This window comes from Heterodontus francisci, chromosome 34, assembly GCF_036365525.1.
Source record: "Heterodontus francisci isolate sHetFra1 chromosome 34, sHetFra1.hap1, whole genome shotgun sequence".
Taxonomy (NCBI): domain Eukaryota; kingdom Metazoa; phylum Chordata; class Chondrichthyes; order Heterodontiformes; family Heterodontidae; genus Heterodontus; species Heterodontus francisci.
In genome coordinates this window covers 17794843-17939021 of record NC_090404.1, presented here as the reverse complement: position 1 = coordinate 17939021, position 144179 = coordinate 17794843, and the positions used below count along the sequence as shown (strand labels likewise).

The following is a 144179-nucleotide window of genomic DNA, read 5'->3' as shown; positions in this document are numbered from 1 at the left end:
TAGAAGTAACTAAGGCATGAATGAGTGTTATAGCAGCGTATGAGCTGAGACAGGGCGAAGTCGGGCAATGTTATGAAGGTGGAAACAGACATCTTAATGATGGTCTGAATATCAGGTTTGTAGCTCATCTTGGAGTTGCGAACAGACTGGTTTAATCTCAACTGTTGCCGGGTAGAGGGACTGTCCAGCCTAATCCCATTTTCCTGCTCTTGGTCTATTATCCTGTTGGTTAGGGCACTTAAGTGCTTTTCCAAGTATCGAGAAATGGGGACTGATCAGGGAGCGTCTGTAAATGGAGGAGAAATGGAGACTGGTCAGGGAGCGTCTGTAAATGGAGGAGAAATGGAGACTGGGCAGGGAGCGTCTGTAAATGGAGGAGAAATTGAGACTGGGCAGGGAGCGTCTGTAAATGGAGGAGGAATGGAGACTGGGCAGGGAGCGTCTGTAAATGGAGGAGAAATTGAGACTGGGCAGGGAGCGTCTGTAAATGGAGGAGAAATTGAGACTGGGCAGGGAGCGTCTGTAAATGGAGGAGAAATTGAGACTGGGCAGGGAGCGTCTGTAAAAGGAGGAGAAATTGAGACTGGGCAGGGAGCGTCTGTAAATGGAGGAGAAATTGAGACTGGGCAGGGAGCGTCTGTAAATGGAGGAGGAATGGAGACTGGTCAGGGAGTGTCTGTAAATGGAGGAGAAATTGAGACTGGGCAGGGAGCGTCTGTAAATGGAGGAGAAACGGGGACCGGGCAGGGAGCGTCTGTAAATGGAGGAGAAATTGAGACTGGGCAGGGAGCGTCTGTAAATGGAGGAGGAATGGAGACCGGTCAGGGAGTGTCTGTAAATGGAGGAGGAGTGATGTTCCTCCTAACCTCAACGGTGGGAAAATTATTGGAAAAGATTCTGAAGGATGGCATTAATTGTCACTCAGAAAGACACGGATTAATTGAGGACAGTCAGCCTGGATTTGTGAAGGAAGTTTATCTGACTAACATGATTGAGTTTTTTGAGGAGGTAACAAGAAAGGTCAATGAGGGTAGCACCTTTGATGTAGTGTACATGGATTTTAGCAAGACTTTTGACAAGGTCTTGCATGCAGACTGCTCAGAAACTGGCAACTTGGATCCAAAATAGTCTCAGTGGCAGGAAGCAGAGGGTAATGGTCGACGGGTGTTTTTGTGACTGGAAGGCCGTTCCCTGTGGGGTTCCGCAGGGCTCAGTACTGGGTCCTTTGCTGGTTGTGGTATATATCAATGGGTTTAGACTTAAATGTAGGGGACTTGATTAAGCAGTTTGCAGATGATATGAAAGTTGGCCATGTGATTGAGAGGGGAAAAAGGTGTAGACTGCAGGAGGATAACAATGGTGGGCAGAAAATGGCAAATGGAATTCAGTCTGGAGAAGTGTGAGGTCATGCATTTGGGGAAGGCAAACAAGGCAAGGAAATACAAATTAAATGGTGAATGTGAAAATTAGAGAATTGAGGGACCTCCAGAAAGTAGAACATGTAATAAGTTGCTTAAGAAGACATACGGGATACTTTCATTTACTGGTGGAGCCCTAGAGTATAGGAGCAGGGAGGTTATGCTAGAACTGTATAAAACAGTAGTTTGTCCACAGCTAGAATACTGTGCTACAGTTCTGGTCACTGCATTACAGGAAGGATGCAGAGGAGATTTATGAGGATGTTGCCAGGAATGGAGAATTTTAGTTATGAGGAAGGATTAGATAGGCTGTGCTTGTTTTCTTTGGAGCAGAGGAGGCTGAAAGGAAATTTATTTGAAGTGTACAAAATTATGAGAGAACTAGACAGAGTGGATAGGAAAAACCCACTTTGCTCAGCAGAGGTGTCAATAACCAGGAGGCATAGATTTCAAGTAGTTGGTGGAAGGATTAATGGGGAGTTGAGAATTTCTTTCACCCAGTGGGTGTTGGGGGCTGGAACTCACTGCCTGAAAGGGTGGGTGAGGCAGAAAATAAACACTTGGATATACACTTGAGGTACCATGACCTACAGGGTAATGGACCAAGAGCCTGGAAAGTGGGATTGGCTGGACAGCTCTTTCAGCTGTCAGGGATGGTTTAGGCTGTGAGTTTTTATGATGTCTATGCCTGGGGAGTCTGTATATGAAAGGGAAATGGTGACAAGTTAGGATCAAACCTTCACCACAATTGCGAGATATTAGAGGGAAAGCTTATAGGGAAGAACAGAGTATTAGAAAGTGAGGTAGAGTGCACACACGCAGCGAGAGTCAGCACCTTCAGGGGAGGAGAGAAAAATCAGAGCAAATAGGGGAGAAAAAAAGTGGGAGATGGTGCTTTTGGTTTGGATTTCAGCACAGGGAGGAGGGAGAGTGTGTGGGATGGAGATTTACAGCTTTGGGGGACCAAGAGACAAAAGAATGTTCCAGAGAAACTACGATTGTCTGTTCTGAATTTCTGTCTTGCACTGACTGTTTACAGTGTTTTGGCAAGCGTGGATTTGCAGTCGGGAAACTCAAACCAAACTTCACGTCGAGATCTGACTCAGTCACTCGGTTCATCAGGACCTGAATATCATCGGCCTTTGAATGTGGAAAGAGAAACGTTTGTCAGTCCTGTCTGTGGGAAAAGATTTCAAACATCAGTGTGACTGGAAAAGCACCGAGACACACACATACCCGAGTGAGAGTGTTCCACTGCACTGGTTGCGGAAAGAGCTTTAACCAGTTACGCAGCCTGAAAAACCCTTGTACCATTTGCAGCCGGGGGAAACCGTACACATGTTCTGTGTGAGGAGGAAGCTTCAACTGATTGTCCAACTTTGTGCAGGCGTCCTTGTGTCTCTCCATGAAGAAGCTGTGGAAATGTGCGGACTGTGGGAAGGGATTCACTCGGTCCTCCAACCTACGGAGACACCAGCAGGTTCACACTGGGGGGAGCCCATTTAAATCCTCCGACTGCGGGAAACGTTTTAAAAGCTCAAAGGACGTGAGTACACACCGGCACGTTCACACTGACACGCCGTTCCGTTGTTCCCAGTGCGGAGAGAGATTCAAGCAGTCGTCTGATCTTTTGAAACACCAGCAAGTTCACGCCGGGGGGAGGCCGTTCCCATGCTCCGTGTGTGGGAAGGGTTTCCCTAATTCAACCAACCTGCTGATACACTGGCGAGTTCACACTGGGGAGAGGCCGTACACCTGCTCCGTGTGTGGGAAGGGATTCACTCAGTCATCCAACCTGCAGACACACCAGCGAATCCACACAGTGGAGAGGCCCTTTAACTGCTCCGACTGCGGGGACAGGTTTAAAAGCGCCGAGGAACTGAGTACCCACCAGCTCATTCACACCGACAAACCGTTCTGTTGCTCTCGGTGTGGGGAGAGGTTTGGGCAGTCAACTGACCTCCTGAAACATCAGCATGTTCACACCGGGGCAAGGCTGTTTACCTGCACCAAGTGTGGGAAGAGATTCGCTAATTCAACCAGACTGCTGACGCACCAGCGAATTCACACCGGAGAGAGGCCGTTCCCATGCTACGTGTGTGGGAAGGATTTTCCGAATTCAACCAACCTGCTGATACACCGGCGAGTTCACACTGGGGAGAGGCCGTACACCTGCTCCGTGTGTGGGAAGGGATTCACTCAGTCGTCCAGTCTGCAGACGCACAAGCGAATCCACACTGTGGAGAGGCCTTTTACTTGTTCCGACTGCGGGGACAGGTTTAAAAGCGCCGAGGAGCTAAGTACCCACCAGCTCATTCACACCGACAAACCGTTCTGTTGCTCTCAGTGTGGGGAGAGGTTTGGGCGGTCAGCTGACCTCCTGAAACACCAGCGGGTTCACACTGGGGAGAGGCCATTCACCTGTTCCATGTGCAAGACGGGATTCACCAATTTAATTGACCTCCGGGCGCACCAGCGAGATCACCCAGGGAAGAGGCCGTTTACCTGCCGTGTCTGTAGAAAGGGATTCACTAATTCAACCAATCTGCTGAGACACCGGCAAATTCACTCAAGAGAGAAGCCGTTTAACTGCTCCGTGTGTGGGAACGGGTTCTTTTACCCATCTCGGCTGGAAAGTCACATGCGCAGTCACACTGGGGAGAAGCCGTTCATTTGCTCCGTGTGTGAGAAGGGATTTTCTAATTCAACTGAACTTCGGACACACCAGCGAGTTCACACTGGGGAGAGGCCGTACACCTGCTCCGCGTGTGGGAAGGGATTCACTCGGTTATCCAACCTGCAGACACACCAGCGAATCCACACAGTGGAGAGGCCATTTAACTGCTCCGACTGCGGGGGCCGGTTTAAAAGCGCCGAGGAACTGAGTACCCACCAGCTCATTCACACCGACAAACCGTTTTGTTGCTCTCGGTGTGGGGAGAGGTTCAGGCAGTCAACTGACCTTCTCGAACACCAGCATGTTCACACTGGGGATAGGCCACGCAGCCGCCCCATGCGCGGGAAGGCATCCGCTAAGTCGTCCGACCTTCTTACTCACCAGCATATTCGCACCAGGGAGAGGCCATTCACCTGCTCAGAGTGCGGAATAGGATTCACCCGTTCATCCAGCCTCACTGCTCACCAGCGAGTTCACACTGGAGAGACGCCGTTCACCTGCTTCGTGTGAAAGAAGAGATTTACTCAGTCATCTCAGCTGCTGAAACACCAACGAGTTCACAAATAACTGCAGGGGTTGTTTATTTTCTGTTATTGTTGCTGTTAATTACATCGAGGGTTGAACCATGTTCATTCTGACAGTTAAATGTTTGTTTCTGCTGATGTTAACCCATATAAATTGGTTGGAGTTTATTAATATTCAGTGTAAATGTCAAATAAATCAGCTTTGTTCTAAACACTGGGTTGTGAATTTGATTTTCCAAGAGGAGAGCAGTTGATATCCGACTGTACTATTTTTGGGCATTTTTCTCCTTTCTAACTCTAGACCATTTCTCATCCCTTCAGTTACTCTCCTGGGCAAGTCCCAGCTCCCCATACCTTCCACCAGAGTCCTCTCCTAGTCTCTGCAGGTTTAAATGGGAAATACCTGAGCCAAAAGGTGCAGCAGGGAAGTGGAGCAGCAAAGGGGGCTTGGCAGGGAGAGGTTCCTCTTCAACATGTATTAAAAGGAGCAAAACACGAAGGCCGGTTTAAAAAAAAAGTGAGCCCAGAAAAAGATCAAAAGCTTTCAAGTGAAGAACTGTGGTATGGCGGTGGCCATACAGAGCTTTCTCCGAGACTAAATCCAGGGGCCACTTCCACGATGGTTGGATGTAACCAGCGCAACACCTGGACCCACCAGTTCTTGTCCTAAAGTTGACTGCCCTGAACTATTTTTCTGAGAAAATCGGGCTCAGACCATAAAGGAGGGTTCCTTCAGTGAACATTCCACAAGGCTGTTTAGTGAATGGCTCCCCAAGATTTAAAAAAAGCATGAAATAATAAAGGACACAGCTAGTGACAACAGCGCTGCCAATAGTGGTGTTTATCGCTAACCAATAACCAGTAACTCCAAAGATTGAGATCCTAACCCCAGCTGCTAACCAGCAGTTAAATATGATGTAGGCCAGTTGTGTTAATATTGTCTGTGATGTCAGTGAGGATGCAGGCTGACTGCATTGTCAATGATCACGCCAAACTGCTAAAAAAAAGTCATCCAGAGAAACCTTGAACGAAGCCAGAAGGGAGCTACTTTAATTGAACAGTCACAAGAAGCAGGTAAAAGCCAATCTGGCTAATTACCACTCCATCAGTCATTATCGATTATCAGTAAAGTGATGGAAGGTGTCCTCTATCGTGCAATCAAGCAGCACCTACCAACTCACTGATGCTTAGTTTGGGTTCTGTCAGAGCCACTTGGTTCCAGATCTCATTACAGCCTTGCTCCAAAAATGGACAAGACAGCTGAATTCCAAAGGTGAGTGACCGCCCTTGACATCCAGGCAGCATTTGACTAAGTGTGGCATCAAGGAGTCCTAGTAAAATTAGTCGATGGGTATCGGGGGGAAAATCTCTCCATGAGTTGGAGACATACCCAGCACAAAGGAAGATCGTTGTGGTTGTTGGAGGCCAAACATCTAAGCCCAGGGCATCGCTGCAGGAGTTCCTCAGCTTAGTGTCCTTGGAGCTATTCAGTCAGTCCCACTCCCTGGCTCGATTTCCCGTAGCCCTGCAAGTTCACTTCCTTCAAGTGACCATCCAATTTCCTTTTCGAAGTCATTGGCTCCACTTCCACTATGTTTGTGGGCTGCGAGTTCCTGGTCATTGCCACCTGCTGCATAAAAAAAGTTCTTTCTCATTTCCCCGCCCACCCCCCCCCCCCCCACATCTCTTGCCCAAAACCTTCAATCTGTGTCCCTTGTACCATTTGTTAATGGGACAGTTTTTCCTTGTCTAACTTATCAAAGCCTCTCAGAATCTTGTACACCTCTATCAAATCTCCCCTCCAATCTCCTTTGGTCTAAGGAGAACAGTCCCAGTTTTTCCAACCTAACCTAAAATCCCCCATCCCTTGGAATCATTCTGGTAAATCTCTGCATCCTCAAGGACCCTCACATCCTGCCTAAAGTGTGGTGACCAGAACTGGACACAATACTCCACTTGTAGCCTAACCAGAGCTTTATAAAGGTTCAGCATAACTTCCCTGCTTTTGTACTCAAGCCTCTATCTACAAAGCCCAATATCCCATACGCTTTACTAACCACTCTCAACATGTCCTGCTACCTTCAAAGATCAATGCACATGTCCCTCCCAGATCCCTCTGTTCATCCACACTCTTGAGAACTGTGCCAATAAGTATATATTGCCTCTCTCTATTCCTTTTGCCAAAATGTATCACCTCACATTTGTCGGTATTAAATTCCATCTGTCACCTGTCTGCCCATTCTGCGAGTATATCTCTGCATATCATCCTCATTGTCACTACTCCAAGTTTGGTGTCGTCAGAAAACTTTTAAATTTGTGTCTCGGTGCTTTTCCAGTCACACTGATGTTTGAAATCTTTTCCCACAGACAACAGACAAACATTTCGCTTTCCACATTCAAAGGTCGATGATATTCAGGGGTTGATCAATCCAGTTGGCGCGATGTTTGGTTTGAATTTGCTGCCTGTGCTCTGGCTGGGTTCAGCTCTCCAGCCCCTGTGTGCAGAGTGAGAATCAAATCAATGACTCAGTGATTTTCTCTCCTGGTCGCTGGGCCCCTGAAGCCCCGCCCACTCCCTGTGACCTCACCAAGATGGCCACTCATGTGCCCTGCACCCAGCTCAACCAATAAATATGGCGGCCAGTGAAACCTAAGTAAAGTGCTGGCAATACTCCGCAGGTCTGGCAGCATCTGTGAAGAGAGCAACAGAGTTAATGTTTCAAGTCGGATATGACTTTTTAGAATGCGGAGGGTTCTGGGATAATAATCAGATCAGCCATGATCTGGTTGAATGGCGGAGCAGGCTCAAGGGGCCGAGTGGCTCCTAGTTGGTATGTCAGACAAATGGCAATAAACTAAAGAGCATTTCAGGAGTAATAGGGATCAGACAGAGGGCAAGTGCGAGGCAGTCTGAGTTGGGTTTGGAGTGCAACCTAAATACATACAGCATGATACATAAGGTTGGTCTCAGGAACAAGTCTCCACATGGGAATATGATATAGTGACAATATCGGGGACCTGGCTCAAAGAGGATTGGGAACTCAGTATTCCTGGCTGCAAGGCATTCAGGAAAGATAGGGAAGGAGAAAGGAGTGGGTGGCACCACCATAGCACTGGAGAGAGGTGATGTATGTGAGGGGTCAAAGGCATAAACTCTTTGGTTAGATTGAAGGATCAGTAGAGGAGCTATTACACTCATGGGTATGGACTATCGATCACCAAATAGTGGGAAGGAGATAGAGGAGTAAAATTTGTTGGAAAATTAATGAAATATGCAAGAGCTACAGAGTAGTGAGAATGGGGGACTTCAATTATCCTAAAATAGAAAGTGTGAAGAGGGGGAGGAATTCCTGAAATGTGTACAAGAGAACAGGTTCCTGGGATTTGGGGATCATCCTATGAGGAAATATTGAGTAGACTAGATCTATTTTCCCTGGAGTTTAGAAGAATGAGAGATGGTCCAATTGAAAGGGGCTTGACAGGGTAGATGGTGAATATATGTTTCCTCTGGCTGGGGAATCTAGAACACGGGGTCACGCTCAATGTACCTTCTGATTTTTGTGGAGTGAGAAACAGAGTTAAGGTTTCAGATCTGAAACCTTAACTCTGTTTTTCTCTCCACAGATGTTGAGTATTTCCAGCATTTTGTGTTTTTGTTTCAGGCTTGCAGCATCCACAATATTTTGCTTTTGTACCCTCTATTTTTTTCTTTCGGAGTGCACGGGTGATTTATTGAAGTGTGCGGCCCCTTTAAGGTTTCTTGTGCGGCCGAAAATGTCTGGTAACTTAAATGGGCCAACTTGTGCGGTGTGTGTGTGTGGGGACTTTCGGGTTTCTGCGTGGCTTACAGGGAACCTTGGTCACAGTCTTGGAATAAGGGAGTCGGCCATTTAGGACTGAAATTTGGAGAAATTCCTTCATTCAAAGGGTTGTGAACCTTTGGAATTCTCTGCCCCAGTGCGCTATGGATGCTCAGTCACTGAATATATTCAAGACAGATGTCGAAAGATTTCAGGTTGCTAAAGGAATTAAGGGACATGGCGAGTGGGCGAGAAAGTGGAGTGAGATAGAAGATCAGCCACGATTGTATTGAATGGTGGAGCAGGCTTGAAGAGCTCCTGCTGCTATTTCTTATGTTCTTCCAGATCAGAGTGTTTCCACCCCAATGAGGAAAGAAGCCGTGCTAGATCTAAGTCTGGAGAATGAAGTGGAGCATGGTTCAGTGGGGGCGGCATTTGGGAAACAGTGATCGTAATATCTGGGCTTTAGAATAGTTACAGAAAAGGACAAGCTTAAAGTGGTCGAATACTCTCCACTTGACCTGGATGGGTGTAACTCCAACAACACTCAAGAAGCTCGACACCGTCCAGGACAAAGCAGCCCACTTGATTGGAATACGGAGTTAATTAATGCTTAGATCTAAATGGGGTAGAGGAACAAGGAGATCCTGCAATTCGGACACATGAATCGTTTACATTAGCTCCGCAGGTTGATAAGGCCATAATGAGTGCAAAAGAATATTATACAAAAGCAGGGTGTGAAACAGAACCTTGGTTCGACCACAAGTGTAGTACTGTGTAAGGCTATTGACATTGATTGTTAAAGCATTCTGCTCAGTGACACTCGGCTTGGGTTCCGCCAGGGCCACTCAGCTCTTGACCTCATTACAGCCTTTGCCCAAACATGGACAAAAGAGCTGAACTCCAGAGGTGAGGTGAGAGTGACTGCCCTTGACATCAAGGCAGCATTTGACTGAGTATGGCATCAAGGAGCCCTAGCAAAACTGAAGTCAATGGGAATCAGGGGGAATACTCGCCACTGGTGGAGTCGTACCGAATGCAAAGGAGGATGGTTGTGGTTGTTGGAGGTCAATCATCTCAGTTCCAGGACATCACTGCAGGAGTTCCTCAGGGTAGTGTCCTAGGCTCAACCATCTTCAGCTGCTTCATCAATGACCTTCCTTCAATCATAAGGTCAGAAGTAGGGATATTCTCTGATGATTGCACAATGTTCAGCACCATTCGTGACTCCTCAGATACTGAAACAGTCCGGGTAGAAATGTCAGCAAGACCGAGATGATATCTAGGTTTAGGGCTGATAAGTGGCAAGTAACATTCGTGCCACACAAGTGCCAGGCAATGACCCTGTCCAACAAGAGAGAATCTAGCCATCTCCCCTTGACATTCAATGGCATTATGATTGCTGAATCCCCCACTATCAACATGCTGGGGGTTACCACTGACCAGAAACTGAACTGGACCAGCCATATCAATAGCGTGGCTACAAGAGGAGAGAGGCTAGGAATCCTGTGGCAAGTAACTCACCTCCTGACTCCCCAATGCCTGTCCACCATCTACAAGGCACAAGTCAACAGTGTGATGGAATACTCTCCACTTGCCTGGATGGGTGCAGCTCCAACAACACTCAAGAAGCTCGACACCATCCAGGACAAAGCAGCCCGCTTGATTGGCACAAACATTCACTACCTCCACCACCGACGCACAGTGGCAGCAGTATGTACCATCTACAAGATATTCTGCAGCAACACACCTAGGCTCCTTCGACAGCACCTTCCAAACCCGCGACCTCTACCACCTAGAAGGACAAGGGCAGCAGATGCATGGGAACACCACCGCCTGCAAGTTCCCCTCCCAGTCACACACCATCCTGACTTGGAACTATATCGCCGTTCCTTCACTGTCGCTGAGTCAAAATCCTGAAACTCCCTCCCTAACAGCACAGAGGGTATACCTACTCCACATGGATTGCAGCGGTTCAAGAAGGCGGCTCACCACCACCTTCACAAGGGCAATTCGGGACGGGCAATAAATGCTGGCCTGGCCAGCGACGCCCACATCCTGTGAATGAATAAAGAAAAAAGTTCTCTCTAGTACAGTAGGGTAGAAAATGTAGAAGCAGGACATGTGTGTCAGTGTGAAGACAAAGACCTTGCAGAGACTTTAAACTGCTTGTGTATACTGAAAACAGAATGCTCTGGGGGCTGCTAGAGATAGCTACTCGAGGATGGGATGCTGAGACAATGGTGTATGTGCACTCATGTTCAGGCCATACAGTCCATGTGACCTCACCCATGATTGGTCAAGAAAGGTCTGGCTATGTGGTGATTGGCCTGGGTCCAATTATGATTGGATTCTTCAGGACATGAGTCATAGAGTTATACAGCACAGAAACAGGCATCATGTCTGTGCCGGGCATCAAGCACCTATCTATTCTAATCCCATTTTCCAGCACTTGGCCTGTAGCCTTGTCTGCTATGGCGTTTCAGGTGCTCATCTAGATACTTCTTAAATGTTGTGAGGGTTCCTGCCTCTACCACCCCTTCAGGCAGTGTGTTACAGACTCCAACCACCCTCTGGGTGACATTTTTTTTTTGTCAAATCCCCTCTAAACCTCCTGCCCCTTACCATCAATCTATGCCCTCTGGTTATTGACCCCTCCGCTAAGGGAAAAAGTTTCTTCCTATCTACCCTATCGATGCCCCTCATAATTTTGTGTACAAAAAAGAAATTCTTTCATGGGATGCAGGCATCACTGGCTAGGCCAGCAATTGTTGCCCATCCCTAATTTCAAGACAATTTCAGAGGGCAGTTAAGAGTCAACCACATTTACTGTGAGTCTGGGATCACGTGCGGACCAGACCAGGTAAGGACAGCAGATTTCCTTCCCTAAAGGACATTCATGAACCAGATGGGTTTTTACAACAATTGACAATGGTCACCATTAGACAAGCTTTTTAATGCCAGTTTTTTTGAATTAATTGAATTCAAACTTCACCATGTGCCATGGTGGGATTTGAACCCATGTCTCCAAAGCATTAGCCTGGACATCTCAGTTACTAGTCCAGTGACAATACCACTATGCCACCGCCAGAATAAAAGAAGCCAGTGTGGAAGAAAAGAAGCAGAAACAATAAGGCAAGAGAAAAGAAGTTCAAAGACTGAAAGCCGCAGCAGACAATGTACACTCCCCTGTCCGGAACTAACAAGGGAAGCATATAACCCACGTTAGATTGTAAATCATTGCCTGAGCTTATTGCTTTAAGTTTGGGTAAAATGTAATAAACTGGTTCTGACTTTGTCTCAATAAAGTAGATTCACAACTTTTTTAAAAATAATTTTTTTGTGGGATGTGGGCATCGCTGGCTGGGCCAGCATTTATTGCCCATCCCTAATTACCCTTGAACTGAGTGACTTGCTAGGCCATTTCAGAGACTATTTCGGAGTCAACTGCATTGCATGGGGGTGGAGTTATTTGTAGGCCAGATCAGGTAAACACAGCGGATTTACTTCTTTGAAGGGAATTAGTGAACCAGATGGGTCTTTAAACAACAATTGACCAATGGTTTCACAGTCACCATTCGACTAGCTTTTAATTCCAGATAATGGAATTCAAATTTTATCTGCCATCGTGGGATTCGAACCCATGTCCCCAGAACATTAGCGTGGGCTCAGGACTACTAGGCTCGTGACATTACCACTACACCATCACCTCCCCGATGTTATCCTGTTTATTCTGTACCTGTAATGGGGAGGTCTCCATCATACAAAAAGGATACTGAATCACTGGAGAATGTGCAGAAAGGGATGATACCAGAATTGAGGGAATGCAACGAACAAGCGGCCTGTGGTTCTCCACTGGAAAAGAGCCTTTCACAAGATCAGATTACAAGCTGCTTTACGGCCAATGGAGTACTTTTTGAAGTGTAGTCACTGTTGTAATGTAGGAAATGTGGCATCCAATTTGTGCACAGCAAGCTCCCACAAACAGCAATGTGATGGTGACCAGATGATCTGTTTTGCTACGAAGTTGATCGAGGGATAAGTATTGGCCAGGACACCAGGGATATCCCCCCCCCCTGCTCTTCTTCAAAATAGTGGCTGTGAGATCCTTTATGTCCACCTGGGAGGGCAGATGGGGCCTCGGTTTAATATTTCATCTAAAAAAAAAGGCATCTCTGATAATGCAGTGCTCCTTCAGTACTGCACTGGAGTGTCAGCCTAGATTTTGCTACTCAAGACTCTGGGGTGAGATACATACACACAAACACCTGGCTCACTGACATTGTGCAATTCTAAAGGGGGTGCAGGAGCAGAGGGACCTGGGTGTATATGTGCATAAGTCATTGAAGATGGCAGGACAAGTTGAGAGAGCAGTTAATAAAGCATACAGTATCTTGGGCTTTATTAATAGGGGCACAGAGTACAAGAGCAAGGAAATTATGTTGAACTTGTATAAGACACTAGTTCGGCCTCAGCTGGAGTATTGCGTCTAGTTCTGGGCACTGCATTTTAGGAAAGATGTGAGAGCATTGGAGAGAGTACTGAAAAGATTTCTGCGAATGGTTCCAGGGATGAAGAACTTCAGTTATGAAGATACATTGAAGAAGTTAGGACTGTTTTCCTTGCAGAAGAGACGGCTGAGAGGTGATTTGATAGAGGTATTCAAAATCAAGAGGGGTCAGGACAAAGTAGATAGAGAGAAACTGTTCCCACTCGTGAAAGGATCGAGAACCAGAGGGCACAGATTGAAAGTATTTGGTAAGAGAAGTAAAAGCGACATGAGGAAAAATGTTTTCACGCAGCGAATGGTTAAGGTCTGGAATGCACTGCCTGAGAGTGCGGTGGAGGCAGGTTCAATTGAAGCATTCAAAAGGGAATTAGACTGTTGTATGAAAAGGAAGAATGTGCAGGGTTACGGGGAGAAGGCGGGGGAATGGAACTGAGTGAATTGCTCTTTCGGAGAGTCGGTGCAGACACGATGGGCCGAATGGGCTCCTTCTGCACTAACATTTCTGTGAATCGGTGATTCGGTGCTATGCTGGTGGTGGTCTGCCCAAGGGCAGGATCTTTCAGGATCATAGGAACAGGAGTAGGCCATTCAGCCCATCGAGCCTGCAATTGAGTTAGATCATGGCTGATCATCTACCTCAATGCCACTTATCCGCACTATCTCCGTATCCCTTGATGTCATTAGTATCCAGATATCTATTTCTGTTTTGACCATGCTCAATGATTGAGCTTCCACAGCCCTCTGGGGTAGAGAATTCCACAGATTCACCACCCTCTGAGTGAAGAAATTCCTCCTTATCTCAGCCTTAAATGGCCTGCACCTTATTCTGAGACTGTGTCCCCTTGTTCTAGACTTACCAGCCAGAGGAAACATCCTATCCACATCCACCCTGTCACGCCTTGGAAGAATTTTGTAAGTTTCAATGAGATCTCCTCTCATTCTTCAAAACTCTAGAGAATACAGGGCCAGTTTCTGCAATCTCTCCTCACAAGACAATCCCACCATCCCAGGGATTAGTCTGGTGAACCTCCATTGCACTCCTTCTATGGCAAGTATGTCCTTCCTTAGATGAGGAGACCAAAACTGTACACAATACTCCAGGTGCGGTCTCACCTAGGCTCTATACAGTTGCAGCAAGACATCTTTACTCCGTGCATGAGAGACGAGCAGATCTAGGGAAGAGGGTATATGAGATGGTCCTTGGAGTGGAACAGAATTGAGCCCCCGCCGTTGACATTGTTCTGAACCACATGCTAGCCATCTAAGCGAACTGGTCTCCCACCACTGACGTAGTAGAGACCTTGAAAGTGATGGATGATTTCAATAAGGTGGACGAGGAGAAACTGTTTCCACTTGTGGCTAAATCGGAACAAGAGTCGGAAATATATGATAGTTACTAATAGATAAAATAAAGAATTTAGGAGGAATTTCTTCGCAAATGGCATGGTGAGACTGTGGAACCCACTGCTACATGGAGTGATTGGAATAGGTAACAGAGATGCATTTAAAAGGAGACTCAAAGCATCCAAGAGGGAGACGGAACTAGAGGGATACAGGGGAGGGGTGGATTAATGCTCAGGCTCTCAGTGACCTTGCTACTGACTCCGTCACACACCATTGCCACTGTCTGAGAGTAGACCAGAGTATTTGCAACCTCGGTATTCTGTTTGACCCTGACTTGAGCTTCCAACCATATATCCTGTCTCTCACTATCACATTCTCCCACCTCTATAATATTGCCCGTCTCCGCCCCTGCCTCAGAGCATCTGCTTCTGATACCCTCATCCATCTCTCTGTTACTTCTTGGCTTGACTATTCCAATTCTTTCCTGGCCGGCCTCCCATCAAATTCATAGAGTTATAAAGCACAGAAACAGGTCCTTCAGCCCATTGTGTCCGTGCCAGCCATCAATCACCTATCTATTCTAATCCCATTTTCCAGCACTTGGCCCATAGCCTTGTATGCTATGGCGTTTCACGTGCTCATCTAAACACTTCTTAAATGTTGTGAGGGTTCCTGCCTCTACCACTCCTTCAGGCAGTATGTTCCAGATTCCAACCACCCTCTGGGTGAATTTCTTTCCCTCAAATCCGTTCTAAACCTCCTGCCTCTTACCTTAAATCCAAGCCCCCTGGTTAGTGACACCTCCGCTAAGGGAAAAAGTTTCTTCCTATCTCACCTATCAATGCCCCTCAAAATTCTGTACACCTCAATCAGGTCCCCCCTCAGCCTTCTCTGCTCTAAGAAAAACAACCCTAGCCTATCCAGTCTCTCTTCATAGCTGAAATGCCTCAGTCCAGGCAACATCCTGGTGAACCTCCTCTGCACCCTCTCCAAGTGTAATCATATCCTTCCCATAGTGTGGTGACCAGAACTGTACACAGTACTCCAGCTGTGGCCTAACTAGCGTTTTATACAACTCCATCGTAACCTCCCTGCTCTTATATTCTGTGCCTTTGCTAATAAAGGCAAGTATCCCAGATGCCTTCCTAACCACCTTATCTACCTGTGCTGCTGCCTTCAGCTCATTCAAATCTCTTCTGCCCGTATGTGAACTCACACCAAGTCCTGTTCACCCGTCACAGCTGTGCTCACTGACCTACACTGGTCCAGCAAAACCTATGTTCAAATCCTTCCATGGTCATACCCCTCCCCAACTCTTTAACCTCCTCCAGACCTACAATCTCCTGAGAACTCTGCATTCCTCCAATGTTGGCCTCACGTGCACCACTAATTTATTTTGCCCCACCAGTGGCGGTCGTGCCTTCAGCTGCCTCGGCCGTAGGGTCTGAAATTCCCTCTCTAAGCCTCGCTGCCTCTCTACCTCTGTCTCTTGCTTTAAGATGCTCTCTAAAACCTACCTTTATCTGCAAGTCAGTCTGAAGGTAACGAAGGCATGGGATGAGGGTGTCAACAGCAGATGGGCTCAGACAAGAGCAGAGATGGGTGATAGATGAGGTCTTGGCGGTCGAGATAATTTGGCATCAGAAGATCCACTCAGGGACAAGTAAGATGCCGAGGTTGCAAACACTCTGGTGCAACCTCAGGCAATGACCAGGACGGTGGCGTGGGCCTTGTAGACCCACCTGGGTAAGGACTGCACAGGTCAGAGAATTAATGCAGCCTCAAGGGGAAGGGCCCCTTTGGGCCAAGCATTAATCTACCCCCGGGTAAGGGCCCCGTAGGCCTGAGCAATCATCCATCCCTGTGGCCCCCTAGGCTCAACCACTGCTAGGGAAGGGTTTCCGAGGCCCATAGGCTCGAGCGTTAATTCAACCCCTGGCAGAAGGACTCACAGGCCCAATTATAAGTGAGATTGCTTTCTTGTCTCATTTTTAACTCTTGTCCCAACAAGACTATCTATGACCAATGTGGCACCAGGATACTTGGCGTAGTAATTCAGGAAATTAATGAAGACATAATGAGTTATGCTTAACAAAATTCAGGTCGTGCCTTTACAGCTCTCACGGTTAGGCTTTCCGATTGCATTTTGGTTGCAGGCGACACGAAGACTCTCTCAGTCTATTTCTGTCTTTTGTTCTCTCCATGCCACGTGCTGGAGTTATTCGACTTCCGTGCTTTCTCTTCTGGGGGCCTTCTTCGCTGTCGCCCGAGACCCGACGAGACTCCTGTTTTTAACCCTTTGCTGACCTTCACGCCCCCGAGCAGTCATAAGAACATAAGAAATAGGAGCAGGAGTAGGCCATTTGGCCCCTCAAGCCTGCCCCGCCATTCAGTAAGATCACGGCTGATCTGCCCCAGACCTCAACTCGTCTTTCCTGCCAGCTCCTCGTAGCCCTCAACTCCCCGATATTTCAAAAAACTCTTATCTACCTCCTCTTTAAATACTTTCACCGATCTAGCCTCCACAACTCTCCGGGGTAGAGAATTCCAAACATTCACTACCCTCTGAGAGAAGAAATTCCTTCGCATCTCAGTTTTAAATGAGCGTCCCCTTATTCTGTAACTACGTCCCCTAGTTCGAGACTCCCACACCAGTGGAAATGTCTTCTCAACATCTACCCTGTCAAGCCCCCTCAGAATCTTGCACGTTTCAATAAGATTAGATATCAGAAGGAAGCTGGCCCGGTAATTGGCTCGAGCTGTTACGAGCCTAATTAGATTGCCTTTTTTCACTACAACTTTTGAATTGAGATAAGACACTTAGGCAATATGAGCCAAAGAGTACTCAGGTTGTCCAAGGTCCCAGACACTTTGGCTGCAAAACTCGATTCATTCTCAGATTACGAGAGGACTGAATGTTTAAACACCTACATTAGCTGATTAATCAATGCTGTAACTTAATCAATCTATGCATAACTCAGTCAAGCAGGATTAATTTGCAACGGATTGGTTATTTAATACAGCATTATAAAATAGAACTTTTACCCAATGGAAGGCATTTTACATTTTTGCCGCGATATTCAGCCTGGCGGCTCATTTAAATGTCCGGGGCGAACCGCCCACCCCAATAACGGGGAGGGGGAGGGGCAGCCTTTGAGCAGGCACTGACGCCATTTTGAAAGGGCTTCGAGCCCTTCCATTTAATCTAAATATTTAAAGCTGCAGTGAAATTAAAAAACTAAATAAATTGATCCTGACCCTCTCCCACTGCCCACCCCCAATAGCCATGGAAATAATTATCTGCCCTCTACCCCTCCCCCCCCCAAACACTTACCTTGTACACCTGACCTTCCCCCGCACGCCCCCCCCGCAAAGTTCATGAACTTTAAACTTTACCCCTTCCCACCATCTCCTACACCCCAATGAAATCATTCTGACGTCGCTCCCCAACTCCCGCACTGACAAACTTCCCTGCTTCCCCCTCCCCACCGGTGTTCCGCCTCAGATCCCCGGACGCGGATCCGAAGTCGCGGGAGTGCCGGCCACCGGCACCAGTATCGATCGGGAACGGACGGCGGGAGTGGGTAGGTCATTTATTCATTAACTTAATTTATTTAACATATGCAAGTTTGGCTTCCGTCGCCGAGCGGCGGTGGTGGGGGGGGGGATGGATGGGGGGGTGTGTGCCACGAGGCCTCATCACCAATGGCAAAATCAGGCCAGGCCTTCCCGGCATCAAGGCCCATGACGGGCCTCCGCCGGTGGCATTTTCCAGCCCCTCCCGCCACAACCCCCGACGTCGGAGGGCTGTAAAATTCAGCCCAACACATTAATATCAGATTAAAAACATAGTGAAGCTGAAACTAACCACTCAAACTACCTCCACGAGCATTAATCCACTCCTTGGATAAGGGCAAGTAGGCTATACATTAATCCACTGCGGTGGCCCCATAAACCAGGTCATTGATCCATTCCTGGGGGAAGGCCTCATAGACCTGAGTACATCCTTCAACTCCTACTCTCTGAATTCTGTTTTGTCGCCATTTCCCCATCCATTCTGCTCTCTGGATCCAGACTCCACACAGCCTGACCTTGGTCATCTTGCAGACTGTACATACTACAGACACAGTGCACCAGTGGTAGAGGGAATCGACATCGAATCCCGTCCCAGGTATGCTGAAGTGGACCTCTCTGTCCCGTGTGTTTTGATGTATCGGCAGTGGCATTTCCACCTCTTTCTACCTTGGAAATGCTGCCAAATTATTAAAGCCATCAAGGGCTTTCAGATAGGAGACAAAAAATGAGGCCTCATAAATTTGTCTCTTAATAGTGGAATTAAAAAACACAGTTCAAAAACATTTGGCAACTAAACCAGAGGTGTGAGCTAACAACTGATTCTATAAATCTCTTGATGAAATGCATTTTACATCATGGAATCGTGACAGCACAGAAGGAGGCTATTCAGCCCATCATGTCTGTGCTCGCTGTCCAAAAGTGCAGTTTACTGAGTGTCACTCCCCGGCCTTCTCCCCGCAGCCCTGCTCATTCTTCCTTTCCAGATAACAATCCAATTGCCTTTTGCGTGCCTCGATTGAACCTACCTCCACCACACTCTCAGGCAGTGCATTCCAGATCCTAACCACTCGCTGCGTGAAAAAGTTTTTTCCTCACGTCGCCATTGCTTCTTTTGCTAGTTACCTTAAGTCTGTGCCCTCTTGTTCTCGATCCCTCCACCAATAAGAATAGTTTTTCCCTATCTAACCTATCCAGACCCCTCATGATTTAGAACACCTTTATCAGATCCTCTCTTAATCTTTTCTTCTGCAAAGAAAACAGTCCCAAGTTCTCCAATCTAGCTTCATAACTGAAGTTCCCCATCCCTGGAACCAGCCTCATGAACATTTTCTGCATTCTGTCCAATGCCTTCACATCTTTCCTAAAGTGTGGTGCCCAGCACTGGACACAATATTCCAGTTGAGGCTGAACCAGTGTTCCATACAAATTTAACATAACCTCCTTGCTTTTGTACCCAATTCCCCAATTAATAAAGCCCAGGAAACCGTATGTCTTATCAACAGCTCTCAACCTGTCCTGCCACCTTCAATGACTTATGCACATATACACCTGGGTCCCTCTGCTCCTGCCCTCCCTTTAGAATTGTACCCTTTATTTTATATTTTCTCTGCATGTTCTTCCTACCAAAATGAATCATTTCACACTTCTCTGCATTAAATTTCACCTGCCATTTGTCCACCCATTTCTTCCAACTTATCGAGAGAAAGGATTGGCCCACTCAAGGACAAAGGAGGAAAGTTATGCGTGGAGTCAGAGAAAATGGGTGAGATTTTAAACGAGTACTTTGCATCGGTATTCACCGAGGAGAGGGACATGACGGATGTTGAGGTTAGGGACAGATGTTTAATTACTCTAGGTCAAGTCGGCATAGGGAGGGAGGAAGTGTTGGGTATTCTAAAAGGCATTAAGGTGGACAAGTCCCCAGGTCCGGATGGGATCTATCCCAGGTTACTGAGGGAAGCGAGAGAGGAAATAGCTGGGGCCTTAACAGATCTCTTTGCAGCATCCTTAAACACGGGTGAGGTCCCGGAGGACTGGAGAATTGCTAATGTTGTCCCCTTGTTTAAGAAGGGTAGCAGGGAAAATCCTGGTCATTATAGACCAGTGAGCCTGACGTCAGTGGTAGGGAAGCTGCTGGAGAAGATACTGAGGGATAGGATCTATTCACATTTGGAAGAAAATGAGCTTATCAGTGATAGGCAACATGGTTTTGTGCAGGGAAGGTCATGTCTTACCAACTTAATAGAATTCTTTGAGGAAGTGACAAAGTTGATTGATGAGGGAAGGGCTGTAGATGTCATATACATGGACTTCAGTAAGGCGTTTGATAAGGTTCCCCATGGTAGGCTGATGGAGAAAGTGAAGTCGCATGGGGTCCAGGGTATACTTGCTAGATGGATAAAGAACTGGCTGGGCAACAGGAGACAGAGAGTAGTAGTGGAAGGGAGTTTCTCAAAATGGAGACGTGTGACCAGTGGTGTTCCACAGGGATCCGTGCTGGGACCACTGTTGTTTGTGATATACATTAATGATTTGGAGGAAAGTATGATTAGCAAGTTTGCAGATGACACTAAGATTGGTGGAGTAGCAGATAGTGAAGGGGACTGTCAGAGAATACAGCAGAATATAGATAGATTGGAGAGTTGGGCAGAGAAATGGCAGATGGAGTTCAATCAGGGCAAATGCGAGGTGATGCATTTTGGAAGATCCAATTCAAGAGTGAACTATACAGTAAATGGAAAAGTCCTGGGGAAAATTGATGTACAGAGAGATTTGGGTGTTCAGGGCCATTGTTCCCTGAAGGTGGCAATGCAGGTCAATAGAGTGGTCAAGAAGGCATACGGCATGCTTTCCTTCATCGGACGGGGTATTGAGTACAAGAGTTGGCAGGTCATGTTACAGTTGTATAAGACTTTGTTTCGGCCACATTTGGAATACTGCGTGCAGTTCTGGTCGCCACATTACAAAAAGGATGTAGATGCTTTGGAGAGGGTGCAGAGGAGGTTCACCAGGATGTTGCCTGGTATGGAGGGCGCTAGCTATGAAGAGAGGTTGAGTAGATTAGGATTATTTTCATTAGAAAGACGGAGGTTGAGGGGGGACCTGATTGAGGTGTACAAAGTCATGAGAGGTATCGACAGGGTGGATAGCAAGAAGCTTTTTCCCAGAGTGGGGGATTCAATTACGAGGGGTCACGAGTTCAAAGTGAAAGGGGAAAAGTTTAGGGGGGATATGCGTGGAAAGTTCTTTACGCAGAGGGTGGTGGGTGCCTGGAATGCGTTGCCAGCGGAGGTGGTAGACGCGGGCACAATAGCGTCTTTTAAGATGTATCTAGACAGATACATGAATGGGCAGGAAGCAAAGAGATACAGACCCTTAGAAAATAGGCGACATGTTTAGCTAGAGGATCTGGATCGGCGCAGGCTTGGAGGGCCGAAGGGCCTGTTCCTGTGCTGTAATTTTCTTTGTTCTTTGTTTGTTTTGAAATTCCTATGTCCTCCTCACAGTTCACAGTATTTCCACGTTTCGTGTCATTCGCAAACTTTGGAATTGTGCCCTGTACACCAAGATCTAGGTCATTAATATATATCAGGAAAAGCAAGGGTCCCAACACTGACCCTGGTGAGACTCCAGTACAAACCTTCCTCCAGCCTGAAAAACATCCATTAACCACTACTTTGTTGTCAGGATCTACCTGTAAAGGTGCTGGGAGCTGTTACTGGAGCTAAAAGGGAGTTGGACATGTACTCGAGGAACTTACAAGGTTACAGACAAAGAGGAGACGATGGTGTAGCAGTAATGTCACTGAACTAGTAATCCAGTGGCCCAGGCTAATGCCCTGGGGACATGGGTTCAAAACTGACCATGGCAGCTGGGGGAATTGAAATACAACTAATTGATAAAAATCTGGAACTGAAAGCTAGTGATGGTGCCATGAAACTATCATCGATTGTCGTAAAAACCCATCTGGCTCACTAATATCCTTTAGGGAAGAAAACCTGCCATCCTTGCCTGGTCTGGCCTACATGTGACTCCAGACCCACAGCGGTGTGGTTGACTCTTGACTGCCCTCCGAAATGACCGAGCAAGCCATTCGGTTGTCAAGGGCAATTCGGGACGGGCAACAAATGATGGTTTTGCCAGCGACGCCCACATCCCATGAGGGAATAAAAAGAAAGGCGGTGAAGTGGGACAAAGCACTGCTTTCGAAAAAGCAGCACAGAAGCAGTGGGCCGAATGGCTCCTCTTTGTGCTGCAATGCTCCTGTGACTCTCTGAAAATGAACAGAACCGATACAAAATCTTACGTGCTTATTGGTCAGCAAATTGAAACAGTGTACTCCATCCACCAACAAGAATCACTTCAGAACATAAGAAATCGGAGCAGGAGTTGGGGCTCTTCTGTCATCCGGTAAGATCACGGCCGATCAACATCTACTCACTTTGCCTCATTATCCGCTAATTCCCTACGTATTCAAAAACCTATCGCTCTCAGTCTTCAACATGCACAAAACAATTAAAGTCCCCCATTAGAACTACTCTATAATTCTTGCACCTCTCTGTAATTTCCTTGCAAATTTGTTCCTCTACATCTTTGGAACTAGTCGGTGACCTATAGAATACACCAAGCAATGTAATTGCACCTTTTTTGTTCCGAAGCTTGATGTCAATGAGATTCTATCCTTTACTCCTCTGGGATATCCTCTCTCTCCTTAATCAATACTGCCACCCTTCGCCATGTCCTTCATTTCCTATCTTTACTGAACACCTTGTATCCAGAAATATTTAACACCCAGTCCTGCCCTTGATTAGACCACACCTGGAGTACTGTGTACTTCCTTAGGAAGGATATTATTGCCATAGAGGGAGTGCAATGAAGGTTCACCAGACTTGTTCCCAGTATGGCGGGACTGTCCTATGAAGAGAGATTGGGGAAACTGGACCTGTATTCTCTAGAGTTTCGAAGAATGAGAGGTGATCTCATTGAAACCTACAAAATACTGAAAGGGACAGACAGGGGAGATGCAGCTAAGATGTTTCCCCTGGCTGGAGAGTCTAGAACCAGGGGACACATTTCAAAATAAGGGGGAAGCCACTTAGGACGGAGGTGAGGAGAAGATTTCTTTACTCAGAGGGTTGTGAATCTATGGAATTCTCCACCCCAGAGGGCTGTGGAAACTCAGTCATTGAGTATGTTTAAAGCAGAGATTGACAGATTTCTAAATATCAATGACATGAAGGGATATGGGGATAGTGTGGGGAAAAGGCATTGAACTGGATGATCAGCCATGATCGTATTGAATGGCGGGCCAGGCTCAATGAGCTGAATGGCCTACTCCTGCTCCTATGTTCCTATGCTCCTAGAAACTGAGCATCCACAGCCCTCTGAGGGGGTGGGGTTGGGGGGGTGGGGGGGGGAGCGGGTAGAGAAATCCAAAGATTTACAACCCTTTGAGTGAAAAAAGTTCTCATCTCATTCATATAGTGCCTTTAACACCCCAAGGCATTCTAGAGGAGTGAAGGAAGAAAATAATTGATACAAATACCGGTGATACATTGCACTTGCTAAAAGTTCCTTCACAACTACTGTGAAAGCTGTGCTTGCGTTCCACGTACACCCGGCTGGCAGAGATTGCAAAACAGGAGTAATGCTGCAGAGCTCAGTGTTTCAGTTAGGTTGGAGAAGCTGGGGTTGGATTTGATGGAGGTGTACAAGATTATGACAGGTTTAGATAAGGTAGACAAAGAAAAGCTGTTCCCAATAGCTGGTGGTGCAAGGACTAGGGGGACACAGATTGAAGGTTTTGGGCAAGAGATGCAGGGGGGATATGAACATACATACATACGCATTAGGAGCAGGAGTAGGCCACTCAGACCCTCATGCCTGCTACGCCATTCAGTAGGATCATGGTTGATCTTAATTGTAATCGAGGCATACACACACACACCGAAGTGAGAGTGTCCCAGTGCACTAACTGTGGAAAGAGCTTTAACCAGTTACACAGCCTGAAAAAAACATCGCACCATTCACAGCGGGGAGAAACCGTACACGTGTTCTATGTGTGGATGAGGATTCAACTGATCATCCAACCTGGAGAGACGTGAGGGCACCCGCACCACGGAGAAACCGTGGAAATGTGGGGACTGTGGGAAGGGATTCAATTACCCATCCCAGCTGGAAATTCACCAACGCAGTCACACTGGGGAGAGGCCGTTCACTTGCTCCATGTGTGGAAAGGGATTCACTCAGTCATCCACCCTGCTAAGACACCAGCGAGTTCACAAGTGACTGCAGGGAGTTGGATTCTGCTGTTATTGCTGCTGTTCATCAAATCCAGAACTTTAACCATGCTCAATCAGTTGGGGCTTGTTTCTGATGATTTTCATGACCTCGAAACTGGGCTGAAGTTTAACATTTTATTCAGCTTCATTGTAAATGTTGTGTAGTGTATTTGATTTCTCCAAGATAAGAGGAGACTAGTTGATGTTCCATTACCGACGGTTCCATTTTTGTGCCCTTTCTTTCTAACTCTAGATTATTTCAATTCTTTCGGTTACTCTCATGGACAAGTCCCAGCTCCCCATCCCTTCCAGACTACCTCTCCTAGCCTTGATATCCAAGGAAGGTATCGATAACACGCCCAGGATTACGAAACACAAAACCTGGTCTGTTCATCACTTTCAGCTACGGCACTTACTGTGTTTCCCACAATATCCCTCTCACCTTTGATGTGCGAATAGAGCATCACACCTTCCAACCTGGTTTTAAATTTAAATTTGAATCAACTCAGCAACTTTATCTAACAGCAAACTGTTAGAATGAAGGAAAACTTGGAAAGTAGGGGTGAAAGAGGAGTTGGGATGAGAAAGGGTTGGAGAGCAGGAGTGAAAGAGGAGTTGGGATGAGGGGGGATGGAAAGTAGGGGTGAAAGAGGAGTTGGGATGAGGGGGAATGGAAAGTAGGGGTGAAAGAGGAGTTGGGGTGAGGGAGGGTTGGAGAGTGGGAGTGAAAGAGGAGTTGGGGTGAGGGGAGGTGGAGAGTAGGAGTGAAAGAGGAGTTGGGGTGAAGGGGATGGAGAGTAGGATTGAAAGAGGAGTTGGGGTGAGGGGGGTGGAGAGTAGGAGTGAAAGAGGAGTTGGGGTGAGGGAGGGTTGGAGAGTGGGAGTGAAAGAGGAGTTGGGGTGAGGGGAGGTGGAGAGTAGGAGTGAAAGAGGAGTTGGGGTGAGGGAGGGTTGGAGAGTAGGAGTGAAAGAGGAGTTGGGGTGAGGGGGATGGAGAGTAGGATTGAAAGAGGAGTTGGGGTGAGGAGGGGGGTGGAGAGTAGGAGTGAAAGAGGAGTTGGGATGAGGGGGGATGGAAAGTAGGGGTGAAAGAGGAGTTGGGGTAAGGGAGGGTTGGAGAGTAGGAGTGAAAGAGGAGTTGGGGTGAGGGGGTGTTGGAGATTAGGAGCGAAGGAGGAGTTGGGGTGAGGGGGGATGGAGTGGAGGGGTGAAAGAGGAGTTGAGGTGAGGGAGGGGTTGGAGAGTCGGAGTGAAAGAGAAGTTGGGGTGAGGGGGTGTTGGAGAGTAGGAGCGAAGGAGGAGTTGGGGTGAGGGGGGATGGTGAGTGGGGGTGAAAGAGGAATTGGGGTGAGGGAGGGTTGGAGAGTAGGAGTGAAGGAGGAGTTGGGGTGAGGGGGATGGAGAGTAGGAATGAAAGAGTTGAGGCGAGGGGGATGAAGAGTAGGAGTGAAAGAGGAGTTGGAGTGTGGGAGGGGATGGAGAGTAGGAGTGAAAGAGGAGTTGGGATGAGGGTGGATGGAAAGTAGGAGTGAAAGAGGAGTTGGGGTGAGGGGGATGGAAAGTAGGAGTGAAAGAGGAGTTGGGGTGAGGGAGGGTTGGAGAGTAGGAGTGAAAGAGGAGTTGGGGGTGAGGGGGATGGAGAGTAGGATTGAAAGAGGAGTTGGGGTGAGGGGGGGTGGAGAGTAGGAGTGAAAGAGGAGTTGGGATGAGGGGGGATGGAAAGTAGGGGTGAAAGAGGAGTTGGGGTAAGGGAGGGTTGGAGAGTAGGAGTGAAGGAGGAGTTGGGGTGAGGGGGGATGGAGAGGAGGGGTGAAAGAGGAGTTGAGGTGAGGGAGGGGATGGAGAGTCGGAGTGAAAGAGGAGTTGGGGTGAGGGGGTGTTGGAGAGTAGGAGCGAAGGAGGAGTTGGGGTGAGGGGGGATGGTGAGTGGGGGTGAAAGAGGAATTGGGGTGAGGAAGGGTTGGAGAGTAGGAGTGAAGGAGGAGTTGGGGTGAGGGGGATGGAGAGTAGGAATGAAAGAGGAGGTGAGGCAAGGGGGATGAAGAGTAGGAGTGAAAGAGGAGTTGGAGTGTGGGAGGGGATGGAGAGTAGAGGTGAAGGAGGAGTTGTGGTGAGGGGGAATGGAAAGTAGGGGTGAAAGAGGTGTTGGGGTGAAAGAGGAGTTGGGATGAGGGAGGGTTGGAGGGTAGGAGTGAAAGAGGAGTTGGGGTGAGGGGGATGGAGAGTAGGATTGAAAGAGGAGTTGAGGTGAGGGAGGGGATGGAGAGTCAGAGTGAAAGAGGAGTTGGGGTGAGGAGGGGTGAAAGAGGAGTTGGGGTGAGGGGGTGTTGGAGAGTAGGAGCGAAGGAGGAGTTGGGGTGAGGGGGGATGGTGAGTGGGGCTGAAAGTGGAATTGGGGTGAGGGAGGGTTGGAGAGCAGGAGTGAAAGAGGAGTTGGGGTGTGGGAGGGGATGGAGAGTAGGAGTGAAGGAGGAGTTGGGGTGAGGGGGATGGAGAGTAGGAATGAAAGAGGAGTTGGAGTGTGGGAGGGGATGGAGAGTAGGAGTGAAAGAGGAGCTGGGATGAGGGTGGATGGAAAGTAGGAGTGAAAGAGGAGTTGGGGTGAGGGGGATGGAAAGTAGCAGTGAAAGAGGGGTTGGGGTGAGGGGGATGGAGAGTAGGAGTGAAAGAGGGGTTGGGGTGAGGGGGATGGAGAGTAGGAGTGAAAGAGGAGTTGGGATGAGGGTGGATGGAAAGTGGGAGTGAAAGAGGAGTTGGGGTGAGGGGGATGGAGAGTAGGAGTGAAAGAGGAGTTGGGGTGAGGGGGATGGAGAGTAGGAGTGAAAGAGGAGTTGGAGTGTGGGAGGGGATGGAGAGTAGGAGTGAAAGAGGAGCTGGGATGAGGGTGGATGGAAAGTAGGAGTGAAAGAGGAGTTGGGGTGAGGGGGATGGAAAGTAGCAGTGAAAGAGGGGTTGGGGTGAGGGGGATGGAGAGTAGGAGTGAAAGAGGGGTTGGGGTGAGGGGGATGGAGAGTAGGAGTGAAAGAGGAGTTGGGATGAGGGTGGATGGAAAGTGGGAGTGAAAGAGGAGTTGGGGTGAGGGGGATGGAGAGTAGGAGTGAAAGAGGAGTTGGGGTGAGGGGGATGGAGAGTAGGAGTGAAAGAGGAGTTGGGATGCGGGAGGATTGGAGAGTAGAGGTGAAGGAGGAGATGGGGTGGGCTTTTTGGGGTTTGGTCACCGTGTCTTCTTCCTACCTCCCCTGCAGCATGACCCCACCACTGAGCATCAAACTACTGTCCACAGGACTGTCACTGACCTCAGCTTCTTTGGAAATCTTCCCTTGACAACTTCCAACTCAGAGTCTCTCAAATCCAAACAGCCCGCTTCTACCTCCTTCCCAAAATCCACAAGTCCTGGGAGGCCCATGATTTCAGTCTTTTTCCTGCCCCACTGAAATTATTTCCTCTTATATTGATTCTATTTTTCTCCCCTAGTCCAGTCTCTTCCCACCTACATCCATGACTCTTCTGACACCCTCTGTCATTTCAACAGTTCCCGGTTTCCTGGCCCTAACCGCCTCCTCTTCACTATGGACGTCCAATCTCTCTACACCCCAATGCACCACAAGGATGGTTTGAGGGCTCTCCACTTCTTCCTTGAACAGAGGCCCAACCAGTCCCCATCCACCACCACCCTCCTCTGCTGGGCTGAACTTGTTCTCACATTGAACAACTTCTCCTTCAACTCCACTCACTTCCTCCATCTGAAAGGTGTTGCTATGGGTACCCACAAGGGTCCTAACTGTGCTTGTCTTTTTGTGGGATATGTTGACCATTCCTTGTTCCAGTCCTACTCAGGCCCCCTTCCCCAACTCTTTTTCCGGTACATTGATGACTGTATCGGTGCCGCTTCCTGCTCTCACCCTGAACTGGAAATCTTCATCAACTTTGCTTCCAATTTCCACCCTTCTCTCACCTTCACATGGTCCATCTCTGACACATCCCTTCCCTTCCTTGACTTCTCTGTCTCCATCTCCGGGGACAGACTGTCCACTAATATTCATTTTAAGCCCACCGACTCCCACAGCTACCTCAACTACACTCCTTCACACCCTGCTTCCTGTAAGGACTGCATTCCATTCTCCCAGTTTCTCCGTCTCCAAGCATCTGCTCTGATGATGTAACCTTCCATCACAGCACTTCTGATATGTCTTTCTTTTTCCTCAACTGAGGATTCCCCCCCACTGTGGTTGACAGGGCCCTCAACCGTGTCCAACCCATTTCCCACACTTCTGCCCTCATCCCTTCCTCCTTCCCAGAACTGTGACAGGGTTCCCCTTGTCCTCACTTTCCACCCCACAGCCTCCACAACCAAAGGATCATCCTCTGCCATTTCCGCCACCTCCAGCGTGATGCCACCACCAAACACATCTTCCCCTCCCCTCCCGTGTCAGCATCCCGAAGGGATCGTTCCCTCTGCAACACCCTGGTCCACTCCTCCATCACCCCCGACACCTCATCCCCTTCCCAGGATACCTTCCCATGCAATCACAGGAGGTGTAATATCTGTCCTTTTACCTCCACTCTCCTCACTATCCAAGGCCCCAAATATTCCTTCGAGGTGAAGCAGTGATTTACTTGTACTTCTTTCAATTTAGTATATTGTATTCGCTGCTCACAATGCAGTCTCCTCTACATTGGGGAGAGAAATGCAGATTAGAGTCATGGAGTTATACAGCACAGAAACAGGCCCTTCAGCCCATCATGTCCATGCCAGCCATCAGGCACCGATCTATCCTAATCCCATTTTCCAGAACTTGGCCTGTAGCCTTGTATGCTATGCCATTTCAAGTGCTCATCTGAATACTTCCTAAATGTGGTGAGGGTTCCTGCCTCTACCACCCCTTCAGGCAGTGTGTTCCAGACTTCAACCACCCTCTGGGTGATTTTTTTCCCTCTCAAATCCATTCTAAACCTCCTGCCCCTTACCTTAAATCTATGCCCCCTGGTTATTCACCCCTCCACTAAGGGAAAAAGTTTCTTCCTATCTACCCTATCTATGCCCATCATAATTTTGTATACCTCAATCAGGTTCCCCCTCAGCCTTCTCTGCTCCAAGGAAAACAACCCGAGCCTATCCAGTCTCTCTTCATAGCTGAAATGCTTCAGCCCAAGCAACATCCTGGTTAATCTCCTCTGCACCCTCTCCAGTGCAATCACATCCTTCCTATAATGTGGTGCCCAGAACTGTACACAGTACTCCAGCTGTGGTCTAACTAACATTTTATACAGCTCCATCGTAACCTCCCTGCTCTTATATTCTGTGCCTTGCATAAAAAAGGCAAGTATTCCCTCTGCCTTCCTAACCACCTTATCTATCTGTGCTGTGGCCTTCAGTGATCTATGGACAAGTACACCAAGGTCTCTCTGACACTCTGTACTTCCTAGCATCCTACCATGCATTGTATATTCCCTTGCCTTGTTAGTCCTCCCAAAATGCATCACCTCACACTTCTCAGGATTAAATTCCATTTACCATTGCTCCATCCTGTAATCTAAGGCTTTCCTCCTCATTATTTATGACACCACCAATTTTTGTGTCATCTTCAAACTTACTGAACATACCTCCTATATTCATGTCTAAATCATTAATGTACATTACAAACAGCAAGGGTCCCAGCACTGATCCCTGTGGTACACCACTGGTCACAGACCTCCAATCGCAAAAATGACGCATGACCATCACATACTGCCTCCTGCCACTAAGCTAATTTTGGTTCCAATTTGCCAAATTGCCCTGGATCCCATGGGTTCTTACCTTCCGAACCAATCTCCCATGCGGGACCTTATCAAAAGCCTTACTGAAGTCCATGTAGACTACATTAACTGCTTTACCCTCATCTACACATCGAGTCACCTCCTCGAAAAATTCAATCTAGTTAGACACGATCTCCCACTGACAAAGCCATGCTGACTATCCCTGATTAATTCCTGCCTCTCCAAATGGAGATTAATCCTGTCCTTCAGAATATTTTCCAATAGTTTCCCTACCACTGATGTTAGACTCACCGGCCTGTAATTACCTGTTTTATCCCTGATACCCTTCTTGAATAATGGTACCACATTCGCTGTCCTACAGTCCTTTGGTACCTCTCCTGTGGCTAGAGAGGATTTGAAAATTTATGTCCAGGGTTCACTGGACTTGTTGGTCCCACCTTTCACCTTAACGGGTACACGTTGGCCCTGAACTCTCACAATTTCCTTTTTGAATAACTCCCACTGGTCTGATATAGACTTTCCTACAAGTAGCTGTTCCCAGTCCACTTTGGCCTGTTTTATCATATTGAAATCAGCCTTCCCCCAATTCAGTACTTTTATTTCCGCTCCCTCTTTGTCCTTTTCCATAACTACCTTAAATCTTACAGTTATGGTCACTATCCCCGAAATGGTCCCCCACTGGCACTTCTACCACCTGTCCAGCTTCATTCCCTAGGATTAGATCCAGTACTGCTCTTTCTCTTGTAGGACTTTCTACATACTGGCTCAAAAAGCTCTCCTGTATGCACTTTAAGAATTCTGCCCCCTTTAAGCCTTTTGCATTAAGGCTATCCCAGTTGATACAAGTGATTAATGGGAAAGTGGCAGCCAGTGTACTTCCCACCATGGCTGAGGGACCGGACAAAAAGGTTTCTGTATAATCTAATAATCAATTTTATCTGTTGTTTCTTCGGCCCCCGTCGCGATTGGATGACAAAAATTTTTGATGACACATTGGGATGTCAATGGCAGTAGATTTACCCTGGATGCCTCGCGGACGGGAATGTGCCCTATCTATGAAGTAGAGCGGCCAGTGCGCCGGCTCAGTGTTCTGAGCATGCGCAGTCCGTGAAGTCCGGACGCGTTGAGGTGGAAGATGAAGATTGGTAGGCGGTGGGAGATCGCAGGCGCAGGGGAGGAATGGAACCCGCGAGACAGCTGGAAAGATTTATAAACATCTGGTGAAGTTTTTAAGCGTCGAACAAGATCTCATAGGCTCCGTGTTTACATCGCGGTAACAGGCCCGGTTCGCAGCCGTCCTGACCGAGGGCGTCATCTTGGTCGAGGGACAAGATGGAGTCGGGCGCATGCACGGCCATCTTGGTGAGGGCACCGAGAATGGGCGGGGCTTCAGGATGTCAGTGACCAGGAGGGAAAATCATTGACTCATTGATTCGATTCTCACTGCACACAGGGGCTGGAGAACTGAACCCAGCCAGAGTAGAGGGAGGGAGAAAACTGGAAGTGGAGGAAAGAAATGGTGCAGATTAGTTTGGATTTCAGCACAGGGAGCAGGGAGAGGATGAGGGATGGGATTTACAGCTTTGAGGGGACAAGACAGGAAAAAATGTACCATAGAAACTAGAGTTGTCTGTTTTGAATTTTCTGCCCTGTACTGAAAGTGATGAATTTTATATACTCCTTTCACAGGGTATTAGAAGAGGAGGATTTGCAGAGGGGAAGCTTAAACCAAACATCACGTTAGGTGCTGACTGTCACTCAGTTCCTCAGGACCTGAATATCGTCGGCCTTTGAATGTGGAAAGAGAAATATTTGTCTATTCTATATCTGAGAAAAGATTTCAGACCTCGGTGTGACTGGAAAAGCACCGAGACACCCCCCGCCCACCAAGTGAGAGTGTTCCAGTGCACTGACTGTGGAAAGAGCTTTAACCAGTTACACAGCCTGAAAAAACATCACACCATTCACAGCGGGGAGGAACCGTACACGTGTTCTGTATGTGGACAAGGCTTCAACTGATCATCCAACCTGGAGAAACAGAAGGACAGTCGCACCACGGAGAAACCGTGTAAATGTGGGGACTGTGGGAAGGGATTCAGTTACCCATCCCAGCTGGAAACGCATCGACGCAGTCACACCGGGGAGAGGCCGTTCACCTGCTCCCTGTGTGGGAAAGGATTCGCTCTGTCGTCCAGCCTCCAGTTACACCAGCGGGTTCACAGTGACGAGAGGCCTTTTAAATGCTGTACCTGTGGTGACTGCTTTAAAATCTCTGCGGATCTAATTAAGCACCAGCTTGTTCACACAGACGAGCGACCGTTCAGCTGCACTCGCTGTGAGAAGAGGTTCAGACAGTCATCTCACCTCATTCAACACCAGCGAGTTCACACTGGGGAGAGGCCGTTCACCTGCTCCGTGTGTGGGAAGGGATTCACTCATGCATCCAACCTTCGGACGCACCAGCGAGTTCACACTGGGGAGAAGATATTCACCTGCTCCGTGTGTGGGAAGGGATTCGCTCAGTCATCCAACCTTCGGACGCACCAGCGAGTTCACACTGGGGAGAGGCCTTATACCTGCTCTGCGTGTGGGAAGGGATTCACTAATTCATCCCACCTTCTGACGCACCAGCTGGTTCACTTTGATAAGAGAGCTTTTAAATGTTCCGACTGTGAGAAGAGCTTTAAAAGCACAAAAGATCTGCTGATACACCAGCGTATTCACACTGGGGAGAGGCCGTTCACTTGCTCTGTGTGTGGGAAGGGATTCACTCTGTCGTCCAACCTCCAGACACACCAGCGCACTCACAGCGGGGAGAGGCCGTTCACCTGCTCCGTGTGTGGGAAGGGATTCAATCGATCATCCAACCTGCTGAGACACCACCGAGTTCACACGAGCGAGAGGCCGTTCACCTGCTCCATGTGTGGGAAGGGATTCACTCGATCGTGTCACCTGCTGAGACACCAGCGGGTTCACCTGTGACTGCAGTGGTTGGACCCTGCTCTCAATCATATACTTTGTTTCTGCTGATGTTCATTTCCTCTATAACTGGGCTGGAGCTTAATAACCTGGGGTAATTATAAAGTTCATGGAAGGGCAGGTGATGTGCTGTAACTGCAAGATGTGGGAGTTTGGGGAGAACATTGCGATCCCGAACAACCATATCTGAGGGTGAGGTATCTGCAGCTGAAGGAACTTCGGGCTCAGAGATGCTGAGCTGGAGTCTGAGCTGTAGACATTGTGGGGCATCAGGGAGGGGGAGAGTTACCTGGACACTTCTTTTCCAGGAGGCAGTCGCACCCCTGAGGTTCAGTAGAACATTAAAGTTGGCTACTGCTGAGGGGCAGATCAGATTCTTTAAAAGAAATCAGTTTTAGTGTAAACACATTGTGTGTTTTGCATTTGGAATTTCTCCAAGATAAGAGACTGATTGATGTCCTGTTACCGACTGTTCCATTTTTGTGTATTTTCCCCTTTTGAACTCTAGATTATTTCAGATCTTATACCTTCAGTTACTCTCATGGACAAGTCCCAGCTCCCCATCCCTTCCAGAAAACCTCTCCTAGCAATGCTATCCAGGGAAGCTAATGGTAACATGCCCAGGATCACTAAACACAAAACCTAGTCCGTAAATCACTTTCAGCTACTGGACTTAGTCTGTGTCCCACGGCATCTCTCTCACCTTCGATGTGTGAATAGAGCATCACGCCTGCAAACCTGGTTTTAAATGTTAATCCACTCGGGTAATGTACTTAACAAAACACTGTCGCATGCCGATGATTCATCTCGGCCTCCTCCTGAGCTCCCCAGCATCACATTGCCAGACTTCAGCCAATCCGATTCACTCCACGTGATATCAATAAACGGCTGAAGGCACTGCAAAGGCTATGGGCCCTGACAACATTTCGGCAATAGTACTGAAAACTTGTGCTCCAGAACTAACTGAGCCCTTAGGCAAGCTGTTCCAGTACAGCTACAACACTGGCATCTACCTGACAATGTGGAACATTGCCCAGGTATGCCCTGTGCTCAAAAACCAGGACAAATCCATCCCGGCAATTATCATCCCATCAATCTACTCTCAATCATCAGTAAAGTGATGGAAGGGGTTGTTGACAGTGCTATCGAGCAACACTTGCACAGCAGTAACCCGCTCAGTTTGGGTTCCGCCAAGGCCACTCAGCTCCTGACCTCATTACAGCCTTGGTTCAAATATGGATTAAAGAGCTGAACTCCAGAGGTGATTTGAGAGTGACTGCCCTTGACATCAAGGCAGCATTTGACCGAGTATCAAGGAGCCCTAGCAAAACTAGAGTCAGTGGGAATCGGGGAAAACTCTCCACTGGTTGGAGTCATACCTAGCACAAAGGAAGATGGCTGTGATTGTTGGAGGTCAATCATCTCAGCTGCAGGACATCACTGCAGGAGTTCCTCAGAGTAGTGTCCTCGGCCCAACCATCTTCAGCTGCTTTATCAATGACCTTCCTTCAGTCATAAGGTGAGAAGTGGGGATGTTCACTGATGATTGCACAATGTTCAGCACCATTCGTGACTCCTCAGATACTGAAGCAGCCCATGTCCAAATGCAGCAAGACCTGGACAACATCCAGGCTTGGACTGATAAGTGGCAAGTAACATTTGTGCCACACAAGTGCCAGGCAATGACCATAGAGTCATAGAGAGAGACAGCACTGAAACAGGCCCTTCGGCCCACCGAGTCTGTGCCGACCAACAACCACCCATTTATACTAACCCTACATTTAATCCCATATTCCCTACCACATCCCCACCTTCCCTCAATTCTCCTCCCCCCTAGCTACACTAGGGGCAATTTACAATGGCCAATTTACCTATGTGGGAGGAAACCGAAGTACCCAGCAGAAACCCACGCAGTCACAGGGAGAACTTGCAAACTCCGCACAGGCAGTACCCAGAACTGAACCCAGGTTGCTGGAGCTGTGAGGCTGCGGTGCTAACAACTGCGCCATTGTACTGTGAGATGGTTTGACCATCTCAAACATCTCCCCTTAACGTTCAATAGCATTACCATCACTGAATCCCCCACTATCAACATCCTGTGGGTTACCATTGACCAGAAACTGAACTGGACCAGCTACATAAATACCGTGGCTTCAAGAGTGGGTCAGAGGCTGGGAAACCTGCAGCAAGTAACTCACCTCCTGGTTCCCCAAAACCTGTCCATCATCTACAAGGCACAAGTCAGGAGTGTGATGGAATACGCTCCACTGGTCTGGATGGGTGCAGCTCCAACAACACTCAAGAAGCTCGACACCATCCAGGACAAAGCAGCCCGCTTGATTGGCACCCCATCTTCAAACATTCACTCACTCCACCACCGACGCACAGTGGCAGCAGTGTGTACCATCTACGAGATGCACAGCAGCAATGCACCAAGGCTCCTTAGACAGCACCTTCCAAACCTGCAACCTCTACCAACTAGAAGGACAAGGGCAGCAAATCCATGGGAACACCACCACCTGCAAGTTCCCCTTCAGGTCACACACCATCCTGGAACTATATCGCTGTTCCTTCACTGTCACTGGGTCAAAATCCTGGAACTCGCTAACAGCACTGTGGGTGAACCTACCCCACATGGACTGCAGCGGTTCAAGAAGGCGGCTCACCACCACCCTCTCAAGGGCAATTAGGGATGGGCGATGAATGCTGGCCTAGCCAGCGACGCCCACATTCCCCAAATGAATTATAACAAAAATGTTCATGGGTAGCATTCTCGCCTCTGAGTTGAAGCCCCACTTCAGAGACTTGAGCACGAAAATCAAGGCTGACACTCCAGTGCAGTACTGAGGTGGTGCCGCGTGGTTGGAGGTCCTGTCTTTCGGATGAGATGTTAATCCGAAGCCCCGTCTGCCCTGACAGGGTTGATGTAAATCATCCCATGGCACTATTTTGAAGAAGGGCAGGGGGAGGTATCCCCAGTGTCCTAGACAATATTTATCTTATCTCCCAATCAACATCACAAACACTGATTATCTGATCATTTCCATGTGGCTGTTTGTGGGAGCTTGCTGTGCACATTGGCTGCTGCATTTCCTATAGTATAACACTTCAAAAGTAGTTCATTGGTTGTAAAGCGCTTTGGGTTGTGAAAGGCGCTATGAAAATGCTAGTCTTTGCATTTTGCCTGCAATGGAAAATGACTGAACCTTTACCCTAGTGTAACCTTTGCTGTTCTGAAATGTGGGTGTACATTAATGAGCCTCACGTTCTTGCTCATGTCTGCTGTAATTGTGTAGAAAGGGGATGTGTAAAGAGATGGCCTTTGTATGGAGATGTGAAACAAGGAAATGGTATGTGTGTGTGACAGTGATGCAGCCTTGTGCTCACAGTCAGCGCAATGCACAAATATCATTGTGGTTATGGTTTGAGTAGGGGAAGATCACAAATGTAGTGAACAAGTTAAATATAACTATCACCAATGTAGCTGCAGCTTGTTTGATCAGACCTGGGGGTTGTGGGGAAGAGAGCTCTGAATTCACTGTATTATTTCTGTTCTCTGGATTGGGTAACTATACTCTGTCTGTATTATTGCAGTGCTGTTGATAAAGTCAGTAAGAGGCAATCTGTTGTTGTGAGCTTGATTATCTGGTGACTGAAACCACAAGACTCAATATTTAGAGTCAACAAGCTGAACAAGCAAACACTTCTCGGCCCAATAATCCTGCTCGATATTCACAGGAGAAAGTCTGTTGTCTTAACACCTTGAGTGGCCAGGATGAAAATCCCAACTGTAAGTAACCCTCGAGTCATTTATAAATGAGAGAGAGAGGAAGTTGGAGAGTAGGGGTTAAAGAGGAGTTGGGATGAGGGAGGGGTGTCACGACGTGAAGTGCAGCAATTGAAAATACAAAAAACCCAAACTGAAGAGTTATAAAAATGGACTTTTCCTTTTAAAGGGTGGACAATGTGCTGCAAAATGGCCACCAAAAGTCAAACTGTATATTCAAACCGTCTCACTGGTAAGGAAAAAAGGATATGTTCCGAGCTGAGAGGTGTCAAGTACACCCATCCTGAACCCATCAAAAGACATTTGAATTGTATGGGTTCTTCTGAAACAAAGAAGGTGTGAAGTGGCCACATACTGGGCCACTGTCGGTCACGACAGGGAAGGGGATCTGCGTCTCCTAATAGAGGCACCATTTTGACCTTAAAAGTAGCTGTTGGGAGGGAGAGAGATCAGAACAAACATCACGAAAGCCTGTCCAGCTGAGAGCTGGGGGAAATCCAGGAAAAGCCACAGGGGGTGCCCTGCTGTGAATTCTACACCTCAACTTGTGTAGCAGGGCAGTGAAGATAATCCCCCGCCTCGCCAGATTGAAGACTCGGCTTCCAGAGAAATTGATCTCCGAGAAGATTCAATAGGCTTACCGTGAACCTTGAAAACCTTCCTCACTTCAAACCACTTACCCCTTGTCCTCTCTATCTCTCTCTTCTGTGTGTGTGTATGTGTGTGAGTGAATGTGGATGTGACCATTTCAAGAATGAATATTGCTCATTAAATAGAAATACAGGAGCAGGAGTAGGTCATTCAGCCCATTGAGCCTGGCCCACCATTCAATATGATCATGGCTGCTCTTCCACTTCAATGCCTTTTTCCCACACTATCCTCATATCCCCTTATGTCATTTGTATTTAGAAATCTGTCAATTTCTGTTTTAAACATAATGACTGAGCTTCCACAGCCCTCTGGGGTAGAGATTTCCAAAGCTTCACAACCCTCTGAGTAAAGAAATTTCTCTCATATCTGTCCTCAGTGGCTTCCCCCTTATTTTGAAATTGGTTTTAGTTTTAGTTTTAGAGATACAGCACTGAAACAGGCCCTTCGGCCCACCGAGTCTGCGCCGACCATCAACCACCCATTTATACTAATCCTACACTAATTCCATATTCCTACCACATCCCCACCTGTCCCTATATTTCCCTACCACCTACCTATACTAGGGGTCAATTGCTAATGGTCAATTTACCTATCAACCTGCAAGTCTTTGGCTTGTGGGAGGAAACCCACGAAGACACAGGGAGAACTTGCAAACTCCACACAGGCAGTACCCAGAATTGAACCCGGGTCACTGGAGCTGTGAGGCTGCGGTGCTAACCACTGCGCCGCCCTATTGTGTCCCCTGGTTCTGGATTCCCCAATCAGGGGAAACATCTTAGCTGCATCTACCCTGTCTATCCCTTTAAGTATTTTGCAGTTTCAATGAGATCACCTCTCATTCTTTGAAACTCTAGAGAATACAGGCCCAGTTTCCCCAATCTCTCTTCACAGGACATTCCTGCCATCCCGGGAACAAGTCTGGTGAACCTTCGTTGCACTCCCTCTATGGCAATAATATCCTTCCTAAGGTAAGGGAACCAAAACTGCACACAGTACTCCAGGTGTGGTCTAACCAAGGTTCTATACAATTGAAGCAAAATTTCACTACTCCTGTACTCAAAACCTCTTGCGATAAAGGCCAACATACCATTAACCTTCCTAAACACTTGCTGCACCTGCATGTTAGCTTTCAGTGACTTAGTAACAAGGATAGTTAATCTCTTTTAAACCTACAAGAAAACCTGTCACTGTCTGTTTATTTGACAAATAAAACACAAGGGGTTAAAACCGTAGAAACCAAAACACTTGCTGCAGTCAGTTGAGAGTTGAACAGTGGGAATCACCTAAACACTTATCATGTGGCCTCAACAGGGGTTGGTGAGTGGGCATGAATGAGGAGTTGGGGGTGAGGAGGGGTTGGCGAGTAGGAGTGAAAGAGGACTTGGGGTAATTCCTTCCCGTCTGACCCGGGCCACACACCCGCTCCCTGATCCTCCAATCACAGCCTCACTTTTTCCCTCTCTCTCCAGCTGGTCCTGATGTTCCCATGGGGTATGGTCACTCAATTCGGCCCGTCCTACAGCCCCCGTCACTCGCTCTGCAGCGGGGCCTTCGATCCTCCGCTCTGAGCAGAAAAAGAGCAGCATCGAAATAGGAGCAGCTGAGACAGCTCGACGGGGAGAAGGCCTGTGCCAACATGCATTAGACGGAACAAATCATAGAGCCTGAAAAACTAGAGCCCAGAAAAAAATGAAAAACTGCTAAGTAAAGAACTGGGATTAGAAGGTGGAGACAGGAATCTTCGCCACTGAGACCAAATCCAGGGACCATTTACATTGAGACAGTAAATCAAAGAACCACTTACAGTGAGACAGCAAATCAAAGAACCACTGACACTGAGACACTAAATCAAAGAACCACTTGCACTGAGACACTAAATCAAAGAACCACTTGCACTGAGACACTAAATCAAAGAACCACTTACACTGAGACACTAAATCAAAGAACCACTTACACTGAGACACTAAATCAAAGAACCACTTGCACTGAGACACGAAATCAAAGAACCACTTGCACTGAGACACTAAATCAAAGAACCACTTGCAATGAGACACTAAATCAAAGAACCACTTACACTGAGACACTAAATCAAAGAACCACTTGCATTGAGACACTAAATCAAAGAACCACTTGCACTGAGACACTAAATCAAAGAACCACTTACACTGAGACACTAAATCAAAGAACCACTTACACTGAGACACTAAATCAAAGAACCACTTGCACTGAGACACGAAATCAAAGAACCACTTGCACTGAGACACTAAATCAAAGAACCACTTGCATTGAGACACTAAATAAAAGAATCACTTGCATTGAGACACTAAATCAAAGAACCACTTACACTGAGACACTAAATCAAAGAACCACTTGCATTGAGACACTAAATCAAAGAACCATTTACACTGAGACACTAAATGAAAGAACCACTTACACTGAGACACTAAATCAAAGAACCACTTACACTGAGACACTAAATCAAAGAACCACTGACACTGAGACACTAAATCAAAGAACCACTTACACTGAGACAGCAAATCAAAGAACCACTGACACTGAGACAGTAATGTCAAAGAACCACTGACACTGAGACACTAAATCAAAGAACCACTTACACTGAGACACTAAATCAAAGAACCACTTACACTAAGACACGAAATCAAAGAACCACTTAAACTGAGACACTAAATCAAAGAACCACTTACACTGAGACAGCAAATCAAAGAACCACTGACACAGAGACACTAAATCAAAGAACCACTTACACTGAGACACTAAATCAAAGAACCACTTAAACTGAGACACTAAATCAAAGAACCACTTACACTGAAACACTAAATCAAAGAACCACTGACACTGAGACAGTAATGTCAAAGAACCACTGACACTGAGACACTAAATCAAAGAACCACTTACACTGAGACAGCAAATCAAAGAACCACTGACACTGAGACAGTAACGTCAAAGAACCACTGACACTGAGACACTAAATCAAAGAACCACTTGCACTGAAACACCAAATCAAAGAACCACTTACACTGAGACACTAAATCAAAGAACCACTTACACTGAGACACTAAATCAAAGGACCACTTACACTAAGACACTAAATCACAGAACCACTTAAACTGAGACACTAAATCAAAGAACCACTTACACTGAAACACCAAATCAAAGAACCACTTACACTGAGACAGCAAATCAAAGAACCACTGACACTGATCCACTAAATCAAAGAACCACTTACACTGAGACACTAAATCAAAGGACCACTTAAACTGAGACACTAAATCAAAGGACCACTTAAACTGAGACACTAAATCAAAGAACCACTTACACTGAGACACTAAATCAAAGGACCACTTAAACTGAGACACTAAATCAAAGGACCACTTAAACTGAGACACTAAATCAAAGAACCACTTACACTGAGACACTAAATCAAAGAACCACTAACACTGAGACCGCAAATCAAAGAACCACTTACACTGAAACACCAAATCAAAGAACCACTTACACTGAGACACTAAATCAAAGAACCACTAACACTGAGACAGCAAATCAAAGAACCACTAACACTGAGACAGCAAATCAAAGAACCACTTACACTGAAACACCAAATCAAAGAACCACTTACACTGAGACACTAAGTCAAAGAACCACTAACACTGAGACAGCAAATCAAAGAACCACTTACACTGAAACACCAAATCAAAGAACCACTTACACTGAGACACTAAATCAAAGAACCACTAACACTGAGACAGCAAATCAAAGAACCACTTACACTGAAACACCAAATCAAAGAACCACTTACACTGAGACACTAAATCAAAGAACCACTTACACTGAAACACCAAATCAAAGAACCACTTCCACTGAGACACTAAATCAAAGAACCACTTACACTGAGACACTAAATCAAAGAACCACTTAAACTGAGACACTAAATCAAAGAACCACTTACACTGAGACAGCAAATCAAAGAACCACTGACACTGAGACACTAAATCAAAGAACCACTTACACTGAAACACCAAATCAAAGAACCACTTACACTGAGACACTAAATCAAAGAACCACTTACACTGAAACACCAAATCAAAGAACCACTTACACTGAAACACCAAATCAAAGAACCACTTACACTGAGACACTAAATCAAAGGACCACTTACACTGAGACAGCAAATCAAAGAAGCACTGACACTGAGACACTAAATCAAAGAACTACTTACACTGAGACACTAAATCAAAGGACCACTTACACTGAGACACCAAATCAAAGAACCACTGACACTGAGACACTAAATCAAAGAACCACTAACACTGAGACAGCAAATCAAATAACCACTTAAACTGAGACACTAAATCAAAGAACCACTTGCACTGAGACAGCAAATCAAAGAACCACTGACACTGAGACAGTAATGACAAAGAACCATTGACACTGAGACACTAAATCAAGGAACCACTTACACTGAAACACCAAATCAAAGAACCACTTACACTGAGACACTAAATCAAGGAACCACTTACACTGAAACACCAAATCAAAGAACCACTTACACTGAGACACTAAATCAAAGAACCACTAACACTGAGACAGCAAATCAAATAACCACTTAAACTGAGACACTAAATCAAAGAACCACTTGCACTGAGACAGCAAATCAAAGAACCACTGACACTGAGACAGTAATGACAAAGAACCATTGACACTGAGACACTAAATCAAGGAACCACTTACACTGAGACACTAAATCAAAGAACCACTTACACTGAGACAGCAAATCAAAGAACCACTGACACTGAGACAGTAATGTCAAAGAACCACTGACACTGAGACATTAAATCAAAGAACCACTTACACTGAAACACCAAATCAAAGAACCACTTACACTGAGACACTAAATCAAAGAACCACTTACACTGAGACACCAAATCAAAGAACCACTGACACTGAGACACTAAATCAAAGAACCACTTACACTGAGACAGCAAATTAAAGAACCACTTAAACTGAGACACTAAATCAAAGAACAACTTACACTGAGACACTAAATCAAAGAACCACTTACACTGAAACACTAAATCTAAGAACCACTTACACTGAGACACTAAATCAAAAAACAACTTACACTGAGACACTAAATCAAAGAACCACTGACACTGAGACACCAAATCAAAGAACCACTGAAACTGAGACACTAAATCAAAGAACAACTTACACTGAGACACTAAATCAAAGAACCACTTGCACTGAGACACTAAATCAAAGAACCACTTACACTGAGACACTAAATCAAAGAACCACTTACACTGAGACACTAAATCAAAGAACCACTTGCACTGAGACACGAAATCAAAGAACCACTTGCACTGAGACACTAAATCAAAGAACCACTTGCATTGAGACACTAAATAAAAGAATCACTTGCATTGAGACACTAAATCAAAGAACCACTTACACTGAGACACTAAATCAAAGAACCACTTGCATTGAGACACTAAATCAAAGAACCATTTACACTGAGACACTAAATGAAAGAACCACTTACACTGAGACACTAAATCAAAGAACCACTTACACTGAGACACTAAATCAAAGAACCACTGACACTGAGACACTAAATCAAAGAACCACTTACACTGAGACAGCAAATCAAAGAACCACTGACACTGAGACAGTAATGTCAAAGAACCACTGACACTGAGACACTAAATCAAAGAACCACTTACACTGAGACACTAAATCAAAGGACCACTTACACTAAGACACGAAATCAAAGAACCACTTAAACTGAGACACTAAATCAAAGAACCACTTACACTGAGACAGCAAATCAAAGAACCACTGACACAGAGACACTAAATCAAAGAACCACTTACACTGAGACACTAAATCAAAGGACCACTTACACTAAGACACTAAATCAAAGAACCACTTAAACTGAGACACTAAATCAAAGAACCACTTACACTGAGACACTAAATCAAAGAACCACTTACACTGAGACACTAAATCAAAGGACCACTTACACTAAGACACTAAATCAAAGAACCACTTAAACTGAGACACTAAATCAAAGAACCACTTACACTGAAACACTAAATCAAAGAACCACTGACACTGAGACAGTAATGTCAAAGAACCACTGACACTGAGACACTAAATCAAAGAACCACTTACACTGAGACAGCAAATCAAAGAACCACTGACACTGAGACAGTAACGTCAAAGAACCACTGACACTGAGACACTAAATCAAAGAACCACTTACACTGAAACACCAAATCAAAGAACCACTTACACTGAGACACTAAATCAAAGAACCACTTACACTGAGACACTAAATCAAAGGACCACTTACACTAAGACACTAAATCACAGAACCACTTAAACTGAGACACTAAATCAAAGAACCACTTACACTGAAACACTAAATCAAAGAACCACTTACACTGAGACAGCAAATCAAAGAACCACTGACACTGATCCACTAAATCAAAGAACCACTTACACTGAGACACTAAATCAAAGGACCACTTAAACTGAGACACTAAATCAAAGGACCACTTAAACTGAGACACTAAATCAAAGAACCACTTACACTGAGACACTAAATCAAAGAACCACTTACACTGAGACACTAAATCAAAGGACCACTTAAACTGAGACACTAAATCAAAGAACCACTTCCACTGAGACACTAAATCAAAGAACCACTAACACTGAGACAGCAAATCAAAGAACCACTTACACTGAAACACCAAATCAAAGAACCACTTACACTGAGACACTAAATCAAAGAACCACTAACACTGAGACAGCAAATCAAAGAACCACTAACACTGAGACAGCAAATCAAAGAACCACTGATACTGAAACACCAAATCAAAGAACCACTTACACTGAGACACTAAATCAAAGAACCACTAACACTGAGACAGCAAATCAAAGAACCACTTACACTGAAACACCAAATCAAAGAACCACTTACACTGAGACACTAAATCAAAGAACCACTAACACTGAGACAGCAAATCAAAGAACCACTTACACTGAAACACCAAATCAAAGAACCACTTACACTGAGACACTAAATCAAAGAACCACTTACACTGAAACACCAAATCAAAGAACCACTTCCACTGAGACACTAAATCAAAGAACCACTTACACTGAGACACTAAATCAAAGAACCACTTCAACTGAGACACTAAATCAAAGAACCACTTACACTGAGACAGCAAATCAAAGAACCACTGACACTGAGACACTAAATCAAAGAACCACTTACACTGAAACACCAAATCAAAGAACCACTTACACTGAAACACCAAATCAAAGAACCACTTACACTGAAACACCAAATCAAAGAACCACTTACACTGAGACACTAAATCAAAGAACCACTTACACTGAAACACCAAATCAAAGAACCACTTACACTGAGACACTAAATCAAAGGACCACTTACACTGAGACAGCAAATCAAAGAAGCACTGACACTGAGACACTAAATCAAAGAACTACTTACACTGAGACACTAAATCAAAGGACCACTTACACTGAGACACCAAATCAAAGAACCACTGACACTGAGACACTAAATCAAAGAACCACTAACACTGAGACAGCAAATCAAATAACCACTTAAACTGAGACACTAAATCAAAGAACCACTTGCACTGAGACAGCAAATCAAAGAACCACTGACACTGAGACAGTAATGACAAAGAACCATTGACACTGAGACACTAAATCAAGGAACCACTTACACTGAAACACCAAATCAAAGAACCACTTACACTGAGACACTAAATCAAAGAACCACTTGCACTGAGGCACTAAATCAAAGGACCACTTACACTGAGACAGCAAATCAAAGAACCACTTGCACTGAGGCACTAAATCAAAGAACCACTTGCATTGAGACACTAAATCAAAGAACCACTGACACTGAGACACCAAATCTAAGAACCACTTACACTGAGACACTAAATCAAAAAACAACTTACACTGAGACACTAAATCAAAGAACCACTGACACTGAGACACCAAATCAAAGAACCACTTACCCTGAGACACTAAATCAAAGAACCACTTACACTGAAACACCAAATCAAAGAACCACTTACCCTGAGACACTAATTCAAAGAACCACTTACACTGCGACACTAAATCAAAGAACCACTTGCACTGAGGCACTAAATCAAAGGACCACTTACACTGAGACACCAAATCAAAGAACCACTTGCACTGAGGCACTAAATCAAAGAACCACTTGCATTGAGACACTAAATCAAAGAACCACTTACACTGAGACATCAAATCAACGAACCACTTACACTGCGACACTAAATCAAAGAACAACTTACACTGAGACACTAAATCAAAGAACCACTTACACTGAAACACCAAATCAAAGAACCACTTGCACTGAGGCACTAAATCAAAGAACCACTTGCATTGAGACACTAAATCAAAGAACCACTTACACTGAGACATCAAATCAACGAACCACTTACACTGCGACACTAAATCAAAGAACAACTTACACTGAGACACTAAATCAAAGAACCACTTACACTGAAACACCAAATCAAAGAACCACTAACACTGAGACACTAAATCAAAGAACGACTGACACTGAGACACTAAATCAAAGAACCACTTACACTGAAACACCAAATCAAAGAACCACTTACACTGAGACACTAAATCAAAGAACCACTTACACTGAGACACCAAATCAAAGAACCACTGACACTGAGACACTAAATCAAAGAACCACTTACACTGAGACACCAAATCAAAGAACCACTTGAACTGAGACACTAAATCAAAGAACAACTTACACTGAGACACTAAATCAAAGAACCACTTACACTGAGACACTAAATCAAAGAACCACTGACACTGAGACACCAAATCTAAGAACCACTTACACTGAGACACTAAATCAATAAACAACTTACACTGAGACACTAAATCAAAGAACCACTGACACTGAGACACCAAATCAAAGAACCACTTAAACTGAGACACTAAATCAAAGAACAACTTACACTGAGACACTAAATCAAAGAACCACTTACACTGAGACACTAAATCAAAGAACCACTTGCACTGAGACACGAAATCAAAGAACCACTTGCACTGAGACACTAAATCAAAGAACCACTTGCATTGAGACACTAAATAAAAGAATCACTTGCATTGAGACACTAAATCAAAGAACCACTTACACTGAGACACTAAATCAAAGAACCACTTGCATTGAGACACTAAATCAAAGAACCATTTACACTGAGACACTAAATGAAAGAACCACTTACACTGAGACACTAAATCAAAGAACCACTTACACTGAGACACTAAATCAAAGAACCACTGACACTGAGACACTAAATCAAAGAACCACTTACACTGAGACAGCAAATCAAAGAACCACTGACACTGAGACAGTAATGTCAAAGAACCACTGACACTGAGACACTAAATCAAAGAACCACTTACACTGAGACACTAAATCAAAGGACCACTTACACTAAGACACGAAATCAAAGAACCACTTAAACTGAGACACTAAATCAAAGAACCACTTACACTGAGACACTAAATCAAAGAACCGCTTACACTGAGACACTAAATCAAAGAACCACTTACACTGAGACACTAAATCAAAGGACCACTTACACTAAGACACTAAATCAAAGAACCACTTAAACTGAGACACTAAATCAAAGAACCACTTACACTGAAACACTAAATCAAAGAACCACTGACACTGAGACAGTAATGTCAAAGAACCACTGACACTGAGACACTAAATCAAAGAACCACTTACACTGAGACAGCAAATCAAAGAACCACTGACACTGAGACAGTAACGTCAAAGAACCACTGACACTGAGACACTAAATCAAAGAACCACTTACACTGAAACACCAAATCAAAGAACCACTTACACTGAGACACTAAATCAAAGAACCACTTACACTGAGACACTAAATCAAAGGACCACTTACACTAAGACACTAAATCACAGAACCACTTAAACTGAGACACTAAATCAAAGAACCACTTACACTGAAACACTAAATCAAAGAACCACTTACACTGAGACAGCAAATCAAAGAACCACTGACACTGATCCACTAAATCAAAGAACCACTTACACTGAGACACTAAATCAAAGGACCACTTAAACTGAGACACTAAATCAAAGGACCACTTAAACTGAGACACTAAATCAAAGAACCACTTACACTGAGACACTAAATCAAAGAACCACTTACACTGAGACACTAAATCAAAGGACCACTTAAACTGAGACACTAAATCAAAGAACCACTTACACTGAGACACTAAATCAAAGAACCACTAACACTGAGACAGCAAATCAAAGAACCACTTACACTGAAACACCAAATCAAAGAACCACTTACACTGAGACACTAAATCAAAGAACCACTAACACTGAGACAGCAAATCAAAGAACCACTAACACTGAGACAGCAAATCAAAGAACCACTGATACTGAAACACCAAATCAAAGAACCACTTACACTGAGACACTAAATCAAAGAACCACTAACACTGAGACAGCAAATCAAAGAACCACTTACACTGAAACACCAAATCAAAGAACCACTTACACTGAGACACTAAATCAAAGAACCACTAATACTGAGACAGCAAATCAAAGAACCACTTACACTGAAACACCAAATCAAAGAACCACTTACACTGAGACACTAAATCAAAGAACCACTTACACTGAAACACCAAATCAAAGAACCACTTCCACTGAGACACTAAATCAAAGAACCACTTACACTGAGACACTAAATCAAAGAACCACTTCAACTGAGACACTAAATCAAAGAACCACTTACACTGAGACAGCAAATCAAAGAACCACTGACACTGAGACACTAAATCAAAGAACCACTTACACTGAAACACCAAATCAAAGAACCACTTACACTGAGACACTAAATCAAAGAACCACTTACACTGAAACACCAAATCAAAGAACCACTTACACTGAAACACCAAATCAAAGAACCACTTACACTGAGACACTAAATCAAAGGACCACTTACACTGAGACAGCAAATCAAAGAAGCACTGACACTGAGACACTAAATCAAAGAACTACTTACACTGAGACACTAAATCAAAGGACCACTTACACTGAGACACCAAATCAAAGAACCACTGACACTGAGACACTAAATCAAAGAACCACTAACACTGAGACAGCAAATCAAATAACCACTTAAACTGAGACACTAAATCAAAGAACCACTTGCACTGAGACAGCAAATCAAAGAACCACTGACACTGAGACAGTAATGACAAAGAACCATTGACACTGAGACACTAAATCAAGGAACCACTTACACTGAAACACCAAATCAAAGAACCACTTACACTGAGACACTAAATCAAAGAACCACTTGCACTGAGGCACTAAATCAAAGGACCACTTACACTGAGACAGCAAATCAAAGAACCACTTGCACTGAGGCACTAAATCAAAGAACCACTTGCATTGAGACACTAAATCAAAGAACCACTGACACTGAGACACCAAATCTAAGAACCACTTACACTGAGACACTAAATCAAAAAACAACTTACACTGAGACACTAAATCAAAGAACCACTGACACTGAGACACCAAATCAAAGAACCACTTACCCTGAGACACTAAATCAAAGAACCACTTACACTGAAACACCAAATCAAAGAACCACTTACCCTGAGACACTAATTCAAAGAACCACTTACACTGAGACACCAAATCAACGAACCACTTACACTGCGACACTAAATCAAAGAACCACTTGCACTGAGGCACTAAATCAAAGGACCACTTACACTGAGACACCAAATCAAAGAACCACTTGCACTGAGGCACTAAATCAAAGAACCACTTGCATTGAGACACTAAATCAAAGAACCACTTACACTGAGACATCAAATCAACGAACCACTTACACTGCGACACTAAATCAAAGAACAACTTACACTGAGACACTAAATCAAAGAACCACTTACACTGAAACACCAAATCAAAGAACCACTAACACTGAGACACTAAATCAAAGAACGACTGACACTGAGACACTAAATCAAAGAACCACTTACACTGAGACACTAAATCAAAGAACCACTTACACTGAAACACCAAATCAAAGAACCACTAACACTGAGACACTAAATCAAAGAACTACTAACACTGAGACACTAAATCAAAGAACCACTTACACTGAGACACTAAATCAAAGAACCACTTACACTGAGACACTAAATCAAAGAACCACTGACACTGAGACACTAAATCCAAGAACCACTTACACTGAGACACCAAAATCAAAGACCAGTTACACTGAGACACTAAATCCAGGGACCACTTACACTGAGACACCAAATCGAGAAATCAGGGATCAGGATTCTATAGCTGGAGCGTATGGAGGATTGATAAAGAAGTGAATCCCTTCACGCACACAGAGCAAGTGCATGTCCTCTCCCTGGTGTGAAGTCACTGGTTTTCAATTTTAAACACTGGAGTGTACAGTCGTCATTTGTTACAGTACAGAATCAGTTCTTCACTAATGAGATATCATACTATGCAATCCAGTATGTGCTTTCAGGTCTATCACACTACACATTGCTGCAGTTTCGACTCCATCACTCTCCCTGGAAACTGAGACTAAACCAGGCTGTTCACAACTTTGATGTCCTATTTGACCCCGAGATGAGCTTCCGACCACATCTCCGTGACATCATGAAGACCACCTATTTCCACCTCTGGGGCATCACCTGACTTCACCCCTGTCTCAGTCCATCTGCTGCTGAAACCCTCATTCATGCCTTTGTTACCTCGAGGCTCGACTATTCCAATGCACTCCTGGCTGGTCTCCCACCAAGTCCCATTCACCCATCACCCCTATACTCGCTGACCTTCATTGGCTCCCAGTTGAGCAATGTCTTGATTTAAAACTTTTCACCCTTGTTTTTAAATACCTCCAATGGCCTCACTCCTCCCGATCTCTGTAACCTGATATTTCTGCGCTCATCTAATTCCAGCCTCTTAAGCATCCCCGATTTTAATCGCTCCATCATTGGTGGTCATGCCTTCAGCTGCCTGGGCTCTAAGCTCTGGAATACCCTCCCTAAACCTCTCCACCTCCCTAGCTCGCTTTCTTCCTTCAAGACACTCCGTAAAACCTACCTCTTTGACCAAGCTTTTGTTTATCTGATCTCATGTCTCCTTATGTGGCTCAGGGTCAAATTTTGTTTCGTAATGCCTCTGTAATGAAAGTTCAAGTTACCATAAGTTATATATAAATATATGTTGATGTTCTGTACACAGATCTTTAATGAGCTCAGGTTACAAGATCCAACAAGAGTGCTCAGGTACATTGCCCTCCACAATCCAGCAGGAGAACAACGTACAGTAGTTCACTCACAACTCTGACAGTAATTCTACCTTAGATTGAGTAAATTCCATGCACACTACCATGAAATCATGGTACATGAAAGTGACATCATAATAATGTGGAGACAGCAAAATGCACGTCGGTCTTCTTAATTTCTTCCAATCATTCTGAACCACTTCATTTTATTACTATAAACACCAGTGACCAAACCAACACCTCCCAGACTAAGGACATGGATGAGTGACTTTCACATATTCTGTCAGCTCTTCTTCCTTGCCTTACTTGCAGAATTTTTTAAAAAATCTATCCGTTCATGGGATGTGGGCCTCGCTGGCTAGGCCAGCATTTATTGCCCATCCCTAATTTCCCTTGAGAAGGTGGTGGTGAGCTGCCTTCTTGAACTGCTGCAGTTTTTGGGGTGTAGGTCGGGAGTTCCAGAATTTCGACCCAGCGACAGTGAAGGAATGGCGATATAGTTCCAAGTCAGGATGGTGTGTGACTTGGAGGGGTGTCCCCTTGCATCTGCAGCCCTTGTCCTTCTAGGTGGTAGAGGTCACGGGTTTGGAAGGTGCTGTCGAAGGAGGCTTCAGGAGTTGCTGCAGTGCCTCTTGTAGATGGTACACACTGCTGCCACTGTGCGCCGGTGGTGGAGGGAGTGAACGTTGAAGGTCGTGGATGAAGTACCAATCAAGTGGGCTGCTTTGTCCTGGGTGGTGTCAAGCGTCTTGAGTATTTTGGATCTGCACCCATCCAGGCAAGTGGAGAATATTCCATCACACTCCCGGCTTGTGCCTTATAGATGGTGGACAGGCTTTGGGGAGAGAGGAGGTGAGTTACTCACCACAGAATTCTCAGTCTCTGACCTGCTCTTGTAGCCACAGTATTCATGTGACTGGTCCAGTTCAGTTTCTGGTCAATGGTAACCCTCGGGATGTTGATAGTCAGGATTTCAGCAATTGTAATGCCATTGAACATCAAGGGGAGATGGTTAGATTCTCTCTTGGATGAGATGGTCATTGCCTGGCACTTATGTGGTGCGAATGTTACTTGCCACTTATCAGCCCAAGCCTGAATGCTGTCCAGGTCTTGCTGTATCTGGACACGGGCTGCTTTAGTATCTGAGGAGTTGTGAATGGTGCTGAACATTGTGCAATCATCAACGAACATCCCCACTTCTGACCTTATGATGGAGGGAAGGTCATTGATGAAGCAGCTGAAGATGGTTGGGCCTAGGACATGTATCCCATGTTCATCAGAAAGCTCTTGTAACTCACTGTGTGCTGACCCACAAAGAGCCCAGGACCTCAGGGTATTCAAACAGTGTGAATGTTCCCACATCCAACATGCAGCACTTCAGCTGAGGCCTAACCAAAGATTTGTAAAATTTCAGCATGACTTCCTTGCTTCTGTATTCAATTCACCTATTTACAAAGCCAACTACTCCATTCACTTTCTTAACAACTTGCCATGCCATCTTCAAAGGTTTGTGAATATGCCCCTTCTCACAAACACCCAACCTGCTCCCCCACTCCCTGATCGATCTGCTCTTGCATCCCCCTCAAAATAGTACTGCTAGATAGATAATACTGCTTCCCCATGTTGTTCACACCATTGAACTTCATCTGCCACGAGTCTGCCCATTCACCACCTTATATAAATGCTCCCGAGTTCTACCACTATGCTCCTCAATATATCTTTTTTAAATTTGTTCATGGGATGTTGATGTCACTGGCTGGGCCAGCATTTATTACCCATCCCTAATGGCCCTTGAACTGAGTGGCCATTTCAGAAGACATTTAAGAGCCATAGAGTCATAGAGTTATACAGCACAGAAACAGGCCCTTCGACCCACCGTGTCTGAGATGGCCATCAAGTCTATCAATTCTAATCCCATTTTCCATCACTTAGCCCGTAGCCTGGTATGCTATGGCATTTCAAGAGCTCATCTAAATACTTCTCAAATGTTGTGAGGGTTTCTGCCTCTATCACCCCTTCAGGGTGCAAATCACCTCTAAACCTCCTGCTCCTTACCTTGAATCTATACCTCCTGGTTATTGACACCTCCTCTAAGGGAAAAAGTTTCTTCCTATCTACGCCCCTCATAATTTTGTATACCTCAATCAGGTCCCCCCTCAGCCTTCTCTGCTCTAAGGAAAACAACCCTCGTCTCTCCAGTCTCTCTTCATAGCTGAAATGCTCCAGCCCAGGTAACACCCTGGTGAAACCATAACTCTGCTTCTTTCTCCACAGATGCTGCCAGACCTGCTGAGTATTTCCAGCATTTCTTGTTTTTATTTCAGATTTCCAGCATCCGCAGTATTTTATTATTACCCTGGTGAATCTCCTCTGCAAACTCTCCAGTGCACTCACATCCTTCCTATAGTGTGGTGAGCAGAACTGTACACAGTACTCCAGCTGTGGCCTAACTAGCGTTTTGTAGAACTCCATAATAACCTCCCTGCTCTTATATTCTATACCTCGGCTAATAAAAGCAAGTATCCCATATGCCTTCCTAACCACCTTATCTACCTGTGCTGCTGCCGTCAGTGATCTATGGACAAGTACACCAAGGTCCCTCTGACCCTCTGTACTTCCTCGGGTACCACCATCCATTGTATATTCCCTTGCCTTGTTAGTCCTCCTAAAATGCATCACCTCACACTTCTAAGGATTAAATTCCGTTTGCCACTGCTCTGCCCATCTTACCAGCCCATCTATATCGTCCTGTAATCTAAGGCTTTCCCTCACTATTTACGACACCACCAATTTTCGCATCATCTGCAAACTTAATGAACATACCTCCTGTATTCATGTCTAAATCGTTAATGTACACGACAAACAGCAAGTGTCCCAGCACCGATCCCTGCGGTACACCACTGGTCTCAGGCTTCCAAAAGCAAAAACAACCCTTGACCATCACCCTCTGCCTCCTGCCACTAAGCCAATTTTGGATCCAATTTGCCAAATTGCCCTGGATCCCACGGGCTCTTACCTTCTTGACCAATTTCTCATGTGGGACCTTATCAAATGCCTTACTGAAGTTCATGTAGACTACATCAACCGCTTTACCTTCATCTACACACCGAGTCAAATCCTTGAAAAAATCAATCAAATTTGTTGGACATGATTTCCCCCTGACAAAGCTCTGCTGACTATCCTTGATTAATCCCTGCCTCTCCAGGTGGAGGTTAATCCTGTCCCTCAGAACTTTTTCCAATAGTTTCCCGACCACTGATGTGAGACTTACTGGCCTGTAATTACCTGGTTTATCCCGACTACCAACCACACTGCAGTGCATCTGGAGTCACGTGTAGGCCAGACCAGGTAAGGACGGCAGATTTCCTTCCCTAAAGGACATTCGTGAACCAGATGGGTTTTTACGGCAATCGAAAGTGGTTTCATTGGAATAGCTATTGGCCATTAGACTAGCTTTTTAATTCCAGATTTTATTAATTGAATTCAAATGTCATCCTCTGCCCTGCTGGGATTCGAACCCATGTCCCCAGTGCATTAGCCTGGGCCTCTGGTTACTAGTCCAGTGATACTAGGGATTCACTGGAGGGAAATCTGCTGCCCTTACCCGGTCTGACCTACATGCAACTCCAGACCCCCAGCAATGCAGTCAACTCTGGACTGCCCTCTGAAAACAGCCTCGCAAGCCACTCGTGTATCGAACTGCTACAAGAAAGTCGAGTAAGAATAAAACCGGACAGACCACCTGGCGTCGACCGAGGCACCGGACACGACGAAGGCACACCACTCAATGTCCTCCTCACTAACATCTGGGGACTTGTGCCAATATTGGGAGAACTGTCCCAGACTAGCCAAGCAACAGACTGACATGGTCATACTCACTGTATCATAGATTCACTACCTCCCACCATTGGCGCCATAGTGACAGCAGTGTGTACCATCGACAAGATGCACTGTAGGAATTTGCCAAGTATCCTTTGCAGCATCTTCCAAACCTGTGACCTCTACCACCGAGGACAAGGGCAGCAGATGCATAGGAACATCACCACCTGCATGTTCCCCTCCAAGCTGCACACCATCCTGACTTGGAACTATATCGCCGTTCCTTCACTGTCACTGGGTCAAAATCCTGGAACTCCCTTCCTAACAGCACTGTGGTTGTACCTACCCCACATGGACTGCAGCGGTTCAAGTGCTTCTTAAGGCAATTGGGGACGGGCAATAAATGCTGGCATAGCCAGCGACACCCACATCCCATGAATGAATTAAAAGGAGATTTTTTCAGTCCCATCAGACTTGACCATCTTGTAGATTCATCTTTTAAAAAGTTGTTGGAATTCATTCACTTATTTTAAAACAAGTTCTCAATCCACTCATTTTACCATCAAGATATCAAGAATTAGACACTCAGTGTTTGGAAGAAAACTGATTTATTTGACATACAGAATATTGAACTCCAGTCCAGTTCCAGGGTAATTAACAAACATGGCTCAGTCCTGGATATGATTAACAGCTGCAATAACAGCACAATCCAAATTCTGCAGTCGCATGTGAACTCGGTGGTGTGTCAGCAAGTGGGACGACTGAGTGAATCCCTTCCCACACACGGAGCAGGTGAACGGCCTCTCTCCGGTGTGAACTCGCTGATGTGCCAGCAGGTGGGACGACTGGGTGAATCCCTTCCCACACACAGAGCAGGAGAACGGCCTCTCCAGGGTGTGAACGCGCTGGTGGGTCAGCAGGCTGGACGACTGGGTGAATCCCTTCCCGCACACGGAGCAGGTGTACGGCCTCTCCCCGGTGTGAACTCGCTGGTGCATCAGAAGATTGGATGAACAAGTGAATCCCTTCCCACACGCAGAGCAGGTGAACGGCCGCTTCCCAGTGTGAACTCGCTGGTGTATCAAAAGGTGGGTTGACTGAGTGAATCCCTTCCCACACATGGAGCAGCTGAATGGCCTCTCCCCAGTGTGGGTGCGTTGATGTCTCAGCAGATCCTTTGAACTTTTAAAGCCCTTCTCACACTCAGAACATTTAAACGGTCTATTATCGGTGTGAAAAAGTTGGTGCTCAATGAGGCTAGATGAATAAGTGAATCCCTTTCGACACAGGGGACAAGTGAACAGTCTATCCCCGGTGTGAAATTGCTGGTGTGTCAACAGGTGGGATGACTGAGTGAATCCCTTCCCACACACAGAGCAGGTGAACGGCCTCTCCCCGGTGTGAGTGCGTTGGTGCTTCAGCAGTTCATTTGAGCTTTTAAAGCTCTTTCCACAGTCAGCACATTGAAAAGGTCTCTGATCCGTATGAACAAGTTGATGCTTCTGGAGGCTGGATAACTGAGTGAATCCCTTCCCACACACGGAGCAGGTGAACGGCCTTTCCCCAGTGTGACTGCGCCGATGAATTTCCAGCAGGGAAGGGTAACTGAAACCCTTTCCACAATCCCCACATTTGCACGGTTTCTCCATGGTGCGGGTGTCCTTGTCTCTCTCCAGGTTGGATTATCAATTGATGCCTCGTCCACACACACAACACGTGTATGGTTCCTCCCCGCTGTGAATAGTGTGATTTTTTTTCAGGCTGTGTAACTGGTTAAATCTCTTTCCACAGTCAGTGCACTGGAACACTCTCACTCGGGTGTGTGTGTGTCTCGGTGCTTTCCCAGTCACACTGATGTTTGAAATCTTTTCCCACAGACAGAACAGACAAACATTTCTCCTTCCACATTCAAAGGCTGATGATATTCAGATCCTGATGAATCGAGTGACTCTGTCAGCTCCTGATGTGATGTTTGGTGATGTTTCCGTCTGCAAATCCTCCTCTTCTACTACCCTGTAAAAGGAGTTTACAAAATTCATCAATGTCAATACTGGATAGAAATTCAGAACAGAAAATTCTCGTTTCTATGGAACATTTTTTCCTCTCTTGCTCCCCAAAAGCTATAAATCCCCGTCCCACACACAATCTCCCTCCTCCCTCTGCTGAAATCTAAACCCATTACACCATTTCCAACATTTTTCCTTTCAGTTGACATTTCTCCCCTCCCCTGAAGGTGCTGACTCTGACTGGGTTCAGTTCTACACTCACTGGTTCCTCTCTCTCTCCTCTCCTGAAGGTGCTGACTCTGACTGGGTTCAGTTCCACACTCACTGGTTCCTCTCCCTCTCCTCTCCTGAAGGTGCTGACTCTGACTGGGTTCAGTTCTACACTCACTGGTTCCCCTCTCTCCCCTCCCCTGAAGGTGCTGACTCTGACTGGGTTCAGTTCCACACTCACTGGTTCCTCTCCCTCTCCTCTCCTGAAGGTGCTGACTCTGACTGGGTTCAGTTCTACACTCACTGGTTCCCCTCTCTCTCCTCCCCTGAGGGTGCTGACTCTGACTGGGTTCAGTTCTACACTCACTGGTTCCCCTCTCTCTCCTCCCCTGAAAGTGCTGACTCTGACTGGGTTCAGTTCCACATTCACTGGTTCCTCTCTCTCTCCTCTCCTGAAGGTGCTGACTCTGACTGGGTTCAGTTCTACACTCACTGGTTCCCCTCTCTCTCCTCTCCTGAAAGTGCTGACTCTGACTGGGTTCAGTTCTACACTCACTGGTTCCCCTCTCTCTCCTCCCCTGAAAGTGCTGACTCTGACTGGGTTCAGTTCCACACTCACTGGTTCCTCTCTCTCTCCTCCCCTGAAGGTGCTGCCTCTGATTGGGTTCAGTTCGACACTCACTGGTTCCTCTCTTTCCTCCCCTGAGGGTGCAGACTCTGACTGGGTTCAGTTCTAGAAGAACTGCAGAAAAAACGTGGTCAGTGACGGTCTGAGAATCAATGGCGTAGTATTCAGCAGTTGGGCCGTGGCTCAGGGCTAGTTAGGAGGAGTTGTTTCTCTTCAAGGCAGGGGTTAAACAGAGTAGCAACAGAGTTTTGGGAACCATCTTGAATTGATCTGATGAAGGGTGCTGATTTGATATTGTAAATAAATTGTATATATTTGGATGCGGGTTTATCATTTAGCCTTTGTTAAACAGTTCCAATTATGGAGCTACGCAGCCATTCTTAAGATGGTGACTCGTAACAGTTGAACTCAGACTGACCCTTCCAGCACCAGCAGCTTCTATATGGACATCACCAGCTGTATAAAACACTAGTTAGGCCACAGCTGGAGTACTGTGTACAGTTCTGGGCACTGCACTATAGGAAGGATGTGATTGCACTGGAGAGGGTGCAGAGGAGATTCACCAGGATGTTGCCTGGGCTGGAGCATTTTAGCTATGAAGAGAGACTGGATCGGCTAGGGTTGTTTTCCTTAGAGCAGAGAAGGCTGAGGGGAGACCTGATTGAGGGATACAAAACTATGAGGGGCATTGATAGGATAGATAGGAAGAAACTTTTTTCTCTTAGTGGAGGGATCAATAACCAGGGGGCATGGATTTAAGGTAAGGGGCAGGAGGTTTAGAGGGAATTTGAGGAAAGATTTTTTCACCCAGAGGGTGGTTGGAATCTGGAACACACTACCTGAAGGGGTGGTAGAGGCAGGAACCCTCACAACATTTAAGAAGTATTTAGATGAGCACTTGAAATGCCACATCATACAAGGCTACGGGCCAATGGGATTAGAATACATAGGTGCTTGATGGCCGGCACAGACACGATGGGCTGAAGGGCCTGTTTCTGTGCTGTATGACTCTATGACTTGCTCAACTGGATCAATTAATAGGAAATTTTCAGTGAGAGAGACTGAGAGACGCTGAGATAATTGTAAAGTCACGATCACTGTGACAAACGTTATCTTTCTCATCAGAGTTTAGAGCAAGGGTACTGGGGCCTCGATGGTACAGAGTCAAAGACAGATTTATAATTAAATGCTTCACTTGTGAAATAACAATGAAATGACAAGAGAGAAATGAGCAATAAGACAGTGAGATAGGGAGTTCCACTGATCTCATTAACCCAATGAAGAAATAATGAAAAGGAATTCAGTGAATGAATTACGTTATTATAAAGCTACAGGTTCCCATTGTTTTCTCCTAGCTGGAGTTGATAGCATAATGTAATGTGAAAACATGTTGATGATCACACATCAGGGGTTCGAGAAAGCTGCATTTTGACGCACCTAAGCCCTGTATTGTATCAGAGGCCCCATTCACCATCATCCAGTGTGTGGTTTTTCGTAATAAATCTGCGTACCTCGACCTTAATATTCCAAGAATCTTACTGGTGTTGAGGAAGAGACAGAACATCGAATCAGAAATAAATAAATACATCCTCTTAACATCACCTACTTCGCTAACCTGCTAAAACTATGTTTTCTGACTAACTTCTGTCATTTTCCCACCTCCTGTTCCTCACACAACTTTACCCATGGGCAAGTGTAGCACAGTGGTAATGCGATTTGACTGGTAATCCAGAGGCCTAGTCTAATGCTCTGGAGATGTGAGTTCAAATCCCATCTCGGCAGCTGGGGGAATTTAAATCCAATGAATTAATAAATAAGAGGGAGGTCATTAATAACATCAGAGGAAAAAGTACTGGTATAACTCAAGGGACTAAAAGCTGACAAATCCCCAGGTCCTGATGCCCTTCATCCTAAGGTTCTAAAAGAGATAGCTGCGAGGATAGTGGATCTTCCAAAATTCCCAAGATTCTGGAACAGTCCCAGCAGATTGGAAGTCAGCATATCTAACACCACTATTCAACAAAGGAGGCAGAGAGAAAACAGGAAACTACAGGTCAGTTAGCCTGACATCAGTCGTCAGTAAAGTGCTGGAATCTATTATTAAGGATGCACTTAGAAAAGCATAGTATGATTAGAACAAGTCAACATGGTTTTACTAAACGGATAAATTTATTAGAGTGTTTTGAGGATGTAACTAGGAGGGTAGATAAAGGGGAACCAGTAGATATCGCATACTTGGATTTCCAAAAGGCATTTGATAAGGTGCCACACCAAAAGTTAAGACACAAGCTAAGGGCTCATAAAGTTGGGGGTAATTAGCAAGGAAAGATGATTGGTTAATGGACAGGAAGCAGAGAGTAGGGATAAATGGGGCAATTTCAAGCTGGCAGGCAGTGAATAGTGGAGTGCCGCAAGGATCAGTGCAGGGGCCTCAGCTATTTACAATCTATATTAATGACTTAGACAAAGACTAGAGGGAAGACAATGTTGGACTTGGTGCTTGGCAACGAACCAGACCAGGTGGCAGATCTCTCGGTGGGAGAGCATTTCGGTGATAGTGATCACAACTCCCTGACCTTTACTATAGTCATGGAGAGGGACAGGAGCAGACGGGATGGGAAAATATTTAATTGGGGGAGGGGGAATTACAATGTTATTAGGCAGGAACTGGGGAGCATAAATTGGGAACAGATGTTCTCAGGGAAATGCAGGACAGAAATGTGGAGGTTGTTTAGGGAGCACTTGCTGCGACTGCTGGATAGGTTTGTCCCGATGAGGCAAGGAAGGGATGGTAGGGTGAAGGAACCATGGATGACAAGAGATGTGGAACAACTAGTCAAGAGGAAGAAGGAAGCTTACTTAAGGTTGAGGAAGCAAGGATCAGACAGGGCTCTGGAGGGTTACAAGGTAGCTGGGAAGGAACTGAAGAATGGACTTAGGAGAGCTAGAAGGGGACATGAAAAAGTCTTGGCGGGTGGGATTATGGAAAATCCCAAGGCGTTCTACACTTATGTGAGGAACAAGAGGATGGCCAGAGTGAGGGTAGGGCCGATCAGGGATAGTGGAGGAACTTGTGCCTGGAGTTGGAGGAGGTAGGGGAGGTCCTAAATGAATACTTTGCTTCAGTATTCACTAGTGAGAGGGACCTGGTCGTTTGTGAGGACAGCGTGGAACAGGCTGATATGCTCGAACAGGTTGAGGTTAAGAGGGAGGACGTGCTGGAAATTTTGAATGATATGAGGACAGATAAGTCCCCGGGGCCAGACGGGATATACCCAAGGATATTACGGGAAGCGAGGGAAGAGATTGCTGCGCCTTTGGCGATGATATTTGCATCTTCACTGTCCACTGGAGTAGTACCGGATGATTGGAGGGTGGCAAATGTTGTTCCCTTGTTCAAGAAAGGGAATAGGGATAACCCTGGGAATTATAGACCAGTCAGTCTTTCGTCGGTAGTGGGCAAATTATTGGAGAGGATTCTGAGACAGGATTTATGATTATTTGGAAAAGCATGGTTTGATTAGAGATAGTCAGCATGGCTTTGTGAGGGGCAGGTCATGCCTCATAAGCCTTATTGAATTCTTTGAAGATGTGACAAAACACATTGATGAAGGAAGAGCAGTGGATGTGGTGTATATGGATTTTAGTAAGGCGTTTGATAAGGTTCCCCATGGTAGGCTCATTCAGAAAGTGAGGAGGCATGGGATACAGGGAAAGTTGGCTGTCTGGATACAAAATTGGCTGGCCCATAGAAGACAGAGGGTGGTAGCAGATGGAAAGTATTCAGCATGGAGCTCGGTGACCAGTGGTGTTCCACAAGGATCTGTTCTGGGACCTCTGCTCTTTGTGATTTTTATAAATGACTTGGATGAGGAAGTGGAAGGCTGGGTTCGCAAGTTTGCCGATGACACGAAGGTTGCTGGAGTTGTGGATAGTGTGGAAGGCTGTTGTCAGTTGCAATGGGACATTGACAGGATGCAGAGCTGGGCTGAGAAGTGGCAGATGACGTTCAACCTGGAAAAGTGTGAAGTGATTCATTTTGGAAGGTCGAATTTGAATGCAGAATACAGGCTTAAAGACAGGATTCTTGGTAGTGTGGAGGAACAGAGGGATCTTGGGGTCCATGTCCATAGATCGCTCAAAGTTGCCACCCGAGTTGATAGGGTTGTTAAGAAGGCATATGGTGTGTTGGCTTTCATTAACAGGGGGATTGAGTTTAAGAGCCGCGAGGTTATGCTGTAACACTATCAGGCCCTGGTTCGACCACACTTGGAATATTGTGTTCAGTTCTGGTCGCCTCATTATAAGAAGGATGTGGAAGCTTTAGAGAGGGTGCAGAGGAGATTTACCAGGATGCTGCCTGGACTGGAGGGCATGTCCTACGAAGAAAGATTGAGGGAGCTAGGGCTTTTCTCATTGGAGCGAAGAAGGATGAGAGGTGACTTGATAGAGGGGTACAAGATGATGAGAGGCATAGATAGAGTGGATAGCCAGAGACTTTTTCCCAGGGTGGAAAGGGCTATCACCAGGGGGCATAATTTTAAGGTGATTGGAGGAAGGTTTCGGGGAGATGTCAGAGGTAGGTTCTTCACACAGAGAGTGGTGGGTGCTTGGAATGCACTGCCAGCGGTGGTAGTAGAAGCAGATACATTAGGGGCATTTAAGCGACTCTTGGATAGGTACATGGATGATAGTAGAATTAAGGGTAGGTAGTTAGTTTGATCTTAGAGCAGGTTAAAGGTTCGGCACAACATCGTGGGCCGAAGGGCCTGTACTGTGCTGTACTGTTCTATGTTCTAAAGAGACAGAGAGTAATGTATCTAAGTTTGCTGATGATAGAAAGCTAGGTGCGAAAGTAAGCTGTGAGGATGGCACAAAGGGGCTGGAAAGAGATATGGACGGGTTAAGTGAAAAGGCAACAAGGTGGCAGATGGAGTACAATGTGGGCAAGTGTGAGGTTATTCATTTTGCTCGTAAGAACTGAAAAGCAGAAGGTTCTTTATAGGGGTGCGGAAAACTTGTAAATGTTGATGTTCAGAGGAACTTAGGTGTAACTCATACAAGAACACTGAAAGTTAGCATTCAGGTACAGCAGCAATTGATTTTCAAAACCTCTCAGAAGTAAACAGTACATTCGGCAGACTCTACAAACCACAGCCTCAGAGCACAGCTCTAACTCAAAGTGTACAAAGCCCCGGAGCCCTCACCACCCTTCTGTACGGCGCTGAGTCATATACCGCCGTCATGTACGCCTTCTAGAGCACTTCCATCAGCGCTGCCTCCGCACATCCTCAAGATCCGCTGTTAGGACCGCATCTCAAATACTGACGTCCTGGGAGCAGCATCAAGGCCATCCTCCTGCAAAGCCAACTGCGTTGGTGGGTCACGTGGCTCGGATGAATGACAGTCACCTGCCCAATGGAGAGCTAACCACTGGTAAAAGGAACAGAGGGACCCCATGCAAAATTTTCAAGGACTCCCTCGCCAGTGGGAAGCGCAGGCCTTAGATCGTGATGCCTGGAGATGCTACATCAGGAGTGCTACAGACACCTTTGAGACTGAGTGAAGAACCAGCATGAAAGAGAAAAGGAGGAGAAGGATAGATCCATTTGCCCCCCAGCAGCGACTACACCTTCACGTACCCGCTGTGGGAGAATCTGCCGGTCACGGATAGGCCTGACTAGCCACCAGCCGGCCTGCAGCCGATGAGTAAAACCTTCTCAAAATCTTCGTCCGCGAAGAAATGCCAAGAGAGAGACAGCAGCAATTAGGATAGCAAATGGCATGTTGGCCTTTATTGCAAGGGGATTGGAGTACAAGTGTGAAGACGTCTTGGCTACACTTGTACAGGACTTTGGTGAGACCACACCCGGAATACCGTGTGTAATTTTGGTCTGCATATTTAGGGAAAGATTCTTGAATTGGAGGTGGTACAGTGAAGGTTCACTAGATAGGTTCCTGGGATGAGCAGGTTGTCCTACGATGAAAGGCTGTAAATTGAGTCTATATTCTCTGGAGTTCAGAAGAATGAGAAGTGATCTCATTGAAACATTCAAGATTATGAAGGGGCTGGATAGGGTAGACACTGAGAGGTTGTTTCCCCTGGCTGGGGAATCTAAAACATGGGGACACAGACTCAGGATAAGGGGCTGATCATTCAGGACTGAGATGAGGAGTAATTACTTCGCTCAAAGGGTCGTGAATCTTTGGATTTCTCTACCCCAGACGGTAGTAGATGTGCCATCACCAAATATTTTTAAGGCTGAGAGACAGACATATTTTTGATTTCCTTTAATGCTAGCTGCCAGTCTCTTCTCATGCTCTCTCTTTCCTTCTCTTATTTGCTTTTTCACTTCCCCTCTCAACCTTCTATATTCAGCCTGGTTCTCAAGTGTATTATGCACCTGACATCTGTCATAAGCACACTTTTTCAGCTTTATCTTACTCTCCATCTCTTTTGTCATCCAGGGAGCTCTGGGTTTGTTTGCCCTAACATTCCCCCTCGTGGGAATGTATCATACGATTTAGGGTAGCCATGGAAAAGGACAAAGAGCAATCCAGGGTAAAAATACTAGATTGGAGAAGAGCCAACTTCTATAGGGCAGAAACCGATCTGGCACAGGTGAATTGGAATCAAAAATTGGCGGGCAAAACTAACTGAACAATGGGCTGCCTTTAAAGAAGAGATAGTTTGGGTACAGTTGCGGAACATTCCCCCTCGTGATTATGATCGCTATTTCCTAAAAGTTCCCTGACTGACAATTGATTCACTTGACCCACCTCATTCCCCAGAAGCAGATCCAGCATTGTCTCCTTCCTCATTGGACTGGATACGTAATGATATAGAAAATTCTCCTGAACACACTTCAGAAACTCTTCTCCCTCCCTTCCCTTTACTCTACTCTATTACTATCCCAGTCTCTATTAGGATAATTAAAGTCCCCCATTATAACTACCCAATAGCTTTTTTGCACTTCTCTGCAATTTCCCTGCAAATTTGCTCCTCTATATCAGGGATCACCACCCTCTTCTTTAGTGACAGCGACTTCTGGCAAATGAAAAATATCACGAGCCTCTTAAACATATATTGAAAAATATGGATAAATAAATGCAAACTATACAGCTATTGCACTTACATTATAATATTAAATATAAAGGAAAACTGATCTGAATTTTATTTCAATGTGATACTTGATACTGCTACATGCTGTCCTGTGAAATTCAGCATGGAGCTAGAGAGGGCAACTATGATGGATTCATTCAGATGCTCGATCAGTCGGGTTCAAAATTTCAATTTGATAAAAGCAGAGAAGGCAGACTCAGAAAGATACGTGGAACCAAACAAGGAAGCTACTTTCATTAAAATAAAAGGAAAATACTGTGGATGTTGGAAATCTGAAATAAAAACAGAAAGCGCTGGAAATATTCAGCAGGTCTGGCAGCATCTGTGGAGATAGAAACAGAGTTAACGTTTCAGGTGTGTGACCTTCCCTCCAAACTGGCAAAGGTTAGAAATGTAATAGGTTTTAAGCAAATGAAACGGGGTGGGGAGTGGGGGGGGGGGGGGGAAAGAGAACAAAAGGGAAGGTGTGTGATAGGACAGAGGGTAGGGGAGATTAACTGACAAGGTCATGGGACAAAAGCAAAGGTAGTGTGAAAATGGTGTGGAGAAAGGCAAGGCACTAGTGCAGAGAGAGTGTTAATGACAGAATAATGAACAGCTCTGTCCAAAAGCACAAACATAAAAGCAAGCATGACCCCGAGCTTCCAGTTGCTTGCCATTTCAATTCACCACCCTGCTCTCGTGCCCACATCTCTGTCCTTGGTCTGCTGCAGTGTTCCAGTGAACATCAACGCAAGCTCGAGGAGCAGCACCTCATTTTCCAATTGGGTACTCTACAGCCTTCCGGACTCAACATTGAGTTCAATAATTTCAGAGCACGACTGGCCCTCTTTCATTATTAGTTTATTTTATTTTATCATTTTTTTAAAACCGTGTGCCTGCCTTCAACTTGTTTTTTCATGTTTGTGCTCTTGGACCAGAGCTGTTCATTATTCTGTCATTAACACTCTTTCCTGCACTAATGCTTTGTCTTTCACCACACCATTAGCACACTCCCTTTGCCTTTGCCCCATGACCTTGTCAGTTAATCTCTCCGGCCCTCTGTCCTATCACACACCTTCCCTTTTGTTATCTTTCCACCTCCCCGCCCCCCCCCCCCCCACTCCCGCTTCACTTGCTTAAAACATATTACGTTTCTAACCTGGCCAGTTCTGATGAAAGGTCACAGACCTGAAACGGTAACTCTGCCTCGCTCTCCACAGATGTTGCCAGACCTGCTGAGTATTTCCAGCACTTTTCTGTTTTTAAGCCACTTTCACAGCTGCTGTGCGGATATTGCCTTACCTCTCCATATCCACAAGGCTCTAGACATCAGTTGCAGGGTGCCTTGATTTCAGTTTAATGTAATTTTGAAGATTAATAACCTCCATTTCCAAATGGGCACAATCCAGGTTAAACAGTGAGCTCACTTGTTCGTAAATGTCACTCACATCCACTTCCATACAGGGCTTTGAAGTAAACATCACACACGGCTCCAGCTGCTCAAAGTCACAAAATCCGTTGCGGAATTCTTGGCCAAGCCTGGTCAAGAGAACACTGGACTTGGCGGGCGTCCAGAAGCCCAGCAACAGCTTCCTTCTCTGCCAGCATTTGGAGCACAGAGGCAAAGTGCTGCATTTTCTTTTTAGTTTAGTTTAGAGATACAGCACTGAAACAGGCCCTTCGGCCCACCGAGTCTGTGCCGACCATCAACCACCCATTTATACTAATCCTACACGAATCCCATATTCCAATAACATCCCCACCGGTCCCTATATATTTCCCTACCACCTACCTGTACTAGGGGCAATTTATAATGGCCAATTAACCTACCAACCTGCAAGTCTTTGGCATGTGGGAGGAAACCGGAGCACCTGGAGGAAACCCACGCAGACACAGGGAGAACTTGCAAACTCCGCACAGGCAGTACCCAGAATCGAACCCGGGTCCCTGGAGCTGTGAGACTGCAGTGCTAACCACTGCACCACTGTGCCGCCCAGATTCTGCAATTGTTGCGCCCAAAAGTCCAGTCTCAATTTGAAAGCTTTCACTGCGCTTATTGTGTCGGCAATTATTATTTTTTGTTTTCCCTGCAATTCACCGCTCGGGCTGTTTAATTTCTCTGTTCCGTCTGTTAGAAATGCCAAGTCAAGCAGCCGCACACTGTCTGATATTTGGGCGGTACTTTCGTTCCTTGACTCCAGAAAAGCTTTAATTTTGGACACGAGGAAGAGAAATCGACTCAGCACTTTCCCTCTCCTAAGACATCAGATTTCAGCGTGCGGCAAAAGGTCGCCATACTCGGATGATAGTTTGTCGAGAAGTAACTTGAACTGACGGCGTTGTAAGGCCCTGGCACGAATTGAACTGATTATTTGCACAACGGGAGTTGTAACGTGATCAGATCCCATTACTTTGCGGCAAACTGCCCGTCGATGAATGATACCGGGGTCTGCTTTGCAACTTGCAATGGAACTGACATGACGCCCAGTCACTGAAGGGGCGCCATCAGTTGTTATCGACACTAACTTCTCGATTGGCAGATTCTTTTTTGCAAAATAATTCTTAACCTCATTGTAGATATTAGCTCTTCTGGGAGTGGCTTTCAAAGGCAACAATGCTGAGAATTCCTCTTTTAACGTCTTCAAACACCATTTGAACGAACACAGCAGTGTCGCTGGAGTAATCCGATTCCTCACACTGAATGGAGAACCACTGGCAAGTACTTAAATTCCTCGATAACTAGTTCGGCAACGTCTGCAGATACTGCTGATACCCTTCTTGCCACAGCGTTTGCCCCCTAACTGCATTCTGGATAAGGCAGGCATAATTTCTGGCGTGTTCCTGAAATCTTGGAATAACAATTCAGCCAAAAACAGTCATCGTGCCGTTTGGCATCGCACCATCTGAAAATCCTGCCTTGTTTTTGGTCAAACCGTGAGCAACTTGAAGAGAAGCCTCTGTTGCCGCATTAGCTTTCGTCACTGGTTCAGTGAGAAACGATTGCTGTCTCTGCAATGCCGTCTTTAGTTCACTTTCTTTTTCTGTGCAGAGACTGCTGCCTGCAGGAAAATCCTTCTCAAAATCCTTGTGTACTGTTGCAAGATACCTCTCGGTGAAAATATTAGGTCTTTTTTGTTTTGGACAGGCCTGCCTCAGCATCCACGATTCAAGCGTACGGTAGCTTTATCCCCTCGAAAATAATTAGCTAGCTAGCTGCGCCCTCGAAAATAAATAGCTATGCTTGCTTTTTTTATTTGACTACCTCAATTTTTGTTGAAAGTGAGAAAAGGTCAATGTAAGACCTTACACCTGAAAGACATGAGAGGTGGGGAAGAGAAAAAGGGCAGTTTCATTCCAATTTGTTTTCTCTTAAAAGCCTAATTTTGAAAGCAAATAAAGCCTTTGAGGAAAAAGGGAACAGAGGGTAGGGGAAGGTAGGATTGGGGAAACTAGTCCAGGTTAAGGGGCTCTGGCTACACAGCACCAATCTCTGGGGAATGTTTCGGGAAATTCAATGGAAGGTTGTAGGTGAGGTGAGCAATGGTGGAGGAAGGTGGGTGGAGAGGATAGTAGAGAAAGGAAAAGGTATGGTTAACAAAAAAAGTTGTAGTTATATAGAATCATTTGAGTATTGCTGAAAACAGAGACATTTGGTCGAAGCTTTTCATCTTGCACTCATCAGGACAATTCGCAAGAATACCAATGTAAGGGAAAGCAACACATTTAAACTGTATGGGAAGAGAAGCATATCCAAATGATGCTATATAAATACAACTTTGTTTGATTGGATAGCAAGTGGACTCTGATTGGTAGAGGCGTTGTCATGGAAAATAGTGAATGACAGTTAACTGCCAAGCTTTGCACCTGTCTCAGCTTAAACAAAACGAGGTGCAGTGGTTAGCACCGCAGCCTCACAGCTCCAGCGACCCGGGTTCAATTCTGGGTACTGCCTGTGTGGAGTTTGCAAGTTCTCCCTGTGTCTGCGTGGGTTTCCTCCGGGTGCTCCGGTTTCCTCCCACATGCCAAAGACTTGCAGGTTGATAGGTAAATTGGCCATTATAAATTGCCCCTAGTATAGGTAGGTGGTAGGGAAAAAAACAAGTGACAGCCCTTTGCTGCTTCATTCCTCAGGGCAATGCCTTGACCAATCAGAGTCAAGCTGCCTGGTTTAAATTTCAAACAAAGTTTGGCAGTCACCATAAACAGGTGCATTCACCATGGCAACGCCTCTACCAATCAGAGTTCACTTGACAACCAATCAGCACTCTCTTCTCATGCTGTATAAATTTGTTGCTTTCCCTTACATTGGTATTCTTGTGATTGGCCTGATGAGTGCAAGATGAAAAGCTTCAACAAAATGTCTATTTTCAGCAATAGCATCATTCATATGTCCCAAAGCTCTTTACAACCATTGAATATTTTTGAGACGTAATGTAATTTCATGAACGGCTACAACCCATCCACTTATGAGTGATTTACTGGATTACATCCATTCACTGACTGGATACCTTCCTCTCCTCCATAACCTATTCACTGAACCTTAACTCTTCATCCTTGCACCTCATTTACTCACCCAGTATGGGCTCACCATCACGGGGCATCGCACCACACACACTCAGTGAATCTAAATGCTGCATATCACGTGTAGCAAGTGGGCAAATGCATGAAAACCCAAAAGCAAGTAACCAAATGCACAAGAGAAGTGTGTTCCCCTTCAAAGCATTTCCCGGGGCGCCTAGATTACAGAATTCTCCTCCTTTATTCAGCCAGGTGAAAGCCTGCAAGGCTGACTAGTATCACAATGTGCCCTCTTCCAAACAACGAACGCAACATTTACCCAAAACAGTATCACAGAATTGTTACAGCGCAGGAGGCCATTCGGCCCACCGTGTAGTCACCGGCTCTCTGAAAGAGCACCTCCCTCAGTCCCATTCCCCTGCCTTCTCCCCATAACCCTGCACATTCTCCCTTTCCATACAACAGTCTAATTCCCTTTTGATTGCTTCAATCAAACCTGCCTCAACCACGTTCTCGGGCAGCACATTCCAGACTTTGAACATTCGCTGCGGAAAAAAGTTTCCCCTCGTGTCACTTTTGCTTCTCTTACCAAATACTGTAAATCTGTGCCCTCTCGTTCTCGATCCTTTCACCAGTGGGAAGAGTTTCTCTCCATCTACTCTGTCCAGACCCCTCATTATTTTGAATACCTCGATCAAATCACCTCTCAGCCTTCTCTTCTCCAAGGAAAACAATGCTAACTTCTCCAATCTATCTTCATAACTGAAGCTCCTCATCCCTGGAACCATTCTGTCCTCTCTCCAATGCCCTCACGTCTTTCCTAAAGTGCGGCGCCCAGAACTGAACGCAATACTCCAGCTGAAGCCGAACTAGCGTCTTATACAAGTAGAGTTGATGCTTTGGGTTGGAGAGGAAAGCTCCCATCCTGTGGCTCACTTCTCAGCTTGTCACTCCTGCAGCTTCCACGCTGAGTATCAACCACCATATTCTGATGGACAGCTCACACAGCCAATCAACCTCACGCTCAGGAGACGTGTTGAACCAATGAGGATCTGAGTTAAGATCGACAGCTCAGTGGATCGGCCTGGCAGTCTGAGTTGGAGCTGGAGGTCAGTGAAATGATCCAATCGTTTGCACACATTTGTTCACGTGTAGTTGTTTTTATTTTTTTCAAATAAAAACTTTTCTTTTTAAGTGCAAATTTTTCAAAGCTTTATGCAAGCTGTTCAGAGACTGGCAGCGAGCTACCAGTAACCCATAAACGACGAGTTGGCGACCCTTGCTCTGTATCTTTCGCTCTAGTTGCTGGCCTATAGAATACCCCCAGGAGTGTAATCCTACCTCTATTGTTCATTAACTCTAACCAAATTGATTCTGTCGTTCATCTCTCTAGGACATCCTCTCTCTCCATCACTCTAATATTCTCCTTAGTCAATACTGTCATTTCTCTTTCCTTTCAATAACTTACATTGTCACGCACATCGCAAGTGCGATGATACAACATTCATGGACTAAGTCCAAAGAGTTATGAAAAAATGAACTTAGTCTTTAAAAAAAAACCTTTATTTTAAAAAATGAATAGTCCAAAATGGCCACCAAAGAAAAAGGGGATTAGCCTTTTGTGCGTTCGAACTGTCTGACAAAGACAAAGGACAAATCTTCAAAGCCAAGTATTAATGAAGCGCATCTTACACCTAAAACAGGCTATTTTAGATTTGGTAATGTGTCATGAGGTAGGATTAAAACGAGATCTCGTAGTTAAGGATCCTCTAGGTGAAGCGATCATAACACGGTAGAATTTCAAATTCAGTTTGAGGGTGAGCAACTCTGTTCTCAAACCAGTGTCTTCAACTTCAACAAGGGTAATTACAGAGGTATGAAGAAAGAGTTGTCCAACATGTACCCGTTAAGGTGAAGGGTCGGACTAACAGGCCCAGGGAACCCTGGATGTCAAGGGATATAGAGCATTGAATCAGGAAAAAAAAGGAGGCTTATGGCAGATCCCAAGTGCTGAAAACAGCGGAGGCACTGGAGGAGTATAGAAAGTGTAGGGGGGTACTTAAAAAAGTAATTAGGAGAGCGAAGAGGGGGCATAAAAAAACACTGGCGGGCAAGATAAAGGAAAATCCCAAGGCGTTTTATAAGTATATTAAAGGTAAGAGGATAACCAGGGAAAGAGTGGGGCCCATTAGGGACCAAAGTGGCAATCTGTGTGTGGAGCCGGAGGACATAGGTGAGGTTTTAAATGATTACTTTTCAACGGCGTTCACTATGGAGAAGGATGATGTAGGTGTAGAGATCATGGAGGGGGATTGTGATATACTTGAACATATTAGCATTGAAAGGGAGGACTGTTTTAGCAGTCTTGAAAGTGAATAAAACCTCAGGCCCAGATGAGATGTATCCCAGGCTATTATGTGAGGCAAGGGAGGAGATAGCAGGGGCTCTGACACAAACTTTCAAATCCTCTCTCACAGGAGAGGTACCAGAGGATTGGAAGACAGCAAATGTGGTACCATTATTCAAGAAGGGTAGTAGGGATAAACCAGGTAATTACAGGCCAGTGAGTCTAACATCACACTTGGAGAGGCAGGGATAGTCAGCATGGCTTTGTCAGGGGGAGATCATGTCTAACAAACCTGATTGAATTTTTCAAGGAGGTGACTAGATGTGTGGATGAGGGTAAGGCAGTTGGTGAGTTCTACATGGACTTCGGTAAGGCTTTTGATAAGGTCCCGCATGGGAGATTGGTTAAGAAGGTAAGAGCCCATGGGATCCAGGGCAATTTGGATCCACACATACACAAACAAACAAACGAAAAAGAAACAAATGGAGAAGAGAAAGAGGAAGGTGTTTTTTTAGTGGGGGGGGGGAAAGGTTACGATAAACCTATTGAATTCTCTTGAGACTCAATTTCTCGATGGTTGCAGGCCTGAAATGGTTCCATATTTTTCTCCTTTGATTTTTTTAATTCATTCATGGGATGTGGACGTCGCTGGTTAGGCCAGCCTTTATTGCCCACCCCTCATAGCCCTCGAGAAGGTGATGGTGAGCCGCCTTGAACTGCTGCAGTCCATGTGGGGTAGGTACACGCACTGTGCTGTTAGGAAGGGAGTTCCAGGAATTTGAGCCAGCAACTGTGAAGGAACGGAGATATAGTTCCAAGTCAGGATGGTGTGTGGCTTGGAGGCTTGTGAAGTGCCTTACACTGTTTTATTACATTAAATACAAGCTGTTGTTAGTGGTGGTTGTGAGGCTGGAGGAGATTAGCGAGATAGGGAGGGGCGAGGCCATGCAGGGATTTGCAAACAAGGATGAGATTAAAATTGGAGATTTCGTGCCCAGTCATTGTTCCTTGAGTGTCACCATTCTCCTCCTTTAACAGATTCCCCCTAACCCGCCAATATTTTTTTCTTCCTTTTCAGAAACTCCCTGATCTGTGGCCACTTCTCCTACCTTTTGGAATTCTTAAAAAAAAAATATCTTTGCAGGTGGCAGGACAGATTAAAAAGCAGTTAACATAGCACGGGACCCTGGGCTTTATAAATGGAGGCAAGGAGTACAAGATCCAGGAAGTTATGTTGAATCTTTATAAAACACTGGTTCGATCTTAGCTGAGAGTATTGTGTCCCATTCCGGGCACCACACTTTAGGAAGGACGCGAAGTCTCTGGGGAGGGTACAGAAGGGATTTACTAGAATGGTTCTAGTTACCTGGAGAAACTGGGGTTGTTCACCTTTGAGCAGTGAAAGCTAAGTGCAGATTTGAAAGAGGCGTTTAAAATTATGAAGGCATTTAGATAGAGGAAATAACCCACAAGAAGACAATAAAATAGGAGCTGGAGTAAACCATATGGCCCATCGAGCCTGCTCCGCCATTCAATACAATCATGAATGATCTCAGGATTCAACTCCACTTTTCCACCCGCTCGGCCTATCCCTTAATTCCCTGAGCGACCAAAAATCTGTCTATCCCAGCCTTAAATGTATGCAACGATAAATAAAGAGAGACTGTCTCCAATGACGGAAGAGTCAATAATGAGACGGCACAGATTTAAAGTGCGTAGTAAAAGAACCAGAGGTGATACGAGGAAAAACCTTTTTTTTGTACACATTGAGTGGTTAGAATACACTGCCTGATCGGGTGGTGGATATTCATTCAACAGCAGTGTTCAGAAGGGAGTTGGATAAATACTTAACGGGGAAGAAAATTGCAGGTATAAGGGGAAAGAATGGTGGTGTGGGATCAACTGGATTGCTCTCCAGGAGACTTGATGGGCCAAATGGCATCCTTCTGTACTGCACGATTCAATGACTTAACAATTCTTTAAAGATATCACCTACTTATCACAAACTTTCCTCCATTTGCAGACGCTCCCTGCCCATCACAAACTTTCCTCCATTCACAAGACGCTGCCTGCCCATCACAAACTTTCCTCCATTTGCGGATGCTCCCTGCCCATCACAAACTTTCCTCCATTTACAGACGCTCCCTGCCCATAACCATTTTTGTTCATTTACAGATGCACCCTGCCCGTCACAACTTTCCTTCATTTACAGACACTCCCTTCCCATCACAACTTTCCTTCATTTACAGACGCTCCCTGCCCACCATTACTTCATTATTTACAAATGCTTCCTGTCCATCACCATTTCTCCTTCATTTCCAGACACTCCCTGCCCATCACAAACTTTCCTCCATTTGCAGACACTCCCTGCCCATCACAAACAAAGGGAGTGCAGCGAAAGTTCACCAGACTGATTCCTGGGATGGCAGCACTGACATATGAAGAGAGATTGGGTCGATTAGGATTGTATTCGCTAATGTTGAGAAGAATGAGAGGGGATCTCATAGAAACCTACAAAATTTTAACAGGACTGGACAGACTAGATGCAGGAAGGATGTTCCCGATGGCAAGGGAGTCCAGGACCAGGGGTCACAGTCTAAGGATAAATGGTAAGCCATCTAAGACTGAGATGAGGAGGGATTTCTTCACCCAGAGAGTGGTGAACCTCTGGCATTCTCTACCACAGAAAGCAGTTGAGGCCAAATCATTAAATATATTCAAGAAAGCGTTAGATATAGTTCTTAGGGCTAAAGGGATCAAGGGATACGGGGAGAAAGCGGGAACAGGGTACTGAGTTTGGATGATCAGCCATGATCGTAGAATGGCAGTGCAGACTTGAAGGGCCGAATGGCCTACTCCTGCTTCTATTTCTTTATCACCAATTCGCCTTGATTTACAGACACTCCCTACCATGACTGTTTCTCGTTCATTTACAGACGCTCCCTGCCCATCACCATTTTTCCTTCATTTACTTACGTTCCCTACCCATCACCTTTTTTCATTCATTTAGAGATGCTCCCTGACTGAGCTTACACTGCGCATGCGCCCGGGCTTCGAGTCTCAAACGAGACGGGAGAAACCGGAAGCCGGCGGATCCGGTTGTGGTGGTGGTTGGGGGGGGTGAAGAGTAACGAGCACGGTTTTACATTCAAGGACTTTGGTAAATAACGTTCGGTCTTATATTCGGGTCTGGGCCCGCACTCGGTGTGTGTAAAACCTGCATTTCACCCACCTGTGGGAGATTTTAAAGCCGCTCACTTACCTGCTGCGTCAGCGCCTGCCGTTATTCAGTGCGCATGGCCAGATTGAACACAAACGCGCGGGAGGTGATTGACAGCAGTTCGGGACCAATAGGTAGAGCGGGCCCGAGCCTTGGAGGACCGAACGGGGCGTTTGGTCCTCCAGCCAATCGGAGCGTGAGAGGCGGGGCCTACGACACCGAGTGGGCGGGGCTGAGCCCGGATCTCCCTCATTGGCTGAAACTCTATCATTGTGACAGCTAATTTCTCAAACTCCAGGAGCAAACTGTCCCTGTTCTGTTGTGACTTTAAACAGATGAAACCCTGTGAGTGTGGAGCAAACATTTCAACATTTGTTAGTGAAATGATTCATTCAGGACAGACAGCGGGGATTATTTCAGGAAATAACACAGTGCAGTGATCGTCTCTCTTTGAACATTTCCCTTGGAGAACAGTGAATTAGAGGAAGGATTCACAGGTTGTTTAACACTCCTTCCATGGCTGGAACCACTTGATTCCAGCTGATCTGTTGGTCAGTCTCCAACCAGAAGATCCACTTCATTATTGTCATAAATTCTCGATTTTATCTTCCACAACTTAATGTTGGCACTTATATCATCTAACCACCTCCTTCCTTGTGTGAGTGCAGACGACAGTAGCTGCAGAAACCACATCCTTATCTATCCTCTCCCAAGCCTGTCCTCCTCCATTCCTATCTTTGCCCAGTATTTTCCATTCCCTTAAAGTAATTGTGATCGTTCATTATTGATTATGCATTATAAATCCTTCAAGCTGCTCCAACGTTCATTCTAATTGGGTTTGCATTGTGGTCAATCTTGGACTATCACATCTGTTTCTGTTTCCGCCTTATCTTCCTGTTCTGTCTGGTTTTGCTCGAGTGAACTTTCTGTGGTCAGAATTCAGTTAAACGACATGCATAGCTGCATGTATTCTCTCGGGCTAACTTTTATTCTGCCCCTGGTGCCTGCGTTAGTCATTCAGTCCATGTTTAATGTTCAACCCATGGAGAAGTGCATTTATTTTCCGCAAGGTACTGTATTTTACGCAATACATTTCAGGAAAGATCTATTGGCCTTGGAGATGGTACAGCTCAGATTCACTGGAACTTAAAGAGTTAAATATAAGTACTGTGGCTGCAAGAGCAGGTCAGAGACTGGGAATTATGTGGCAAGCAACTGAACTCCTGACTCCCAAAGCCTGTCCACCATCTACAAGGCGCAAGTCAGGAGTGTGATGGAATACTCTCCATTTTCCTGGATGAGTGCAGCTCTAACAACACTTAAGAAGCTCAACACCATCCAGAACAAAGCAGCCCGCTTGATTGGCACCCCATCCACCACCTTCAACATTCACTCCCTCCGACACACAGTGGCAGCAGAGATGCACTGCAGCAACTCACCAAGGCTCCTTCGACAGCACCTTCCAAACCCGTGACCTCTACCACCTAGGACAGGGCAGCAGATGTATGGGAACCTGAAAGTTCCCCTCCAAGCCACACACCATTCTGACTTAAAACTATATCACTGTTCCTTCACTGCTGCTGGGTCAAAATCCTGGAACTCCCTAACAGCACTGTGGGTGTACCTGCACCACATGGACTGCAGCGGTTCAAGACGGTGGCTCACCACCACCTCCTCAAGGGCAATTAGGGATGGGCAATAAATTCTGGCCTAGCCAGTGACACCTACATCCCACGAAAGAGTAAAAAAAAATTATGAAAACAGGCTACATAAACTCAGTTTGTGTTCCCTTGAGTTTAGGATGATGGTTAATCAAAGTAAGGTGCTTAAAATGATGAAATAGTTTCAGTGGAGCAGATACAAAGGAACTATTTCTTCTAGTGGCAAAATCCAAAGCAAGGTGATGAATCTTTGTGGGGAATGAGAGAAACTAGAACTGTCTGTTCTGAATTTCTATCCTGTACTTACAGTGAAGATTTTTGTAAATTCCTTTCATAGGGTATTAGAAAGGGAGGATCAGGAGGGACTAGCATGCATTGCTGCTAATCAGAACTGGATGTTAGTTTGAAGTTCTAAGTTTCCTTTAAATTTTCTGTTTAAGTTAGCTTGTTAGTGGCATCCCTTTCAGAAGGGGGCATTTATTACCTCTTAACCAGTAAAAACCTCTGGTTTACATAAAAGAGGTAGAAACCACTCAAGAAGCTCAACACCATCCAGGACTAAACAGCCCGCTTGATTGGCACACCATCCACAAACATTCACTCCCTCCACCACCGACGCACAGCGGCAGCAGTGTGTACCATCTACAAGATGCACTGCAGCAACGCACCAAGGCTCCTTCGACAGCACCTTCCAAACCCGCGACCTCTACCACCTCGAAGGGCAAGACCAGCAGATGCATGGGAACGTCACCACCTGCAAGTTCCCGTCCAAGTCACACACCATCCTGACATGGAACTATATCGGCCGTTCCTTCACTGTCGCTGGGTCAAAATCCTGGAACTCCCTTCCTAACAGCACTGTGGGTGTACCTACCTCACATGGACTGCAGCGGTTCAAGAAGTCGGCTCACCACCACCTTCTCAAGGGCAATTAGGGATGGGCAATAAATGTTGGCATAGCCAATGATGCCCACATCCCATGAATGAATTTTTAAAAACTCCATCCGTCGCCCCTTCCCTCCCCCCACCCCACGCTCCTGAACAATCGACAAAAACTCGGTGTGGAGGGGAGCAGGCAGATCAGAGATTTCCCGATGGGACTGCTTCTGGGCGGCGCTTGGTCATTGGGCCCAACTATCTGCCTCTATTCCGTGGTCACGACTACACCTTGGTGTCCCTGGAGAGGAAGCACGCAGAGTCTGTCAGTATGCTTAAGGCCTTCTGCGACTGGAGTGCATCGTCGCATCTGTTTAAGTTTCCTTTAAGTTTTGGCATTTTGTTTTACAGTTTAAAAATGGTCCCCCTTTCAGAAGGGAGCACTTATAGAATCATAGAAAGATTAAGGCACAGAAAGAGGCCACTTGGCCCTTCGTGTCTGTGCCAGCTGAAAAATGATCCACCCATTCTAATCCCACCTTCCAGCATTTAGTCCGTAGCCCTGCAGATTACGGCACTTGAGGTGTATATCCCGACTCGTCTAGAATGAGTTGCGGGTTTCTGCCTCAACTACCCTTTCAGGCAGTGAGTTCCAGACCCCGACCACCCTCTGGCTGAAAAAACGTTTCCTCATCTCCCCTCTAATATTTCTACCAATCACTTTAAATCTATGCCCCTCGTCATTGACCTCTCTGTGAAGGTGACTAGACCCTTCACCTCCACTCTATCCAGGCCCCCCAAAATTTTGTACATTTCAATCAGATCTCCCCTCAGCCTTCTCTTTTCTAAGAACAACCTCAGCCTATCCAATCTTTCCTCATAGCTGCATTTTTCCAGTCCTGGCGACATCCTCATAAATCTTCTCTGTATCCTGTCTAGTCCAGTTACATCCTTTCTATAATGAGGTGACCAGAACTGCACACGGTACTCAACTTATTACCTTCTTTCATTGTAATTGGTTGAATAAAAAGATATTAAAACAGCTGGGGAGGTGGGGGGGGGGGGGGGGGGGGGGGGGTGGTGGGCGGGGTGTTGAAGGATTTGAAAATGGGAAACTCAAACCAAACCACATTAAGATCTGACAGAGTCACTCGATTTATTAGGGCCTGAATATCATCGGCCTTTTAATGTGTAAGGAGAAATGTCTGTTCTGTCTATGGGAAAAGATTTCAAACATCAGTGTGACTGGAAAAGCACTGAGCCACACACACACCCGAGTGAGAGTGTTCCAGTCACTGACTGCGGAAAGAGCTTTAACCAGTTACGCAGCCTGAAAAAACATCACACCATTCACAATGGGGAGCAAGCGTACATGTATTGTGTGTGTGGATGAGTCTTCAACTGATCATCCAACTTGGAGAGACGCAAGGACACCCGCACCATGAAGAAACTGTGGGAAGTATATCAAGAGATTCAATTTCCCATCCCACCTGAATACTCATTGCTCTCACAATAGGTAGAGTCCATCATACACCCTCCTGGTACACCAGTGAGTTCACACTGGTGAAATGCTGATCACCTGTTCAATTTGTGGGAACATACATATATACATAACATATGAATTAGGAATTTACGATTGACAAATGTGAGGTGATGCATTTTGGCAGAAGCAATAGGGTGAAGCACTTAATAGCACAGTTCTAAAGAATGTGCAGGAATGGTGGGACCTGTGGGTGCATGTGTATAGATATTTGAAGGTGGCAGGACATATTGAGAGAGTGGTTAGTAAAGCATATGGGATCTTGGGCTTCATAAACAAAGGCATTGACTACAAAAGCAGGGAGGATATGCTAAACCTTTATAAAGCTCTGGTTAGGTCCCAACTGGAGTATTGTGTCCAATTCTGTTCACACATCAGGAAGGATGTGTAGGTCGTTGAGGGGATGGAGAGGAGATTTACCTGGATGGTTCCATGGATGGAGGATTTTAGTTACAAGGTTAGGTTGGAAAAGTTGGGTTTGTTGGCCTTAGAACAAAGGAGATTGAAGGGAGATTTAATACAAGTATGGAGGATTCTGACAAGCTTTGATAAGTTAGACGAGGAAAAACTGTTCTCATTAGCTGATGGTACAAGGACTGGTGGTGGGGGGAGGGTGCAGATTGAAGATTTTGGGCAAAAGATGCAGGGAGAATATGAGGAGGCTGTTTTTATGCAGCAGGTGGTAATGACCTGGAATTTGCTGCCCACAAGGGGCTTGGATGATGAAATGATTAATAATTTCAAGGGGAAGTTGGATGGCCTCTTGAGAGAAATAGACTTGCAGGGCTATGGCGAGTGAGGTGGCGAGTGGGACTGACTGCATAGCTTCATGGAGAGCTGGCATGGACTTGCTGTTGAATGGTCTCCTTCCGTGCCTCTGCTTTTGTAGCCACAGTATTTATAGTTAAGTTTCTGGTCAATGGTAATGCCCAGGATGTTGATGGTTGAGGATTCAGTGATGGTAATGTCATTGAATGTCAAGGGGAGAAGGTTAGATTCTCTCTTGTTGGAAATGGTTCTAGCCTGGCACTTATGTGGCGCAAAAGTTACTTGCCACTTATCAGCCAAGACAGAATGTTGTCTAGGTCTTGTTGCGTGTGGACATGGACTGCTTCACTATCTGAAGACCCGCGAATGGTGCTGAACATTGTGCAATCATCAGCGAACATCCCACTTCTGACCTTATGATGGAGGGAAGGTCACGGATGAAGCAACTGAAGATGTTTGGACTGAGGACACTATCCTGAGGAACTCCTGCAGCGATATCCTGGGGCATAGATGTTTGGCGTCCAACAACCACAACCATCTTCCTTTGTGTTAGGAATGACTCCAGTCAGTTGAGAGTTTTGCCCCTGATTCTCGACTTCAATTTTGCTAATCCCATTGCGTATTCTAAATGCGCCTCTCCGTGCCTGAGCTGCTACACTCACCTTAGATCCATTGTATTGTTTTCATGGCAGGTTGTTGCTATATGAAAACATCAGTCAATGCGACAGAAACCCAATGGCGGCCGGAGGTCCCCAGAATGCACAAGGTGCGAGAATACGCCCTATCTACAATAGTAGATTCCAGTGCGCAGACGTAGTAGGGTCTCGTTCCTGGGGCGGTGTCTATGCTAAGCATGCGTAGTGTCGTCTACCGGTTGCGCTCTGGACGAAGACGACGGGCAGGACCGGTAAGAGAAGAAGGGGGCGGTTAGTAAAACTCAACGCAGCTTTATAAACACGGGGTCGGGACTTAGGTATAAACACAGTCCACGAGGCCAGTGTGTGTCTACAGAAGGGAAGAAGGGTGGGGGGGAGGTAGCAGATGCAGGACTTTCTCCCCAGGACAGGCCGGGATTACCGAGGGAACCGACCGCCAGCTTGGTCAAGGAAGATGAGGAGACCAGTGGACTACAGGACGCATGCGCTGCCATCTGGGTAGGGTGGGGTTAGGGAGCCTGCGCGGCCATCTTGGTGAGGGCACACTGAGTGGGCGGGGCTATAGGGTCCCAGTGACCAGGAGAGAAAATCCTTGACTCATTGATTTTATTCTCATTCTGCACCCGGGAGGTTTCTCACCATTTCTCCTGAGGATGCTGGTACTAGTTCCACAGTCTCTGCCCCAATCTCCACCACCAGTAAAGAGACCACTCCAGTTAAAAGCGAGGACAGTGAGTGTCAGCAGGATATTCGACTGCAGAAGCGTCACACATTGGCTGTTGCGGCCCACTGCCTCGGCAGTGGAGCGATGAACAGACTGGGTTTAATGTTTAGTGATCCCAGGCGTGCTACTGATACCTTCTCTGGACACCGAGGTTCGGAGAGGCACTCTGGAAGGTATGGGGAGCTGGGACTTGTCCATGACAGTAATCAAAGATATAAGAACTGAAATTGTCTAGAGTTAGAAAGGGGAAAATCCCCAAAAATGGAACAGTCGGTAACAGGACATCAATTCGTCTCCTCTTATCTTGGAGAAATTAAGGATCAGACCCAGTGTGTGTTTGAATCAAAATCCGATTTATTTTATATTTATCCAGAATAGTAAACTCCAGTGCAGTTGCAGAGATGATTAACATCAACAGAAACAACCCCAACTGTCAGATTGAACACGGTGCAGTCCTGGGTGTGATTAATCCAATCCCTGCAGTCACTTGTGAACTCGCTGGCATCTCAGCAGGAGGAATGACTAACTGAATCCTGGAGCAGGTAAACATGCTGGTGTTTCAGCAGATGATTCATGCTTTTAAAGCTGTTCTCACAGTAAGAACATTTGAAAGGCCTGCTATCATTGTTAACAAGTTGATGTTAAATGAAAACCTGAATCTGCGACCACACAGGGAGTAGAAGAACAGCCCCTCAAAGGTGACTCAGCAGGGTGAATGACTGACCGACTGAATTCCTTTCCACACATGCAGCAGGTGAACAGCCTGTTCCCAGTGTGACAGTGTCACTGAGTTTTGAGCTGTGACGGTAATTGAATTCCCCTCTCACAGTCCCCATATTTCCACAGAATCTCCCCACTGTGATTGGCTGTTTTTTCCTTCCATGTTCAAAGGCCAATGATATTCAGGTCCTCCTGAATTGAGTGACTGTTAGATTTTGACATGATGTTTGGTTTGAGTTTCCTGTCTGTAAATCCTCCCCTTCCAACACCCTGTAAAAGGAGTTTACAAAAGTCATCAAGCAACTCACCAAGGCTCCTTTGACAGCACCATCCAAACCCATGACCTCTACCACCGAGAAGGACAAGGGCAGTAGATGCATGGGAACACCACCACCTGCAAGTTCCCGTCCAAACCACACACCATCCTGACTTGGAACTATATCGCCGTTCCTTCACTGTCACTGGGTCAAAATCCTGGAACTCCCTTTCTAACAGCACTGTGGGTGTACCTACCCCACATGGACTGCGGCGGTTCAAGAAGGCAGCTCACCACCACCTTCTCAAGGGCAATTAGGGATGGGCAATAAATGCTGTCCTAGCCAGCGACGCCCACATCCCATGAATGAATTTTAAAAAAAAACTAAGAACAGGATAGAAATTTCAAACAGACAATTCTAATTTCTCTCTTTCACCCTCCTGAAGGTGCTGAGGAACAGGGAACTATAGGCCAGTTAGCCGAACATCAGTAGTAGGCAAAATGCTAGAATATTATTATGGAATGTGCTAACAGGGTACTTAGAAAATCATAATATGATTAATCAGAGTCAACATGGATTTATGAAAGAGAAATCATGTTTTTGTGGAGGTAAGATGGATAAGGGGGGGAGCAGTAGTGTATTTGGATTTCCAAGAAAGCATTCGATAAAGTGTCACACCAGAGGTTATTACACAAAACTAGGTTTCATGGGATTGGGGTTAATATATGAGCATGGATTGAGGATTGCTTAATGGACAGAAAAAAGAGAGTAGGACTAAATGAGCCATTTTCAGGTTGGCAGGCTGTAACTAGCAGGGTACCTCAAGGATCAGCACTTGGGTCTCAGCTATTTACAATGTATATTAATGACGTAGATGAGGGGATTGAGTGCATCCAGGTTTGCTGACGATACAATGTTCGGTGGGAAAGTAAGTGGTGAGGAGGACACAAAGAGGCTGCAGAGGGATATAGACAGGTTAAAAGATTGGGCGAGAACATGGCAGATGGAACATAATGTAAAGAGATATAAAGTAGATGTTTGATAGTAAAAATTAAAAAAAAAGTAGAATATCTTTTGAATGATGAGAGACTGGGAAAGGTTTGCAATCAGAGGGACCTGAGTGTCCTTCCACATGAATCACAAAGTTAACCTGCAGGTACAGCAAGCCATTATGAAGGTAAATGGTATGTTAGCTTTTATGACAAAGGGATTGGAGCATAAGAGTACTGAAGTCTTAGCATTATACAGGGCTTTGGTGAGGCCACACACCTGGAGAACTGTGTATGGTTTTGGTCTCCTTAAGGAAGGACATACTTGCTCCAGAGAGAGAGTCAATGATGGTTCACTGGACTGGTTCATGGATCGAGGGGATTGTCCTATGGGGAGAGGTTGAGTAGACTAGGCCTGTATTCCTGGAGTTCAGGAGAATGAGAGGTGATTACGTATGAAATTCTTTCAGGGCTTGACAGAGTAAATACTGTTTCCCCTGGCTGGGAAATCTAGAACTGGGGATCACAGTTACGGGATAAAGGGACGATCATTTAGGACTGAGATGAGGAGAAATTTCTCCTCTCTGAGGGCTGTGAATCTTTGGAATTCTCTACCCCAGAGGGCTGTGGATGCTCAGTCATTGAGTATATTCAAGATTGTCATCAATAGATTTTTGGATACTAAATGATTAGGCGATATGGGGATAGTGCGGAAAGCTGGTGTTGAGTTAAAAGATCAGCCTTGATCTTATTGGATGGCAGAACTGGCTCAAAGAGCTGAATGGCCTCCCGCCTGCTCCTATTTCTTATGTTATTATGTAAATACTGGTTCTCTGCGGACAACTTAGCCCAGCAAGTTCCAGGAACACTGCTTCTTTTATACACGCTCCCTCAATTGTCACCAGTTCTCCTTCCTTGACAGACAGTCCCTTGATCCATCACAATTTAGGGCGGCACTGTGGCGCAGTGGTTAGCACTGCAGCCTCACAGCTCCAGAGACCCGGGTTCGATTCTGGGTACTGCCTGTGTGGAGTTTGCAAGTTCTCCCTGTGTCTGCGTGGGTTTTCTCTGGGTGCTCCGGTTTCCTCGCACAAGCCAAAAGACTTGCAGGTTGATAGGTAAATTGGCCATTATAAATTGTCACTAGTAGGTAGGTGGTAGGGAAATATAGGGACAGGTGGGGATGTTTGGTAGGATTATGGGATTAGTGTAGGATTAGTGTAAATGGGTGGTTGATGTTCGGCACAGACTCGGTGGGCCGAAGGGCCTGTTTCAGTGCTGTATCTCTAATCTTAATCATAATCTCTAATCTTAATTCCTCCCTCCTTTATAGACGCTCCCTGATACCTCCACTTCTTCACTTACAGACGCCCCTTACCATCAGCATTTCTCCTTCATTTACAGACGCTCCCTTAGCCGTCACCATTTCATAGAATCATAGTATCCTACAGCACACGGGGTTATTTAGCCCTTTGTGTCTGTTCTGGCTCTTTGAAACGCTGACCAATTTAGCCCGCACCTGTGAATTATCCTGCTCCCAAGTACCTGTTCAGTTGTCTTTTGAAAGTTCCTCTGGAATCTGATTCTACTATTCTTTCAGATAGTACATTCCAGATCTTAGCAACAGGCTCTGTGTAAAAATTCCCATTTCCCCTCCAGGCCTTTTGTGACTTGTCTTAAATCTATGATTGCTGGTTGCTGACACATTTGCCAGCGGAAATAGTTTCTCCCACTTGTTCCATGCAAAGCCCTCATAATTTTGTATGCCTCAATGAGCTCTCCTCTCGACCCTCTCTACTCTTAGGAATGATCCCAGCTTCTACACGAAACTAAAGTCCCTCATCCCTGGCATCATCCTGGTAAACCTCGTCTGTACCCTCTCCGAGGTCTTGACATCCTTCCTAAAGTGCGGTGTCCAGAATTGTACACAATACTCCAGCTGAGGCTTAACCAGTGAATTGTAACTGTTTAGCGTGACTTCCTGCTTTTGTGTTCAGTGCGCCTAGTTACAAAGCCAAGTGTCCCTGGTTACAAAGCCAAGTGTCCCATACACTTTCCTAACCACCTTTTCAACTTGCCCTGTCACCTCGATAGATTTGAGAATATATGCATCCCCAGTTTCCTTTGCTCTTGCACCCCCATCAAAATGGTCCCATTTTGATTATACTGCCCTTCCATGTTGTTCCTCCTAAAGAGCATTATTTCACCCTTGTCCACCTTAAACTGCATCTGCCACTTGTCTGCCCAGTTCACCAGTCTATGTTGTAAGGCGTTGCCTAGTCAAATGTTTTACAGGGTTCAGGCCCGTGGAACAAACAGTTCGAGACAAAGACTTCTGGAATAAGTTCCTTTTCGTTTAAAGTCAGCAAGAGATTACAAGTAAGCACCTGATAGCACTGTCGCACAGCAATCCCGGATTACGCATAAGATCTACCCCTTCACTTTAAGCTCAAGCAACCATAAGCAAAAACCTCAAATGTACAAACACCAGTGAGTGATCACTTCGGCAGTGACTCGACGTAGCTCTTTAATTGGCAACTAAGCAAGTTGCCCTCCCGACTGTAGCAGGAATGCCTTTTTACAACATCTTTTGTACCATTTTCCCAGGAGTGAGCCTGGATTTAATATTGTCAGGACCATATTGTCCCATAAAAGTTCTTAATACATAATGTCCAATAGTACGTTGAGTTCTTTGTCTGAGACCATAGAGTAAAAGCCCACCCTCAAGTTCTGTTCCCAATCTGTATGAGTTGTTTCCCAAATTCTCTCATCCACCTTATTAGACTTAGGAATGTATTGTACCAGTTGCCAAGTATCTTTCGCAAGCTTTGAAATTTTACCCCCTATATTCTAGTGAATACAAGATAACAATGGTCCTGATATTGACCTGGGGCAATCCCAGTGTTGAGGGTGGGGGTGGATCCCACTGCATCCTTCTGTCCAGTCAGAAAAGCATCCGTTCACCATGACTCTCTACCTCCGGTCCAGTTACGGGCCCATATTGCCACCCTCCCTTTAATCAGTTGTGCTCCTGTTTTCCAAAGAAGTCTGTTATGTGGAACTTTATCAAATGCCCTTTGAAACTCCAGAGGGACGACATTGCTCCTTCATTTACAGATGCTCCCTTACACTGCCTATGTAATTGACGTGAGCTCTGGGCCAATCGGGCGGCTGGTCCTCCAACCTGTCACATTACGGCACTGAGTGGGCGGGGCTGGGCCCGGATCTCCCTCATTGGCTGAAACTCTGCATCATTTTGAAAGCTGATTCCTCTCAAACTCCAGGAGCAAACTGGCCCTGTTCTGTTGTGGATTTAAACAGATCAAACCCTGTGGGTGTGGAGCAAACATTTCAACATTTGTTAGTGAAATGGATTCATTCAGGACAGACAGTGGGGATTATTTCAGGAAATAACACAGTGCAGTGAGAAAGGAAGTGCAGTGGATGTTGTGCAGATGGATTGTCAAAAAGTGTTTGATAAGGTGCCGGACCAGAGGCTTGTTGATTAAAGTTAAGGTTCACCGTATTAGTGGAGATGTTTCTTTGAGGTGGTGTGTGCCACAGTTGACAGACAGTGACTGTCTATTTACTGGTGGAGCCTGTGGACTGAACCTATAAGCTAAGGCCGACTCAACTACAACTGGGAACTGGGAGATTGGAAAGAAAAACTGTCTTGGTGCTCTCATGGAGTCATTTATGGCACAGAAGGAGGCCATTCAGCCCATCGGGTCTATGCCTCATATCTTCTGGAAGGACCTGTGGTGATGTGTAAACATGAATCATTGTACAGTGAATTGTGATTCGAGGTTATCTCGCTCTGTTAAATTTTTCTTCTCTATCCTTGCCTGCTGGATTATCTCATCAAACATATGTTGATTTTTATCCTGCAGTGCTAAGAGAAATGGTGCACATATTTATTAAGAGCAATTCGGGAAGTGATTTACATGATTTAGCTGGACAGGGCCGTAGTAAGACCACACCTAGAGTACTGCATACAGTTTTGATCTCCTTACTTAATGAAGGATACAGTTGCATTGGAGGCAGTTCAGAGAAGCTTCACTCAGCTGACTAACAGGATGAAGGGGTTGTCTTAAGAGGAAAGGTTTGTAATGAGTTCTTTCTATGTTATCTGATGCAACATAAATGAGATGCGTGGGGTCCAGGTTGTTGAAGATCTCAAACAGGTTTATTAACAGCTAAACTGTTATGTAGAATACAGAGCAGACTATTTACAGAACCTCACTCTTGGTGCTACAGTTACATAGTGCCCCCCTGGCTCCAAGTCACGTGACTGCATCTTGGCACTTAGCCCATTACCATACCAAGATCTTAAAGGGACATCACTCTTAAAGGCAATCACACAACAGGGTTGAGCAGGTTGTGTCTATACTCTTTGGAGTTTAGAAGAATGAGAGGTGATCTTATTAAAACGTATAAGATTCTGAGGGGGCTTGACAGGGTAGATGTTGAGAGGATGTTTCCCCTGGTGGGGGAATCTAGAACTAGGGGGAACATTTTCAAAATAAGGGGTTTCCCTTTTAAGACGGAGGTGAGGAGGAATTTCTTCTCTCAGAGGGTCGTTAATCTTTGGTATTCTCTTTCCCAGCGATCAGTGGAGGCTGGGTCACTGAATAGATTCAAGGCTGAGTTAGACAGATTTTTGATCTACTAGGGAGTCGAGGGTTATGGGGGGGGTCTGGCAGGAAAGCGGAGTTATGGCCACAACCAGATCAGCCATGATCTTACTGAATGGCGGAGCAGGCTTAAGGGGCTGAATGGCCTATTCTTGCTCCTATTTCTTATATTCCGATGTATGACTCAAAGCCAATGTGGGAACACAGTGACCCCAATGCACAAAGAATTCAAACCATGGCTTAAAGGAACAACTGGGGAGACAAGGGATGTCACCATTAGAACAAGTTCAATTTATGAACTGGCAGAACGGTTAGGGATAAAGTTAATGCTGGCAATCATTCAGAAGAACAAAGATGACCATGGAATAACTGATCTCAAAGACACTTATGTACATCGAGTCTACAGCACGGAAACAGACCATTTGACCTAGATAGTCTATGCTAATGCTAATGCTGTACGTGAGTCTCCTCCTACCACGTTTTCCCTGCTCCTATCAGCATATTCGTGCGTTCCTTTCTCCTTCATATGCTTATTCAGCTTCCCCTTAACTATATCTAAGCCACTCATCCCGACCACTCCCTGTGGCAGCAACAGATTGTTGGATACCAGTAGAACTGAGGGATAGTGCGGAAGGTGGAGTTGAGGGAGCAGATCGGCCATGATGGTACTGAATGGAGGGGCAGCATTGAAGAGCCGAATGCCTGCTCCTGTTCCTTATGTTCTGATGAGTTCCACATTCTTCCCACATTTTGGGGAAATAATTTCTTCCGAAGCTCCCAATTGGATTAATTGGTGACTGTCTCCTATTTGGGGTCCCTTGTTTTGGTCTCTTCCCCACCCCTCCACAGGTGGAAACATCTTCTGTAAGTCTACCCCATCAAATGCTTTCATCATCTCCAAGGTGAGCGTCTGGTCACCCGTCATTTTCGTCCAAAATGGAGGAGGGAGGGGCTCTTCCCCACCCCTGCCCCCCCACCGACTAAAACAGAGGGAGGCGTCTCCCCTCGTCTAAAACGGAGGGGGGGGGCCTTTCTCCCCATCTAAAACGGAGCGGAAGGGCCCTACCCCCCCCCCCCCCCCCCAATCTAAAACGGAAGGGTATCTTCCCCCGCCTCGTCTAAAATGGAGGGGAAGCTCGGGGGTCATGCTTGCCGTCCGAGTGGAGGTGTTCCGCAAATCGGTCACCCAATCGGCAATTGGCCTCCCCAGTGTCGAGGTGGCCGCATTGAGAGCAGCGAACAGAATATACTAAATTGAAAGAAGTACCAGTAAGTCACTGCTTCACCTGAAAGGAGTGTTTGGGGCCTTGGATGGTGAGGAGAGAGGAGGCATGTGGGACGAGAGGATCAGTGTCAGGACCTCTCTTTCCGATTTATATCAGCTACTTGAAATCAGAAACCCATTGCAAACAGATTAAATTTATGGCTAACACCAAATTCAAAAGGGCCGCAAAAGGGTGGAAGTCGACGGGCCCCTTTCGACACTCACCCCCCCCCCCCCCACCACACTCCCCCCCCCAATCCCACCCGATTTTACGCACTCCCCCCACCTAACATCCTATAAGTGAAGAGAGCCCATAACCCAGACAGAGATTGATGATCACCCTATCCTTCCAAATCTCACGCTATGGAGGGGAAAACGTGGGAGTTATGAGAGGTGGGGGATAGCATTGCAAAGTTAGAGATCAGTTATTTGCTGCGGCTTTGACGTAATGTCTCCCCCTGCTGCTGTGGCACACATAAACTGTTGGCAAACTCTGGCCTGAATTCCTCATTCCCTTCTGCTGGAAATCACGTGCTGTCTAAACTCTCAATAACCTCTTGTTCACAGGCACCAGAGCAGAAAGGTTTTTTTTTTAATTCATTCATGGTATGTGGGCGTCGCTGGCTAGGCCAGCATTTATTGCCCATCCCTAATTTCCCTTGAGAAGGTGGTGCTGAGCCGCCTTCTTGAACCGCTGCAGTCCATGTGGGGTAGGTACACCCACAGCGCTGTTAGGAAGGGGGTTCCAGGATTTTGACCCATTCTGGCCTCTTGGCTTTATAAGCCGCAAGACTGCTCATCACGTGACCAGTCAAAAGGGAGGTCCCGTCGCACTCCCATTCCGATTGGCCACCAGCCTTTGCAATACGGCTCGCTGATTGGCTGCACTGCACGTCAGTCAGCAGCAGTGTGAAGCTCGCCTGCGCAGGCGATTTGTTTAATTCCCTTGATCGCCGGACACAATTGGCAATTAGGTTTTGGAGGCAAATTTGAAAAGCTTTTTAGAGCCAGTCTAAAAGTGGGAGCTTTCTGCTACTGGAGGGAGAGACAGAGAGTGATTTAAAAATCTGAAAATCATTGATTTTCTTTTGCAAGTGGGAAGAGAGACTGGATCGGCTAGGGTTGTTTTCCTTAGAGCAGAGAAGGCTGAGGGGAGACCTGATTGAGGTGTACAAAATTATGAGGGGCATTGATAGGTTAGATAGGAGGAAACGTTTTCCCTTAGCGGAGGGATCAATAACCAGGGGGCATAGATTTAAGGTAAGGGGCAGGAGGTTTAGAGGGGATTTGAGGAAAAAAAATTTCACCCAGAAGGTGGTTGGAATCTGGAACACACTGCCTGAAGGGGTGGTAGAGGCAGGAACCCTCACAACATTTAAGAAGTATTTAGATGAGCACTTGAAACGCCATAGCATACAAGGCTGCGGGCCAAGTGCTGGAAAATGGGATTCGAACAGATAGGTGCTTGATGGCCGGCACAGTCATGATGGGCCGGTTCCTGTGCTGCAAAACTCTATGACTCTCAGACGAGAGATTGGGGGCAGGTTATGCCGCGCAGCCCGGGGATCGAGTCCCGGGTCGGGGACGGCGCAGCCCGGGACTCTAGTGGCAGGTTAGGCCACTCAACCTAAACCCATTCAATAAATAAGACACTTAAACACGGGCTCCTCTCCAAATTGAGTTTATTGCACATTGAGTTCATGATATAATCGAGGCCGAAGTTCATCATGCACCGAGCTGTTCGACTGCCTGAGCCCTCACCACCTGCGGAGTTTTGCCACTTTCCTGCCCCTCCTCCACCCGCAGAAAACCCAGAGAGGGAGACAGAAAGAGATCCGAACTTCCTAGATTTTATTGCAATTTTTGTAAATGGCGGGGGGGGGGAAGGGAGTGGTTTCTTTCAACATTGATTTTTTTTAATGCCACTAATTTAATTAATTATTTCAATCGATTCTCTGTACAGTTATAACTCCACGATGCCTGCTAAGTTCGGGCATGTCCAGTTCCTTGCCGATAATATTTTTTTTAATTTTTATTTTTTATTTAGAGATACAGCACTGAAACAGGCCCTTCGGCCCACCGAGTCTGTGCCGACCAACAACCACCCATTTATACCAACCCTACAGTAATCCCATATTCCCTATCACCTCCCTACACTAGGGGCAATTTACAACGGCCAATTTACCTATCACCTGCAAGTCTTTGGATGTGGGAGGAAACTGGAGCACCCGGCGAAAACCCACGCAGACACAGGGAGAACTTGCAAACTCCGCACAGGCAGTACCCAGAATCGAACCCGGGTCCCTGGAGCTGTGAGGCGGCGGTGCTAACCACTGCGCTGCCCTGCATTGCAAAAGATGTCAAACGTTTTGATCCAGAGTCCCACCGCAAGACCAAGGCCTACCTGGTGCAGTGAGACCAAGCGAGTGTTGGTGGCTCTGCAGACTGCCACTCCGGGAATGGGTACTGAAAAAAGGATGATGGGTTCTACAAAGTGCAGATCCTTCTGCTCGCAGGTAAATTTCAATGAGATGAGGAAAATTTGTTTTCTGGGCCAGAGGGGGCCACAGAGGAGTCATGAATCTTAGCAAACCTGGCATGTTAATTGCTCGTGCTCTCTCCCTATAGACATCTGTAAAGAGCTCCGACTTGAGATGGAGTGCGGCTCGAGATTCCAGATCCCTAAGGTTGTGGACGCCGCAGTGGAGATAGACAGCATTCGTGTCCCCCCCCCCCCCCCACTCTCAATGAGCGTAGAGAGGGCAATGGAAGATGTTACTATGAGCAGGGTATGTTCTCCAGCATCTGTCTACTGTGATTTTCATCGTGGTCGTTTAAAATTTTATCCTCACAGGCCCACATGGACAACTAAGCGGGAGAAATGATGGCATAATGGTAATGTCACTGGACTAGTAATCCGGAGATCCAGGTTAATGACTCGGCAGCATGGGCTTCAAATTCCACCACGGCAGCTGGTGAAATTTAAATCCAATTAATTAATAAATTTAATTCATTAAAAATAAATTAATTAATAAAATCTAGAATTGAAAGCTAGTCTCAGTAATGGTGCCATGAACCTATCATCAGTTGAGGTAAAAACCCATCTGGTTCACTAATGTCCTTTCGGGAAGGAAATCTGCCATCCTTACCCGGTCTGGCCTACATGTGACTCCAGACCCACAGCAATATGTCTGACTCTTAACCGCCCCCCTCTCTGAAATGGCCTAGCAAGCCACTCGGTTCAAGGGCAATTAAGAATGGGCAACAAATGCTGGCCTTGCCAGTGACGCCCACATCCCATGAAAGAATAAAATGTGCTTGATTGCAAAGAGCGTGTGAAACTTGTAAATCCGGTCACGCCACCAATGCCAATTGCTGTCAGAAGCTTCTGTTATGACCGAGGCAAGAGAAGTGCACTCTTAATTCAGTCCCACTTCTCCGCAGGTCACAATATATATTTAAATTTTCCCACTTACCGAAACAGTCATATACTCTATTTTTCCCAGAATAAAACACACCAACCAGGTTTCTTTAATAAACAACAGAATTATCAGTTTATTATGAAACAAGTTTTAACCAATAATTAAGTAAAACATACACGCACAGATTGAAATATTAAAGTCCTCTTATTTATCTTAGCCCCTCACACACACATACATATACCGGTTAACCGTAAAAATAAAAGGGATTGTTGTTTAGCGCTGTTACAAAGAAAACAGGAAAAAAAACTTAGGCAGGTGTGGTAAGATGTCCTTTGTTTTGATGTGGCGTCCCAAATGCATATCGATGGCTGTTACTGGGATCTTCTTAGAACAGTTCTTTCCAGGTGACTTTGAAGATCAGTTTGGGTAGGCTTTCCAAGAATTGCAGCTACAGAGGCCCAAACCAGGTCTTGCTGCATATGAACCACGGGCTGCTTCAGTATCTGAGGTGTCGCGAATGGTGCTGAACATTATGCAAACATCCCCACTTCTGACCTTATGATGGAGGGAATGTCATTGGTGAAACAGCTGAAGATGGTTGGGCCTAGGACACTACCCTGAGGAACTCCTGCAGTGATGTCCTGGGAGAGAGATGATTGACCTCCCAACAACCATAACTATCTTCATTTGTGCTAGGTGTGATCCAACCAGCGGAGAGTCTTCCCCCGATTCTCATTGACTCCAGTTTTGCTTGAGCTCCTTGATGCCATTTTTGGTCAAACGCCGCCTTGATGTCAAGGGCATTCACTCTCAGCTCACCTCTTGAGTTCAGCTCTTTTGTCCATGTTTGAACCAAGACTGTAATGAGGTCATTGTGGGGCCCCCTCCTGTCAGTTGTTTAATTGTCCAGCACCATTCACGACTGGATGTGGCAGGATATCAGAGCTTAAATCTGATCCGTTGGTTGTGGGTCACTTAGCTCTGTCTATCGCATGCTGCTTCCGCTGTTTGGTATGCAAGTAGTCCTATGTTGTAGCTTCACCAGGCTGACACCCCATTTTGAGGTATGCCTGATGCTGTTCCTGGCATGCTCTCCTGCATTCTTCATTGAACCAGTGCTGGTCTGCTCACTTGATGGTAATGGTAGAGTGGGGGATATGCCAGGCCATGAGGTTACAGATTGTGGTTGAATACAGTGCTGCTGCTACTGCTGATGGCCCACAGCGCCTCATGGATGCCCAGTTTTGAGTTGCTAGATCTGTTCAAAATCTATCCCATTTAGCACGGTGGTAATGCCACGCAACACGAACTTGGGTATCCTCAATGTGAAGACTGGTCTCCACGAGGACTGTGTGGTGGTCACTCCTACCGATACTGTCATGGACAGATGCAGCTGTGACAAGTAGATTGATGAGGACGAGGTCAAGTATGTTATTCCCTCTTGTTGGCTCCTTCATCACCTCCCGCAGACCCAGACTAGCAGCTATGTCCTTTAGGACTTGGCCAGTTCGGTCAGTAGTGGTGCTACCGAGCCACTCTTGGTGATTGACATTGAAATCCCCCACTCAGAGTACATTTTGTGACCTTGCTTCCTTCAGTGCTTCTTCCAAGTGGTGTTCAACATGGGGAAGTACTGATTCATCAGCTGAGAGGGGGCGGGGAGTGGGGGGGGGGGTGGTGTTAGGAGATAATCAGCAGGAGGTTTCCTTGCCCCTGTTTGACCTGATGCCATGAATTAGACGGGCAGCTGGGGAGGGTAATTAGATGGGGGGCTGTTCACGGAGGAGGGTAGTTAGATGGGGGAGCTGTTCGCAGGGAGGGTAATTTAGATGTAAAGGCCTGCTCAGGTCAGGAAAGAGAACCCGACCGAACCACAGCGAACCTGAGCCCGACCCGGCCCGAGTCCCTCAGACTTTGCCCCAAGCCCGACTCGACCCGACCATCCCTTGATTTACCTTCGGACTCGGAACCTCCAGGAAGCTGCAGCACGTGCGTGATGATGTCATAGTGACGTCATTCGCTCACCGCACAGACTCAGTTTTGTCCCGGACTCCCAGCTCAGGTAAGTTTTTTATTTTTAATACTTACCGTGTGTGTCCAGCCCAACCCGACCCGAGCCCGAAAGCCGGACCCGGATGAGGGGCCTGACCTGACCCGAACCCAACACATATCATTGGGTGCCGTCGGGTTCGGGTCAGATAACAGGCCTTTAATCAGACGGGGGGTGGGGGGGGGGGGGCTGTTCATGGAGGAGGGTAATTAGACAGGGGAGAAGTTTAGTGAAGGGATGACTGCGGCAGGGTGCATAAAAGCTCAGTCCATGGGTTGGGGGGGGGGGTGGAAATGTACTGAAAGGGAGCAGAGGAGGAGAGGAGGGAGGGGGAGCAGAGGGGGGGAGCGGGGGCGAGGAGAGGCTGAGGGAAGGGAGAGCGGGCAGAGGAAGAGAGGAGACGCACACGGGTTGTAGGGCTGGAGAAGATTACAGAGAGGGGGAGGGGGCGAGGTCATGGAGGGATTTGAAAATGAGGATGAGAATTTTAAAATCAGGACTTTGCTTAACCGGGAGCTAGGGTCGGTCAGCGAGCACAGGGGGCGATGGGGGAACGGGACTTGGTGTGAGTTAGGATGCGGGCAGCAGAGTTTTGGATGACCTCAAGTTCGTGGAGGGCAGAATGTGGGAGACCAGCCCAGAATGTGTTGGAATAGTCAAGTCTAGAGGTAACAAAGGCATGAAGGAGGGTTTGACCTGAGACGGGGCGGAGTCGGGCGATGTTACGGAGGTGGAAATAGGCGGTCTTGGTGCTGGCGCAAATATGAGGTCGGAAGCTCATCTTAGGGTCAAATGTGACAACCAGGTTGCAAAAAGACTGGCTCTATCCAGGTTGTGGGTGGGGGGAGATGGGCCTTCTGCCATGTGGCTGTCTCCTAAATGAGGCCTCTGTCACTGGGGATCCGGGTCTAAGGGTAGCTATCTGGGGATAACCCCTCAGCCATTGAGCACAAAAGCAACACGCTGTTGGTGCTGGAAATAAGCAACTGTGGAGAGAGAAACTGAGCCAACCTTTCGGATGGACGGCCTTTCATCAGAACTGGAAAAGGTTAGAGATGTAACAGGTTTAAAGCAAGTATGGAGGCTGGGACAGCAAAGTTGTGGGGGAGTAAGCAAAAGAACGAAAGGGGAATGTCTGGGACAGGGTGGAAGATAGGTGAGATTAAAATGACAGGCGATAATGATACAAGGACAAAGGTAAAAAGCACTGAGTAGAGCCAGGGACTGAGCTGCTGCACTGAAGTGATCCTCACTCACCTGCACAGGTACATTGCTTACACCTTCCTTTCACTTGCATTGTCCCAGTTCACCATTTCTTCTGGTTTACTTTAACCTGCTGTTTGCATTCCTTGTTACCTGTCTGTGTCTTATTTTAGCCTCTTTCTTTCTGGTGCGATTTTCCCATCTATTCTGTTGCTCCTTTCCTCCATCTTCCCAGCTCCTTCATTCCCTTCACGATCCCGATTTCTGGCCCTCCCGTGTTCCCAGGTGACATTGTGCGGTCTGCAATATGTGTTGGATTCTGTCCGGATCACACTCTGTCCTCACGCACACACATTTAGCAATCCCCCCTCAACAGAGGCATGGACTAATGTAACACAAACGCGACACGGTCCTGCTCAGTAAATGCAGAGGCTTGGGGAAGTGTATTTATCAAACAATCCACAATTGCATTCTGAATGAAAACGACTAAAAAGCTTCAATATAATTGGTGAAGATAATCATTTACCTTTATGGAATCCATTTGCAAACATTCAGAATGCTCTGGAGAGCTGGCACGGACTTGATGGGCCGAATGGCCTCTTCTTGTGCCGTAATTACTCTGACATTCACTTTGATCCCGATAGCTTCAGGTAGATACGCCCAGTCATTTGAGACCTCGGGGGCAGTCATCCCTGTCCCTGTAAGTGAGTTGGAAGCAGTTCAAAGAAGGTTTACTGGACTAATACCTGGAATAGGCAGGTTGTCTTATGAGGAAAGGTTGGACAGGCTAGGCTTGTATCCACTGGAGTTAAGAAGAGTAAGATGCTGAGGGGTCTTGACAGGATAGATGTGGAAAGGATGTTTCCACTTGTGGGAGAATCTAGAATTAGGGGTCACTGTTTAAAAATAAGGGGTCGCCCATTTAAGACAGAGATGAGGAGAAATTTTTTCTCTGAGGGTCGTGAGTCTTTGGAATTCTCTTCCTCAAAAGGCGGTGGAAGCAGAGTCTTTGAATATTTTTAAGGCAGGGGTAGATAGATTCTTGATAAGGGGGTGAAAGGTTATCAGGGGTAGGTGGGAATGTGGAGTTGAGGTTACAGTCAGATCAGCCATGATCTTGTTGAATGGCGGAGCAGGTTCGAGGGGCCGAGTGGCCTACTCCTGCTCCGAAATCCCATGTTCCTATTTGGGAGCCGGTCCATGCCCAGCTGAGGATCCCATGCTCAGGCTTGTGAGCCATGGCCAACGGCGGAACCGGCATATTTTCAGTGGTGATAGCGGAAGAGCTAGAATCCCGAGGGACAATGGCTGCGTACGTTCAAGGAACGTGTCTCTATCTCGCATTGTAATATTTTCCTTAATCAAAATTTTTATCTTTCTTTCCTTCCCTGTCTTTCCTGAGTACCGGAGTAAAACAAGTTTCCTCAGGAATATCATTTGTCTGTGTAAAAATTAATAGGCTTTATACATATTTATCAATAAAACAGCAGAGATGCTCCCTGGTGAATAGGGCAATGAATTATAGTCTATAGTTCTTCAACAAGAACTGATACTTTGGGTTAGAATTATTTAATTCTATGCATTAGTGCTGGAATTACAAATGTAATTGACCAGCTGAAGGACACTGGGGTTCTCAGTGGATTCACTCTACAGGCCACGTATGAACTTCCCTATTGCCAGACAACACCTCACCCATTGTCCCCCTTGGAAATGGTCTGTAGACCTACTCACTGATCTCCAGAAGCGACCGTGACGGACACCAGAATATCCATCCAAACTCAGTTCACTGTACTGTCTGTCACGGACAGCGCTCCCACATTTAAGGACAATTGAAAGCCTGCCGCTCGTGAATAACATTGGACAAGGACGTCCGAGTAACTCTCGTGTCCGTAACTGTAGTGGTGACCTACCCCAAGGATAGGGGTCCTCTGCTGCTTTCTCCACGCCTCACAGTTCCTCCGCTTGCCTCTTCAGTTGCTCATAAGCACCTCCCATCTTTTAACTTCCATGAGAAATGAGCAATACAACAAGGGAGAAAAGTACATGAGGTGGTTTCCCGTTGCCTTCCTCATGTATGCATCAAAGGAAATGTAGCTGGAGTTGAGAAGCTATGGAGTAGTGATAATGTGAGACAGGGGTGATATGAGAACAGGGCTTAGTGTGAATTAGGATATGGGGCAGCCACTTTCTACGGTCCTTTGTAAAGAGGCTGCACCTAGGCGAGACTGCGGGAGTTTATTCCACTTGCTTTTCATAAGGTTGTTTGTTCCACAACAGACTATCTCTGTCTTTAAAATAGGTTTTACAGGGAAATGCGGACACTTAACAAGTGGGATACACCAATCCCTTTCCATGCAATGAGGGAGACTCTTATGGACCCGAGTCCCAGGGTTACGGATACCAGATAATCAAGCTCACGAGAACACAAGTTTTCTCGCCAGGATTTATTAAGAGTGCTGCATAAACACAGAATGGGCAATGATTCCCTCAATCTGGAGGACAGAAGTAAATAGGTCTCGCGCGTGATCTTCTCGAATCTATTCTGCCCGGCTATGGCTTAAGTTGCCTGTTCCTGTACGCAAGCTTGGCTTCCACTCAGGACTGTTTAGACCCGTCTGTGGGCCTACTACTTTGTGGAATGTAGTTTATTTGTGATCAGACTAGAACCACAAGCCTATCTGGTTAACACAACAATACGGTCTGTGAGGTGTTTTTTTTTATTTGTTTGTGGGATGTGGGCGTCGCTGGCAAGGCCAGCATTTATTGCCCATCCCTAATTGCCCTTAAACTGAATGGCTTGCTGGAGGGTATTTAAGAGTCAGCCACATTGCTGTGGGTCTGGAGTCACATATGGGCCAAACCAGGTAAGGACAGCAGATTTCCTTTCCTCAAGGACATTAGTGAACCAGATAAGTTTTTACAAGAATTGATAATGGCTTCATGGTCATCATTAGACTAATTCCAGATTTATTAATTATAAATTCACATTTCACCATCTTCCACAGTGGGATTTGATCCCATGAACATTAGCCCAGGTTCTGTATAACTAGTCCAGTGACATTACCAGTACACCGCCGCCTCCCTTTATTTATTTATTGATACAGCACTGAAACAGGCCCTTCGGCCCACCGAGTCTGTGCCGACCAAGAACCACCCATTTATACTAACCCTACAGTAATCCCATATTCCCTACCACCTACCTACACTAGGGGCAATTTACAATGGCCAAATTACCTATCACCTGCAAGTCTTTGGCAGTGGGAGGAAACCGGAGCACCCGGCGAAAACCCACGCGGTCACAGGGAGAACTTGCAAACTCCGCACAGGCAGTGCCCAGAATCGAACCCGGGTTCCTAGAGCTGTGAGGCGGTGGTGCTAACCACTGCGCCACACACACATCATGCCTTTACTTGTCCAGCACTTCACCCCATAAGACAGGGGTCAGTAATGCTTCAGCCATCAAAACAAGACCGAGTACAAAGGCATACTGGTCAGCTTAACAGAATCTTATCATATTTACGGAGCCATAAATAGAAGATGGTCTCTAATAAATCCAGGAGGGATTTCAAAGGAAACTGTCTTCAGCAAGAGATTGGCGAGAATGTGGAACTTGCCGCTGCAAGGAGTAGGTAGGAATACAGCAGCAGGAATAGGTCATTCAGCCCGTCGAGCCTGCCCCGCCATTCAATTAGATCATGGCTGATCATCTATCTCAACGCCACTTTCCCGCATTATCCTCATAACCCTTGACGTCATTAGTATCCAGATATCTATTGCATTCTATCTTGAACATGCTGAATCATTGAGCTACCACAGCCCTCTGGGGTAGAGAATTCCACAGATTCACAACCCTCTGAGTAAAGAAATTTCTCCTCATCTCCGTTCTAAGTGGCTTCCCCCTTATTTTGAAATTATGTCCCCTGGTTCTAGACTTCCCAACCAGGGGAAACATCTTAGCTGCATCTCCCCTGTCTATCCCTTTAAGTATTTTGTAGGGTTCAATGAGATCACCTCTCATTCTTTGAAACTCGAGAGAATACAGGCCCAGTTTCCCCAATCTCTCTTCATAGGACAGTCCCGCCATCGCGGGAACAAGTCTGGTGAAACTTCGTTGCACTCCCTCTATGGCAATAATATTCTTCCCAAGGTAAGGGGACCAAAACTGCACACACTACTCCAAGTGCAGTCTAACCAAGGTTACATGCAATTGAAGCAAGACTTCACTACTTCTGTACTCAAATCCTCTTGTGATAAAGACGAACATACCATTAGCCTTCTTAATTGCTTGTTGTATCTGCATGTTAGCTTTCAGTGACTGATTGACAAGGACACTTGAAACACCATAGCATACAACGCTATGGGCCAAGTGCTGGAAAATGGGATTAGAATAGATAGGCTTGATGGCCGGCATGGACACGGTGGGCCGAAGGACCTGTTTCTGTGCCGTATAACTCTCTGACTCCAAAACATCCAGGTCCCTTTGTACATCTGCACTTCCTAATCTCTTACCATTTAAGAAATACTCTGCACATCTGTTCGCCCTACCAAGTGGATAACGTCACATATTTCCATACACAATGATCAAATAAAGGGAATCAGCAGCACAGTCGTTTGAATGATTAAACAACAGAATAAAATTTATAAAACGTTCACGTCGCCCCAGCAATCAGCAGGACCCTGCACTACACGGCAGTGTGAAGTGGCTGGTGTCTCAGCAGGCTACTGGCCCTTTTAAAGCTCTTCCCACAGTCAGAGCATTTGAACAGTGTGGTCGCGTGAACTCGCTGGTGGCTCAGCAAGGTGGATGACTGAGCGAATCCCTTCCCACACTCGGAGCAGGTGAATGGCCTCTCCCCAGTGTGAACCCGCTGGTGCGTCAGTAAAACCCACTGTCTTTTAAAGCCTTTCCCACAGTCAGAGCATTTGAATGGCCTCTCGTCAGTGTGAACGCGCTGGTGTGTCAGCAGGTTGGATGACCGAGCAAATCCCTTACCACACACGGAGCAGGTGAACGGTCTCTCCCCAGTGTGAACGCGCTGGTGCGTGCGTAGGTTGGATGACTGAGCGAAGCCCTTCCCACACACGGAGCAGGTGAACGGTCTCTCCCCAGTGTGAACGCGCTGGTGTATCAGCAGAGGGGTTGACTGAGTGAATCCCTTTCCACACACGGGGCATGTGAACGGGCTCTCCCCGGTGTGATGGTCTTGGTGTTTCTTCAGGTACTTGAAGGTTTTGAAGCTCTTTCCACACTCAGAACATTTAAAAGGTGTCTCATCCATGTGAACTCGCTGGTGTCTCAGCAGGGCAGTTGACAGAGCGAATCCCTTCCCACAGACAGAGCAAATAAATGTTTGCTCTCTGGTGTGATCATGCTGGTGTCCCTTCAGCTTCTGGGAGCTGTGAAAGGTCATCCCACATTCAGAACATCTAAACAACCTCTCATTGCTGTGAACTTGCCGGTGTGTCAGCAGGTGAGTTAGCCGACTGTATCCCTTCCCGCATGTGGAGCAGGTGAACGGCCTCTCTCCGGTGTGAACTCGCTGATGTGCCAGCAGGTTGAAGGACCGAGCGAATCCCTTCCCACACACGGAGCAGGTGAATGGTCTCTCCCCAGTGTGAACTCGCTGGTGTCGCTGCAGCTCCGCAGAGCTTTTAAAACTCTTCTCACAGTCAGAACATCGAAATGGTCTCTCGTCGGTGTGAGCTAGACGGTGTCTCATCAGATCTCGGGAGCATTTAAAGGTCTTCCCACAATCAGAACATTGAAATGGCCTCTCCTCAGTGTGAACAAGCTGGTGTGCCCGCAGGTGGGAGAGATAAACAAACCCCTTCCCACATACTGAGCAGGCGAATGCACTGCCCTCAGTGCGACTGTGCTGATGAACTTCCAACATAGATGGGAAATTGAACCCCTTGCCACCGTCTCCAGCTTTACCCGGTTTCTTCCTTGCATGACGGTGCACGTGGCTAGTTAAGGCAAGTGCTGGGCTGGAGGTGGGTCCACACAGGGAACGTGCGTGTGGTTGATCCACTCTGCAATTGCTGCTTTCCCCTTCCATGCGCAAAGGCCGATGACATTCAAGATCCCGATGAGCAGAGCATCCATGTCAATGGCGGAAGAGGCTCAAGGGGCTGAGTGGCCTCCTCCTGTTCGTATGATTTTCCCCCTCCCCCATGCAAACTTCTCACCAAAGTGAAGGACTCCTGGCCAACGCAAAAGTAGAATTCTGCAGATGCTGGAAATTTGAAATAAAGGAGAAAATTCTGGAAATAGCAGGCAGCATCTGTAGAAAGGGAGAGAAACAGATTTAACGTTTCAGGTCGGTGGCCCGACATCAGAACTGTAATCCCATGGCAGGCTGGCTATCATACGGCAAAGCCAGTGACAATGGCGTCCATCTCTGCCCATAATCCGCAGCGCGCCAGAAACAGCCCTATCTGCCCTGACTGAGGCTGATGCGGTTGCGCAGTGGGATCTTCCCCACCCCACCACCCCCGCCGCCCCGCGGGTAAGTCGGCAATCGCTCAGAGTTCCACCGGTGGAAAGTGCGTCTTATCAGGCTTTGATCGCGAGGAGAGAGGGAGGCCGGAGATTAAATAAAACAAAGAAATACAAACCGGAGCGTCCAAGGGCTTCCTTCTCCTTTCAGCGGCGGCGCAGCGCCCTGTTTTCCGTCCGCAGCCGAGAGGAGGCTGGTGATGGCCGCCGCGGCGATGACTGACGGGCGCTTCGATCAATAGGGAGGCAGTGGGCGGGCCCCGGAGGTCCGTGGCGTGTGTGGGTCCTCCAGCCAATAGGGGCGCCCGAAAGGCGGGACCTCCGCAAGCCTGTTGCTGCCCAGAGTATTCGCTCTGGCTATTGGGTTGGGAACGATCCACCTCCCTCTTTCTCAGCTGAGGGCTCAGGGCAGGGGAGTGGAGCCAGTGCAGGGGGAGCTTTAGTGGACTTTGCTCCTTCAGTTACTGCGACTGGGAGGGCCAGCCTAGATTTTTTTTTTGTGCTCACGTCTCTGGAAAGATGGGAGTGGAGATCTTTTTAAGAAACTGGAAGAATTTTTGTCTTCTGTTGCAAGATTCTAAGGTTATAAAAATTATCCTTTACAATCACTACAAATATGATACTTAACATTACGTAGAAGTGTTAAGTTCTAGTTAATGCCTTGTCTTATACTAAGTCACTAATAGATTGACAGTCTAGTCTCAGCATCTTCAAGACTTTAGCAAGAAATTTGAGCTGAGCAGATTCTCTACCATATCTCATATTGATCCATCAATCAGAGTAAACATGCAAGTTCCACGTGTCCACAATCACTTACACAAGGTCAGCCCACTGGATGGAACCTCAGGCACCCTGAGCTTGCTATCCAGTGTCTCCAGTCCCAACTGCCCCCTTACATCAGTATCCCCTCACTTTTATACCCTGTAGTGATCCAGCTCTGGCACCTGACACTTTATGTAACAGAAGGACATAATAAATAGGAGCAGGAGTAGGCCATTCGGCCCCTCGAGCCTGCTCCGCCATTCAATAAGGTTGTGGCTGATCTGATTGTGGCCTTAACTCCACTTTCCTGTGGGCACCCTATAACCCTTGACTCTCTTGTAGATCAAAAATCTCCCTAACTCAGCCTTGAATATATTCAATGACTCAGCCTCCACTGCTCTCTGGGGTAGAGGATTCCAAAGATTTACAACCCTCCGAGAGAAGAAATTTCTCCTTAATTCCAGCTTAAATGGGAGACCCCTTATTTTGAAACTGTGCCCCCTAATTCTAGATTCCCCCATGAGGGGAAACATCCTCTCAGCACCTACGCTGTCAAGCTCTTCAGGATCTTACATGTTTCGCTAAGATCACCTCTTCTAAACTCCAGAGAGTATAGGCCCAACCTGCACAACTCTTCCTCAAAAGACAACCCCGTCATCCCAGGAGTCAGCCCAATGAACCTTCTCTGAACTGCTTCCAATGCAAGTATATCCCTCCTTAAGTAAGGAGACCAAAACTGTACGCAGTACTCTAGGTGCGGTCTCACCAATGCCCTGTACAGTTTTAGCAAGACTTTGCAACTTTTATATTCCAGTCCCCTTGCAATAAAGGCCAACATTCCATTTGACTTCTAATTACTTGCTGTACCTGTATGTTAACTTTTTGTGATTCATATACAAGGATACCCAGATCCCTCTGTACCACAGCATTCTGCAGTCTCTCCCCTTGTAAATAATATTCTGATTTTCTATTCTCTCTGCCACAGAGACCATTCTCACATTGTTACACATTAAACTCCATCTGCCAAATTTTTTCCCACTTATATAAGCTTTCTATATCTCTTTGCAGACACTTTGTGTCCTCGCAACTTGCTTTCTTACCTATCTTTGTATCATCTACAAATGTGGCTACAATACACTCGGTCCCTTTATCCAAGTCATTAATATAGATTGTAAACAGTTGATGCCCCAGCACTGATCCCCGTGGCTTTCCACTAGTTACAGTTTTCCAACCTGAAAATTCCCCCTTTATCCTGACTCTCTGTTCCCTGTTAGTTAGCCAGTCCTCTATCCATGATAATATATTACCCCCAACACCATGAGCTTTTATCTTGTGTAGTAACCTTTTATGTGGCACCTCATTGAATGGCTTTTGGGAATCCAAATACACTACATCTACTGGTTCCCCTTTATCCACCCTGCTTGTTACATCCTCAAAGAACCCTAATAAATTTCTGAAACACAATTTCCCTTTCATTAAACCATGTTGACTCTGCATAATTGCATTATGATTTTCTAAATGTCCTGCTACTACTTCCTTAATAATGTTCTCCAGCATTTTCCCAATGATAGATGTTAGGCTAACTGGCCTATAGTTTCCTACTTCCTGTTTCCCTCCTTTCTTAAATAGAGGTGGAACATTTGCGATTTTCCAATCTGCTGGGACCCTTCCAGAATCTAGGGAATTTTGGAAGATTACAACCAATGCATCCACTATCTCTGCAGCCACTTCTTTTAAGACCCTAGGATGCAGGCCATCAGGTCCAGGGGACTTGTCAGTATTTTGTCCCATTAGTTTTGCTCGTACTTTTTCTCCAGTGATAATGATTGTGTAAGATTATTAGGTTACTAAAAGCTACTAACCAGAGTACTAATTATTAAAATTGAACAATTATAAACTAACAACTGACTGAATATCATAAACTAACATTTAGCTTTATTAGAACCCTTCTTTGTAGTATAGTAAAATGGAAAAAACTTAGGAAATAAGGCACAGTATGGACCAGGTATCAAGACAGAGGGATTCTGGGAGATTATGTCAAGTTTTAAAATGCTCACTTGCAGCAAAAGGATGAGACCTTGAGAGCAGACAATGAAAACAGCTTCTGCGTAGATTTGTCTTGTAGTGAGAAAGGCATCCTCGAAAGGTAAAAGCATTGAGATAAATTCGTCAACACAAAGGGGTACTACTTGCGCAAATCCGAAAGGTTAGCAACCATCCCAAAACGATCCTTGGTTGGTTAAGAAAAGCATCCTTTAATACAAGACTAATCACTGATGGGGAGAGGGGAAGGTTAACTGGAAAGCTGCCAGGATAAAAGAAGTCCTGTCCTTGCGACTGTGCGGCAGAGAATCTTTGAACAACAACAAGAGACAAGAGAAACTATGGGAGAGAGAGTGAAAGAGAGACCATCCAAAAAGCTTGAGGACCCCAAAGCTGCAAAAGAAACTAGTCATGCACTCTGCTGTCCAGTCTCTAATACGGGTAGTATTTGTGTTAGACTGTTAATTACTGCCTGAGTCTGTGACTATGGTTTATCTGAAAACTTAACAAACTTGTCCTTACCTTTATCTCAATAAAGTCGACTCATAACAAGCTTTGTGCTGCCAAGTCTGTTTCCACCTTAGAAGGGGGTATAAAACACCCCTAACTTATTGAATCTGACATTCTGGCACTGCAGATGGGACTTGGCACGTTGTGAATGCTTTTTGAAAGAAAGGAAGGATCTCGAGTTCGTGGGTCTTGGGAGGGAAAACCCTTTTGGGGAGTGTGGAGACCTTAATGGGCCCACCAGTGATTCAAAGGCACTTATACAAGAATATATAAAGAGAATAATAAAGTCAGGTGGCTAATACACATGAGAACCAGACTGAACACAAAAAGATGAGGGGAAGTGGAAAAAAAAATAAGAGCAGCAAAGAGAGAGTACGAGAAAAGACTGGCAGATAACATAAAAGGGAAAGCAAGCGTTTTCTATTGGCATAAATTGAAAAAGTGATGAAAGGAGGAGTGTGGACGATTAGGGACTTAAAAGGGGATTTACACAAGGAGGCAGAGGGCATGGCTGAAGTATTAAATAAGAACTTTGCACCTGTCTTTACCAAGGAAGAAAATGCTGCCAATGTCATAGTCAGAGAGGAGGTATTTGAGATACTGGATGGGTTAAAAATTGATAAAAGAATGATATGATAGAATTCTTCATCAAGATGGAGAGTGACGTAATCGATTCTGAGACGAAGGCCCTGAATCTTAATAAAGGAAACTACGAAGGTATGAGGTGCAAGTTGGCTATGATGGATTGGGAAACGTTACTTAAAGGGATTACGGTGGATAGGCAATGGCAAACATTCAAAGAGCGCATGGATGAACTGCAACAATTGTTTATTCCTGTCTGGCACAAAAGTGAAACAGGAAAGGTAGCCAAACTATGGCTTACAAGGGAGATTAGAGATAGCATTAGATCCAAGGAAGAGGCATACAAATTCGCCAGAAAAAAACAAGACCTGAGGATTGGGAGCAGTCTGAAATTCAGCAAAGGAGGGCCAAGGGATTGATTAAGAAGGGGAAAATAGAGTACGAGAGTAAGCTTGCGGGAAAATAAAAACTGACTGTAAAAGTATCTATAGGTATGTGAAGAGAAAAAGATTGGTGAAGACAAATGTGCGTCCCTTACAGTCAGAAACAGAGGAATCTATTATGGGACCAACTAAATGCATACTTTGGTTCTATCTTCACAAAGGAGGACCAAATAACATACCAGAAATGTTGGGGAACACAGGGCTTAGTGAGAGGGAGGAACTGAAGGAAATCAGTATTAGTAGTGTTGGGGAAATTGATGGGATTGAAGATCGATAAATCCCCAGGGCCTGATGGTATGCATCCCAGAGTACTTAAGGAAGTGGCCCTAGAAATAGTGGATGCACTGGTGGTCATCTTCCAAGATTCTATAGACTCTGGAACAGTTCCTACAGATTGGAGGGTACTTCATGTAACCCCACTACTTAAAAAGGGAGGTAGAGAGAAAGCAGGGAATTATAGACCAGTCAGCCTGACATCAGCAGTGGGGAAAATTCTAGAGTCCATTATCAAAGATTTTATAGCAGAGCACTTGGAGAACAGTGGTGGAATCGGACAGAGTCAGCGTGGATTTCCGAAAGGGAAATCATGTTTGACAAATCTACTAGAATTCTTCGAGGATGTAACTAGTAGAGTAGACAAGGGGGAGCCAGTGGATGTGGTTTATTTGGACTTTCAGAAGACTTTCGACAAAGTCCCACATAAGAGCTTAGCATGTAAAATTAAAGCGCATGGGATTGGGGGTAGTGTATTGAGATGGATAGAAAATTGGTTGGCAGACAGGAAACAAACAGTAGGAATAAATGGGTCTTTTTCTAAATGGCAGGCAGTGACTAGTGGGGTACCGCAGGGATCGGTGCTAGGACCCCAGCTACTCACAATATATATTGATGATTTAGATGAGGGAACTAAATGTAATATCTCCAAATTTGCAGATGAAGCAAAACTGGGTGGGAGGGTGAGTTGTGAGGAGGATGCAGAGAGGCTTCAGGGCGATTTGGACAAGTTGAGTGAATGGGCAAATGCATGGCAGTTGCAGTATGATGTGGATAAATGTGAGGTTATCCACTTTGGTAGCAAAAACAGGAAGGCAGATTATTATCTGAATGGCTATAAACTGAGAGAGGGAAATATGCAACGAGACCTGGGTGTTCTCGTACACCAGTCGCTGAAGGTAAGCATGCAGGTGCAACTGGCGGTAAAAAAGGCAAATGGTATGTTGGCCTTCATAGCGAGAGGATTCGAGTACAGGAGCAGGGATGTCTTGCTGCAATTATACAGGGCCTTGGTGAGGCCACACCTGGAATATTGTGTGCAGTTTTGGTCCCCTTATCTGAGGAAGGATGTTCTTGCTATAGAGGGAGTGCAGCGAAGGTTTACCAGACTGATTCCTGGGATGGCGGGACTGACGTATGAGGAAAGATTGAGTCAGTTAGGATTATATTCGCTGGAGTTCAGAAAAGTGAGGGGGGATCTCATAGAAACCGATAAAATTCTAACAGGACTTGACAGGATAGATACAGGAAGGATGTTCCCGATGGTGGGGGAGTCCAAAACCAGGGGTCATAGTTTAAAGATACGCGGTAAATCTTTCAGGACTGAGATGAGGAGAAATTTCTTCACCCAGAGAGTGGTGAGCCTGTGGAATTCGCCACCACAGAAAGCAGTTGAGACCAAAACATTATATGTTTTCAAGAAGGAGTTAGATATAGCTCTTGGGGCAAAAGGGATCAAAGGGTATGGGGCGAAACCGGGCACAGGTTACTGACTTGGATGATCAGCCATGATCATAATGAATGGCCTACTCCTGCTCCTATTTTCTATGTTTCTAGGTATTAGAAAGGCTAGCTATGCTAACAGGTCCAGGGAACCCTAGATGTCAAGGGAGACAGAGGATTGAATCAGTAAAAAAAAGGAGGCATATGGCAGATTCAGAGTGCTGAAAACAGCGGACGTCCTAGAGGAGTATAGAAAGTGTAGCTGGGGGGGGTAGGGGTACTTAGGAGAGCGAAGAGGGGACATGAAAAAACACTGGCGGCAAGATAAAGGAAAATACTAAGGCATTTTATAAGTATATTAAGGACAACAGCATAACCAGGGAAAGAGTAGGGCAATCTTTGTGTGGAGCCGGAGGACATAGATGAGGTTTTAAATGATTACTTTTCATCTGTGTTCACTATGGAGGACGATGTAGGTGTAAAGATCGGGGGGGTAGGGGGGGTGCAATTGTGATATGCTTGAACAAATTAGCATTGAAAGGGAGGAAGTATTAGCTGGTTTAGCGGGCTTAAAAGTGGATAAATCCCCAGGCCCAGATGAGATGTATCCCAGGCTGCTATGTGAGGCAAGGGAGGTGATTGCAGGGCCTCTGACACAAATTTTCAAATCCTCTCTGGCCACAGGAGAGGTACCAGAGGACTGGAGGACAGCGAATGTGGTACCATTATTCAAGAAGGGGAGCAGGGATAGTCCAGGTAATTACAGGCCAGTGAGTCTAACATCAGTGGTAGGGAAAATATTGGAAAAAATTCTGAAAGACAGGATTAATCTCCACTTGGAGAGACAAGGATTAATTAGGGATAGTCAGCATGGCTTTGTCAGGGGGAGATCGTGTCTAATAAACTTGATTGAATTTTTTGAGGCGGTGACGAGATGTGCAGATGAGGGTAAAGCAGTTGATGTAGTCTACATGGACTTCGGTAAGGCTTTTGATAAGGTCCCGCATGAGAGATTGGTTAAGAAGGTAAGAGCCCATGGGATCCAGGGCAATTTGGCAAATTGGATCCAAAATTGGCTTAGTGGCAGGAGGCAGAGAGTGATGGTCGAGGGATGTTTCTGCGAGTGGAAGCCTGTGACCAGTGGTGTACCACAGGGATCGGTGCTGGGACCTTGCTGTTTGTAGTGTACATTAATGATTTCGACGTGAATATAGGAGGTATGATCGGTACGTTCGCAGATGACACGAAAATTGGTGGTGTTGTAAATAATGAGGAGGAAAGCCTTAGATTACAGGACGATATAGATGGGCTGGTAAGATGGGCGGAGCGGTGACAAATGGAATTTAATCCTGAGAAGTGTGAGGTAATGCATTTTGGGAGGACTAACAAGGCAAGGGAATATACAATGGATGGTAGGACCCTAGGAAGTACAGAAAGTCAGAGGGACCTTGGTGTACTTGTCCATAGATCACTGAAGGCAGCAGCACAGGTAGATAAGGTGGTTAGGAAAGCATATGGGATACTTGCCTTTATTAGCCGAGGCATAGAATATAAGAGCAGGGAGGTTATGATGGAGCTATATAAAACGCTAGTTAGGCCACAGTTGGAGTATTGTGTACAGTTCTGGTCGCCACACTATAGGAAGGATGTGATTGCAATGGAGAGGGTGCAGAGGAGATTCACCAGGATGTTGCCTGGGCTGGAGCATTTCAGCTATGAAGACAGACTGGATAGGCTGGGGTTGTTTTCCTTGAGGAAAGATGTTTTCACCCAGAGGGTGGTTGGAATCTGGAACACACTGCCTGAAGAGATGGTAGAGGCAGAAACCCTCACAACATTTAAGAAGTATTTAGATGAGCACTTGAAACGCCATTGCATACAAGGCTACGGGTCAAGTGCTGGAAAATGGGATTAGAATATATAGGTGCTTGATGGCCGGCACAGACATGATGGGCCGAAGGGCCTGTTTCTGTGCTGTATAACTCTATGACTCTATAAACTTGGTCAGTCACCAGGACCAGATCAGATGCATCTGAGGATACTGAGGGAAGTAAGGCTGGAATTTGCAAAGGCACTGTCCATAAGCTTCCAATTCTCCGTTGATCTGGGGATGGAGCAAGAAGACTGGAGAATTGCAAATGTTACACCCTTGTTTAAAAAAAGGATGTAAGGATAAACCCAGCAACTGCAGGCCACTCAGTTTAACCTCGGCGGTGGGAAAGCTTTTAGAAATGATAATCCGAGACAAGTTTAATAGTCACTTGGACAAATGTGGTTTAATTAAGGAAAGGCTGCACAGATTTCTTAAGGGAAAATCATGTTTAACTCACTTGATTGAGTTTTTTGATGAGATAACAGAGAGGGTTGATGAGGTGTACATGGACTTCCTAAGCATGGATACAAAATTAGCTAAGTAACAGGAAACAGCTGGAGTATTGCGTCCAGTTCTGGGTGCCGCACTTTAGCAAAGATGTGAAGGCATTGGAGAGAATGCAGAAAAGATTCACGCGAATGGTTCCAGGGATGAGGAACTTCATTTACAAAGATAGATTGGAGAAGTTGGGACTGTTTTCCTTGGAGAAAAGAAGCACAACGGGAGATTTGATAGAGGTGTTTAAAATCATGAGGGGTCTGGAGAGAATAGATAGGGAAAAACTATTCCCACTCGTGAAAGGATCAAGAATGAGGGCACAGAATTCAGGTAATTGGCAAAAGAAGCAAGGGCATTATGAGGAAAAACTTTTTCATTCAGCGGGTGGTCTGAAATGGGGTGCCAGAGAGTGTGGTGGAGGGAGGTTCAATCGAGGTATTCAAAAGGCAGTTAGATATGTATTTGCAAAGGAAGAATATGCAGAGTTACGGGGAGACGGTGGGGGGAATGGCACTAAGTGAATTGCTCTCTTGGAGAGCTGGTGCAGACACGATGGGCCAATTGGCCTCCTTCTGTGCTGTAACAGTTCAGTGATTCCATGATATTAATGACCTAGACTTGGGGGTACAGGGTACAATTTCAAATTTGTAGATGACACAAAACGTGGAAATGTAATGAAAAATGCGAAGGATTGTGATCGACTTCAAGAGGACATATACAGTCTGGTGGAATGGGTGGACACCTGGCAGATTTATTTATTGCAGAGAAGTGCAAAGTGATACATTTTGGTAGGAAGAATAATGACAGGCAATATAAAACAAGGGATACAATTCTAAAAGGGGTGCAGCAGAGCCACCTGGGGTTATATGTGCACAAATCCTGGAATGTGGCAGGGCAGGTTGAGAAAGCGGTTAATAAGGCACAAGGGATCTGCACTTAATAAACAGAAGTATAGGGTACAAAAGCAAGGAAGTTTATAAGGCCTTTATAAAATACTGGTTCGGCCTCAACTGGAGTATGGTATCCAGTTCTGGGTACCGCACTTTGGGAAGCATGTGAAGGCATTAGAGAGGGTGCAGAAAGGATTCATGAGAATCGTTACAGGGCTCAGAGACTTCAGTTTCGAGGAAGCTGGGTCTTTTCTCCTAGGAGGAGAAGATGAAGAGGAGATTTGATGGAGGTGTTCAAAATCGTGAGAGGTCTTGACAGTGGGAGAAACTGTTTACATTGCCGAAAGGGTCGAGATTCAGGGGACACCGATTTAAGGTGAGTAAAATGTTTGCTCCACACCCACAGGGTTTCAACTGTTTAAAGCCACAACAGAAATATAGGGCAGGCGGTGGCGTAGTGGTATTGTCACTGGACTAGTAACCCAGAGACCCAGGGTATTCCTCTGGGGACATGGGTTCGAATCCCACCACAGCAGAAGGTGGAATTTGAATTTAATTAATAAATCTGGAATTAAAAAGCTAGTCATGAAACCATTGTCGATTGTTGTAAAAACCCATCTGGTTCACTAATGTCCTTTAGGGAAGGAAATCTGCTGTCCTTACCTGGTCTGGCCTACATGTGACTCCAGATCCACAGCAATGTGGTTAACTCTTACATGCCCTCTGAAATGGCCTAGCAAGCCACTCAGTTGTAACTAACCGCTACAAAGTCAATAAAAAGGAATGAAACTGGATGGACCACCCGGCATCGACCTAGGCACCGGAAACAACAACGGCAAACCCAGCCCTGTCGACCCTGTAAAGTCCTCCTTACTAACATCTGGGGGCTTGTGCCAAAGTTGGGAGAGCTGTCCCACAGGCTAGTCAGGCAACAGCCTGACTTAGTCATACTCACGGAATCATACCTTACAGACAATGTCCCAGACACTGCCATCACCATCCCCGGGTACGTCCTGTCCCACCGGCAGGACAGACCCAGCAGAGGTGGTGGCACAGTGGTATACAGTAGGGAGGGAGTTGCCCTGGGAGTCATCAACATCGACTCCGGTCCCCATGAAGTCTCATGGCGTCAGGTCAAACATGGGCAAGGTAACCTCCGACTGATTACCACCTACCGCCCTCCCTCAGCTGATGACTCAGTACTCCTCCATGTTGAACACTACTTGGAGGAAGCACTGAGGGTGGCAAGGGCACAAAATGTACTCTGGGTGGGGGACCTCAATGTCCATCACCAAGAGTGGCTCAGTAGTACCACTACTGACCGAGCTGGCTGAGTCCTAAAGGACATAGCTGCTAGACTGGGTCTGCAGCAGGTGGTGGGGAAACCAACATGAAGGAAGAACATACTTGACCTTGTCCTCACCAATCTGCCTGCCGCAGATGCTTCTGTCCATGACAGTATTGGTAGGAGTGACCACCGCACAGTCCTTGTGGAGACGAAGTCCCACCTTCACATTGAAGATACCGTCCATCGTGTTGTGTGGCACTATCACCGTGCTAAATGGGATAGATTTCGAACAGATCTAGCATTGCAAAACTGGGCATCCATGAGGCGCTGTGGGCCATCAGCAGCAGAATTGTACTCAACCACAATCTGTAACCTCATGGCCCGGCATATCCCCCACTCTACCATTACCATCAAGCCAGGAGACCAACCCTGGTTCAATGAAGAGTGCAGGAGGGCATGCCAGGAGCAGCACCAGGCATACCTCAAAATGAGGTGTCAACCTGGTGAAGCTACAACCCAGGACTACTTGCATGCCAAAATGCGTAAGCAGCATGCGATAGACAGAGCTAAGCGATCCCATAACCAACGGATCAGATCTAAGCTCTGCAGTCCTGCCACATCCAGCCGTGAATGGTGGTGGACAATTAAGCAACTAACTAGAGGAGGTGGCTCCACAAATATCCCCATCCTCAATGATGGGGGAGCCCAGCACATCAGTGCAAAAGATAAGGCTGAAGCATTTGCAACAATCTTTAGCGAGAAGTGCCAAGTTGATGATCCATCTCGGCCTCCTCCTGGAGTCCCCAACATCACAGATGCCAGACTTCAGCCAATTCGATTCACTCCGCGTGATATCAAGAAACGACTGAAGGCACTGGATACTGCAAAAGCTATGGGCCCTGACAATATTCCGGCAATAGTACTGAAGACCTGTGCTCCAGAACTTGCCGCGCCCCTTGCCAAGCTGTTCCAGTACAGCTACAACACTGGCATCTACCCTGCAATGTGGAAAATTGCCTAGGTATGTCCAGTACACAAAAAGCAGGACAAGTCCAACCCGGCCAACTACCGCCCCATCAGCCTACTCTCAATCATCAGTAAAGTGATGGAAGGTGTCATCAACAGTGCCATCAAGCGGCACTTGCTTCGCAATAACCTGCTCAGTGACGCTCAGTTTGGGTTCCACCAGGGCCACTCAACTCCGGACCTCATTACAGCCTTGCTTCAAACATGGACAAAAGAGCTGAACCCAAGAGGTGAGGTGAGAGTAACTGCCCTTGATATCAAGGCAGCATTTGACCGAGTATGGCATCAAGGAGCCCTAGCAAAACTGAGGTCGATGGGAATCAGGGGGAAAACCCTCCGCTGGCTGGAGTCATACCTAGCGCAAAGGAAGATGGTTATGGTTGTTGGAGGTCAATCAACTGAGCTCCAGGACATCACTGCAGGAGTTCCTCAGGGTAGTGTCCTATGCCCAACCATCTTCAGCTGCTTCATCAATGACCTTCCTTTAATCATAAGGTCAGAAGTGGGGATGCTCAGCACCATTCGTGACTCCTCAGATACTGAAGCAGTCCATGTAGAAATGCAGCAAGACCTGGACAATATCCAGGCTTGGGCTGATAAGTGTAAAGTAACATTCGCGACACACAAGTGCCAGGCAATGACCATCTCCAACAAGAGAGAATCTAACCATCTCCCCTTGACATTCAATGGCATTACAATCGCTGAATCCCCCACTATCAACATCCTGGGGGCTACCATTGACCAGAAACTGAACTGGAGTAGCCATATAAATACCGTGGCTACAAGAGCAGGTCAGAGGCTAGGAATCCTGCAGCGAGTAACTCACCTCCTGACTCCCCAAAGTCTGTCCACCATCTACAAGGCACAAGTCAGGAGTTATTAGATTAGATTAGAGATACAGCACTGAAACAGGCCCTTCGGCCCACCGAGTCTGTGCCGAACATCAACCACCCATTTATACTAATCCTACACTAATCCCATATTCATATTCCTACCAAACATCCCCACCTGTCCCTATATTTCCCTACCACCTACCTATACTAGTGACAATTTATAATGGCCAATTTACCTATCAACCTGCAAGTCTTTTGGCTTGTGGGAGGAAACCGGAGTACCCGGAGAAAACCCACGCAGACACAGGGAGAACTTGCAAACTCCACACAGGCAGTACCCGGAATCGAACCCGGGTCCCTGGAGCTGTGAGGCTGCGGTGCTAACCACTGCGCCACTGTGATGGAATACTCTCCATTTGCCTGGATGGGTGCAACTCCAACAACACTCAAGAAGCTCGACACCATCCAGGACAAAGCAGCTCGCTTGATTGGCACCCCATCTACAAACATTCACTCCCTCCACCACCGACGCACAGTGGCAGCAGTGTGTACCATCTACAAGATGCACTGCAGCAATGCAACAAGGCTACTTAGACAGCACCTTCCAAACCCGCGACCTCTACCAACTAGAAGGACAAGGGCAGCAAATGCATGGGAACACCACCACCTGCAAGTTCCCCTCCAAGTCACACACCATCCTGACTTGGGACTATATCGCAGTTCGTTCGCTGTCGCTGGGTCAAAATTCTGGAACTCCTTTCCTAACAGCACTGTGGGTGTACCTACCCCACGTGGACTGCAGCGGTTCAAGAAGGCAGCTCACCACCACCTTCTCAAGGGCAATTATAGCACCGCAGCCTCAGCTCCAGCGACCCGGGTTCAATTCTGGGTACTGCCTGTGTGCCGTTTGGAGGTTTTCCCTGTGACCGCGTGGGTTTTCGCCGGGTGCTCCGGTTTCCTCCCACAGCCAAAGACTTGCAGCTTGATAGGTCAATTGGCCATTCTAAATTGCCCCTAGTATAGGTAGGTGGTGGGGATGTGAGCGGGTAATGGGATTAATGTAGGATTCGTATAAATGGGTGGTTGATGGTCGGCACAGACTCGGTGGGCTGAAGGGCCTGTTTCAGTGCTGTATCTCTAAATAAAATAAATAAAAAATAAATAAAATTAGGGATGGGCAATAAATGCTGGCCTGGCCAGAGACGCCCACATCCCATGAATGAATAAAAGTGCCAGTTTGCTGCTGGAGTTTGACAGATATCAGAATCCAGACGCAGCCCCGCCCCTCACTCGCTGCCATTGGTTGGAGGAACAGGCACGTCTGCTCGGTCCTCCAGCCTCTCCCCGCCCCTCACCCGCTGCGATTGGTCGGAGGACCAGGTGCGTCTGCTTGGTCCTCCAGCCCCACCCTTCTCCGTGTGCTCGGAGGACCATCCTCCCGCTCGGTCCTCCAGCCTCTCCTCGACACTCACCCGCTGCGATTGGTTGGCGGACCAGGCGCCTCTGCTTGGTCCTCCAACCCCGCCCATCTCCGTTTGCTTGGAGGACCAACTTTCCGCTCGGTCCTCCAGCCTCTCCCCGCCCCTCACCCGCTGCGATTGGTTGGCGGACCAGGGGCGCCTGCTTGGTCCTCCCTTCACCGTCTACTTGGAGGACCAACCTCCCGCACGGCGCTCCAGCCCTTCCCGGCATCCCACTCACTCCGTTTTTGCAGGGTCAACCTTCCGCTCAGTCACGACAGCCTCGCCCCACCGCTCCCTCCCTCCAATTGGTTGGAGGATCGGCCCCGCCCCCCGCACGGTCCTCCAGCCTCGCCCCCATTCTTCCTATTGGTTGCTAGCTCCCGTCAATCACAGGGGCAATGCGAGCTGGGCATGCGCGAGGGGCCGAGGCTGATTGAAACAACGGAGGAAAGAAAGGTAAAAGATATGGAATAAAGCCGGGTGGAGGCGGGTTTAGCGAGAGCGGGGACATCAAACAGGAGCGTCTGTAAATGGAGAGGAAATGGGGATTGGTCAGGGACCATCTGTTAATGGAGAAGAAATGGAGACTGGGCAGGGACCGTCTGTGAATGGAGAAGAAATGGGGATTGGTCAGGGACCATCTGTTAATGGAGAAGAAATGGAGACTGGGCAGGGACCGTCTGTGAATGGAGAAGAAATGGGGACTGGGCAGGGACCGTCTGTTAATAGAGAGGAAATGGAGACTGGGCAGGGACCATCTGTTAATGGAGAGGAAATGGAGACTGGGCAGGGACCATCTGTTAATAGAGAGGAAATGGAGACTGGGCAGGGACCGTCTGTTAATGGAGAGGAAATGGAGACTGGGCAGGGACCATCTGTTAATAGAGAGGAAATGGAGACTGGGCAGGGACCATCTGTTAATAGAGAGGAAATGGAGACTGGGCAGAGACCGTCTGTTAATAGAGAGGAAATGGAGACTGGGCAGGGACCGTCTGTTAATAGAGAGGAAATGGAGACTGGGCAGGGACCATCTGTTAATAGAGAGGAAATGGAGACTGGGCAGGGACCATCTGTTAATAGAGAGGAAATGGAGACTGGGCAGAGACCGTCTGTTAATAGAGAGGAAATGGAGACTGGGCAGGGACCGTCTGTTAATAGAGAGGAAATGGAGACTGGGCAGGGACCGTCTGTTAATAGAGAGGAAATGGAGACTGGGCAGGGACCATCTGTTAATAGAGAGGAAATGGAGACTGGGCAGGGACCATCTGTTAATAGAGAGGAAATGGAGACTGGGCAGAGACCGTCTGTTAATAGAGAGGAAATGGAGACTGGGCAGGGACCGTCTGTTAATAGAGAGGAAATGGAGACTGGGCAGGGACCATCTGTTAATAGAGAGGAAATGGAGACTGGGCAGGGACCATCGTTAATAGAGAGGAAATGGAGACTGGGCAGGGACCATCTGTTAATAGAGAGGAAATGGAGACTGGGCAGGGACCATCTGTTAATGGAGAGGAAATGGAGACTGGGCAGGGACCATCTGTTAATGGAGAGGAAATGGAGACTGGGCAGGGACCATCTGTTAATAGAGAGGAAATGGAGACTGGGCAGGGACCGTCTGTTAATGGAGAAGAAATGGAGACTGGACAGGGACCATCTGTTAATAGAGAGGAAATGGAGACTGGGCAGGGACCATCTGTTAATAGAGAGGAAATGGAGACTGGGCAGGGACCATCTGTTAATGGAGAGGAAATGGAGACTGGGCAGGGACCGTCTGTTAATGGAGAGGAAATGGAGACTGGGCAGGGACCGTCTGTTAATGGAGAGGAAATGGAGACTGGGCAGGGACCATCTGTTAATGGAGAGGAAATGGAGACTGGGCAGGGACCATCTGTTAATAGAGAGGAAATGGAGACTGGGCAGGGACCGTCTGTTAATGGAGAGGAAATGGAGACTGGGCAGGGACCATCTGTTAATAGAGAGGAAATGGAGACTGGGCAGGGACCATCTGTTAATGGAGAGGAAATGGAGACTGGGCAGGGACCGTCTGTTAATGGAGAGGAAATGGAGACTGGGCAGGGACCATCTGTTAATGGAGAGGAAATGGAGACTGGGCAGGGACCATCTGTTAATAGAGAGGAAATGGAGACTGGGCAGGGACCATCTGTTAATAGAGAGGAAATGGAGACTGGGCAGGGACCGTCTGTTAATGGAGAGGAAATGGAGACTGGGCAGGGACCGTCTGTTAATAGAGAGGAAATGGAGACTGGGCAGGGACCATCTGTTAATGGAGAGGAAATGGAGACTGGGCAGGGACCGTCTGTTAATGGAGAGGAAATGGAGACTGGGCAGGGACCATCTGTTAATGGAGAGGAAATGGAGACTGGGCAGGGACCATCTGTTAATAGAGAGGAAATGGAGACTGGGCAGGGACCGTCTGTTAATAGAGAGGAAATGGAGACTGGACAGGGACCGTCTGTTAATGGAGAGGAAATGGAGACTGGGCAGGGACCATCTGTTAATAGAGAGGAAATGGAGACTGGGCAGGGACCGTCTGTTAATGGAGAGGAAATGGAGACTGGGCAGGGACCATCTGTTAATGGAGAGGAAATGGAGACTGGGCAGGGACCATCTGTTAATGGAGAGGAAATGGAGACTGGGCAGGGACCATCTGTTAATAGAGAGGAAATGGAGACTGGGCAGGGACCGTCTGTTAATGGAGAGGAAATGGAGACTGGGCAGGGACCATCTGTTAATAGAGAGGAAATGGAGACTGGGCAGGGACCATCTGTTAATGGAGAGGAAATGGAGACTGGGCAGGGACCGTCTGTTAATGGAGAGGAAATGGAGACTGGGCAGGGACCATCTGTTAATGGAGAGGAAATGGAGACTGGGCAGGGACCATCTGTTAATAGAGAGGAAATGGAGACTGGGCAGGGACCATCTGTTAATAGAGAGGAAATGGAGACTGGGCAGGGACCGTCTGTTAATGGAGAGGAAATGGAGACTGGGCAGGGACCGTCTGTTAATAGAGAGGAAATGGAGACTGGGCAGGGACCATCTGTTAATGGAGAGGAAATGGAGACTGGGCAGGGACCGTCTGTTAATGGAGAGGAAATGGAGACTGGGCAGGGACCATCTGTTAATGGAGAGGAAATGGAGACTGGGCAGGGACCATCTGTTAATAGAGAGGAAATGGAGACTGGGCAGGGACCGTCTGTTAATGGAGAGGAAATGGAGACTGGGCAGAGACCGTCTGTTAATAGAGAGGAAATGGAGACTGGGCAGGGACCATCTGTTAATAGAGAGGAAATGGAGACTGGGCAGGGACCATCGTTAATGGAGACTGGGCAGGGACCGTCTGTTAATGGAGAGGAAATGGAGACTGGACAGTGACCATCGTTAATAGAGAGGAAATGGAGACTGGGCTGGGACCATCTTTTAATAGAGAAGAAATGGAGACTGGGCAGGGACCGTCTGTTAATAGAGAGGAAATGGAGACTGGGCAGAGACCGTCTGTTAATAGAGAGGAAATGGAGACTGGGCAGGGACCATCTGTTAATAGAGAGGAAATGGAGACTGGGCTGGGACCATCTGTTAATAGAGAAGAAATGGAGACTGGGCAGGGACCGTCTGTTAATAGAGAGGAAATGGAGACTGGGCAGAGACCGTCTGTTAATGGAGAGGAAATGGAGACTGGGCAGGGACCATCTGTTAATGGAGAGGAAATGGAGACTGGGCAGGGACCATCTGTTAATAGAGAGGAAATGGAGACTGGGCAGGGACCGTCTGTTAATGGAGAGGAAATGGAGACTGGGCAGAGACCGTCTGTTAATAGAGAGGAAATGGAGACTGGGCAGGGACCATCTGTTAATAGAGAGGAAATGGAGACTGGGCAGGGACCATCGTTAATGGAGACTGGGCAGGGACCGTCTGTTAATGGAGAGGAAATGGAGACTGGACAGTGACCATCGTTAATAGAGAGGAAATGGAGACTGGGCTGGGACCATCTTTTAATAGAGAAGAAATGGAGACTGGGCAGGGACCGTCTGTTAATAGAGAGGAAATGGAGACTGGGCAGAGACCGTCTGTTAATAGAGAGGAAATGGAGACTGGGCAGGGACCATCTGTTAATAGAGAGGAAATGGAGACTGGGCTGGGACCATCTGTTAATAGAGAAGAAATGGAGACTGGGCAGGGACCGTCTGTTAATAGAGAGGAAATGGAGACTGGGCAGGGACCGTCTGTTCATAGAGAAGAAATGGAGACTGGGCAGGGACCGTCTGTTAATGGAGAGGAAATGGAGACTGGGCAGGGACCATCTGTTAATAGAGAGGAAATGGAGACTGGGCAGGGACCATCTGTTGATGGAGAGGAAATGGAGACTGGGCAGGGACCATCTGTTAATGGAGAGGAAATGGAGACTGGGCAGGGACCGTCTGTTAATGGAGAGGAAATGGAGACTGGCCAGGGACCGTCTGTTAATGGAGAGGAAATGGAGACTGGGCAGGGACCATCTGTTAATAGAGAGGAAATGGAGACTGGGCAGGGACCGTCTGTTAATGGAGAAGAAATGGAGACTGGGCAGGGACCGTCTGTTAATGGAGAGGAAATGGAGACTGGGCAGGGACCATCTGTTAATGGAAAAGAAATGAAGACTGGGCAGGGACCGTCTGTTAATGGGGAAGAAATGGAGACTGGGCAGGGACGGTCTGTTAATGGAGAAGAAATGGAGACTGGGCAGGGACGGTCTGTTAATAGAGAGGAAATGGAGACTGGGCAGGGACCATCTGTTAATAGAGAGGAAATGGAGACTGGGCAGGGACCATCTGTTAATGGAGAGGAAATGGAGACTGGGCAGGGACGGTCTGTTAATAGAGAGGAAATGGAGACTGGGCAGGGACCATCTGTTAATAGAGAGGAAATGGAGACTGGGCAGGGACCATTGTTAATGGAGAAGAAATGGAGACTGGGCAGGGACCATCTGTTAATGGAGAGGAAATGGAGACTGGGCAGGGACCATCTGTTAATGGAGTCGAAATGGAGACTGGGCAGGGACCATCTGTTAATGGAGAAGAAATGGAGACTGGGCAGGGACCATCTGTTAATGGAGAGGAAATGGAGACTGGGCAGGGACCGTCTGTTAATTTAGAAGAAATGGAGACTGGGCAGGGACCGTCTGTTAATTTAGAAGAAATGGAGACTGGGCAGGGACCGTCTGTTAATTTAGAAGAAATGGAGACTGGGCAGGGACCATCTGTTAATTTAGAAGAAATGGAGACTGGGCAGGGACCATCTGTTAATGGAGAGGAAATGGAGACTGGGCAGGGACCGTCTGTTCATAGAGAAGAAATGGAGACTGGGCAGGGACCGTCTGTTAATGGAGAGGAAATGGAGACTGGGCAGGGACCATCTGTTAATAGAGAGGAAATGGAGACTGGGCAGGGACCATCTGTTGATGGAGAGGAAATGGAGACTGGGCAGGGACCATCTGTTAATGGAGAGGAAATGGAGACTGGGCAGGGACCGTCTGTTAATAGAGAGGAAATGGAGACTGGGCAGGGACCATCTGTTAATGGAAAAGAAATGAAGACTGGGCAGGGACCGTCTGTTAATGGGGAAGAAATGGAGACTGGGCAGGGACCGTCTGTTAATGGAGAGGAAATGGAGACTGGGCAGGGACCATCTGTCAATGGAGGGGAATTGGAGATTGGGCAGGGACCATCTGTCAATGGAGGGGAATTGGAGATTGGGCAGGGACCATCTGTCAATGGAGGAGAATTGGAGTTTGGGCAGGGACCATCTGTCAATGGAGGAGAATTGGAGTTTGGGCAGGGTCCATCTGTCAATGGAGGGGAATTGGAGATTGGGCAGGGACCATCTGTCAATGGAGGGGAATTGGAGATTGGGCAGGGACCATCTGTCAATGGAGGGGAATTGGAGATTGGGCAGCGACCATCTGTCAATGGAGGGGGATTGGAGATTGGGCAGGGACCATCTGTCAATGAAGGGGAATTGGAGATTGGGCAGGGACCATCTGTCAATGGAGGGGAATTGGAGATTGGGCAGGGACCATCTGTCAATGGAGGGGAATTGGAGATTGGGCAGGAACCATCTGTCAATGGAGGGGAATTGGAGATTGGGCAGGGACCATCTGTTATTGGAGAGGAATTGGAGATTGGGCAGGGACCATCTGTTAATGGAGGGGAATTGGAGACTGGGCAGGGACCATCTGTCAATGGAGGAGAATTGGAGATTGGGCAGGGACCATCTGTCAATGGAGGCTAATTGGAGATTGGGCAGGGACCATCTGTCAATGGAGGGGGATTGGAGATTGGGCAGGGACCATCTGTCAATGAAGGGGAATTGGAGATTGGGCAGGGACCATCTGTCAATGAAGGGGAATTGGAGATTGGGCAGGGACCATCTGTCAATGGAGGGGAATTGGAGATTGGGCAGGGACCATCTCTCAATGGAGGAGAATTGGAGATTGGGCAGGAACCATCTGTCAATGGAGGGGAATTGGAGATTGGGCACGGACCATCTGTCAATGGAGGGGAATTGGAGATTGGGCAGGGACCATCTGTCAATGGAGGGGATTTGGAGATTGGGCAGGGACCATCTGTCAATGGAGGAGAATTGGAGTTTGGGCAGGGACCATCTGTCAATGGAGGGGAATTGTTGATTGGGACAGGGACCATCTGTCAATGGAGGGGAATTGGAGATTGGGCAGGGACCATCTGTCAATGGAGGAGAATTGGAGATTGGGCAGGGACCATCTGTTAATGGAGGAGAATTGGAGATTGGGCAGGAACCATCTGTTAATGGAGGGGAATTGGAGATTGGGCAGGAACCATCTGTTAATGGAGGAGAATTGGAGATTAGGCAGGGACCATTTGTCAATGGAGGAGAAGTGGAGCCAGAAGAGAATCCAGCCACAGTCAGCAACTTCAGGGGAGGTGAGGGAGGGGATCCAGTGAGTGTAGAAAGTAAGAACATATGAAATAGGAGTAGGTCATTTGGCCTCTCAAACCAGCTTTGACATTCACTGAGATCATAGCTGATCTGATTATGGCCTTAATTCCACCATCCGGTCTGCCCCCTATAACCCTTGATTCTCTTGTTGATTACAAATCTAACTCAGCCTTGAATCTGTTCAATGACCCAGTCTCCACTGCTCTCTGGGGAAGAGAATTCCAAAGATTAACAACACTCAGAAGAAATTCCTCCTCATCTGCGTCTTAAAAGGGTGACCCCTTATTTTGACACTGTGCCCCCTTAATTCTAGATTCCTCCACGACGGGAAACATCCTCTCAGCATCTGCCCAGTCAAACCCCCTCAGAGTCTTTTATGTTTCAATAAGATCACACCTCATTCTTCTAAACTTCAATGGGGTGACTCAAGCTTTCCCAATAAGACAACCCCTTCATCCCAGGAATCAATCTGGTGAAGCTTCTCTGAACTGCGTCCAGTGCAAGTATATACTTCTTTAAATAAGGTGACCAAAACTCTACGCAGTACTCAAGGTGCGGTATCACCAATGCCCTGTACAGTTGTCGCAAAACTTTGTAACTTTTACACTCCATGCAGGCCATCAGGTCCAGGGGACTTGTCAGCCTTTAGACCCATTAGTTCTTCTCGTACTTGTGCTCTCTCCCTTTGGCCTCTCGATTTTCTACTATTCTTGGGATGCTTTTTGTCTCAAAATACTTTTTCAAAGTCTCTGCCATATCTGTTTCCCATTATTAATTCCCCAGTCTCATCATCAAAGGGACCAATGCTTACTTTAACTACTCTCTTCCTAGATTCAGTTAACTTTCTTTGAGAGGCTGAGGAACAGTATAGAAACTTGACCGTTTTTTATATAACAGATTTTTGTAAACTATTCTGTGGTTTTACACGATATTCGATGGTCCTTTAAAAGACACTCCTTAAAACCTACCTCTTTGACTAAGCTTTTGGTCATTTGACCTAATATCTCCTTTTGTGGCTTGGTTTCATCCTTTGTTTCATAATGCTCCTGTAAGGCACTTTGAGACATTTTATTACGTTAAGGGTGCTATGTAAATATAAGTTGTTGTTTATGTACTTGTAGAAGCTCTTCCTGTTTGTTTTTAGATTTCTTGCTAGTTTATTCTCATATTCTAATTTCTCCTTCTTTATTTTTTTAAGCCATCCTTTGCTGGTTTCTAAAATTTTCCCAACCTACTGGCCCACTGCTAATCTTTGCAGTATTTCTGTCAATTTGATACCATCCTTAACTTCATTAGTTAGCCACGGATCCTTGTCGTAGAGCCTTACTTTCTCAGTGGAATATATCTTTGTTAAGAGTTATGAAATATCTCCTTAAATGTCTGCCACTGCTTCTCTACCCTGCCATCTGACCTTTTAACCTATTTTCCTAGTCCACTCCAGCCAACTGTGTCTTCATACCTTTGTAATTTCCTTTATTTAAGTTTAGGACACTAGTTTCAGACACAAGTTTCTCATCTTCCAACTGAATGTGAAATTTCATCATGTTATGATCACTCTTGCCTAGAGGATCTTTTACTATGAGATCATTAATTAATCCTGTCTCAGTGCACCTTACCAGGTCTGAAATATCCTGTCCCCTGGTTCGTTCCAGAATGTACTTTTCTGAGACTGTCCCTAATGCACTCAATGGATTAATCCTCCAGGCTACCTTTGCCAATTTGATTCATCTAATATATATGAAGATTGAAATCGCCCATGATTATCGCAGTACCTTTCTTGCACGCTCCCATTATTTCTTGATTTATACTCTGTCCGACAGTGTAGCTACTGTTAGGAAGCCTATAAAGTACTCCCACTTATGACTTCTTTCCCTTGCTATTTCTTATTTCCACCCAAACTGATTCTACATCTTCTGAACCAAGATCATTTCTCTGTACTGATCTCATCCTTTTACTAGAGCCACCCCACCTCCTTTTCCTTTCTTCCTCTCCTTCCAAAATGTCAAAGACCCTTGAATATTCAGTTCCCTGATTTGGTAACTGCAGCCACGTCTGTGTAAATGGCTATCGTACTATTTATTTCTATTTGTGCTATCAATTCATCCATCTTGTTACAAATGTTACATGCATTCAGTTAAGAATCATAGAAAGTTTACGACTCAGAAAGAGGCCACTTGGCCCATTGTGTCTGCGCCAGCCAAAAAAACGAGCCACCCAGCCTAATCCCACTTTCCAGCATTTGGTTCGTAGCCCTGCAGGTTACGGCACTTGAGTTGCATGTCCAGACACTTTTTAAATGAGTTGAGGGTCTCTGCTTCAACTACCCTTTCAGGCAGTGAATTCCAGACCATCACCACCCTCTGGATGAAAAGACTTTTCCTCATCTCCCCTCTAATCTTTCTACCAATCACTTTAAATCTGTGCCCCCTTGTCACTGACCTCTCTGCTAAGGTGAATAGACCCTTCACCTCCACTCTATCCAGGCCCCTCAAAGTTTTGTACATTCCAATCAGATCTCCCCTCAGCCTTCTCTGTTCCAATGAGAACAACCCCTTACTATCCAGTCTTTCCTCATAGCTGCATTTTTCCAGTCCTGGCAACATCCTCGTAAATCTTCTCTACCCTCTCCAGTGCAATTACATCCCTTCTGTAATGAGGTGACCAGAATTGCACACAGTACTCCAGTTGTGGCCTAACTAATGAGTTATACAGTTCCAGCATAACCTCCCTGCTCTTGTATTCTATACCTCAGCTAATAAAGGAAAGGATTCCATATCCTTTCTTAACCACCTTATCAACCTGTCCTGCTACTTTCAGAGATCTGTGGACATTCACACCAAGGTCCCTCACTTCCTCTACACCTCTCATCTTTATCTCATTAATCGTCTATTCCTTTGCCTTGTTTGACCTCCCCAAATGTATCACCTCACATGTCTTTGAGTTGAATTCCATTTGCCACTTTTCTGCCCACCTGACCAGACCATCGATATCTTCCTGCAGCCTACTGCGATCCTCCTCACTATGTACCACACGGCCAATCTTTGTGTCATCTGCAAACTTCTTGATCATGCCCCCTCCATTTACGTCCAAATTGTTAATAGATACTACAAAAAGCAGGGGATTCAGTACTGAGCCCTGCGGAACGTCACTGGAAACAGCTCTCCAGTCGCAAAACCCTTACCCTTTGTTTCCTGCCACTGAGCCAATTTTGTATCCAGCTTGCTGCATTTCCCTGGATCCCACAGACTTTTATTTTTTTAAACAGTCTGCCATGTGTGACCTTGTCAAAAGCCTTGCTAAAATCCATTTAGACCACATCAACTGCACTACCCTCATCAATCCTCCTTGTTACTTCTTCAGAAAATTCAATCGAGTTAGTCAGACCACGATCTTCCCTTGACAAATCCATGCTGACTATCCTTGATTCATCCCTGCTCTTCAAAGTGACACTTTATCCTGTCTCTCGGAATTGATTCCAATAATTTGCCCACTACTGAGGTTAGTCTGACTGTCCTGTAATTATTCAGTCTATCCCTCGCTCCCTTTTTAAACAGTGGTACAATGTTAGCAGTCCTCAAGTTCTCCAGAGGTTGGTGCAGCCCTGCCATTCCTCTATCTATTAAATTATAAACCCTCCTCCTACCAATAAACCCTGCTACCAATGCATACCACGAGTTGAGAGTAAAAGTAAAAGGAAAAATAAACTCGCCAACCTACCACTTACCTGATTCCCACTGCTGACACACTTGATTTTCCTCAGAATGCTATTGGTCAGCTCAGAACGCACAGACTGGTTAGCTCCCTCACAGGCCAGCTGTTTATCCTTTTAGTGTTAACTAAATTGAACTTATTTTTCTTAATTAATTTATAGTTCCCCTCTCCACTGAACTCCCTCACTCACCAAACTCCGGCTTCACACTCTGTGCGTTCATGCAACATTAAATGCAGATAAGAGCCTTTAATTCTGTCTTTTTACCATTTTTCCCTACTCTGACCCTATTTGTGGTGCATTCTTATGTTTATGTGTTATGTCCCTCCTTGTCACACTCTGGTTATAATTACCCGTATCACCACCCTGCAATATTGCCTTGTTAACTTTTTAAATCTCCCCTCACGTGAATCCTCCCCCCACTCTTCCTAGTTTAAAGTAGAACTGAACCCAGCTAGAGTCAGCACCTTCAGGGGAGGAGAGGGAGGGAAACCAATGAGTGTTGAACTAAACCCAGCCAGAGTCAGCACTTAGAATTATCTGTTCCGACTTTCTATCTTGTATTTACTGTAAAGACCTTTGTTAAACTCCTTTTACAGGTACTAAAAGGAGAGGATTTAAAAACGGGAAACTCAGACCGAACATCATGTCAAGTTCTGACAGAGTCACTCGATTTATCAGGACCTGAATATCATCGGCCTTTGAATGTGGAAGGAGAAATGTTTGTCAGTTCTGTCTGTGGGAAAATATTTCAAACATCAGTGTGACTGGAAAAGCACGGAGACACACACACACCCGAGTGAGAGTGTTCCAGTCACTGACTGTGGAAAGAGCTTGAACCAGTTACACAACCTGAAACAAACATCACACCATTCACAGCGGGGAGAAACTGTACATGTGTTCTGTGTGTAGAAGAGGCCTCAACTGATCGTCCAACCTGGAGAGAGAGACAAGGACACCCACGCTATGGAAAAACCCTGTAAATGCTCTGACTGTGGGAAGGGATACAAATACCCATCTCAACTGGAAATCCATCGGCGCAGTCACACTGGGGAGAGGCCGTTCACCTGCTCCGTGTGTGGGAAGGGATTCACTGGGACGTCCGGACTCCGATTACACCAGCGCGTTCACACGGACGAGAGACCGTTCAGTTGTTCTCAGTGCGGCAAGAGCTTCAGGCAGTCACCCACCCTCATTGAGCACAAGCGCGTCCACACCGGGGAGAGGCCGTTCGCCTGCGCCGTGTGCGGGAAACGGTTCACGTCTTCGTCCCACCTCAGCAGCCACAAGCGCGCTCACACTGGAGAGAGACCGTTCATCTGCTCAGTGTGCGGGAAGGGATTCACTTCATCCTCCAGCCTTCTGAGGCACCAGGCTGTCCACACGGAGGAGAGGCCGTACACCTGCTCCGTGTGTGGGAAGGGATTCACCCGCTCGTCCCACCGCCTGACACACCAGCGAGTTCACACCGGGGAGAGGCCGTACACCTGCTCCGTGTGTGGGAAGGGATACATTTGTTCGTCCCACCTCACGGCACACAAAGTTGTTCACTCTGATAAGAGACCCTTTAATTGTACTGAATGCGAGAAGAGCTTCAAAAGCACCAAGGATCTGCTGGCGCACCAGCGCACTCACACCGGGGAGAGGCCGTTCACCTGCTCCGTGTGTGGGAAGGGATACATTTGGTTGTCCCAGCTCACTGTGCACCAACTTGTTCACTCTGATAAGAGGCCTTTCAAATGCAGTGAGTGCGAGAAGAGCTTTAAAAGCACAAGGGACCTGCTGGCTCACGAGCGCACTCACACCGGGGAGAGGCCTTTCATCTGCTCCGTGTGTGGAAAGGGATACGTTTGTTCATCCCAGCTCACTGTACACCAACTTGTTCACTCTGATAAGAGGCCTTTCAAATGCAGTGAGTGCGAGAAGAGCTTTAAAAGCACTTGGGACCTGTTGACACACCAGCGCATCCACACTGGGGAGAGGCCGTACATCTGCTCCCTGTGTGGGAAGCGGTTCACTTGCTCGTCACATCTGATAGCCCACCAGCGAGTTCACAAGTGACTGCAGGGTAGGGCTTGGCCGACGGTTGCATCCAGCAAGTTGCATTCATATAGCACCTTTCAATATAGCCTCACCAGAGTGTATTCAACACTGAAGCACGTGAGAAGCCAGTAGAACAGGTGGCCCAAAGCTTGTTCAAAGAGATGAGTTTGAAGGGACGGGCAAGAGGGCAGAATTGGAAGAGCCACAGCAACCTCGGAAGTAGGTAGGAGTTACGGAGATAGAGACTCAACCATGTTCATTCTGGGGGTTTCTTCCTGATATCTAAGTTTGTTTTTTTTCATTTGTTTTTTTGTGGGATGTGGGTGTCGCTGGCAAGGCCAGCATTTACTGCCCATCCCGAATTGCCCTTGAACTGAATGACTTGCAAGGCCATTTCAGAGGACATTTTAAGAGTCAACCACATTGCTGTGGGTCTGGAGTCACATGTAGGCCAGACCAGGTAAGGACGGCAGATTTCCTTGCCTCAGGGTGATTAGTGAACCAGATGGGTTTTTACAACAATGAATTCATGGCCGTCATTCGATGATGAAGCATCATTTGCACTAGCTTTTTAATTCCGGATTTATTAATTGAACTCAAATTCCACCTTCTGCCGTGGCGGGATTTGAACCCCATGTCCCCAGAGCAGTACCTTGGGTCTTTGGGTTACGAGTCCTGTGACAATATCACAACGTCACTGCCTCTCCTAGAATCTTATATGTTTCAATCAAGTCGCCTCTTGCTCTTCTAAACTCCAGCGGATACAAGCTGAGCCTGTCCAACCTTTCCTCATAAGACAACCTGCCCCATTCCAGATATTAGTCCAGTAAACCTTCTCTGAACTGCTTCCGACGCATTTGCATCTTTCCTGAAATAAGAAGACCAATACTATGCACAGTATTCCAGATGTGGTCTCACCACTGCCCTGTATAACTGAAGCTTCAATCTTTGAACCCCTTCTATTTCTCATCTATGTGCTGCCCCTCATCGACATCATCTGTAAACACAGCGTTGGTTTTCACACGTACATTGGCGATACTCTCTTGACCCCCTCCACTGGCTCTGATCAATCCCACTGTTTGTCCGACATCCAATATTGGATGAGTAGAAATTTCCTCCAGTTAAATCTCGGGAAGACTGGAGCCGTTGTCTTTGGTCCCTGCCATTAACTCCATTCCCTGACCACCATTTGCTTCCCTTGTTAGGTTTGACCTCGAGATGAGCTTCTGGCCACATGTTCAGGCCATTGCCAAGACCACCTATTTCCACCTCTATGACACCAGGCCCTGCCTCAGCTCATTTGCTGCTGAAACCCTCACCCATGCCTTTCTTACCTCTGGACTTGACTATTCCAGTGCACTCCTGGCTGGCCTCCCATCTTCACCCTCTGTAAACTTGTGCTCGTCCAAAACTCTGCTCCCGTTATTATCCTGCACCAAGTTTCATTCACAAATCGCCCTGCTGTGCTCGCTGACCCATACTGGCTCCCGAGCTGGCAATGCTTCCATTTTAAATCTCTCATCCTTGTTTACAAATCCCTCCATGGCCTCACCCCCTCCCTGTCTGTGTAATTTCCTCCAGCCCCACAACCCTCTGAGATCCCTGTACTCCTCCAGTTTTGGCCTCTTGAGCATCCCTTATTTCAATCCCTCCACCATGAGGTGAGAGTGACTGCCCTTGACATCAAGGCAGCATTTGACCGAGTATGGCATCAAGGAGCCCGAGCAAAACTGGAGTCAATGGGAATCGGGGAAAACTCTCCGCTGGTTGGAGTTGTACCTAGCGCAATGGGAGACGATTGTGGTTGTTGGAGGTCAATCATCTCAGCTCCAGGATATCACTGCAGGAGTTCCTCAGGGTAGTGTCCTAGGCCCAACCAACTTCAGTTGCTTCATCAATGACCTTGTCTCCATCATAAGGTCAGAAGTGGGGATGTTCACTGATGATTCCACTGTGTTCAGCGCCATTTGCGACGACTCATTTACTGAAGCAGTCCGTGTTCACATGCAGCAAGACCTGAACAGTATCCAGGCTTGGGCTGATAAGTGGCAAGTAACATTCGTGTCACACAAGTGCCAGGCATTGAGAGAATCTAACCATCTCTCCTCTTAACATTCAATGGAATTACCATCGCTGAATCACCCACTATAACATCCCATTGACCAGGAACTGAACTGGAGTAGACATAGGAATACCTTGGCTACAAGAACAGGTCAGAGGCTAGGTGAGTTACTCTGGTGAGTAACTCGCCTCCTAACCCCCCCACCATCTACAAGGCAAAGTCAGGAGTGTGATGGAATACTTTCCACTTGCCTGGATGGGTGCAGCTCCAACAACACTCAAGAAGCTCGACACCATCCAGGACAAAGCAGCCCGTTTTGTTGGCACCCCATCCACATACATTCACTTCCTCCACGACTGATGCACAGTGGCAGCAGACTGTAACATCTACAAGATGCACTGCAGCAACTCACCAAGGCTCCTTTGACAGCACCTTCCAACCCTGCAACCTCTTCCCCCTAGAAGGACAAGGGCAGCAGATGCATGGGAACACCACCCCCTGCAAGATCCCCTCCAAGTCACACACCATCCTGACTTGGAACTATGTCGCCGTTCCTTCACTGTCGTTGGGTCAAAATCCTGGAACTCCCTTCCTAACAGCAGTGTGGGTGTACCTACCCCACACAGACTGCTTAATATCCCAGGGTATAGAATCTTCAGACGTGATAGGGGAGGGGGTAAAAGAGGAGGTGGCATTGCACTGTTGATTAAAGAGACAATTACTGCAGTAAGGAGGGATGATATCTTAGAAGGTTCCTCTAATGAGGCCATATGCGTAAAACCTAAAAACAAAAAGGGGGCTATTACATGACTGGGATTGTGCTACAGGCCTCCAAACAGTCAGGCAGTGGTAGAGGAGCAGATATGTAGGCAAATCTCAGAGAGGTGCAATAATAGGGGATTTCAACTTCCTCTATATTAGAGGGGATAGTATTAGTGCAAAAAGCTTAAAGGGGCAGAATTCTTCATGTGCATTTTTGAGCCAACATGTAGAGAGTCCTACAAGAGGAGGAGCGGTACTGGACTTAATCCTAGGGAATGAAGCCGGACAAGTGGTAGAAGTGGTAGTGGAGGAGCATTTCGGGGATAGTGACCATAACTCTAAGATTTAAGATTGTTCTGGAAAAGGACATAGAGGGTCCGGAAATAAGAGGACTGAATTGGTGGAAGGCAGATTTCAATATGATGAAACAGGATCTGGCCAAAGTGAACTGGGAGCCGCTTCTTACAGGAAAGTCTACATCAGACCAGTGGGAGTCACTTAGAAGGGAAATTGTGAGGGTTCAGGTGCAGCATGTTCCTGTAAAGGTGAAGAGTAGGACCAACAGGTCAAGGGAACCCTGGATGTCAAGGGATATAGAGGATTGGATAAGGAAAAAAATGGCGTATGGCAGATTCAGAGTGCTGAAAACAGCGGAGGCCCCACAGGAGTATAGAAAGTGTAGGGGAGTACTTTAAAAAAAAAGTAATTAGGAGAGCGAAGAGGGGGCATGAAAAATCACTGGCAGACAAGATAAAGGAAAATCCTAAGGCTTTATAAGTATGTTAGGGGCAAGAGGATAACCAGGGGAAAAAGTGGGGCCCATTAGGGATCAAAGAGGCAATCTGTGTGTGGAGCCGGAGGACATAGGTGAGGTTTTAATTGATTATTTTTCATCTGTGTTCACTATGGAGAGGGCCGATGTAGGTGTGGTGATCAGGGAAGGGGATTGTGATATACTTGATCAAATTAACATTGAAAAGGAGGAAGTATTAGCTGTATTAGTGGGCTTGAAGATGGATTAAATCCCCAAGCCCAGATGAGATGTATCCCAGGCTGCTATGTGAGGCAAGGGAGGAGATAGCGGGGGCTCTGACACAAATTTTCAAATCCTCTCTGGCCACAGGAGAGGTACCAGAGGACTGCAGGACAGCGAATGTGGTACCATTATTCAAGAAGGGTATCAGGGATAAAACAGGTAATTACAGGCCGGTGAGTCTAACATCAGTGGTAGGGAAATTATTGGAAAAAATTCTGAGGGACAGGATTAATCTCCACTTGGAGAGGCAGGGATTAATCAGGGATAGTCAGCATGGCTTTGTCAGGGGGAGATCGTGTCTAACAAACTTGATTGAATTTTTCAAGGAGGTGACTAGATGTGTAGATGAGGATAAAGCAGTTGATGTAGTCTACATGGACTTCAGTAAGGCTTTTGATAAGGTCCCGCATGGGAGATTGGTTAAGAAAGTAAAGGCCCATGGGAGCCAGGGTAATTTGGCCAATTGGATTCAAAATTGGCTTAGTGGCAGGAGGCGGAGGGTGATGGTCGAGGGTTGTTTTTGTGAGTGGAGGCCTGTGACCAGTGGTGTACCACAGGGATCGGTGCTGGGACCCTTGCTGTTTGTAGTGTACATTAATGATTTAGACGTGAATATAGGAGGTATGATCAGTAAGTTCGCAGACAAAACGAAAATAGGTGGTGTCGTAAATCTTCTTCTTCTTTAGCCTCCTTGTCTCGAGAGACAATGGGTAAGCGCCTGGAGGTGGTCAGTGGTTTGTGAAGCAGCGCCTGGAGTGGCTATAAAGGCCAATTCTAGAGTGACAGACTCTTCCACAGGTGCTGCAGATAAAATTGGTTGGCGCTCTCCTTGCACTTCTGTATTTTTTCCTGCCAACTGCTAAGTCTCTTCGACTCACCACGCTTTAGCCCCGCCTTTATGGTTGCCTGCCAGCTCTGACGATCGCTGGCAACTGACGCCCACGACTTGTGATCAATGTCACAGGACTTCATGTCGAGTTTGCAGACGTCTTTAAAGTGGAGACAAGGACGACCGGTGGGTCTGATACCAGTGACGAGCTCGCTGTACAATGTGTCCTTGGGGATCCTGCCATCTTCCATGCGGCTCACATAGCGAGGAGGAAAGACTTGGACTATAGGACGAGATAGATGGGCCGGAAAGATGGGTGGGGCAGTAGCAAATGGAGTTTAATTCTGAGAAGTGTGAGGTGATGCACTTTGGGTGGTCCAACAAGGCAAGGGAATATACAATGGATGGTAGGACCCTAGGGAGTGCAGAGGGTCAGAAGGACCTTGGGGTGCTTGTCCATTGATCACTGAAAGCAGCAGCACAGGTAGATAAGGTGGTTAGAAAGGCATATGGGATACTTGCCTTTATTAGCTGAGGCATAGAATATAAGAGCAGGGAGGTTATGATGGAGCTGTATAAAACGCTAGTTAGACCACAGCTGGTGTACTGTGTACAGTTCTGGTCGCCACACTATAGGAAGGATGTGATTGCACTGGAGAGGGTGCAGAGGAGATTCACCAGGATGTTGCCTGGGCTGGAGCATTTCAGCTATGAAGAGAGACTAGATAGGCTAGGGTTGTTTTCCTTGGAGCGGAGAAGGCTGAGGAGGGACCTGATTGAGGTATACAAAATTATGAGGGGCATTGATAGGATAGATAGGAAGAAACTTTTTCCCTTAGTGGAGGGATCAGTAACTAGGGGGCACAGATTTAAGGTGAGGGGCGTTGAGGCTTTTTTTCACCCAGCGGGTGGTTGGAATCTGGAACACACTGCCTGAAGGGGTGGTAGAGGCACGAACCCTCACGACATTTAAGAAATATTTAGATGAGCACTTGAAACTCCATAACATACAAGGCTACGGGCCAAGTGCGGGGAAATGGGAGTAGTTAGGATGGGTGCTTGATGGTCGGCACAGGCGCTTTGGGCCGAAGGGCCTGTTTCTGTGCTGTAAAACTCTATGACTCTATAACAGCACCCTGGGTGTACCTACACAACATGGACTGCAGCGGTTCAAGAAGGCGGCTCACCACCACCTTCTCAAGGGCAATTAGGGATGGGCAATAAATGTTGGCCCAGTCAGTGACACCCACATCATTGGTGGTCGTGCCTACGGCTGCCTCGACCCTCTTTGACTGAGCTTTTGGCCATCTGGCCTGATATCTCCTGTGGCTCGTGTCAAAAATGTTTTTGTTGTGACACTCTTTGGGGCACCTTGCAGCGTTAAAGGTGCTGTATAAATGCAAGTTGTTGTTCCTGATGTAAACCGCACTGACTGAACTGAGCGTGTGTCCCACAACATCCCTCCAACCTTTGATGTGTGAATAAAGTATCACACCCGCAAGCACTGGTGTACGTATAAATCCATTCAGCACATGTATCGGATAGAAGATGAACAATTAAATGGATCATGGCCCCAATCCTCCAGCTCTATATTGACAGGAGAAGGTCTGCTCTGTAACTCGAGGACGAGGCTGTGAAACTCTGAATATTGGTAATTACAAGTAGACTTGAGCTGTTTGACAGACGGGCTGTTCAAAGCCGTTAACGCATCAGTAATCGAAGGAGTGACTCTTAGAATAATCTCACCAATTAATATCCTGTGATTTTTTTTTTAGAACATTACAGCGCAGTACAGGTCCTTCGGCCCTCGATGTTGCGCCGACCTGTGAAACCATCTGACCTAAACTATTCCATTTTCATCCATATGTCTATCCAATGACCACTTAAATGCCCTTAAAGTTGGCGAGTCTACTACTGTTGCAGGCAGGGCGTTCCACGCCCCTACTACTCTCTGAGTAAAGAAACTACCTCTGACATCTGTCCTATATCTATCACCCCTCAACTTAAAGCTATGTCCCCTCGTGTTTGCCATCACCATCCGAGGAAAAAGACTCTCACTATCCACCCTATCCTACCCTCTGATTATCTTATATGTCTCTATTAAGTCACCTCTCCTCCTCCTTCTCTCCAACGAAAACAGCCTCAAGTCCCTCAGCCTTTCCTCGTAAGACCTTCCCTCCATACCAGGCAACATCCTAGTAAATCTCCTCTGCACCCTTTCCATAGCTTCCACATCCTTCCTATAATGCGGTGACCAGAACTGCACGCAATACTCCAGGTGCGGTCTCACCAGAGTTTTGTACAGCTGCAGCATGACCTCGTGGCTCCGAAACTCGATCCCTCTACTAATAAAAGCTAACACACCATATGCCTTCTTAACAGCCCTATTAACCTGGGTAGCAACCTTCAGGGATTTATGCACCTGGACACCAAGATCTCTCTGTTCATCTACACTACCAAGAATCTTCCCATTAGCCCAGTACTCTGCATTCCTGTTACTCCTTCCAAAGTGAATCACCTCACACTTTTCCGCATTAAACTCCATTTGCCATCTCTCAGCCCAGCTCTGCAGCCTATCTATGTCCCTCTGTACCCGACAACATCCTTCGGCACTATCCACAACTCCACCGACCTTAGTGTCATCCGCAAATTTACTAACCCACCCTTCTACACCCTCTTCCAGGTCATTTATAAAAATGACAAACAGCAGTGGCCCCAAAACAGATCCTTGCAGTACACCACTAGTAACTAAACTCCAGGATGAACATTTGCCATCAACCACCACCCTCTGTCTTCTTTCAGCTAGCCAATTTCTGATCCAAAGCTCTAAATCACCTTCAACCCCATACTTCCGTATTTTCTGCAATAGCCTACCATGGGGAACCTTATCCCCTTCTGGTCCCTGCTGTTATTACTATTCATCATAAGGTTTAAAATAGTGATTGAGATGCACATAAGTAAGACAAAGACCAAAGTAATTAATTGGGGAGGCTAAAATTGAAGGGATGGGAATAGATCTAGGGAAGATAAACTGGAAAAAAATAGCTTCGCCAACCTTATTGAATATGCTGAAGTAACCGAGTGGACAAGGGTATTGTAGTAGATGTAATATATTTGGGTTTTTAAAAGACCTTCGCTAAGGTACCTCATAGTAGCCTCATGGCTAAGGTCAGCACATGTGGAGGTAGGGGACAAGTAGCAGAATGGATAGTAACCTGGCTACAAAACAGAAAAGGGGTTAAGGATATTTAGTCTGACTGGCAAGTCATGACCATTTGGGATCGATGCTGGGGCCACTGTTCACCATTTGCATAGATGATTTGCGAACATACGAATTAGGAGCAGGAGTAGATTTGGAGGCGGGAATTGGAAGTACAGTTTCAAAATATGCGGATGACAAATGGGGGATATGGTTATTATTGAGGAAGACTGCGACAAATAGAAGAGGACATCAATAAAATATTAGGATGGGCGTGTAAATGGTGTATGAATTTTACTGTGTTTGTGAGTGTGAGATGGTGCATTTTACTGGGAAGAGCAGGAGACCAAGTACTCCTGAAGGAATTTTGGACTTTACATGGATTAATTACCTGCTAAAAGAGTGGACTTTGGTTAACAGAGCTGTTAATCTGACTGTTCGAGGGGGCTGCTGGGGAGCTTGACCAAACTCTGCAAAGTATTATGCTGGACTGTCTGATAGGCTACAGATAAGGAGGCCTCAAGAGGCTGTGGGGAGCCATTATAAACAGCCAGTGCTGTTTGGTAGCATCAGTCTGTGTAACCCAAGGAAAAGAGCGGATGTAAAATAAATGAAAGAGGTTATTACTGTCAGCAAGAATGTTAAAAGACATTTGGTAGTACAGAACTTGAGAATTGCTGAAAATAGAGACATGTTTATCGAAGCTTTTCATCTTGCACTCATCAGGACAACACGCAAGAATACCAATGTAAGGGAAAACAACAACTTATACTGCATGAGATGAGAGTGCTGATTGGTTGGCAAGTGAACTCTGATTGGTAGAGGCACTGTCATGGAGAATGCACAGGTTACGGTGACTGACAGCTAACTGCCAAGCTTTATTTGAAATTTAAACCAGGCAACTTGACTCTGATTGGTTAAGGCATTGCCCTGAGGAATGAGCCAACGAATAATCCGCAGTGTGTTAAGAATTATGCTGACAACCAATTTAAGTTGGGTCAGTAGGGCTCACAGTGTGACGCATTTGCACATACTGGACAGAAAGAACATGTACCCACATTGCGCTTGTTTCAACTGAACTAAATAAGTGACAGCCATTCACTAGTTCATTCCTCAGGGCAATGCCCTGACCAATCAGAGTCAAGCTGCCTGGTTTAAATTTCAAACAAAGCTTGGCAGTTTACTGTCAGTCACCATAAACTGGTGCATTCTCCATGGCAACGCCTCTACCAATCAGAGTTCAGTTGCCAACCAATCAGCACTCTCTTCTCATGCAGTATAGGTTGTTGTTTTCCCTTACATTGGTATTCTTGCGTATTGTCCTGATGAGTGCAAGATGAAAAGTTTCCACAACATGTCTCTATTTTCAGCAATTCTCAATGCTAAAAGAGACAGCCCATGAGACCAAGGAGGGTTCAGCAGAGACAGTCCCGCAGGGCTCAGTGCAGACCGTCCCGCAGAGTGAGCGGGGGGTTCAGTGCAGACCGTCCCGCAGAGCGAGCGGGGGGTTCAGTGCAGACCGTCCCGCAGAGCGAGCGGGGTTCAGTGCAGACCGTCCCGCAGAGTGAGCGGGGGGTTCAGTGCAGACCGTCCCGCAGAGTGAGCGGGGGGTTCAGTGCAGACCGTCCCGCAGAGCGAGCGGGGGGTTCAGTGCAGACCGTCCCGCAGAGCGAGCGGGGGGTTCAGTGCAGACCGTCCCGCAGAGCGAGCGGGGTTCAGTGCAGACCGTCCCGCAGAGCGAGCGGGGTTCAGCGCAGACCGTCCCGCAGAGCGAGCGGGGTTCAGTGCAGACTGGGCACGATTTCCTTTGAGATTTAACCTTTCAGTGTCCATGAAGAAGAATCCATTCAGAGTTCTTGAACTGCATTACTGATTTAAAGATTGTGTGCACCATTATCTGTAAACCTGTACTGTTTTAATGTTAATAAAGTCATTAGGTAGCAAAGTTTAAAGTCTTGTTTGACCTCACCTCTGATTCCCCTAAAGTGTTCGAGAGAGTAAAAACAAACGCATTACAGAGGAGAAGCTGCAATCGGCAGGAGGGAAGATGAAGGCTTCCTCCGGGGGAGCAGTCTCCAGGAGCAGTCCTGCTTCCACTGGACCACAAAGAGGGCAATTTAAAAAGCTGTGACCTTGCGGATCCCGCAGCTTCCACCTCCGTTTCACTGCTGGCTTCCCCAAACCTCAAGAAACCAGGACGGCAACTGTTTAATTTAAATCAGGCTCCCAATTGCATAACGGGATATGACAATTGAAAGGTCCTGTCTCTCCAAGACAGGGCAATCGCATGGCTCAAAACCAGCCGATTGAAACCGGTGGCAGGAGCGCACACGGCTGGTAGGGTTTGCAATTCCTGATTTTTTTTTTTAACCCCTTCCCCTCCCGCCCTTGCTTCCTGGGGTATGAGCATCAAGTCTCTTTAAAAATGTATGTACCTCCTCCCACAGGCAAGCAGAGGTGGAGAGAGAGTGACAAAGGGAGGGATAGCAATGGCAAGAAAGAAATTGGGATGGAATCCCCACTCATGCCTCTGAGCCGGGCGGCTGTGAGTTCAGATCCCGACTCCAGCGACTCGAGCCCAAACTCCAGCGTGGCACTGCAGTGCGATATGGAGTTGAGTCACCGGTGCGCCACGATCTCATTGGAATGCCGGAGCAGGCTTGTCGTGTCTTTCACCGCCTTCGTGGGAAGCAAGCTGCTTGCTGGTGGCAGCCGCACAGTTTTGTCACTTCGACGGCTAGTTGGAACTGCTTGCCTGGTCAGCAGGGGCTGACTCAGGTCGTGGAGTTTCTGATGGTATAAATCCAGGAGGTTTTTTTTTTGCTCATGCGCCGAGTAAGTAGCATGAAGTCCAGCCCGACGGAGTACTGCTTTGACAAGAGTGCTTAACTCGGGGAATCTGGTCATTGAGGCAATTTGGCGCAGTGAGGGAAGAGGTGGTGTTCTGGTCTTTTACAAAACAAAGAGTGGTCCAAATGAGGGAGCAGAAGACAGAGAGACCTGGCAGCAGCGGCTGATAAATCAGAGTGGGGATAGACTGGACCTTCCATCGTGTTTTCCAAAGAGAGCAAGGAGTGACACCAGAGGATAGCAGGTAGGTGATGGGTGAGTTTTTTTTTTGGGGGGGGGGGGGGGGGGTTCTTTGTAGGTTTAAAAAAGATTGGGAAACTATAAAGTTCTGTATTAAATTTACAGCGTAGATTTCCAATAGGGGTAAATGTAATAGTAACTGAAGATTATAGGACAGACAGATCTAGAGGCATTTTAATTCAAATTAATAGTTTATACAAGGTACTAACTAGATTATAAAAGAGTGAAGATAGAATTTTGTTGGTAGGTCATGGATGGGCAGCTGAGACCTGTTGCTTGCAACTCCCTCACCATGCAGGAACTTCAGGACATGTCCTGTGTCTTAGCATCCACGTGTGCAGGATGCTGCTTGAGCTCGAGCTCTGGATTTCTGAGCTTGAGGGGCAGCTGCAGTCGCCGCGGAGCATCAGCGAGCAGGAGGGTTTCCTGAATCGTACGTTCCAGGAGGGGGTCAGCCCACAGGCAGAGAGAATTCAGCATAGTAGATGGGTGGCCATCCGGTAGAGTAGGAAGTGCAGGGGTCTTCGGGCTGTGCGCCACTCTCAAACCGGTACTCTGCTTTGGAGACTGCTGGGAGTGATGACACCTCGAAGGAGTGCGGTCCAGGCACTAATGGGCAAGGGACTGCAGAGGAGGGAACAGCAAAGAGTAGCGACGCAATCGTTGTAGGAGATTCCATATTGCGGGAGACACATAGACATTTCTGTAACCATTATAGTGGGGCTCACATAGTATGTTGCCTTTCCGGTGCCAGGGTAAAGGACATCACGGAGAGGGTGCATAATATTCTGCAGGGGGATGGGAGTGAGCCAGACCGCACCAAGGCTCCTTAGAGAGCACCTTCCAAACCCGCGACCTCCACCACCTAGAAGGACAAGGGCAGCAAATGCATGGGAACACCTCCGCCTGCAAGATCCCCTCCAACCCACACACCATTCTGACTTGGATCTGCATCGCCGTTCCTTCTCTGTCGCTGGGTCAAAATCCTGGAACTCCCTTCCTAACAGCACTGTGGGTGTACCTACCCCACATGGACTGCAGCGGTTCAAGAAGGCGGCTCACCACCACCTTCTCAAGGGCAATTAGGGATGGGCAATAAATGCTGGTACACGTTGGTACCAACGACATAGAGAGGGCAGATATTGAGGTCCTACAGTCAGATTTTCAGGAGCTAGAGAGGAAGTTAAAGAATAGGACCTCAAAGGTAGTAATCTCTTGATTTCTCCCAGTGCCACGTGCTAACGAGAGTAGCAATAGGAAGATAGGGAGGATCAAAGCGTGGCTTGAGGCATGGTGCAGGGGGTGGGGGGAGGGCTTCAGTTTCTTGGGTCATTTGGCACCAGTTCTGGGGCAGGAGGCACTGATTCAAAAAGGGACAAGTCATACCTCAAAGGGCTGGGACCAAATGTCCTCCCAGGGAGATGCACCAGTGTAGTCGAGGAGGGTTTAAACTAAATTGGCAAGGGGATGGGCACCAACATATAGAAGTAGAAAAGAGAAATAGGGTGCATAAAATGAGAGTGTTGGATAGTACTAGAGAAGGAAGTAGTTCTATATTAGATAGAAGCAGATTAAGAAGGACCATGAGGAATACAAAGACAGGTTTACAACGCATGTATGTAAGCACACAAAGTGTGGGGAATAAGAGCGATGAGCTACAAGCACAAATACCCATGTGGAAATATGATATAGTGACAACAACAGAAACGTGGATTAAAAATGGTGAGGACTGGGTGCTTAATATTCAAGGATACAAAGTGTTCAGAAAAGATAGGGAAGGTAAAAAGGGGAGGTGGGGTGGCAATCCTGATGAGGGAAGACATTGCAGTGCTGGAAAGAGAAGATGTCCTTGAGGGGGCAAAGACAGAATCCATTTGGTTAGAGTTGAGAACAAAAAGGAGATGAGCACACAACTGGGGGTATTCCATAGGCCTCCAAATAGTGAGAGGGAGAGAACAGAGCAAATCTTGCGGGAAATCACAGAGAACTATAGAGTGGTGATATTGGAGGAATTTAATTACCCAAACATGGATTGGGGATAATGTGAGAGTAAAGAGAAAGGAGTGGGAAGAATTTCTGAAATGTGTTCAGGAGATCTTCCTTGATCAGTATGTTCTCGCCCAACTAGGAAGGAGGCATTGCTGGATCTGGTGCTGGGGAATGAGGTGGGCCAAGTGGACCAAGTGTCTGTGGGGAGCACTTGGGTAAGAGCGATCATCGTATCATAAGGTTTCAATTAGCAATGGATAAGAGCAAGGAACAATCTGAAGTATAAATTGGAAGAAGGCTAACAGTATATAGTTTTGGTCTCCTTACCCAAGGAAGGATATACTTGCAATCAAGGGAGTGCAATGAAGGTTCACCAGACTGATTCCTGGGATGGTGGGATTATCCTATAAAGAGAGATGAGGAGACTAGGCCTGTATTCTCTAGAGTTCAGAAGAATGAGAGGTGATCTCATTGAAGCATACAAAATTCTTACAGGGCTGGACAAGGTTGATGAAGGAAGAATGTTTCCCCTGGCTAGAGGGTCTAGAACCAGGGGACACAGTCTCAATAAGAGGTAGGCTGTTACGATCAGGTGAGGAAGGGGTCTGAGGCTATCCTTTCACCCCTTCTCTGGTTTGACCGCAACAGGGTTTATCTTTTTAACAGTGACTTAATTTACCACCTCAGTGAGAACTTGCTCCTGTTACTCTAATATATACTTGCAAATGAACCAATCAGACAGGATTTCTTGAGTTTAAACAAGAAAGATGTAAGTTTATTAACCTTATCACTCTAAACCAGTTAAAATTACAAAATATACTTGACACATCCACGCTCACATTCATACGAGAGGCACACACTCACACAAATCGATACTGAGGAGAAAAACAGAGTTGGGAGGGTGGAGTAGAGTTCTTAAATAAAAATGGAATTTAAATACGGAAGTGTAGCCCCAGTGTCCTCAGGTGGAATTGAAGTCCTGAAGTCCTCACTGGTCCACATGCACAATTCGAGCTTGCTTCTCTGGTTCCAGAAGGCTGAAGAGAGACTTTATCCATCCTTCTTGTTGATGACCGTGAGGATCTGCAGATTTGAGGTTTAGCTGCAGCCGCGGCTTCCCTGGGACTTTGCTGGAGAGAGGAAGAGAGAAAGATGTTCCTTTCTTGGAGTTCAGTTACTGTCTGCTTTCAAAGGCACAATTCACAAACTCTCAGAGTTACATAGGTAGTCACACCATGCGACAACCCCTTTGTTTGATTCAGAAGTTTCTAGAATAATTTTTGAAATTCAAAGTTGTTCAGCCATACTTGGCTCTTTCAAAGTCAATGGGTGTCGATGGCTTTTGACAATCAGCATTAACAAAACCATGCTGGGTAATTGAATCAGAGAACACCCCCATTGTTCTAGCTAATCTGGGTAATCACCTGTGTCTCCGGTCAGCCTTTGGCTTCTCATATGCAAATTGTGCATGGCCATCTTTAGCTGCTCTGTTCTTTTTATAAAAAGTTATTCATAATAATGTCCAGTAACAAAGTCTCAGGTAAAGTTCCATATGACAAAATTATTATTTCCCATTGGCATGTGGATTTTCCGTCACAAGGCCATTTAGGACTGAGATGAGGAGGAATTTCTTCACTGAGGGTGGTGGATCTGTGAAATTCTGTACCCCAGTGGGCTGTGGAGGCTCAGTCATCAAGTACGTTCAAGTCTGAGATTGATAGATTTCTAGATAATAAAGATATCAGGGGATATGGGGATAGTGCGGGAAAATGGCATTGAGGTAGAAGATCAGCCATGATCTAGTTGAATGGCGGAGCAGGCTAAAGGGGCCGAATGGCCTACTCCTGCTTCTATTTCCTATGTAACTTCAATGGCATGAGAGGGGACCTGGCCAAGGTAAAATGGAATTCAAAATTGATAAGAAAAATGGTAACCGAAAAATGGGTAATCTTTAAAGAGGAGATATTTCAGGTACAGGCTAGGCACGTTCCAATAAGGTCAAAGGGTAAGGGAACCAAAGCCAGGGCTCCTTGAATGTCGAGGGAGATAGAGAATATGATGAAACCAGAAAAAGATACATGTCAGGTGAATTCTTCAAGCAAGAGGCAGGCCAAATACAATAAGTTGAGATAAGTGAAAAAGAAAATATGACTGGTAAAGGGAGAACATGAGAATAGGATGGCAGTTAGCATAAAAGGGAACCCGAAAATCTTCTACCAGGATGTAAATAGTAAGTGGGTAGTAAAAAGCAGCGTGGGACCTATTAGGAACAGAGGGTAATATTTGGGCACATTTAGAGGTACAAGGCAAGGCTAGAGTACTTAATGTGTACTTTCTATTGGTGCTTACTAAGGAAGAGGATGCTGACAAAATATCGGTGGAAGCAAAGATAGTGGAGGCAATGGATGGGGTGAAAATTCCCAGGCAGGATGTACTAGAAAAACTGGCTATATTTAGAGTGGATGAGTTGTCTGGACTGGATGGCTTGCATCCCAGGTTGCTAAAGGAAGTGTGAGCGGAAATAGTGGAAGGGCTTGTCATAATCTTCCAGTTTTCCCTAGATATGGGGGCGGGGAGTGCCAGAGAATTGGAAACTGGCAAAGGTGTAAGGATGTTCTTTTGTAACTACAGGCCGGTCAGTTTAACATCTGTGGTAGGCTAGGTTTTAGAAACAATAGTCAGGGGGGAAAAAAATCAACAGG

The 144179-nt window shown here is 46.5% G+C and overlaps 4 protein-coding genes across 13 annotated transcripts in view; 3 read left to right on the top strand and 1 right to left on the bottom strand.

Moving 5' to 3' along the window:
- LOC137349128 (zinc finger protein 271-like) overlaps positions 1-4814 on the top strand; it is a 13768-nt gene extending 8954 nt beyond the window's left edge. The window contains exon 2 of the mRNA XM_068014508.1: positions 2458-4814. Coding sequence (XP_067870609.1) covers positions 2824-4605 — 1782 coding nt within the window. The 5' untranslated portion in view covers positions 2458-2823 and the 3' untranslated portion in view covers positions 4606-4814. The remainder of the gene's footprint in view (positions 1-2457) is intronic.
- Positions 4815-31906: 27092 nt separating this feature from the next.
- LOC137348679 (zinc finger protein 229-like) lies at positions 31907-36481 on the top strand (the record flags this gene model as incomplete). The annotated part of the gene is made up of 1 exon (XM_068013938.1): positions 31907-36481. A coding segment is annotated over one exon (963 nt), but the record flags the coding sequence as incomplete, so codon positions are not given.
- Positions 36482-55153: 18672 nt separating this feature from the next.
- LOC137348678 (zinc finger protein 850-like) lies at positions 55154-102358 on the bottom strand. The gene is made up of 18 exons (XM_068013937.1): positions 101979-102358; positions 100047-101644; positions 96677-96801; positions 95910-96058; positions 94854-94938; positions 93418-93644; positions 92483-92610; positions 91017-91234; positions 89444-89682; positions 88575-88670; positions 87881-88001; positions 86576-86679; positions 85453-85637; positions 80313-80446; positions 77425-77516; positions 74748-74939; positions 65939-66109; positions 55154-56244 (listed from the first exon to the last, which is right to left on the bottom strand). The coding sequence occupies exons 2-18, from the start codon at positions 101417-101419 to the stop codon at positions 55231-55233; spliced, it is 4653 nt and encodes a 1550-aa protein (XP_067870038.1). The 5' UTR covers positions 101420-101644; positions 101979-102358; the 3' UTR covers positions 55154-55230.
- LOC137349143 (zinc finger protein 229-like) lies at positions 80262-137121 on the top strand. Of its 10 annotated transcripts, none has more exons than XM_068014533.1 (5): positions 80262-80348; positions 81195-81363; positions 90733-91201; positions 91314-91474; positions 127067-137121. In XM_068014533.1, exon 5 carries the CDS (start codon positions 127434-127436, stop codon positions 128526-128528), a length of 1095 nt encoding a protein of 364 aa, XP_067870634.1. In that variant the 5' UTR covers positions 80262-80348; positions 81195-81363; positions 90733-91201; positions 91314-91474; positions 127067-127433; the 3' UTR covers positions 128529-137121. The 10 variants fall into 10 exon arrangements, with proteins under 10 accessions (XP_067870634.1, XP_067870637.1, XP_067870635.1 ...); XM_068014535.1 differs by having other exon boundaries at positions 80325-80367; XM_068014536.1 differs by lacking the exon at positions 91314-91474.
- Positions 137122-144179: the final 7058 nt, after the last annotated feature.

What these genes read in the sequence shown, in the direction of transcription:
- LOC137348678 (XM_068013937.1), bottom strand. Translation starts at nt 101,419, where the DNA reads ATGGAAGGGGAAAGCAGCAATTGCAGAGTGGATCAACCACACGCACGT. An exon ending in CTCTCCAGAGCATTCTGAAT is followed by an intron (nt 94,939 to 95,909) that starts GTTTGCAAATGG and finishes TTTGACCCTAAG; the next exon opens with ATGAGCTTCCGACCTCATAT. An exon ending in AACGTACTATTGGACATTAT is followed by an intron (nt 80,447 to 85,452) that starts GTATTAAGAACT and finishes TCCCTTCTGTAG; the next exon opens with ACACACACTGGCCTCGTGGA.
- LOC137349143 (XM_068014539.1), top strand. Translation starts at nt 127,434, where the DNA reads ATGGAAAAACCCTGTAAATGCTCTGACTGTGGGAAGGGATACAAATAC.